We start from the raw sequence: 143068 nt of genomic DNA, 5'->3' as shown, positions 1-143068 counted from the left end.
TGCTCCAAGAGCTCCTTCCCAGTTGTCCACGGCCCCTTCCTGCCACTCCCTCATTCTCAAGTCTTTTTGATGGAGCAAGGTAGAAATACCTCATGAACTAGACTTTAGATTCTGTGCAAACTCCAATCCATTGGTATAGGCATCATCTTCTGGTCTCTGTTTAGAAATAGTGAGTACCTGGGGCACTTGGGTGGCTCAGTCGGTTGAGCATCTGCCTTCAGCTCAGGTAATGATCCTGGGGTCCTGCGATCGAGCCCCACATCAGGCTCCCTGCTCAGTGGAGAGCCTGCTTCTCCCTCTCCCTCTGCCTGCTGCTCTGCCTACTTGTGCTCTCTCTTTGTCAAATAAATAAATAAAATCTTAAAAAAAACAAAACAAAACATGTTAAACAAAAAAAGAAAAAAAAAAGAAAGAGTTAGTGAGTACCATGCTAAGCTCAATTGTTTAGCTCTCCCTGCCTCATCCGTGACTGGGCACATAGACAACCATGTAGACATGTGTGTACCAACATGTAGACTATGTTTATAGCAACCCAGTGAAACAGAGTTCAAATAGTTTCTCGATTAAAGGGCTGACATGCTCAGATTGATAATTTGACCATAGTAAAGCTGAAGTAAAATGTGGAGGGAAATACTTCATTTTGGCCAGAGCAATCTTAACCTATATTTTTATTTTCTGCCCTATAGAAAAAAGGTTTTTGGTAGAGGCGTGAAGTAACTCATTTCACAATTTTTTTCTGGTATTTGAGTGGGCCCTTTTGGAATTTTGTCGGGTTGTTAAGGACCCCCTCATGATATGCTTTTTCAGGGGTGCACATGAGTCTTTTCCAGGCCAAGGATACACCTAGAGAATCTCTACAGGCACGTGATGGCTGTGATCTTTAGGGGAGAACTCTGCTCCTGAGTAACCAGTTTGGGTGTTCGGGAGGCACACAGAACAATTTCAGAGTAGTGCGAAACACACACTCACTTTTTAAAATTTATCTTCTACTTCTAAATGTTCTACAATGAACCTGTAAAATCAGAGAAGTCATAAAAAAGAAGATCATGCTATATGACATGATATATGTCAATTCTGTATTTTAGATATCTGCATTGATTGGTGGTAAAAATTTTAGTGGTTCTTAATTTTTCCTATTTTTCTGCAATCATCAATTTTTTAAAAAGATTTTATTTATTTATTTGACAGAGAGAGATCACAAGTAGATAGAGAGGCAGGCAGAGAGAGAGAGAGGGAAGCAGGCTCTCTGCTGAGCAGAGAGCCTGATGCAGGACTCGATCCCAGGACCCTGAGATCATGACCTGAACCAAAGGCAGCAGCTCAACCCACTGAGCCACCCAGGCGCCCAATCATCAATATTTGTTAATTAACATTTGTTAATTATAGAACCAGAGGAATTTTTTTAAAGATTTTATTTACTTATTCGACAGAGAGAGATCACAAGTACGCAGAGGCAGGCGAGAGAGAGGGGGAAGCAGGCTCCCTGCTGAGCAGAGAGCTCGACTTGGGACTCGATCCCAGGACGCTGAAATCATGACCCAAGCCCACTGAGGCACCCAGGCACCTCTGAACCAGAGAATTTTTAGAATAAAGTACTGGAACTTTTTTCTTAGCCAAAACATCAGTTGATAAATATCAATTACAGAGAACGTTCTAAACAGGAAGGCAAGCTTAAGATGTTTGAGAAAAATATAGAAAATTATATTTATCACCTTAGGCTAAGGAAGGATTTCTTAAGATACAGAACACACTATCCATGAAAGAAACCTGGGTAAATTCTACTGCAATATAATTAAGAACATACGTTCATCAAAAGCCACCATAAAGAAAGTCATAGGACAAGCCACACTCCTGGAAAAATATTTGTCACAGGCATAGCTGAAAATTTAGAAATGCTTTTTGCATATTAAATACATTAATACTTAAAATATGTATCATGTATTAATATATGTATTAATGTATTATCTATTAAATATGTATTAATGTATTATATATTAAAATATGTGTTAAGATATATATTAATATCTATCATACTTTTCATATAATTGAAATATAATTCATATTTTCATATAATCATAATTTTCATATAATTGAAAAATATTCATTTCAGAATAAGTACGTAACTCTTACAAATTGCTGATGATAAGAGAATGATGGTGTCCAGAAAATGGGCAAAGGACATGAACAGGCACCTCACAGAAGAAGAAACACAAATGTACCAAAATGCTGAAAGATACCCGCTCAACACTGTGAGTCATTAGAGAAACCCGGTCCATTACTGCTGAGATACCAGGAGGCAACCAGCAGAGAGACCCGGGTGGAGATTAGAATCAAGAGCAGCTGGAACCCTCCTTCACTGCAGGGGGCAGGGGGCTCCAGCCACTTCAGAAAATCCTTCAGTGCAATCTTGTCAAATTGGAGCAGGCACTTACCCTGTAACCCAGCAATTCCATTTCTGGGTGTTTACCCAGTGAGAAATGTTTGAACATGTGTCCTTGGACAAGCACGAGAACATTCAAAGGGGCGGTTTTCACGCTAACAAAGACTGGCAGGCAGAATAACCCACTGTGGCTCTGGGAACCCCACGGCTCTGCAGATAGGGCCTCCCAGCCACACACAGCACAGTGGCCCAATCTTAGTAGCACAAAGCTGAGAAGAGACAAGTCTAGCAAGACGATGTGCATACAGTATAATGTCATTTCTCAAAGGTTAAAAACAAGCAAACCTAAACAGTATATTATTTAGGGAGGTCCACATAACATGATAGAAAATACTTTAAATTCAGGGAAATGACAAATGCCCGATGCCAACTAGGGTCCCTGATTCGAGAGGTTAGAGATGGGAAAGAGGAGTCCCACATGCGTGGCTTCAGCCATGCTGTGTGTTGTTTGTGTCACACTTTTTAAGTCCAGTGAAGCATTCACCGTTGTTTGGGTCCTTATTATTAATGTTTTATGACTTGGATATGTGTAATACTTTCGTGGACCATATATTATATCACCTACAAATATTAATGACGACAGAAGGAAATATGTGGGATATCCAAAACCTGTAAGTGGAACTCTTTTGCTTTGAACTCAATCTGACTCAAGTTTCCAAACTCTTAAACCTACCTGGCCATGATGTATGGCCTTATTAACAGTGTTTTTTTAATTTGAAAGAAAAAAAAGAGCCCTGATTATAATCATTGGTATGGGTATCAAGGCACAGACTCATCTCCTTGACTATACCCTTTACTTCTCTGCCTCTTCCCAAATGATCATGGTCTCCCCGGTGTGGCTAAGAGGGAGGAAGGGAGGAGTGCCCAACGTATGCTTCTCTAGCGCCCCCTACAGACCAGATTTATCCTAGCAGTAAGTAGGGCATCCACCAGGCTCCAGAGGGGGAGGAGTGAGGACATCTCCACCCTGGGAGGCCAACTCCCCTGAAACTGGCCCGTGGTTCTTTTCACCACAGTCACTCTTCACAGTCACTCTTCAGGGCTAGACAATGGGGCTGAGGGCTTTGTTTCCTGAATACACTGAGGGTGTGTCCCCCAGCCCTGCCCTGTGCAGGTGTTCCCAGAGGTCAGCTGATCAGACTGGCACAGAGCCCTTTACCTAGCAGAGGAGATGGAAGGGCCAGGGCTGGGACTGTGAATCCTTGAGCCCTGGGCAGCTGGGGAAGATGAGAGGTGGAGAACAGTCTGGGGAAGAGATGGGAAAAGCAAGCTGCTTCTGGAGGAGTGAGGATAGCACGCAGGGGGCCGCTGAGGGCTCCCGAAGCACACACCAAGGCCCCGAGGGAGTTAAGTGCTGTGAAGGCCGTGAGGATCCTCTCCCTTCTCTGCTGAGGCATCCGATGGGGACAAGTTGGGGTGAGGGCAGAACGCATCCCAGCCTGGTGCACTGTCAGGTCAACTCCCCCTGTCCCTCTCCTCAGCCCCAGCCCGCACTAGCCCCTCACTCAAAATAGGGAGATAACAGAGTCCAAGCCATTGTGAGAGATATGAGGCTACATCAACCGAGTTCAAGGCCATTGTTCTTGGTGTTCACACGGAGGGATCTCAAACTTCTAAGACTCACAACAAAAGGGTAAACTGAGGTCCAGAAATCGATTCCAAGGAGCACAGTGGCCAGGCTAGGTTTTGAACTCAGTTGCTCAATCTTCTCGAGTGTCCTGGCTGGCCAGACAGGTAATGTCTGACTGCTACAAGCTTATAGCTTTCCCCTTGTTTATTTTCCTACCTGAGTGCAAAGGAGCAGAAGCAGAAAGAAAGGCTTCCTGCCCAGCAACACTCCCCAACTCCCATCTCGCTTCTCCAGTCTTGCTTGCCTCTATGGAGCCTCCAGCTCAGGTTGCCAAAATTAATCACGGGTGGGGCTGCAGCCACCCCGCTGTTCCCTGGCTCTAGGCCAGGCTCCCAGGATGTGCGTCAGAAAGAGCCAGTGAGTGAAATTCCAAAGCAATGTGAGTCACCAGGGAGGGGGAGAGGCCAAGACAGAAGTCAGAATGAGAGCCTGAGGGCAGACCAAAAAAAAAAAGGCCCTGGGGGCCAGGGGCTGGGCCCAGATACCAAGAATGCGCACCTGTCCAAAGCTGGGAGTGGGGCCTCCGGCCCAAGTGGCTTATCTCTGGGCTTTGCACAGACCTGGATGGGGAGGCAACTGACCAGGAGGCTGGCCTGCTAGTCCCACCCCTGGATACAGTAACCATGACCCTTACCTGGCTCCCCATAGGCCGAGGCTTGGGATCCCGGCCCTTAAATCTGTGTATTGTTCTTCACACATTCCCTCCCCCTGACTTGGCCTAGGACATTGCTTCCAGACAGGGAGCAGTGACAGGCCAGCTGGGCCCCAGAGAGAAGACTGCAGGTAAGTCTATGACCCAGGCCTTGCCATCCTGAGACCACCCCCTGGGACCCTTTCTCTGTGCCTAGGGGAAAAATGAGGAGCTCCAGCTTTGGCTGCTCCACCCATCCTCAAGGAACTGGTCGCTTCCAGAACCCAGGACAATGAGCAGTTCTCAGAATGTGATCTCCTGAGAAGGAGGGAGATGTGAAGGCAGGGGAAGGAGCGTTAAGGAATCAGGGGTCAGTATCTACAGGGACCAAGAGCCAGGGCAGGCCTGGATGCCACTCTCTCCTTGGAATCTCACCAGGAGGGAAGGGGAGCAGGGTTCCCTCCTCCAAGAGCCCTTTTCATACTACCCAATCAGCGGCCAGGGACCAGGGTGGAGTGCAGTGGCACCCTGTGCTTCTGGGACAAGCTCAGCCCCCATGCCAGTTCTGCCTCTGCCCTTCTCCAGTCCCAGTGGCCCCGGCCAGTTCTGCAGATAGCTCGGCTCTGCCTGTTTTCCTGCACCTGGCTTCTCCTTACCCCTCAGTCTGGTACCCTGCGCAGCCCCTCAATGTCCCTCCCCACTCCAGGAGCCACCTGATCCTGGCAGCAGGAAGATCTGTTTCTCCAAAAGAAATGGATCAGCATCCCTGACTCTAATCCTCACCCTCTCTTGCTCCCGCCCACCTGACTGGGCACGTCTTTCTAGTCGCACCTGGCCAAAAACTCAGGCTAGCAGAAGCAAAATGCCTTTCAGGGCAGCAGAGAGCCCCCAGCCAGCCTGCTGTCACCTCCTTTCAGAAGGGACAAAGCTGACACTGAGGCTTCTTGGGGCCCGAGGATGTCCTGCTAGGTCACTCAGACAAAGGGCAGATGCTGAGAGGTGGGTGGCTGTGGGTTGTAGAGAAGGTGAAAGGCACAGCCCTGCCCATGGAGTCAGACCAGCTGAGGTACCCTGTGAAGTGACCGTTTAAGGCTTTAGCTGTCACTATTTCTGGGTGACTTTTGCCCTGGGCTCTAATTCTCTCTCCTCCTTGTGCCTCCACTTCCACGGCATACTTCTTTTTTTCCAGCTCTTAAGACCTGTCCATTTCTCTGACATAGACAGGATGTGTGTGTACACACACACACACACACACACACACACACACACGTATACATATACATATATGTGTGTGTATATATACATATGTGTGTATGTATGTATGTATATATACACACACACATATGTGTGTGTGTGTATCTCCCATCAACTGAGTTCAAAGACCATTCCTCGGGGCATGAAAACTTTCCCACATTCTCCACTTCTTCTGGGGCCGGGTTTGCAGGGTTAGTGGGGGCTGGGAGGGATATGAGCCTTTCCTGCTTCTCTGCCATCTGTCTCCCTATAGCGACCCTCCCTGATGGCAGAAACCATGTCGCATGATAACCTCACATGGTCAGAATTTCAAAACCGGCAGAGATCACCAGCACCAACTGGTCTCACTCACGAGCAAACTGAAGCCCACAGAGACCGAGACTGGGGAAGGGGCCCCAGCCCTAGAGCCCACACAGCCACAGACTCCCCGTGTGACTTGGCACATGCTGTAGTCTCCACCATCGGGTTTCCCTGATAAAGAGTCATTTTGTATGAATTCAGAACAATACATTAAAGCTCTAAAATCGGGGCCCAAGGTTGGAGGAGGCTCAGGGACAGTGCCATCTCTTCTGAGAGCCTCGGGCCTGCCCACTTTGTGACAGTAGCAAGTCATGTGGCTTCTTGAAGTTTCCCCACCTGCCCAGCAGGCGTCAGAGCCCCTCTTCAGAGGGTTGTTCTGAAGTGTAAATGAAGCAGGACATTAGCCCAATACCAGACATTTAACAGGCTTCTGATAAATGAGGATTATGATGATGAGGTTGAAGCTTCTGGATGATGGGGATGGCATCACTATTTTAAGAATTGCAGTCATCTCTAGCACAGTGTTGGGCACTAGTAGGAGTTTCACATGTCTGTGATATGCAAAACACAAGGGAAATGAATGACTGAGCAAACAAGCCTCATTTCTTCCCCCAGGGTCTCGGGGCGAGTAAGCGATGTGCCTGGGATCGCATGGACCGGTTGCGATCACCTTTGGCCCAGCCAGGCTGCTGGGGATGCAGGTCCCGGAGAGGCGGAGCGTGGTCCATGCTCTGAGTCCTCTCAGGCCTGTGGCCCCGCGGTCCCAGTTCTGCCTGTACAGGATAGTGGTTGGGACAGCTGTGAACCAAGGTCTGCCAAAACCGCTCTGCCGCTCCCAGGCTTCCCTCTCGGGCTATGGAGAGGGTGCAAGGATGTTCTCCTTTCGGGGGACGTTCCTCCAGCCCCAGGATTGCACCCACGGGCTCATGCTCCCAGGCAGCACGTGTCGCCTAGGAGAAAGAAGAGGGTGGGTTGGGAGAAAGATGGGATGGACAGGGGTGAGCTTCTCCGAGCACGTGGTAAGCCTCAAACCACCCAGTGAACTGGAGGTGTGCATTGAGGTGCCCAGACTGAGTTTCTAAGAGCCTGCGTAACAGCCCCCTGCTGACCCAGCCACTGTGCCGGGGGACCAGTGCCGCAGGCTGGCTTGCTAAAGGACCGACCTGTTCTGTGAGAAGCTTCCAACCCTGAGCGACCAGCTCTTCTACCCTGGGTCTGCCTCACTTTGTGCCTTGCCCTGGGGGTCCAGTAATCTGGGAATGGCCTCACCTCCTGAGACCCGGGGGCCCTGACCCTGAGAGGGGCTGAATCTCCCCAGGGAGCTGGCTGACTGGCGCTGTTTGGAGCCTAAGGGAGGAGTTTCAGGTCCAGAGAAGTCCACAGACTTGTCCTGTTGGTCCCTCACCACTCTAGGAAAGTTCTGCCTGCCAGCTGCCCCCCTCCCTTGGACCAAGCCATAGCCGTGCGCCGATATTTTTCTAGATCTCTCTGCCCAGGAGGTAGAGGAAAGGAGAGGGAAGAATCGGGGGAAAGGGAGTGGCTAAGAAAAGGGAGAATGAGAGGTAAGGAAGAAAGAAGGAGAAGAGAAAGGCGGCCTTCATGGTGGATGGAGCAGGTCTGTGGATGGTCCCAGACTTTGTGGAGGACGTGGAGCTTCGGGAGCTGGGGGAGCTCTCTTCTTCTGGTTATTAAGAAGTCAGGGCCCGAGGCTCCTTAGATATCATCCAGGTCAACCACCTGATTTTCCTGAGAACCCCGAGGGGATGGGAACCCAGTTCCAGAATGCGCTCCAGCGCCTTTTGCATCCCTTCCGTTATCGTGTTGTTGGAGGTCCGAGTACCAAAAAGGCTCCAGGGCTAGAGCAAAGGGGTGCAGGGTGCTCTACAGGGTCTGGCCTAGAGTCCTGCAAGGAGAGCCCGGAGTGCAGGTGAGGGCCAGGCCCCTTCCTGGGAAGCCCCACATAATCCTCTAACCTGGGCCCAAAGCAGCTATAGCCCGAAACTTGTGTCTGGTTACTGACAGGTGGCGATGCTGAAGGCAGGGTCCAAGTTCAGACTAAGCTGACCTTGACAGGAACACTGAGGCCGCTAAATATTTACTAAACAAACCCTGTCCCAGTCTCCGTTTTTAAGATTCCCGGTCCCATGCCGTGCATTCCTTTATCTGGAAGCAGTAAACAGTAATACACACTCAACAGTGGACCACCTCTGCGGGTCAGCAAAAATCTTTCCCATCCCTAACATGGATTATTACCCCTACGAGCTCTAGCAGGACCAGCTACCAAAGGGGAACAGTGGGTCAGAGGAAAGGGGACTGGGGACTCCTGGACACACATCTCCCCAGGCCTCCCTCTCAGCCTCCTCCCTGCCCCCCCCCCCCAGAACACTGCAGCCACATGGAAAGCCATGGGGAACAGTTGGGGCTTTTTATAATCTTTATTTGTTAACAGTTCAGGCTATTTTTTTTCCGTGCTTGCAAGAGATGCCAAGGCCTCATGAAAAAGTTGTGAAAAAAAACAAGTCTATTTTGGGGTGATCAGCCTCCTCTGAGCTTCTCACTTGCAGCTCTGCGGGGCTCCAGGAACGAGCCTGTCCTCTCTCAGAAGGTCTGCAGCTTGCTTGAAGTGAAGGATCTTGGGCCTTGGATGCACTGGCCAAGGGGGTGCATTTTTGCCCCCGGCTTATAATGTTTCTGTCTACAAAGCCCAGCAGAAGTAATACTGTATAGCTTCTTTCTGCAGAAGGCCTTCCCCATGGCGGCTCCTAGTGCACTGTCCTGGGAAGTAACAGCCCAGGAGACTTGGGGTGGGGGATCATGCATCTCCCCTGTGGCATTAATGGCGGTGGTACCTGCAGCTCTTAAAAGATCCAAGCCAAAAAGCGCTTCGGTATCTCCGCTGAGCGAAGAGAGGCCGCAGGGCCTCTGCATGGAGGCCCCAGCTCACTGTGGCTCCCGAGGAGGCAGGGCCAGGGTGGTGGTGGGGCTTGGGTGATTGGGCAGAGGGGTCTGCATGCTCAGATCTCTGCCAGCAGGGACCGGCGAGAGCCGGGGCTGGCGAGAGCCTGGCCAGGCCAGACCAGGAGTGGCGTCTTCAGCTTCTGCTTTGAGCCACCCGGCCAGCCCCCGGAGTGTGGTGTAGGAGGGCTGCAAGGGGGCCGGCTGGGCTTTGAAGATCCAGGCAGAATTCTCTTTTGCTCTCCTTTCACTGTCTCACTGGCTTGTTCATTTACTCATGGGGTGCCAGGGCCAAGGTGGGCATGGGGTTTTCCAACCCTGGTAGGTCAGACTGTCAGAACTCCGCACCCTCTGTGCTGACTGCTCGCCGTAGGCAGCCCAGGTGGCCGGGGCACAGATGGGAGATGGGTCCCCCTTGACCCAGTGGGCATAAGTCCACGAGGGGGAGAAAGGCAGAAAAGAAGGAAGAGTGAGAGGGATCACACCGTCTCTGATTTCGGCCCAGGAAGCAGTCATGAGAAGATCATCTAGTCACCCCCTGTCTTCAGGCAAGTCGTGTTATTATCCCAATGGAGGACCAGAAAGATTAGGTTCCTTGCCCAAAGTCTCCTAGTGGAGGAGAGACTAGAACTGAGGTTGGTGCCAATTACTGCAATGGCTGCTCCTCTGTTTTGGTTTCTTTTTACTCTGGGCTCTCGGGGCTCTTCTTGTCCACATCCCTGCCCACTGGACTTGTGGGGGGGCGGTGTGGGGCTGCTCTTGCCTTAGCTTTCTTCGGCCTCATTGTCCCCTGTCCCTGGAGGCTTGTCACAGAGATGCCCCTCCATTACCCTTTCACTACCTAGTATGAACTGATTCCGGAGGAATCCACCAGGCCTCTTCAAGCCCTTCCTTCATCATTCCCTCTCTCTCCTGAAGTTCTAGAATTTTCCTTGGCTGAACTTGTTCCAAGACTGTGATTAACCTTTTAAGGAAGCTGTGATTAACATTTTAAGGATCTCTGACTTTTCCTATGTTTCTAGTCCCTTCCCACTCTGCCCCCAGATACTTCCTTCTTCCATCCTCAGCCTTGGTGGCCATCCCTCATCTTCTGCTGGGTCTAGTTTGGATCAGGAGCATCTTCAGTGAAAAGGATGGCCAATAAAATATAGGCCTTCCATGCTAGAAACCCAGAGTAGATATCTGTGCTGGATAAGCTGGACCCCACCCTTGTACAGGAGAAAACAGGCCCAGAGAGGAGAGAGAATTGCCCACTGTCACCCACCTTGGTGAGGACAGAATCCAGGCCTCCTGATGGAACAATGACTGCTCTTTTCAAATTACCAAGTTCAGAAAGGTACAAATGCCTGCAGCATGGTTGTTTACCCTTAAGGAGCCCCTTGACTTTCTAAGATGGACTCTGTCTTGGCCTTCAGGCTGAGCATTTCAGCCCTGTGGGCCTGGGCAGCAGGAGCCATGCTCTTGCCCTGAGTAGACCCTCAGTTTGGGCTGACTGAGCTGGTGGCATATCTTTGGGTAACTCACAGTGTGTTCATTCCTTCTCTCACTGTCTTCCCCTGCCCTGCCCCATTCACTTCTGTCCAGCCTCATGGAAACCTGGAGGGAACATAGAGCCATGGCAAGCCAAAGACAAGGCCGGTACAGCCTGTGGAAGACCTCTCTGGACAGCATGTGAGTAGCCCCTGGGTGGTGTCAACTCCCTCCTCCCCAAGATCTCCACCCAAACATTCAATCATCCATCAAGCGTTTATTGAGTTCCTGTTGAGTACTGGTTGCCAGACCAGGAAGAAGGAAAGTCAGCTAAGCATGGTCCCTTCCCTAAACAGTTCTTAGGACTTTGAAGAAAAGAGAGACCCAGTGACAGAGCAGGGTGATTGGTATTATTAGGGGTGCACAAAAGAAGGGCAGGGAACCTTGCCAACTTTGTATGGGGTATTCCTGGTGGGTTTCCTGGAAGAAGTGACATCTAGGCTGAGACTTGAAGGAGGAGTAAGCATTTTCTTCACCCCAGGTGAAGGGGTGGGAAGAGCAATGTTCTGACAGAACTGTTTGAGGAAAGGCCCAGAAGGGTTCTGTCTCTTATGAAGACCTAGTGGTGCCCCTTGTGTCCTAGACCTGGAGGCTGAGAGATTCTAGACTTTCCAGATTTGGCTCTTTCACCCTGAAAGAGCTCTGCATTTTGAGAAACCTCTGCTTCTGCTCTCAGCTGGTACCAGGCACAGCGTGGCAATGCCACGTGTCCCAGACCACATGCTGCTCTCCTAGGGGAGAGGTGCAGGGTTTTGTGTCGGAAGGCCTGTGGGGTGGGCTTGGTCGAGGGTAGAGAAAAGAGAGATTAGGAACCTGCCAAGAGGAGATAAACTGGAACCATGTGTGAAACAAATGGAATGCGCAGGTTGGAGGAGGACACACTGAGAGAGGTCCGCATAGCTTGAGTGGCTCTGGGCAGGAGCCTTCGAGATCTGGGAGAGGGGGGCTTGTGGTGCTGGCTGTGCGAACCTGCCATATAGGTGCTCTCTTGAGGACCGGGTTGGAGTTTTCTCCCCAGAGGAGGCCTCCTGCTCACAGTCTTCAGGAAAGTGGCAGCTCATGATGTCCTTGATGAGAGTGGATATGGGCATCATTGGTAGGCGTGCCTTGTGGGAAGAGGTTCAAGGGGTTTACATCACTGGGAAGGAGGAATCACGAGAAGGCTTTTCTGAGGGAAGAGAGGCTCTGACTGGGAATGCCTGAGAGGTGATGTGATCAGGAAGAACTCTGGTGTGAAGAAAAGCGGCAAAAGGATTGTGTGCCAAAAGTGGCGCTGGGAATTAAGGTGTTGTCCCCCAGCGGAGCACCTGGCTCTCTCTGCTTGAGACAGTTTACCCAATGTGAGCAGGGGGTGCAACTTCATTTTGCCAAACTTACACCTTTGAACCCCAACAGTGCAGCCTGGTTGGGCAGTGAGGTTCAAAGGCTGAGCTGGTTCTTTCCCAGAGACTCCATAGAAGTAGACCTGGAAGCCCCATGATTTGGGGGCAGTTCTGTTTTCCTGCTTTGTGCTGTCCTGGTGCCATACCCGCTGCTGGGTTGTGTGAAAGTTGAAGCCAACAGTCGAAGGCTCTGGACCTGGCTGGGGGCAACTGGGTATCAGTGGGAGAGGCTATGGCCTCCTGGGGCACCCATGCAGAGATGTCATGCTATGGTTCTCTCTGGGGAAGTGACTTGTGGCACACAGAGGATAGGCTGAGGCTCTTCAATACCAAATATGTGGGAAGGACACACCTGTGCTTTTTTTCCCCCATGCATGTATTCAAACCAATACATTCTGTTCTTATGGAGACTGATTCCTAACGAGAAGAGTGAAGCAGCACACTCAGTCATCCCTAACCTCTTTTCCAGCTCTAGGCAGGTTCAGAAGGAGGTGGGGGAAGCATTCTCCACTAATCACTTCTTGAACATAGACCAGGCCAGAAAGCACATTTATCACGAGCACCTTAATGGGCAACTTCCAATTACATGCATTCATAGATGGAAAGCATACTTCAGAGAATACAAAATTCATTTTTATTTGGCTTTGGGGGGGGGCAATGCATTTCTCTTCCTAATTATATTTTTGCATAAACTAGCATTAGCTGGATTTGCATTCTCAGAGCGCATGCTTGAGGGGGTTAGGTGGAATGCATGTCAGTCTGGGCTTAAAAAATTGTCCAGAGGTAATTGACAAGATGGATAAAACCAGACTGAGCTGGCTACTGTAATTACCCGTAGTCAAGATCATCAGAATCAAAGTAGCCTTGAACATGGAAACTTCTTTTGAGGACTGCTCATTTACAGATGTCATGCCTTATAACCTCTTTGTTTTACAGGGGAATAAATCGAGTCAGGGAGCCCCAAAGTGTCTTAGACTCCGTCTCCAGGACTAGTGTCTTCATGGCATTTCTTTTAAGAGGCCGGAAGATGTTGGTAAACTCCAGGTGGCAATAGGATGGGTGTGGGATGGAAACAGAGACTGCTGAAGAGGGAGGGAGGGGGAGAAGGCCTAGATGAGCGAAGGTACAGGTGACAGACTGACCCACTCTAAAACTCCTGGCACAGGTTGTAGCTGAAGAGCTGGTGATCAAGGAAGGAAGGCCCGCAGGTGCCAGGAAAACTCTCAAGCCAGAGGAGGGCCTGTGTGAAAAGGCTGTGTTCCTCTCCGCCCGGGGGGGGGGGGGGGGGGGGGGGGGGGGGGGGGGGGCAGGGGTGGAGGCCTGGGTTTAAGGGGGAAGGAAAATATGTCACGTTCTCCTCCCCTAACTCGCATCCCTTCCAGGGCTAAGATGCGTCTCGGAGGTCTTATTCAGCCTCCTGGAGGAAAGGGGGAAAACCTGTGTGAGTCCAGCGAGGTCTTGCGCCTTGCCAGGTAGAGGGAGGAGACCCACCAGCGGTGGTGAGCCGAGACCCTCCCAGCCTTGTCCCTCCGGGCTCGGGGAAGGGAGGGCGGGCGGGAGGGAGTGAGCGGCGCCGTGGGGCGGGGCCGGGGCCGGGCCCGCCGGTCGCCCAATCCTCTTCTTTCTCCGCCCCTTCCCCGCCCCCAGACCCCTTTCCACCAACGGAGCTCCGCGGTGGGCGGAGCCTGTCCCGGCCGCCGGTCTGGGTGAGATTTTTGCCCCCGGTTCTTCCTCCCTTTCTTTCTTTTTTTATTTTTTTTCCCTTTCCTTTTTTTGTGAATGAAAACGGGAGGTCGCGAGCGGTCCCCGGGACTGCAGCGCTAGGCGTCTTCGCGGCCGCGCCTTCGGAGCAGGCCGGGCGCGTAGCGGCGGCGGCCTCGCCCCTCTCCTCCCCAACTGCGCGTCGCCTCCAACCTCCGCAGCCAGAGGACCCGCGGCGGCGGCGCGGCCCAGCCGCCCGAGGTCGGCGGCCGCGCGCAGCCCACTCCAGCGTGCCTCCATGACTTTGGGCGCCCGGGGCGCGGGGAGATGCTGATCCGGAAGAGGCAATGGCTGCAGTGCCGCGCGCGCGGCCGCTCCCGGCCCGCCGTCCGGCCTGGGCTGCTCTGTCAGAGTCTCTGATCTAGCGCGACCCGGGCCCGGAGCCTGTAGCAGCGGCGGCGGCAGCAGCGGCAGCGGCGGCGGCGGCAGCAGCGGCGGCGGCGACGCCGGCATCGACCTAACTTGCACGCGCGGAGTGACCCCAGACATTTCACTAAAATGAGCGTGCTTAGCAGGAAGAGATGTGTTCCTTACACTAGAAATTACCCCGTCACATGTAGTGGTGTAAGTAAATGATTAATTTCTATTATGGCCGGGTTGCAAGCTGCCTGGAAACGCGCCGCTTCGCCCTCCTGTGCCCTCCCCGGTCCTGTCTGCGCCCCTTCTGAGGACCTCTCCAGCCACCACCACCCCTGCAACCCCCGCTCCCCTTGGCTATAGCTTTGGCTGCTGGGGTCTCGGGCGGGGGACTAACCTTTTCTGGGTTTTTCTAGGGAAAGGAAGATGACTTGATTGCCTTGACATGTCGTGGCCCTCCTGTTTCCTCATTTTTTTAAAATTATTTTTATTTCGTGTGCGTGTGCGTGTGTGTGTGTGCGTGTGCAGAGCAGCGTGTCAGGAATAAAGGTCCAGAGTGGTGGAAATGTTTCTGTTGAAAACCAATGGAATTTGGATGTTTTGCTCGCCGTTCCGGAGAGATTTCTTTCAACCCAACTCCGTTGCAGTGTGTGCATCAGAGTTCTGGCAAACTATGGGAGAGATGCTTAGTGTTGTTTGTTGATGTTTGAGAAGGTTCTTTTTGTGTGTTTGGGTTTGCATTTTTTGTTCTTTTGATCATTCAAGATCCCTTTGAGCCTTGCGGTCCACTGGATCTGCAGGAGGGATTCATCTCTCCGCCTTCCCCAATATTACAATGTCAGCCAGCCCTGCGAAAAGCCACCCTCTCTGGTCTTCTCTTCCCGATTCCCCCTTCCTCTCCATCCTCAATTTTTTTTACCTTCATTTTGAGGATATTCCTCTCTTTTGCATTTTGTGAGATGCAGGATGTGGGATATTGGTTGCTAGGAGACAAAGCAGGCTCCCAGGGAGATTCTGTCGTTTCCTTGACAACCAGACTAGGGCAGCCACAGATGAACAACCTCCTATCAGCTGTGGGAGGGAAAGGGGGGCTTTTCTGGGCTCTGCAAAGCGTGTGTGTAGGGGTGTGGGGGTGGGAATGGTACCCATTGAGGGTTGTAGCTAATTTGAGCACACCTGGGTTTTTGGCCTGGCCTGAGTACACAGAGCTGGGAGAGCAGTGGGCAGGAGGCTGATTGTGGACAGGGGGACAGGGATCAGTGGGACAGGGTGGGGAGGGAGCATCTATGTGACTCTGGGATCACTGAGGGAGAGGAATGAATTGGAGACTGTGATTCCCGGGGCAGGATGGCCAGGAAGCCTTAGTGTATGGAGGTTTGTCTAGAGGCTCAGAACGAATGAGGATGAGGCAATTGTGCGGAAAAGTCTAGAGTCATTGAAGGAGAGAGTGCCAGAAGGGAAGGGGAAGTTGAGAAGCTCATTGAGTGGGTTGTATCACCATACATCAGCAAGGATACAGTAAAGTAGCAATATTCTAGAGCAAAAATTATATTACTGCTGGCTTTGGCACGCTATCTCCAGTCCAGGATCCTCGTGTAAGACAGGCCTGTTTCGACTAAAGAGTTTTGCCTGCTGGCTTAATTGGGCCAGGCTGTATCTTAAAGAGAGATAGAATTACATATATAGATATGTAATCTAGCATTATATAATACCAGATTACATAAGAAGACAAATACCTCCTTTCTGCCCAGGCTCTCTTGGCACAAATTTACCAAGATTTGGGAAACTTTCTTCCAAAGCCCTCAAACCCATTTTCCAGAAGGGCAAACTGATGCCCAGAGAAGCAAATTGACTTGCCCTTTCCTAGATCTGAAATTTCCTAGATCTGAAGTCAGGCGGTTGGAACAGGGGTGGAGTGGGTGAGAATGATGAAAATAGAGAGGGAAGTCCAAGGACAAGCAGGGGAGGGCTGTGGAGGGCTGAAGAGTGGATGGGAAGGGGCTGCTCAGCCAGAGGACCCCCCAGTAGGGCTGCTGTCCAAACCCCTGGCAGTGTTTGTTACCTTCCTACTTGTTGGTTGGCTCTCTCCTCCTTCAACACAGAGGTGCATGAGCTGTGCAGGGGTATTTTAATCATAAACTCTCTGATTTTGAAGCAGCTTTGATCTACTAGTGTTCTGGCATCCTCTTCACGGTACACATGCTCCTGGATTTACAAACTGACGCCCCTCCTCCTCCGTCTCCTCATTGCCCCTTCTGCTTCCACACTCACAGGCCATTCGAATCTGAATTTGAGAAGGAAGTTCTACTGGCCAGTGGGTATAGTCTTTCTCCTCCAGCTCTCCATATTCGTAGTGGGGAGTCTGTTTTGTTCTTCAGCACATATAGGAGACTATAGCCCAGGTGATTTCTTCCCAGTTGCCTGACTCGAGACCAGGAGCCTTCGAAGTGGGGTTCCTGGTCCTCAGCTCAGGAGAGAGCAGGGAGGAGGCAAGATGGTGGTTAGGACCTGCCCCACCAGGGAGGGTGAGGAAGGTAGATGAGACCAGAGGAATCCTGCAGACAATTGCTCTGGAGACCGGGGAGGAGCTGCAAGGAGACCCCTTGTTGTTTAGAGTTCAGATCCTGTAAAATTCCAAAAAGGAGGAGGTGCTTGTCTCATTGAAAAGTCCTTGCTGCACTTTTTGCTTAGGTTGCTAAGATGTACCTACTCGGCAAATCCCAGTTGCCATGTTACTTGGGCATTTCAGTTCTGCATTCCTGCATGCTGGCATCCAGTTACAGCCCGGCAGGAACGGAGCTGCTCAGCACTGCTGGTGGCCCTGGCTCTCTGGCTGGATGGCTCAGCAGTGAGGGCGCCTCCAGCACCCTTAGGAGCTCAGCCTTCCTGGGCCCAGGAAGGGGTCCTCCGAGCCGCTCCAGACCCCCGCTGACTTAATGCTCACAGGGAGTGAGAGCAGGAGCAGGCCCATGACCTAGGTGAAACCAAGTTCCCTACCACTGTCTGCCTTGCGCTACCCCTACCTCTTCCCCTCAACCCTTTCAGATGCCACTGGGGGACTGCTCCCGAAAGTCCCTTGGCTCTCCAGCTGAGGGTCCCTTCCTGGTGACAGCTTTTTAAACACTGACATGACATTTCAACTACAGAAGGACTCTCTGTTCATTTGAGCCATCCCCCTCTGGATGGACAGGGCATTACCTCTCTGCTCAGCACAGGGAAACTGAGGCAAGCATTTGCTCAGAAATTCAGGCCCCAGCTTCTGACCCTCTGCTTCCCCCAGCAGCCCCATTACCCATGCAGTCGACTGAGTGAGCAGCCTTCCAGGAATGCCAGGGGTCTGGGGGTTTCAGCCTGAGAATCCTCGTCCCTAGGAATGGGAAGTTCTGAAGGGGGAAGGGGGGAGTATCTCACTCTCCCTGGGGCTGCGTGCAGGATGGTTAGAGGGCATGCCTGAGTAGGGGCGGGAAGGCCCATTGGCCATGGAGTGAATAAGTCACAGGCCTGTTTATCTGTACTGCCATCTCAACAGGGCCTGCACCTGAGTGAGCCCTCCAGACAGCATGACTGGCTCCGAGGAGGGGAGGGGATGCCCCTGGGCTACTCAGGTGCCTCCAGAGGGACTGGGAGGAAAAATTCTGGCATCTCCCTGAAGGAGGCTGGGGGTGGGGGTGGGGAGAAGACACTAGCATTGAAGGGTAGCCACAGCTTGAAAATCCACCACCAGGAAGGGAGGGAGGCAAAGGTAGAGGGCAGGAGAGCTGCCCCCCAGCTCTGACAAGTCCATTAAATTTTAAAGTAGCTCTGCCCTCCGGCATGCTGGGAAGGGGTGGGGACCTGGCCGGGACTCTGCATCTCTCAGCTGTTTGTTGTTCTGCTGCCCAGAGGAGGAGAGTGTGGGTGAGGAGTGAGCCTCCCAGGCGGGCTGTCCTTTTCCTGGGAGAGTGGGGACAGTCCTGGGCAGGTTCTGCCTCGGGATCTCTCACAGGCCTCCCCCAGCCAGAAGTCCAGTGGGAGGATGGTGGCAACAGAAGGCCCACGAGCGGTTCACGTGGTGCAGCCGCTCCTTGCAGCCTGAATGGGCCCCCAGCTTCTCAGGCCCCGCAGAACAAGCGCCCGGAAAGCTACCCACTCCCTTCGCCCCCTCTCCACTCAGATGCTGGCTGAGGAGAGCCGCTGGCCCCGGCCCTCGGGGAGCTGGTGAGCGGAGCTGTCCTGACCACGACGCTCCTCTCCCTCAGGTCCCAATTAATGGATTCTGACATGGATTATGAAAGGCCAAACGTAGAGACCATCAAGTGCGTTGTGGTGGGAGACAACGCGGTGGGCAAGACCAGGCTCATCTGTGCCCGGGCCTGCAATGCTACCCTCACCCAGTACCAGCTGCTCGCCACCCATGTGCCCACGGTTTGGGCCATCGACCAGTATCGGGTGTGCCAGGAGGTAAGGCTGCAAGGCCGCTCGGCTGGGGGTCCGCCCCGTGTGTTTGGGCTTCTTCCCAAGCCACAGCTCAGTGTGTGCAAACACGGCCGGCCCGCCTGTGCTGAGCTCACGAGCTCACTCACAGAGGCCCCTGGGGATGGGGTGGGGGCAGCTGAAGAGGAAGGAGCCTCAGGAGAGAGGACTGAGGGAAGCCCACCCCAGGGGAAGTATCCTTAACCATTTGTGTTTTGCATGGCTGAGATGGTGCCTGAGACCCAGGCTTGGCTTAGGGCGGGCATCTTGTGCAATCACAGCCCCCGGTAAAGGGGAGGTGTTGGAGAGACGAGGGCAGAGAGGAAGAAAGAAGCTGTTGGCCAGTACCAAAACCAGAGGCAGGTGAAGTGGGGAACAGGGCAGGCCCCCTGAGATCCCTTCCACCCCAGCACAGTCTGCCCTCTCCGAGGCTCTTCGCTTCTGGCCAGCTTCGAGCCCACTCCTGCTGTTGGATCTGCAGAGATGGCACCCAGACAGGGATGTTCTGGGCACGGCACACAGAGGGAGCTGCCCGGACCCTAGCCAGCTCTGTCCCTCCACCCCCATGCTGTCTGGGACCCCCAGGGATAAGCCGGCGCTACCCTGAGCTGACATGCAGAGGCTCCTAGAACCATCGCCCCTGATTCCCGCTCCTCTCCCTCCCTGCCACACCCCACAGGTGCTGGAACGCTCCAGAGATGTGGTAGATGATGTCAGCGTCTCCCTCCGCCTCTGGGACACCTTTGGAGACCACCACAAAGACCGTCGCTTTGCTTATGGGAGGTGGGTAATGCCTTCGGGGAGCCAGGCGGATGGGTCTCCCCTGCTTTCCCAGGGAAGAGCAAGGCTGGGAAATTTCAGCTGGGTGGAGGGAGCAGAGAAGGCAGCTCGGCAGACCTCACGGGGGAGGCATTCCGGGGCCGTGGAAGGAGCCGGCTTTGGAGTCAGGAGTCCTGGTTGGACTCTCAGCCTTGCTACCTGTCAGCTCTGTGACTAGGCACAATTAGGGGAACTGTTCTGAATTGATTTTCCTCAGCCGTGGATTGTAAAGTGGTGATTTCTAGCCTGTAAGATAGCCATGAGGTCAAAAGGAGGGTTTTCAAAAGCTCTAAAATGCTGAATTAGAGGTCTGTAAATTAGGGGTCCTATTAGTATACATTCTGTGAGCGGATGCCTATGACCGATGTGGAATGTAGTGTAGGGTGGGGTGGGTATGTGTGTTCACCCTTGTTCCCAGGGCAGGCAGCTGACCATCAGCTTTCCCTGCCTGTAACCCCACTCTCCTACCCCCAGATCCGATGTGGTGGTTCTGTGCTTCTCCATTGCCAACCCCAATTCCCTCCACCATGTCAAGACCATGTGGTACCCAGAAATCAAGCACTTCTGCCCCCGAGCACCTGTCATCTTGGTGGGGTGCCAGCTGGACCTGCGCTATGCGGACCTGGAGGCTGTCAATAGGGCCAGGCGACCCTTGGCTAGGTAGGGAGTACCATTGCTAAGGGAAGGGGAAGGGGGAAGACAGAGGGAGGGGGTGCATCTCCATGGCTCCCTGTTCAGCCCTGACGGAGTCTGCTCGGCCTCACATCTCACCCTTGATTTTAAGCAAGCCATGCGGGGGCCCAAAGAGTGTCCACTCATTCATTTATTCACTCATCCATCCGTGCATTCATGCATCTGTTGTACCCTTTGTGGGCAATCCTGGGCTGAGCACCATGGGAGGGAAGGAGAAAAGGTGGTAGTCTTTGCATGAAAGGGGCTTACGAACATGCTGGAAGATGAACTCCATGTATGGCTGTGTTAAAAACCAGCGTGGAACACTGCATGCTAATTGCCAGAGAGGGAGGTGGTGCTGCCACTGCTTTGAACTGGGGAGGGCAGGTGGCTGGCATAAGTACGGAAGGCTTCCTGCAAGAGGAGGGGTTGGAAGTGGGCCCTAAAGGACTGGTAAGATTTGACTAAACAGAGGAGAAAGGGCAGGAATCAGACAGAGACAGATCCTGAGCCATCCCCTGAAGAACAGGCAGGCTCTGGAGAGCTGCCTCTCCCCTCTTCTCCAGTTCCCCCGCAACATGTTTGGTTTTCCTTCTTGAACCTGCCAGGCCCATCAAGCCCAATGAGATCCTTCCCCCAGAGAAGGGTCGGGAGGTGGCCAAGGAGCTGGGCATCCCCTACTATGAGACCAGTGTGGTGGCCCAGTTTGGCATCAAGGACGTCTTTGACAATGCCATCCGCGCCGCGCTCATCTCCCGCCGCCACCTGCAGTTCTGGAAATCCCACCTCCGCAATGTGCAGCGGCCTCTGCTGCAGGCGCCCTTCTTGCCTCCCAAGCCGCCTCCCCCCATCATCGTGGTGCCCGACCCCCCCTCCAGCAGCGAGGAGTGCCCCGCCCACCTCCTGGAGGACCCGCTGTGCGCGGATGTCATACTGGTGCTGCAGGAGCGGGTGCGCATCTTTGCCCACAAGATCTACCTCTCCACCTCCTCCTCCAAGTTCTACGACCTATTTCTCATGGACCTGAGTGAGGGGGAGCTGGGGGGCCCCTCGGGCCCCGGGGGCCCCCGCCCAGAGGACCACCGGGGTCACCCCGATCACCACCACCACCATCACCACCACCACCATGGCCGGGACTTCCTGCTGCGGGCGGCCAGCTTTGACGTATGCGAGAGCGTGGAGGAGGGTGGGGGCTCGGGGCCTGCTGGGCTCCGTGCCTCTACCAGCGATGGGATCTTACGTGGCAATGGAACAGGTTATCTGCCTGGGAGGGGCCGGGTACTATCTTCCTGGAGCCGAGCTTTTGTGAGCATCCAGGAGGAAATGGCAGAAGATCCTCTGACCTACAAGTCCCGGCTGATGGTGGTGGTAAAGATGGATAACTCCATCCAGCCGGGGCCCTTCCGGGCTGTTCTGAAGTACCTGTACACCGGGGAGCTGGACGAAAATGAGCGCGACCTCATGCACATCGCCCACATTGCCGAACTACTTGAGGTCTTTGATCTGCGCATGATGGTGGCCAACATTCTCAACAACGAGGCCTTCATGAACCAAGAGATCACTAAGGCCTTCCATGTCCGCCGGACCAACCGGGTGAAGGAGTGCTTGGCAAAAGGCACCTTTTCAGGTATGGACTGTGCTCAGGAAGCGACTGCCAGAGGGCAGGGGCCTTCCCTCCCATTAGCCTTCGGAAGAGTTCAGGTCGGTCCCCTCAGCATTCTGAGTCATCTCAGCTGCTGATGTCCTTGAGATACGGTGGCCCTGCTCCTAAAGCCTCGTCCCCAAGCCCGGGAGCGTGGTCATATTGCACTCTCCATGAGCGGCTTCAGAAGGAAGTGGGCTGTCTGGGGACAGTTGGTCTTTGGGATGGGTTCTCCCTCATTCTTTCATCACATCCTCACAGGATGCCTCTTCTCCCTGACAGATGTGACCTTCATCCTGGACGATGGCACCATCAGCGCCCATAAGCCCCTGTTGATTTCCAGCTGTGACTGGATGGCCGCCATGTTTGGGGGACCATTCGTGGAGAGTTCCACCAGGGAGGTAAGCTAGGAGGGAAACAGGTGGGAAGGAGAAAGAGATCTTCACCCTTCCCACCTGAGGCATCTGCCATTTTTACTGGTACTTCTTCAGCACTGACTGCGTGCTTGCCCACCGCGGAGTGCCAGACTCAAGACAAGTTTATGAGCTAGGTCCCATAGCCAAGGATCTTATGATATTTCAAGACAGGGGGATCATAGTGATATCTTCACTTCATGGTGTAGAAAGCACTTTTGATACATTGTCTCATATCTCACCTCACACAACTTCTACACATGGCTTCGTGTTCCCACTTTATGAGGAAGGATGAATCCATCACTGTTTTAAATGTAGGTCTTACTATTACTTAGGTACGGTGAAGCCCACAGATCAGAAGAAAATTGCCATTGGGCAGAGAGATTTTTGTACTCTCAGGCCTAGGGGACCAAACAGGGAAGCACCAGGGTAAGTCTGGAGGCAGAGGGAACAAAGGGAACAGCGAACAGGAGTTGTCACTGCATTTTCTATGTGAAGGAATGAGTGAGGCAGGGTGAGCAGGCTTAGGACTGGCTAGTCTGAATAATTTCAGCAGGCTTTGGGGCTGTCCCAAATGGTCTGGTGCCTGGCCTTGGGGTGACTAGGGCAGGGGAGAGTGGCGGAGAGAGGGAGCCTGATAAAGAAGATGGCTGGGGTGTAGACTGGCTGGGTTTGGTTTGTTTGCACGGGAAAGGCATGCTGACTGCCCCCTTTCCTAATGCTAAGATCGGCTAACCCTGGGAGGGGCAGCCCCTCATGGGGTCAGCGTGGCCCCAGATGTCAAAGCAGCAGAAGACAATTAAAAAAAAAGATGCTTCATTCACCTTTCCCTCTAATCAGCGCTGCTCCAACACGACTATTCTGTCACTGTTTCAGGCATTGAGACTGGAAACTAGGAGCTGGAAGGGGCATGTCAGTGCATTCTTAGAAATACTCTTTCACTCTGTTCTGTCCTTTCCCTTCTCGTGGCTGAGCAGGGTGGCTCAGGCTGAGGTCCTTGTTTTGTCTCTTTTCTTTGAACTCCTGTACTGTTGGTTGTCCACAGTCAGCCTCACAGTTCCCAAGGTCCAACTTTGTGCAACTCCCTGAGGTTCTGAGGGTCCGCACGCTGTTTCCTCACCTGGTCTGGGATTTCTCTTCTCCCCACCTCTCCTCAGCCCCACTGTGTGCTAGTCCCTTAGTAGGAGCTCAACAAACACTTGAGGGAAAGATGGGAGGACAAACAGCACAAGACAGCATCCTGTGACATAGAATAACAGTTTCTTGTTTCTTTTTTTTTAGATTTTTATTTATTTGACAGAGAGAGATCACAAGTAGGCAGGCAGAGAGGGGGAAGTAGGCTTCCTGCTGAGCAGAGACCCTCCACCACCCCATGCAGGACTCGATCCCGGGACCCTGAGATCATGACCTGAGCCTAAGCAGAGGCTTAACCCACTGAGTCACCCAGGTGCCCTTAGAATAACAGTTTCTTAAGATTTCTGGGAATAAAGTCCTTCCGGAAGGCTCAGTGGAGAGTTGAGCTATGAGCTGGTCTCTGATCCTGAAAGCATGAGTGGATTTGCCTTCTGTGAGTGTGAGACGAGGCGCTCTCTGGAGCCAGAGGGACCAGCCTGCCCTAGGCACTTCTCGGTACCATAGAAGCAGCCTTCAAGCTCCAGATGACTCCCATGCAGCCCGGAGAGACTCGTGTCTGATGAGAAAGCAGTTTCTGTGGCAGTACTGCTCGGAAGAGATCCCAGGGGCCCAGGCAGCCCGGGAGAAGCCAGCTGGGGTTGGCTTTGCTCCTTCATAGCCCTCTTGCACTGCCCTCTGCAAGGCCAGGAGGGGGCCCCAGGGTGGGTTCAGGGGGCAGGAAGCATTCCTTCAGACACCTTGCAAGCCAGCACGGCTTTGGAAGCATGCCAGTGAGAATCCTGGTCCTTTGATTTATTTATTAAAGCTGTATTTATTTAGAGAGAGAGAGGGAGAGGGAGTGCACACAGTGAACCTGGGGAAGAGCAGAGGGAGAGGGAGAGAGTCTCTAGCAAACTCCCCACTGAGCGAGCGTGGAGCCCCATGCAGGGCTCGATCTCAGGACCCTGAGATCACGACCTCAGCTGAACTTGAGAGTCTGATGCTCCACCCACTGAGCCGCCCAGGCGCCCTGAAAAACATCCTTTTGAAATGTCAGAGTGCCGCTGACTGGGGTGGTCAGCACACGGGCTTGGTGCAGGTTTTGCCTTGGGAGACAGGCCTCGGGGGGCCTTCGGAGCTGTACAAGGGCGGCTCAGGGACAGCTGCCCGTGCAGGGGAGCCAGCGAGAGGGCAGGGGGCCTTTTGAGTTTCCCCAGCCTGAGCTCGTCCTTCCGTGCAGCTGGGCCTTCCTGGGCCTTGTGTCTCCCTTCCCCGCAGGTGGTGTTCCCGTACACAAGCAAGAGCTGCATGAGGGCCGTGCTGGAGTACCTCTACACGGGCATGTTCACCTCCAGCCCCGACCTGGATGACATGAAGCTCATCATCCTGGCCAACCGCCTCTGCCTGCCGCACCTGGTTGCCCTCACAGGTACACGGGGACCCCTCTTGGGGAGAAGCCCTGGAAACCCACCCCACACCATCCCCCTGAGGTCCTGATGTCTCCTCTCACCTGCCTCCCTCCAGGGCACAGGCTGCAAGCAGCAGGGGATGGTGTCAACATAAAGGGAAATATGTGGATGAGCACTGGGGTTTGGGTGAAGACAGAGATGTAAAGAAGTGCATGTGAGAGGCAGGATGGTGTCACGTGATAGGCTCTCTGCAAAGGGCTCTGAGCCCCAAAGAGCAGTCTCCAGTTGACGACAGCACTGGTGTCCTGTCTGCTTGGCCGCAGTGGGGCGAGCTGAAGTGGAGAGGAATTGAACGCCATTCTCATTGCTCCCTTTGGTTCTCCTCCTCCTCCTCTGCCTTCTTTCCTCTTCCTTCTCTTCCTTCTGCTCTTTCTCCTGCTCTGCTTCTTTCTTCTTCCAAAAGCAGACAATAAACATTGACCCGCCACCCCAGGTCCTTGAAAAGCCCGGGAGACGGTGAGAAGCAGAAGGCGGCTTTTAGATCAGGCCACCTGCAGAGGCCCTGGGGAGGAGCAGGACCCAAAGCCACAGGGAAACCAAGCAGCAGGCAAGGAGGGGCAGGTCAGGGGCCCAAGGGGCTGGAGAAGAGGAATGGTGCCATCCAGATAAAGGGAGTCTGGGGCCGGCGATGCGGGCAGGCAGAAGACTCCCGTTGATGTTGGAATTAGTCTTTGCATGGTGTAGGTGTTGGTGTTGGTCCCCGTGCTGCTCTTGATATTGGGGTCTGTGTTCTTGGGCAGGTCAGGGTGCAGAGAGCAGGGCCTTAGATACTGAGTTGGGATTCAGGGAAGGACCTAGCATCAGAGCTGCTGGGGCTCCAGACCGATGATTAAGACTGGGACTCACATAGGAGGAAAACAGCAATACCATGATGAGAAATTAGTTGATTGGTTGTTTTTGTTTGTTTTCTTGGGTTGTTGTTGTTGTTGTTTTTTAAGGATTTATTTATTTATTTATTCATTTGACAGAGAGAGAGAGAGATCACAAGTAGGCAGAGGCAGGCAGAGAGAGGGGCAGAAGCAGGCTCTCTGCCGAGCAGAGAGCCTGACACGGGGCTCGACCCCAGAACCGAGATCATGACCTGAGCCGAAGGCAGACACTTAACGATGGAGCCACCCAGGCACCCCAAGAAATTAGTTTTAAGATGGTGCTTGGGGGCCCCTGGGTGGCTTAGTGGGTTAAAGCCTCTGCCTTTGGCTCCGGTCATGATCTCAGGGTCCTAGGATCGAGCCCTGTGTCAGACTCTCTGCTCAGTGGGGAGCCTGCTTCTCCCTTTCTCATCCTCCCTCCTGCCTACTTGTGATCTCTCTCTCTTGCTCTCTTTTTTTTTTTTAAAGATTTTTTATTTATTTATTTGACAGAGAGAAATCACAAGTAGACGGAGAGGCAGGCAGAGAGAGAGAGAGAGGGAAGGAGGCTCCCTGCCGAGCAGAGAGCCCGATGCAGGACTTGATCCCAGGACCCTGAGATCATGACCTGAGCCGAAGGCAGCAGCTTAACCACTGAGCCACCCAGGCGCCCTCTCTTGCTCTCTCTTAAATAAATAAAATCTTAAAAAAAAAAAAAATATATGGTGCTTGGTCATAGGAATAAGGAAGAAATCATTGATCAGAATTTGAATGTGAAGAGCTGAGCCTACAGAGAGAGTCCAGGGGCTCTAGTTGGAGACACAGAGGGCTTTAGGGTGGGGAGCAAGAGAGAAGCTTCTAGAGATCACAGCTGAAACTGTATGTCCACCAGAGCTGCCTCTGGAAGGTGGTGTGGTCTTCACAGAGCACAGACAAATTCCAAACTCTTGGACCGACTAGTTCAACTTTTGAAAGACTGTCTCCAAAGAAATGACCTAAAGGCAAAATACATATAAAGATGTTTCTGTAAGTTTGCTTCATCACAGTGGGCGATCAGAAACAAGTCAGCTGTCACAAATGTTCAGCTGCGCCGCTGCGTGAAGAGGCTTATAGAAAATACCCACTGAAGGACTTTTCCTGGGCAACGGTCCGTCTGTACTATGAAGCATGCAGACGTGGGTTGTGCACGTACCTTGTCAAGGATCAGCAGGAAATGCTGAGCATGGTATAATTGGTGATGCTCTAGGTTTTGGGAGATAGGCTTTCTATGAAGTTATTGATTCAAGCTTAAAACTTGTTCATTGTTCAATAGAGTGCCAGTGCAGGAAGCTTATGTTCAGCTTTACAAATTATTACAGAGTCGAAGTCCCAGATCAGGAGCTGGCACCTTGCCAGCCATAGCAGAAGCCCTCTGCCTGGCCCCACCAATCACAGGTCTTTCCCCATCCTCAGGAGGAACACTTTGCCTATTGCTCCTTTGTCAGATAGACTTTTTATTGGCCTTACTTCGTGTTTCTTATAGTTTTATCTTCCATGTGTGAATCCTTAAACACATGGTCTTATTTTTTAAAAGCCTTTCAAATTTCTTCTAATCTAAAGTGCTTGTCCATTAAAATTTTTCTCCCCTTGCAATTTATCTATTGGACAAAACCCACTGATGTTCCAAAAAATCTAGATTTTTCTCTGATTGGCCATTGGATCTAGGGGCTTGATCAGATTCATATTGAATTTTCTTTTGCCCAAACTACTTCTTAGGTTATTCCAGTTCTGTTTTGTTTTAAGATTTTATTTTTAAGTAATCTCAACTCGATCTCAAGACCCAGTGTGGGCCTTGAACTCACAACCCCGAGATCAGGGGTCGTATGCTCCACCAACTGAACCAGCCAGGCACCCCATTTCTGGTTTTCATCCAGAAGCCTTTTCTCCTTTTGCAATCTTTTGGTGATGTTAGCAGCCACTGAGCATCATTGCCTGGATCCATTGATTTGTGAGGCATAAAGTGATAATATTCCAATTCAGTCATTCCTTATCTTTTGGACTACTCTGAAAAAGAGCAGCTTCCCCTCACCTGATCTTTGCTTACCCAGTGGTCTGGTTCATATAGGAAGAGCAAATGAATGCTTGGTTTTATCCTTTCATTTACTGGTTTTCGAGATTCATTTTTTTCCCTTCACCCTTTGAGGGTGCCCAATTAGTTTTTGCTTTTAAGGATTATTACAAACATACTCAATTGGCTTCAGATAATCACAGTCATCTTCCGTGAAACTGAAATACCACACTGCACCTTTTGCCAGCAGAGTCTCTTCAAGCTGGCACAGAGTGAGCTTTCTGGTTATGTGGTATAACGAGATGTTCCTGGTTCTTTTTTTTTTTTTTTTTAATTTCCTGGTTCATTTTATACATCTCCTGCCCCAAACCTCGAATCAGTCACTTCTCTAAGAAGTCTGTTTCCTATAGTTGGGCATGGTATTTCAAGACTATAATCTGAGCACTTGGGATGCACATTACTACTGTATTGTTTCTGGAGCTGGGAAATAGATTTTAAAGTTTGTTTATTCGAGAGGGAGAGAGAGAGAGAGCACATTAGGCGGGGAGCAGAAGGAGAGGAAGAGAGAGAATCTTAAGCAGGTTCCGTCCCCAGTGCAGAGACTGACACAGAGCTCGATCTCATGACCCTGAGATCATGACCTGAGCCGAAATCAAGAGTCGGATACTTAACCGACTGAGCCACCCCGGTGCCCCCGTGAAGATAAAATGCCTCATGAGTTTATACTGATACAATCAAACTTCAGGATTAAAAGCATTTACTTCTTTAAGGTAAATGTTTAAAAATAAAATGTAAGGTTTGTTCACGATTTGTGGTCAAGTTTCAATGAACACAAATAGCTAGACTCACTCCATAGTTGTAATTCACAGTTCTCAGCAGTCCTGAGAGTTACACCCTCTCCCATCAGTGCCAACAGCTGGTTCTGCCTAGGGCTTTCACCCTCCATACACCAGACCACTGGGTACAGCGAATGCACAGAACAGTTCTCCTACGTGGCTCTAACTCATATCTACCTCCATTTCCCATCCCCAGTCTACTGGGAAAGTCTTGCAGTAATCCCAGTTTCCCCACTGGTGGAGCAGACTTCAGTCACATGTGGGCTTTCCTGGCCTGCTGGGACTTGCCACTGGCCCTCCTCTCTCTCTCTGCCCTGCAGTGGAGCCCGGCCGGAGGGATAGGTGAGGGCATGTCCATTCATGTGACTCTTCAGCTGATTCCTGACTGTGTGTGTCACAGAGCAGTACACAGTGACCGGGCTGATGGAAGCAACACAGATGATGGTGGACATTGATGGGGACGTCCTCGTGTTCCTAGAACTGGCTCAGGTATGATGGCAAGGGAACACCTCTCGCCAGAATTTTTTTTTTTTTAATATTTTTATTTATTCATTTGAGAAAGAGAGAGACAAAAAGAGCACAGGCAGAGTTGAGGGAGAAACACACTCCCCACTGAGCTGGGAGCCGGACGTGGGGTCGATGGATCATGACCTTAGCTGAAGGCAGATGCTTAACCATCTGAGCCACCCAGGCACTGCTCTCTCCAGCATTCTTGACTCTGGGCCCTGTCTGCCCACTGGTGGTGGCTGAGGAAGGCTGGCAGGTGGTGGGTAGGAAGGGAGCCTGCTGTGAGACATGGTTCCCTTGTCTCTTGAGTAGGGCCCATCTCGCGCCGGGAGGAGAGGCTGGCCATGCTGGGAAGGTCCTGAGGCATCGTAGGACCATAGGGCAGGGGACAGAGGCCCAGTCTTGTGTGTAAATGTGGTTGCAGCATGCTGAGGTCATTGAGGACTCTTCATCTAAAAGGAGCTACCCCCTTCCTTATTCCCAAGCAGACAAGCAACGCGTCTTGCACAGCCCTCCAAGTGCAGAATTCTGCCCCCAGAAGCCAGCAGACATTGCGGCTTTGAGGCACACAGATGCGGCTGGGGAAGTGGGCTCTCTAAGCCTGGCTGTCTGCCCCTCCATGCAGGCTGCCTGGCGGGTGGAGGAGGACATCTGGTGGGGGGGAATCTAAGGAGGACAGGAACAGATGGAAGGCACCACACACACATCTGTGGATTTCTGTGGGTGCTGGGGACAGGGCTGCGGTGACGTGACAGTGGCGTTAGTGGGGCAAGGAGCAAATTCAGGGTTTTCTCACGCTTTTGTGTGGGTTTGCCTCCCAAGATGGGCTCATTACAGCTGCAGGGCTTTGCCCCTCTGCACGAAAGCTTTGGCTCTGCGGACAGCTGTGGGTGACCATGCAGACCCCACACCCCAGGGCTCCAGCAGAGGTGCTTTTCTCTCTCTCCCCAGTTCCACTGCGCATACCAACTGGCCGACTGGTGTCTTCACCACATCTGCACCAACTACAACAACGTGTGCCGCAAGTTCCCCCGAGACATGAAGGCCATGTCCCCAGGTGAGCATCTCTTGCAAGACCAGCCCGTGCTCCCAACTACCCCCCTGCCCCCCCCCCCATGCCACAGGGCGTCCAGAAGCAGCCAGAGATCCTGGGGCTGCACTTGAGCTCTTGGCTGGGGCAAGCAGCTGGCAAAGGTGTATCAGGCCAAACAGAGGGGAGCCCGGGAAAACAGCAGGGCAGCTGGGAACCGCAGGTGATCCACTTTACCTCTCTGGGCATCTGTTTCTCACAAGTACAAAGAAGGTGTTGGGTTTCTGGTATTTTTTTTTTCCAGGGGTGGGAGTGCATTTTGGTATTTCAGACTTGGTGTATTTTTTTTTTCAGAGTTGGCATTTTTCAGACAGGACTCCACAATAAGAAATAGATTTTGTTGTGAGCCAGTGCATGTAGAAAAACCATGTCCATTGTTTTTAATGCTGCTCATGACCCAACATATGGATTTCACAACCTAGAAATGGGCACAGCTTGGTCCACCCAGGTCCAGGTATCCTCAGAGGTCCCTGTGGTTCCACTTCTGCTTAATTAATGTCCCCAGTCCTGGAGCCCAGCAGGAACTGCACAGACTCCCGGGAGCGGTGTGGTAGCCTGCCCGAGTTCCTGCCACTCTGTGTCCCTCACATCTTCACTGGGCACCCCGCTGTCTCCTTTACCCCTGTGGGCATTTTCTTTCCAAACCACAGCTTCGAGCGCATCACTGCCCTGGTCCAAACCTTCCACACCAGCCTCGCCTTCTAGAATCAGTCTGAACCCCTCTGCCTAGCCATTCTGTCCAGGCTGATCTTCTTTGTCCTTCTGCAGCCCTCCCTCCCCTTCCCGCAGAAGCCAGCTCAGCCTCTCGCGGCCCGTCTCCCTCTTCACGCCCGGCCCCAGCCCAGTTCATTCCCAGCACAGTGAGGCCCATCCAGGCTGTCCCTCCATCATGGAGCCCAGCAGAGTGGAAGTGCCTTTCTCTGGCACTGGTGCGGACTTTCTAGAAGAAGCTCTGTGGGTACACGGAGGGCTCTGACAGCAGGACTGATACTCTGGTGCTGGGACTGGGCATGCCCTGGTTCGAAGCCCCCAGCAGGGGCGTGGGGATGGGGGTGGCCCCTGGATGCCCTCCATGTCCCAGACTCCTTGCGCCCGTCTCCTGCCCGCCTTCTAACCAAGCTCTCTGGCGTTGTGCCCCAGAAAACCAGGAGTACTTCGAGAAGCACCGGTGGCCGCCCGTCTGGTACCTGAAGGAAGAGGATCACTACCAGCGGGCACGGAAGGAGCGTGAGAAGGAGGACTATCTCCACCTGAAACGGCAGCCCAAGCGGCGGTGGCTGTTCTGGAACAGTCCCTCCTCTCCGTCCTCTTCTGCAGCCTCCTCGTCATCCCCATCTTCCTCCTCGGCTGTGGTCTGAGACGCTGCCATCCTCTTCTGACCCTGCTGCTCTTCCCCCCACTCGCCTTTGCCCCTCTGCTCTTCTGCACCGCCCCTCCACCTTCCAGGGACAAGGGGACCCACGTAACCAGGACCCCAAGGGCAGAGCTGTTCTCACCAGCTGACGTAGCTCAGCGAGAGAGGAGGGGGGCCTTGTGGATCAGTGCAGGGAACCCCTGCAGGGGACCCTAGTTCCAGAGCGGGGTGGTAGGCTGACAGCTGCAGAGAGGCAGGGGGCAGGGAGGGCGCAGAGAGCTCTGGCATCTGACTCTGGCGTGGAGAATGCTGGGGTCCATGGGAGACTCTCCCAGCCAGGAAGCTGTGAGGCTCGGTCTGTGGAGGCGGCCCCCTCCCAGGAGTGGCTGTGCACAGAGAGGGTCTTGTCTCTTGGCCACATTTTTCCATCCACGGACCTGAGGGTAGCAGATGTTTTGTGGGGCGCCTACTCAGATCCTTGCTGGAGAGGTCAGGGTAGAAATGAAACTTTCAGACCCAACTCGAGGCTTCCACATCCTGGGGTGAAGCTGCTGAGGCCATGGGTGGGAAGGCCCTCCCTCCCTGGGTGTGAGTGTCCAGGCCTGATCAAGGATGGCACAGCCTGGTCTGAGCTTTTGGTCTTGGCGCAGTGAGAAACTTCTCCCTCCCCGTCCTTGCCTCACTCAGATCCAGAGATGGGAACCGAAGGAAACAGCTGGAACAGGATCGGAGAAAGTTGGGGGGGTGGTTTCTGGGTGCAGCAACCCCATGCTCTTCTGGGCTGCTCCCCCTGCCTCTGGTTAGCACGGCTTCTTAGCACGGTGGGGCAAAATTAGCAAAAAACAAAACAAAACAAAAACAAAAACAAAAACAAAAAACACAGAAAAACCGAAATCCCAAACAGCAGCAAAATCACCCCCAACAAAAACATGTTGGCTTCTATCCCCTTGAAGAAAAACAACAACAGAAAAAGACCCTGTAGAGTTTACAAACAGGGGCTTCCATGTTGAGGAGACAACAGTAGAGACTGTAAAATAATTCCAGAGCCTTCGGGAAAGGACTCGTCACCCACTGCAGCTGGGGATGCACAGGCCTTGCTGGCCGGCTCTGAGGATGGCACGAGTTCTGAGTTAGCACGCTGGGATTGAGGCTTCGGGGGCAGGGGCCGGGGCTTCTCAGGGCTTGAACGTGGCATTGGACCCCAGCTTTGCCCATCACTAGAATCAGTTCTGGACTTCAGAAAGTGGCCATTCCCAGAATGGGGGGAGGGGGTCAAAGGGCAGGGGAAAGGGCAATGACTAGGAAGACAGGTCCCTGTAATGAAGGATCACAGGACATGAACTCCCTTAGTGCTGGTTGGTGGGCAGGGGGTTGGGGGAGAAGGAGAGACATGAGCAGGGCAAAGCAAAGTCAGCCCCAGGAAGAGGGGAACCAGACTAGAGGGTTGTGGGGGTTAAGACAGCAGCTTGTGACCCCATGGGGAAAAGCTGGGCCACATTTTACCTCTCCCGGTATTGTGATCCTAACCCATGTTTCACCCCCACACGGTTATGTCGACTTAAAAGCAAGAGTCTCACAGATGATGGGTGGAACCCTGGGCTGGGCTCCACCAACAGGACCCAGGCTTCGGGTCTGGGGTCAGGCAAACCCGGAAACAGGAAAAGTCTGCAACAGTTTTGCAGTACAGAGATCTAGAGATTCAATGGTAAGTCCCCAGCAAGAGAAGAAGCAGGAGGTGACAGGCTGGGCAGGTCTGGGGTGGCTGCACCCCCTGATGTTTGAGCCATGGACTTTTCCAAGGCGGGAAGTGTTTCTCCTTCTGGCCGGCTGGCAGGCCAGACATGTGCTCCTGCCCACTGAGTTCTCATCCTTGGCTTCAGGGCGAGGCTGAGGAACCAACAGGCAAGGACAGGAGGCCGCTCGCAAGGGGGTGCGGCTCTGCACCCAGCACCCTCACTCTGGGGAAGGGAGCCAGAGGTGGGGCCATGGTGTCTCTCGGGAACTCCTGGTGAGAGGGAGGGAGAGCAAAAACCTACACTCCAGGGGGAGGGGCAATTGGGGGGCTGGGCAGTGTGGCCCACTGATGAGGATGCAGAAAGGCCAAGGGGAGAGTCAGGGTGGTCTTGGAGGTGCAGGGAACCCACGGGAGAGGACCCACAGGACCATCCCAGCGACCAGGGTGGGCTCACCCCTTAGGGACCCACTGCCCCTTCCTAGCTGCACTCTGGGGGCCGAGCAGGCCCCTGTGCAAGCCAGATAGACCACCTGGAGAGGCTGTGTGGCAGCCAGGCCAGAGCTGGTGACCTCCCAGGAGAGAGGAAGGAGGAGGGAGGGCTGAATTCCAGTCCCCCAAGAACCTGGCATTTGGAAAGGCAGGGTGATAGGAAGGACAAGTCACAAGAACACACACCCCTGTACTCGTGTCACTCAAGCTGCTTCAGAGGAGAGTGGGAGGGTGGGGGAGAAAAAACACACACACCTCTTTTTATATAAGGTTTCATATTTAATTTGGTCATGAATTCATAAATACATGAGTATTTTGTACCTAGTGGCCTGCCTCGTATTGTTTGATATGTCCCACAACCTCTCCAGAGGAGGCACCTTCCCCTGGGACGAAGCATGAAAGGGCACCAATCGCCAGCGCAATGCCAAGTGCCTGCTGAGGACCAAGTGCAGGATTGGATCGGTTCCATGCTCTGATGCAGTTGACTTTAAATGAGGAAGCCTGACCAGTCCTGATAGGCTAATTCCTCAGACGGGCACTCAGGTCCTGTGAGAAGGAGTGCAGATGCACTGAAGGCCGACTGGCAAAAATTCACAGCTCCTTCTGAAGATGCAAGCACCCCACATGCAAGGTGCGGCAGAGGCAGGAAACCCAGAGTCTTCCAGGAATGGGAAGGTTGGGGGTGGGGGGTGGGAACCTCTGGAAGCAAGTGGGAGAGGGAGGGAAATAGTGAGGCCATGAGGATGTGCCCCCACCAGACTCTGCTAGAACATCAACTCCCTGAACGTACCTAAGTGTCCAGGCATTTGAACTGAGCCCTACCAGTCTGGGCACACACAGACCTTTGCACTGGGGAAGCCCAAAAACCCTGAGAATAAGCTCTATGCCATTATCCCGCCAGAACTGGGACATAGGTGTGGGAGGGGAGCTGCAGATGATGGGGCCAGAGGTCCATGCACGTGACCCGCAATGCAATGGCACATGACTGAGACCCTATCTGCCTCCTCAGCTCTGACCCATCTCCCACCCCCACCCAAGTCCATTGTATGACTGCCCCATTCAGGGGCACCTGCCCAAACACAGGGCTGCACAAGGCCACCCCTTCTCTTCACTCTCCCTACTTGGAAACATCTGCCTATAAGTAATATAAATATTCATACACCCATAAAGTTATCATGTTGGAAAGAGTGGGCACTTTAGAAGCTTCTGGCCATTGGATGCTGGAAAGCTCAAGCTGCGTTTGAGGGAGAACCGCAAGCCACCCCCAGAGGCAGGTATTTTCCTCTTCCCCTTTTGTGTCCCTACTCATTCTATGGCTTCCAGCTCCCATCCAGGTAACCCATGCAATTGAACTAAAAAAACACATTTCAAAAGGTTCTACATGCTCATAGAAATATATACAAAAATAGAGAAGTAGGAAAATGCACATCTTGTAGCATTAATGGTTAGATAGAAGTAAAAGCACACATACCAACTTGAGTGTGTCTTACAATATAAATACAAGTAAAAACTGCAATTCTGTTAGGATGAAGAAGTCTCATGAACTGAAAAGCATAACCTTTTAAAACAACTCTCAGTGCACATATGAACACATACAGGCACCTCAAACCTGACACAGCAGGTTTGCTTCCAGATCACCCCAACAAAGCAAATATCACAATCAAGCGAGTCAAATGAATCCTTCGGTTTCCCAGTGCATACAAAAGTTACGTCTACACCACACTGTAGTCTATTAAATGTTCAATAGCATTATTTTAAAACCATGTACTGAATTAAAATACTCTTTATTGCTACAAACTGCTAACCGTCATCTGAGCCTTCAGCGAGTCGCAGTCTTTTTGCTGGTGGAGGCTCTCGCCCCCATGTTGGTGGCGCTGACTGATCAGGGTGGTCCTTGCTGAAGGTGGGAATGGCTGTGGCAATTTCTTAAAATAAGACAACAGTGAAGTTGGCCACGTGGATGGACTCTTGCTTTCATGCATGACTTCTCTGTAGCACCCCAAACTGTTTGATACATTTTACTCCCAGTAGAACTTCTTTCAAAACTAGAGCTGGTGCTATCCAGCCTGCAGCCGCTGCTCTATCGACTATGTTCACACAACGCTCTCAATCTTTGGTTTTCCTCTCAACAGTCTTCCCAGCGTCCTCCCCAGGAGCAGATTCCACCTCAGGAAACCTCGTTCCCTGCTCATCCACAAGCAGCAGCTCCTCATCTGTTACGTGATCATGAGAGGGCGGCCATTCAGTCCCATCTTCGGGTTCCACTTCCGGTTCTAGTTCTCTCGTCCTTTCCCCCAGACTTCCTCCCTGAAGTCGTGAACCTGCCACAGTCATCCGTGAAGGTTGTGATCAAATTCTTCCAAATTCCGGTTCATGCTGATATTTTGACCTCTTCCCAGGAATCACGAATGTTCTTAATGGCACCTGGAATGGTGAATCCTTGCCAAGAGGATTTCAATTTACTTTGCCCAAATGCATCCGAAGAGTCACTATCCGTGGCAGCCACAGCCTTACAGAAGGTATTTCTTAAATAGTAAGACTTGAGAGTTCAGTGATCCTCGAATGGAGTCTGTGTGTCAGAATGGAGTCTGGGAGCTCGTGCCCGACCAGGCGCCTTGTCAGGGAGCAGTCGTGTTGGGAAAAGGAGACTTTTTTCTGAGCGGTAGGTCTCAACAGTGGATTTAAAATATTCAGGAAACCATGTGTACTCTAAAGTGCTTTCGCTCAGGCTTCATTGTCCCATTTACAGAGCATGGGCAGAGCGGACTTAGCGCGATTCTTCAGGACTCTGGGATTTCCAGAATGGTCAATGAGCACTGGCTTTGACTCCAAGTCACCAGCGGCATGAGCCCAGAACAAGAGAGTCAGCCTGTCCTTTGAAACTCGAAGCTGGGCGTTGACTTCCGCCCTCCAGCTGTGAGAGTCCTAGCTGGCATCTCCCTCCAAGAGAGGCCGTTTATCCGCACTGGAAATCTGTCACTCGGGGTAGCCTCCTTCATCACCTAATCCCGCTGGATCTCCTGGAGAACTTGCAGCAGCGTCTACACCAGCACTGGCTGCTCACCTTGCACTCTGACGTCACAGAGACGGCTTCCTCCCTTACACCCCGCAGACCCACTTCCCATAGCTTCTGCCTTTTCTCCTGCAGCTTCCCCACCGCTCTCAGCCTTCGAAGAATTGGAGAGTCGGGGCCTTGCTCAGGATCAGGCTTTGGCTTAACAGAACGTTGAGGCTGGTGTGCTCGTCTATGCAGACCACTCAGTCTTTCTCCACCTCAGCCATAAGGCTGTTTTGCTTTCTTACTGTTCATGTGTCCACTGGAAGGCACTTTGAATTTCCTTCAATAACTTTTCCTTTGCATTCTCAACCTGGCTGCTCGTTGTGTGACCCAGCTTTTGGCCTGTCTTAGCTTTTGATGTGACTTTCTCACTAATCTTAATCATTTCTAGCTTTTGATTAAAGTGACAGATATGTGACTCTTCCTTTCACTTGAACACTTAGTGGCCATTTTGAGGTTATCAGTTGGCTAGTGGACCAGTCAGATGACACACACCATTTATCAATTAAATTCACAAACTTATATGGGCCCAATTTGTGGTACCGCAAAACAATTACGATAATAATATCACTGATCACAGAACAACATGATATAATAGTAATGAAAAGGTTTGAACTATTGCAAGAATTACCAAAGTGTGCCATTGAGATACGAAGTCAGCAAATGCTGTTGGAAAAATGGCACCAACAGACTTGTTCAACTAAGGGTAGCCACAAACCTTCAATTTATAAAAAATGCCATATCTTTGAAGTACAAACTTCCCGTAACTATAATCAACATAGAATCTTTCCCATAACTATAATCAACATAGAATCTTTCCACAATTCACTTATCACACCCAGCATTTTGCAAAAAATAATTCCAAAAGCATTGAAAAAGTTCTAGAACTTTCCAAGAGCTGTAGGTTTTTTAATTCGAATTTCTTCAAGTATCCATCAAGTATAGGCTCTTTCTCCCAGGTTGGTGTCCACCCATGCTTCCCCTTAAAGAAGAAAGGTAAACAAGGGAAGCTGAGACCCCTAAAAAGATTATTTCCATTAGGGATACAGGAGAGCCGGTCCCACCTTCTTAGATGCACTTTCCAGAGCCCACGAGGTTGTCTTGAATTCACTCCTTCCCATTTCTTTCCCCTCACATTTCCAAGGCATCCAGTGAGGTGTTGACTGAGGTACTCCACCCTGTCTTGTTGAGCGCTGACACAAGCACTTCATACAAGGCATCCACAGGGATCTCACAGTCCGTGAGGCCCATCTGCCGGATAAGTAGGTTTCAGGACTTAAAGACCACAATGTTTGGAAACTAATGAAAGAACAGCCTCAGCCCAGGTTGGGGGAAAGCCATAGTGAGTTGGGAGCCACTTAAGAAAGGGCAGAGTGGACCCTGATGAGTTCCCCCTGCTGGTGAACTCGCTGTTCTGCAGCCCTTGTCTGTTTCCTATCCCCAGAAAATCAGGTGGAAAAGCCTGGGCCTCGCTAGAGCCAGAAGCACTGAGGGACTCAAGGTTCAGCAGAGAATCCTGCCCCAAGGCAGGGCTGATAGCCCATCTGGGAGGATAGACAGATTATGGAGGGCGAACGCGTATGAGGTAGGAGATAGAGGGTGGGACAGAATGTGGGAACAACAGGACCTCAGAGAAGAGAAACCGCACTGATCATGAGAGGGGGGACCCAGGGCTGCCGACACCTGCACCTGTGAACAAGATGTGTGTGAAATGCATGGCACACCACCATCCACAGATATATAAGGTGAGTACTGAAGAAAAGTATATATATTTTCTGGTTGTTGCCTTGAAAAAAACAGGCGATATTCTTTTTTTGAAAGAGAGAGACAGAGTGTGCACATGGATGAGCGGGAAGGGTGGGAAAAAGTGAAGGGTGGACAGAGAGAGGGAGAAAGAAAATCTTTTTTTAAAGTTTTTTCATTTTTTTATAAACATATAATGTATTATTAGCCCCAGGGGTACAGGTCTGTGAATCACTAGGTTTACACACTTCGCAGCACTCACCATACATATACCCTCCTCAGTGTCCATAACCACACCACCCTCTCCCACCCCCCCGACCCCCAGAAACCCTCAGTTTGTTTTGTGAGATTAAGAGTCTCTTATGGTGTGTCTCCCTCCCGATCCCGTCTTGTTCCATTTATTCTTTTCTTGCACCCCAAGCCTCCCACATTGCATCTCCACTTCCTCATATCAGGGAGATCATATAATAGTTGTTTTTCTCTGATTGACTTATTTTGCTAAGCATAATAACCCTCTAGTTCCATTGCAAATGGCAAGGTTTCATTTCTTTTGATGGCTGCATAGTATTCCATTGTATATATATATACCACATCTTCTTTATCCATTCATCTGTTGATGGACAACTAGGTTCTTGCCATAGTTTGGCTATTGTGGACATTGCTGCTATAAACATTCAGGTGCATGTGCCCCTTTCGATCACTACATTTGTATCTTTAGGCTAAATACCCAGTAGTGCAATTGCTAGGTCATAGGGTAGCTCTATTTTCAACCTTTTGAGGAACCTCCATACTGTTTTCCAGAGTGGTTGCACCAGCTTGTATTCCCACCAACAGTGTAGGAGGGTTCCCCTTTCTCCACTTCCTCACCAGCATCTGTCATTTCCTGACTTGTTAATTTTAGCCATTCTGACTGGTGTGAGGTGGTATCTCATTGTGGTTTTGATTTGTATTTCCCTGATGCCGAGTAATGTTGAGCATTTTTTCATGTGTCTGTTGGCCATCTGGATGTCTTCTTTGCAAAAATGTCTGTTCATGTCCTCTGCTCATTTCTTGATTGGATATTTTGTTCTTGGGGTGTTGAGTTTGCTACGCTTTTTATAGTTTTTGGATACTAGCCCTTTATCTGATATGTCCTTTGCAAATACTTCTCTCATTCAGTCAGTTGTCTTATGGTTTTGTTGACTGTTTCCTTTACTATGCAAAAGCTTTTGATCTTGATGAAATCCCAGTAGTTCATTTTTGCCCTTGCTTCCCTTGCCTTTGGCGATGTTCCTAGGAAGAAGTTGCTGTGGCTGAGGTCAAAGAGGTTCCTGCTGTTTTTAACATTTATCGAGACATATATTCACTAGTTTAAACCTTAGGGATATTTTATTTATTTTAATTTTAAAATATTTTATCTATTTATTTATTTATTTATTTATTTGAGAGAGAATGAGTGGGGGAGGGGCAGAGAGAGAGAGAGAGAAGCAGACTCTCTGCTGAACAGGGAGCCTGATGCAGGACTCCATCCCAGGACCCTGGGGTCATGACCTGAGCTGAAGGCAGATGTTTAACTGACTGAGCCACCCAGATGCCCTCCTTAGAGTGTTTTAAATTTATGGTCATATCTACAGTAAGGATGATTTCTACCCCCTTGCACTGGTCTTACCTCACTTATGTTTCAAGCATTGTTGCTTCATCCAGAAATAAAAGAATGGTGCTCAGTGTGCTTAGAAAAGGCAGGTGTTCTGGTCTTGATTTGATTTCACTGGGAAGATCTCTAATATTTCATGATTAGGAATGATGTTGACTCTATTTTTCATATAGAAAATCTTATTATGGATACATCTTTCTATTTTGAGGGGTTTTAAAAAAGATTTTATTGATTTTATTTTTATTTTAAAGATTTTATTATTCTCAACAGATGAATAGATGAAGAAGATATGGTCCATATATACAATGGAATATTATGCAGCCATTGGAAAGGATAAATACCCAACTTTTGTATCAAAATAGACGGGACTGGAAGAGATTACGTTGAGTGAAGTAAGTCAAGCAGAGAAAGACAATTATCATATGGTTTCAGTTACCTGTGGAGCATAAGGAATAAAATGGAGGACATTAGGAAAAGGAAAGGAGAAATGAAGTGAGGTAAATTGGAGGGAGAGACAAAGCATGAGAGACTGTGGATTATGAGAAACAAACCAAGGGTTTGGGAGGGGAGATGGGTGGGGGATGGGCAAGCCTGGTGGTGAGTATTAAGGAGGGCATGTATTGCATGGATGTGATGCATAAACAATGAATCTTGGAACACTGAACAAAAAAAAGTTGAGAGAAGAGTTAATACCTATTCTTCTCTAACTATTCCAAAACATAGAAAGGGAAAGAAAACTTCCAAATTAATTCTATGAGGTCAGCATTACTCTGATACAAAGCCCAGATAAAGACACTACCAAAAAAAGAGAACTATAGGCCAATATCTTTAATGGACATAGATCCAAATATCCTCAACAAAATACTAACAAACCGAATCCAACAATACATTAAAAAAATCATTCGCCATGATTGAGTGGAATTTATTGCTGGGTTGCAAGGGTGGTTCAATATATCATATAAATGAGAGAAAAGATAAGAACCATATGGTCATTCAACAGACGCAGAAAAAGCATTTGATGAAAGACAACATCTCTTTATGATAAAGACTCTCATCAATGTAGATTTAGAGGGAACGTACCTCATCATAATAAAGGCCGTATATGAAAACTCACAGCTAACATCATCCTCAGTGGGGAAAAACTAAGAGCTTTTCCTCTACAGTCAGGAACAAGACAAAGATGTCCTCTCTCACCATTTTTATTCAATATAGTACCAGAAGTCCTAGCCACAGCGGTCAGATGAGAAAAATAAGCAAAATACATCCAAATCAGTAAAAAAGAAGTAAAACCCTTAATATTTGCAGAGGACATGATACTATATATAGAAAATCCAAAAGACCACCAGAGGTGCCTGGGTGACTCAGTTGGTTAAGCATGCAACTTGGTTTCAGATCAGGTCATGATCTCAGGGTCCTGGGTTCGAGCCCCAAGTCAGGCTCCATGCTCAGTGTAAAGTTTGCTTATCCATATCCCTCTGCTCCTACTCCTCCTCTCTCTCTCTGAAATAAATAAGCGAAATATTTTAGGAGAAAAGACTCCACCAAAAAATTGCTAGAACTGATAAATTCAGTAAAGTTGCAAGATACAAAATCAATGTACAGAGATCTTTTGTTGCATATTTATACTCCAATAATGAAGCAGCTGAAAAAGAAATCAAGGAATTGATGTAATTTACAATTATACCAAAAATAGCAAGATACCTAGGAGTAAACCTAACCAAAGTGATGAAAGATCTGTACCCTGAAAACTATAAAACACTGATGAAAGAAACTGAAGATGACACAAAGAAATAGAAAGACATTCCATGCTCATGGATTGGAAGAACAAATATTGTTAAAATGTCCATAGTACTCAAAGCAATCTACACATTTAATGCAATCCCTATCAAAATACCAAAAGCATTTTTCACAGAGCCAGAACAAACAGTCCTAAAATTTGTGTGGAACCACAAAGGACCCTGAATAACCAAAGCAATCTTGAAAAAGAAAAGCAAAGCTGGAGGCATCACAATTTCAAACTACAAGTTATATTATAAAGCTACAGTCATCAAAAGAGTAAGGTACTGGCACAAAAATAGATACATAGATGAATACAGCAGAGAAGAAAACCCAGAAATAAGCCCACAATTATATGGTCAATTAATCTCTGAGAAAACAGAAAAGAATATGCAATGGGCATAAGACAGTATCTTCAGGATGTCTGGGTGGCTCAGTCAGTTGAGCATTTGTCTTCGGCTCAGGTCATGATCCCGGGGTCCTGGGACCAAGTCCAGCATGGGTCTCCCTGCTCAGCTGGAAACCTGCTTCTCTTTCTTTCCCTCTGTAGCTCCCCCTGCTTGTGCTCTCTCTCTCTCTTTCTCTCTCTCTCTCTGTGGGTCAAATAAATAAATAACATCTTAAAAAAAAGACAGTCTCTTCAACAAATGGTTTTGGGAAAACTGCACAGCAACAAGCAGAAGATTGAAACTAGACCACTTTCTTAGACCATACACAGAAATAAATTCAAAATGGATTAAAGACCTCAATGTGAGATCTGAAACCATAAAAATCCTAGAAGAGAGCACAAGCAGTAACTTCAGATACTGGCCATAGTAACTTCTTACTAGACACATCTCCTGAGGCAAGGGAAAAAAAAGCAAAAATAAACTCACAGGGCTACATCAAAATAAACGATTTCTGCACAGCAATGGAAACAATCAACAAAACTAAAAAGTAGTCTACGGAATGGGATATGATATTTGCCAATGACATATCTGATAAAGGGTTAGTATCCAAAATATACAAAGAACTAATATAACTCAACACCTGAAAAACAAATAATCCAATTAAAAATGGGCAGAAGACATGAATAGACATTTCTCCAAAGAAGACATACAGATGGCCAATAGACCCATGAGAAGATGCCCAACATCATTCATCATCAAGGAAATGCAAATCAAAACTACAAGGTGATATCACCTCACACCTGTCAGAATGGCTAAAATCAACAACCCAAGAAACAAGTATTGGCAAGGATGTGGAGAGAAAGGAACCCTTGTGCACTGTTGGTGGGAATGCAAACTGGTACAGCCACTGTGGAAAACAGTATGGACGTTCCTCAAAAATTTAAAAAGAGAACTACCTTATGATTCAACAATCACCCTACTGGCTATTTACCCAAAGAATATGAAAACACTAATTCAAAGGAATACATGCACCTCTATGTTCATGGCAACATTAATTAAAATAGCCAAGATATGGAAGCAGCCCAAGTGTCCATCAGCTGATGAATGGATGAAGAATAGAACATTCCTCGATCATAAAAAGGAATAAAATCTTGCCATTTGCAATGACATGGATGGACTCCTCTCTGCCTCACCTCCCTCCACAAGGATGGTATTAGAGCAGGGCCTGGCCTGGGGGCTCAGACACTGAGCAGTATGTCCCAGGGCCTGGCAACTGGGAAGGGGCCATTCCAACTCTGGGGAACCCTTAGAGAGGGGGTAGAGAAGGGTGGAAATGAAGGAAAAATAAACACATCAAATCTCTGTTGGGTTCTTCTCTGACCAAAGCTGTATAATCCCCCGACCCTCTCCTCCTGACTCTTGTCACTCATTCCAGATGCTGACCACCTCTCTACCCCAGCTGGGGGCTCTGAAGACCTGAAGAACTGGCCTGCCCTCTTGGAACTGGTCAGGGATATAAGATGACCCTCAGCCCAAGATAGGGGCTGATGATGTGGACCTGGCCCTCGAGAGACACAGATGAGGTGAGACATGGACAGCAACCACAGAGCCCAAGACCAGAGTCAGATCCGAAAGACCAAGAGGATTTAGGAAATGGAGGGCCTCTTTGGAGAAGCCAAACAGGGAGTGCGGGAGGTGGTAGAGAGTGACAGCGGCTACTCCTTTCCCCTGTCCTGACCTTGAAGGATGGCCCTCCTGTGAAGATACGCAGTCAGCCCCAGTGCAGGAGAACATGGCGCACCCTGCTCCATTCAGGGTCACCAGCATAGGGTGCCTGAGGAGGAAGAGGGAGTGGTGGGCAGCCTCGAGTCAGTGGTCACTGGCTCTCCAGGAACCAGAGCCTCCCCACCGGCCTGGGGACCTGCCTCTTGCTTGACCCACTTGAGGTCACCCCCGAGGGTGCCAGGACTAGCCTAGAAATCCACAGAGGGAGGACATGGAGGGGGCCTGTGAGGAAAAGCTGGCAAGATGTGGAGAATGAGGGAGCCAACTCTGATGCAGTATCCTGACAAGAGTGGAGGAAGCACAGGTTTCTCCCGTCTCTAGGGCCAGGTCCCCTGATTCCCCCTTGTTGGGTGGGGAAGGATCTGAGGCTGCGCGCTTGCGTCCCTAGGGCCCTGCTATGTGTTCAGAGTCGCACCTTTGGGAGATGGGCCTTCTCTCAAGATCTGCACTGAACTTCCCTGGGCTGCGGGGGAATGCTGTGAGGGGAAATCTCTCCAGACCAAGCATCAGAAGTGCATTTGTCCCCAAGCTGAGCCTTCTCCACCCATCAGCCTTCAGGCACAAGGAACTTCTTGTCCTCCACCTGTCGACTGTTCCAACTACCACAGCCAGCACTGGAATGTCAGAGAACAACTACATTTGGCCCCCAAATCCAAAAAGTATGGAAAAGAGGCATCTTAGAGAGGGAACAGGGTTCTGGGGTGAGGAAGCTTTAGGAGCTACAGGCTAGGTCCTATTAGGACTTTGTAGGCTGTGGCCTCTTTTGTCTTCACTGGCCTTTTCCTGAAAAATAAAGTGTTAAAAATGCATTTCATGATGGAATGGAAATAACATAACCCAGGTCATACTCTATTCCATTACATCTCCTCATATTTCAAAAGGAAGCATTTCTGTGGGTCCCTAAAGTATTAGGCACCCTAAGAAGTGGTCTCCTGTGCCCAGTGGAAAACTCAACATGGCTGGGAGGAAAAGGCACTGAGGTATGGGAAGGGGCCTCTGTAGGGAGCAGAGTGGGGATGTGTAGACAGATGTGGAAGGGCCACTGTGGGCTCCAAAGACCCCATGGGCACAGGGAAGTGCTGACAGGATGGCAGGGCTGCATGAAAGCAGAACGGAGAAAGGGGTAGAAGGAAAGTCGGGTCTTGTGTGGGTGAGGAGCTCCCTAGGCTCCCATGTCTCACTTAGGGAGGCACTCTGGCACAACTCAGGAGAACCTTTTCTGAGGACAGAACCAGGTTTGCACTGATGCTCCCTGTCTCTGGTCCTGGTGTGTGGGATTACCTCCTCCTCCTGATCTGGAGACCAAGGATAAAGATTTGGTGACGTGTTTCCCTTGCGACCCTCAATCCTTCACCACTCAAACCCCTTTCCATTAGCTTAACTCAGTTGACCAAGTAGTTTGGGAGGCCACTTTCTGCTGCAACACACACTGAGCCCACAAAGGATGGCCATGATTCACTAGTCACTAACAGATGTACGAAAAGGTTGACTATTCATTATTTATTACTTCCAGATCGGGAGGAAGTATCCATTAGATCACAGGATAAGTAGCAAGAGGTGGAGTGTAATCTGAGAGACCCCGGATGAAGAAGAGGTCTTGGGTGGCTTCTCCAAACCTGATGGAAAGACAGGGCCCTGGGCTGTGAGGGCAGCAAAAGCCCAGCACCTGCCAAAAGCCCAGAGCTCAGGGCTAAGTGGGGCCCAGCCCAGGGATAAGCGGGGCCTGGCCCAGGCCCATATCCACCTCACGACTCCAAACTTCCACTCAGGCAGGCCTCTCCCATGCTCTACCTATACACCACTCACAAGGAGGAATAGATTTTTACCCTTCTTCCAGTGGATGTTCTAGAAGGTTCTCTGACCAGGTGGAATGCATTATAAAAGCAATTTTTGTTTTTATTTTATTTTACTGACCTAATATATAATTGTATATAACAGGGTATGATGAAGACCAAGTGGGTCTGAAATCCAGCTTTCCGACTGCACATTGGCTGTGACTGCCATGTAATCGTCTCCTTGCAGCTACCTCTGGGGGCTCCACAGGGTCTGTACCGGAGTCACATATTTTGCAGAGTAAGCTGAAAAGGGGATGTTCGAATGATTGGTGAAATCCACTCCTTGTGGGCATGGCTTGTAATCTCTCTTCTCTTCTGCCTCATAGGTTTCTGGAAGGAGGTAGAAAGCAGGGGAATGAATGCTCGCAGGATGTCCCAGGGCTGGCAGTGGAGGCTGGACACTCCGCTTTCAGCCATCAGCAGAACTGAAACGGAATCTGAAACTAAATCTAATCTTCCGCCCGACCTTGGTCTTTTCAGTCCCGCAACTACGTTGTCCATTAGACCTGAGCACTGCCAATAGAAATATGTTACAAGCCACACATGAAATTTGAATTCATAGTTACCACCTTAGAAGAGTACAAATAAAGAGATCAAATTCGTTTGAACAATATATATTTTTTTAAGATTTTATTTATTTATTTGAGAGAGAATGAGTGAGAGAGAACATGAGAGAGGAGAAGGTCAGAGGGAGAAGCAGACTCTCCATGGAGCTGGGAGCCCGAAGCGGGACTCGATCCTGGAAGTCCAGGATCATGACCTGAGCCAAAGGCAGCTGCTCGACCAACTGAGCCACCCAGGCGCCCTGAACAATATATTTTTTAACCTGAAATAACCAACATTTTATTTCCCCCATGGAATCAATATGAAACATTGGGGTATTTTCTCGAATACTTCACTCAAAAACTAAAACCCACGCTCTCTCCACAGTGTGCAGGGTATGTGATCTGCCTGCACTTGTCCCTCTGACTTCTTCACCCCCTACCCACTCAGCCCAGAACATCCTGGGCTGCCTCAGAGAATCCCAGTCCCTGCTCAGCCCCTCACCCCCACCTCCAGGGCAATAGTGCCAGGGACTGGGGCGAGGGGTGGAGTGGGGGTACTCAGGACCTCTATCTGGTTCCCCACACCAGGAGTGACTCTCTGCATCAAAGTCACGATTCCTGGGGGACCTCAGCACCTGTCTCTGCCCCATCTGTCACCCAATTACCCTTGAGGCTCTTATTACGTGTCTCTGACTAAAGGACACGTTCATCCGTCTGTCTGGATGCCATGAGCTCTAAAAGGCAGTGGCTCCTTGCTGTCCACTGACACAGTGCGCAGCACCCAGAAGACATCCAATAAACACATGTGAAATACATCGAGATCTGCAGGCATCAGAAGACTGGAAAGACGTGCAGACACGGGTGGGGTAAGGCCTGGAGATCCGTCTTCAAACGTACCTGCTGGACATGACCCCTCCCAGGTACTGGGCTCTCAGCCCTGTGGGCCAGCTAAATGCTGCTGAACTCTGTCTTGCCTGGAGCCTGGTGGTGACTGAAGAAGCTGGGACCGGTAGGGACAAAGAGAGAACAGGTGTGAGTGGCAGCCAGTTTCTCCTCCCTCACCAGGCTGCCTCTCACATTCCTGCCAGCCCAGCCAACAAAAGCAACCAGATTGGGACCTTTTCTCCAGCTCAGCACTCTCTTGCTTTTTTTTTTTTTTCTTTAAAGATTTTATTTATTTATTTGACAGAGATCACAAGTAGGCAGAGAGGCAGGCAGAGAGAGGATGGAAGCAGGCTCTGCACTGAGGAGAGAGCCAGATGCAGGGCTCAATCCCAGGACCCTGAGATCATGACCTGAGCTGAAGGCAGAGGCTTAACCCACTGAGCCACCCAGGTGCCCCCACTCTCTTGCTTTTGCATTCGTTTTTATCCCTTGGCCTTTGGTGCTAGCAAGTGACTGACACCAGAAAAGTTTTCCAGTATTCTTTTCTCTTATAGTACAATAAAGCATATTTATTCCACAAAATATAGGCACGGAAAGTTTTTATAAGAATATAAGACCTCATGTGATGTCCTCAATTAGAGACAGCATTTATTTTGTTCCTGTTCGTTGTTTCATTTGACCATATGTGTGAACTCATTTTCTCTCTCTCTCTCTCTCTCTCACACACACACACACACACACACACTTTTTACAAATGAAGGTTAAATTATGAGCACCCTTTTTAAAAAATCAGGATATGAAGGGGCCCCTGGCTGGCTCAGTCAGTAGAGCAAGAGACTCGATCTCAGGTTGTGAGCTCAAGCCCCACATTGGGCATGGAGCCTATTACAAAAAATAATAATAATAAATAAAATTTTAAAAAAAGAAAACCAATTTTTTGAAAGCTATAACTGGACATCTAATTTTTTAACTAAAGTGTTCATCTCTGGGATAAATAAATAAATAAATATCAAGATATAGAATCACATGTTAAATATAAATAAAATAATGAACTTCTAACTTTAACTTGACAAGCTCTACCCCCAAAGAGAGCCTGCCAATGTCTCACAAAATACCAAAGAGTCACACAGAAAAAGAGGAAGTAGCAATACAAAAACTGGGCCAGGACTCTCTCTCTGCTCAAAAAGACATCATGAGGACAGCCAAAGAAACGTGATAGGAGTAGCTAATAGTAGTACGTGTCACTGTCAACTTCTCGTTTTGAAGGTTGTGTTGCGGTTACAGGAGAGAACGTCCTCATATGTGGAAAACATACCCTAACGCATTCAGCCATCTATCATGATGGCAGCTTTTTTTGCAAATGGTTCAGAAAAAGGATTTTTGCAGAGTTTTTGCAACTTTTCTTTAACATGGGAGTGTTTTAAAATCAGAAAGTTAAATTAAGCAGAAGGAAGGAAGGAAAGAAGGAAGAAAGAAAGAAAAGAAAAATTTGCAATAAAAACAACTTATTTGAAGCCCATTTCAATCAACTGTAAAATGCAGTCCACTCCTGCATAAAACCTGCCAAGCATTTGGTGACGGCGAAGCTCCCGTGTGTCACTTGTGTCCTCCCTGTTCCAGGCTGGGCCTCCTCTGAGTCCAGGCAATGCGGGTGTCCTTTCTCTTCTCCCATAATGCTCCCCTCCTGTCTTCCCCATTTCTCTTCCTCAGACTCTTTCCCTCAATATTTTATTATTAACACTTTCAAGCATTCAGTTAAATCAAGGTGGTTTATGGTGTTCCGATCTCTTGTGACTTTAATGAGTTTTCCTCTAATCATTCCAACAATGGTTTATAAAGGGGTGTCATAACCTCTCTTTCCTGTAGATTTTTGCTTCAGGTAGTTTGAAACTGTATTATCACATACACATGTATGATTAGGGACTCCCTGATAAATTGATCTTCTTAATGTTACAAAAATTCACTCTTACAAAGCTACAGAAGTCAAAACTGTATAATATTGGCATAAAAACAGACATAGCATAAAACATGGATCAATGGAATAGAATAGAAAACTCAGAAATAAACCCATACATATATGATCAATTAATTTACTACAAAGGAGCCAAGAATACACAATGGGGAAAGGACAGTCTCTTTAATAAACAATATTGAGGGGCATCTGGGTGGCTCAGTGGGTTAAAGCCTCTGCCTTCAGCTCAGGTCATGATCCCAGAGTCCTGGGATCGAGCCCCGCATCAGGCTTTCTGCTCAGCAGGGAGCTTGCTTCCTCCTCTCTCTCTGCCTGCCTCTCTGTCTACTTGTGATCTCTGTCTGTCAAATAAATAAATAATTAAAATCTTTTTTAAAAAAATAAACAATATTGAGAAAACTGGACAACCAGATGCAAAAGAATGAACCATACACCATATGGTTCTTACACCATACACAAAAATTAACTCCATGCAGATTAAAGACTTTGACTATGATACCCAAAGCCATAAAACTCCTAAAGAAAATATAGGAGGTAAGATTCTTGACATAACTCTTGATAATTACTTTTTTTAATCTGACACCAAAAACAAAAACAACAAAAGCAAAAGTGAGATTACATCAAACTAAAAAGCTTCTTTGCAGCAAAGGAAGTGATTAACCAAATGAAAAGGCAACCTACAAAATGAGAAAATCTACCTACAAATCATATATCCAACTCAATAGCAAAAATATAAACAATCCAATTAAAAAGTAGACAGGGCATCTGAATCACTATTTTTCCAAAGAAGACATACAGAGGTCAACAGATACATGAAAAAATGCTCAACATCACTCATCAGGGAAATGCAAGTCAAAACCACAATGAGATATCACTTCACACTTGTTAGAATGGCTATTACAAAAAAAAAAAAAAAATACCAACCCAAGAAATAATAAGTATTGCAAGGAAGTAGAGACAAGGAAACATTTGTGTTCAGTTGGTAGGACTATGCAGTGGTATAGCCTCTATGGAAAACAGTCTGGAAATTTCTTTAAAAATTAAAAAATAAAAGTACCATATAATCCAGCAATTCCACCTGTGGATACTTAGTCCAGAGAAATGGAAAATACTAACTTGAAGAGACATATCTCTTAACCCCCACCCTGTTCGCTGCAAGATTATTCACAATAGCCAAAACACAGAAGCATTCGATGGAAGAATGTATACAAAATTGTGATATCTATATTATTTTTTGTACATATCATGTATACGTATAAATCTTGCCACTGGTGGCAACATGGCTGAACCTTGATGGTATTATGATAAAAGAAATAAATCAGACAGAAAGACAAACACCATATTATCTCACTTTTATGTGCAATCTTCAAAATCTCACTTATATGTGGAATCTTCAAAAACAAAACTTATGGACACAACAAACAGATTTGTGGTTCCCAGAGGTGGGAAGGCAGATGGATGAAATGGGTGAAGGTGGTCAAAAGGACAAATTTCCAGTTATCAAACAAGTAAGTCCTGGGATGTGAAGTAGAGTATGCAGGTGGTAGTTAATAATACTATTTTGCCTATGAAAGTTGCCTTTGAAAGTTGCTGAGAGAGTAGACCTTGAAAGTTCTCATCACAGCTAACAAAATTTGTTACTATGTGTAGTGATGGATGTTCTGTAGACTTATTATGGTCATCACTTAACAATTATCCAAATGGAAAATCTTTATGTTGTACACCTGAACCTAATACAATGTCATGTGTCAGTTATAGTTCAATTAAAAAAACAAAACAAAAAACCACCCCCCCCCCACCACATATCCAGCAACCATACTGCTCTGGGGCCACTGAGTTCCTCAACCCTACCCGACACTCTCCTGCTTTGTAAAAACTATTTCCCAGTTTCTCTTTTCCTCCAGCACTTCCTGACTGCTTTTCACTCTTGGCCAATGACCTTGCTTCTTAACCTTGGGGACAAAGTAGAAACTGTGTGGAAAACTTCCATGTGCTCCATTCAGGGAATCCCTCCCATGGGCCTGCTTCAGTGCCCACAACTTCTGTCTTCCCTCCCATTAGAACAAATAAAGTTCCCTCTTTTTTCGTGATATACTTTGGAAGTCATCATCTGACATTAAGATGGCCCCAGCAGATTTCTTGCCCCTGCTATTTCCGTGGTATATCTTCTTCTATCATTTTACTTTCAATATCTGTGTCGTGCTTTTATATTTCATCTTTAATCGACGATATGTGGCTCGTCTCACTCTCTCACCCCACTAATCTTTTCTACACAAACAATATTTGATCATGCATACTTTCTCTGTTATATTACAAAAATTAATATGGTTGAAACAGATCTCTAAGTTAACCATTTCCTTTGTCCAATCTTTTCCCCTCATCCCTCCTTCCCTGCATACTGTGATGTTAATTACCTTTTAGAATTGCATTTTATATGTGTATTGGCTTTTCATCTACTCATATTTCTGTCAGCTTTATTTTGTTTAAAGATTTACTTACTTATTTGAGAAAGAAAAAGAGAGCACAAGCTTGGGGGGCAGAGGGAGAGAGAGAGAGAATCTCATGCAGACTCTGGGCTGAGTGTGGAGCCCAATGTGGGGCTTGATCTCACAACCCTGAGATCACAACCTGAGCCAAAATCAAGAGTTAGATGCTTAACTGACTGTGCCACTCAGGTGTCCCCCTCTCTACTTTTTAAAAAATTTTAAGTAGGCCTCATGCTCAATGTGGGGTTTGAATTCACAACCCTGAGGTTAAGAATGCCACGCTCCACTGACGGAGCCAGCCAGGTGCCCCTACACATATTTCCATTGGCAATACGCAATTGGTACAGGCAGTAAATAAAATACACAATCTTTGTGTCTATTGGAAGGTTCTTAAAAAGCAATTTATTGAGGAAGAATTGACATGGCATGAGCGGCACCTAATTAAAATCACACAATTTGATAGATTTTAACATACGTCTGCAACTGTGAAACCACCACCACAGTCAGGCTAATAGCCAGGTCATCACCCCCAAAGTTTTCTCTTGTCCCTTGATAATGCTCCCCGCCACCTGCCCTGACCCTTTTGGTCCTGGGGAACTATTAATCTACTTCCTGTCACAACAGATTAGTTTGAACTTTCTGGATTTTCATGAAAATGAAGACAGAGAATATTTATCTCTTTCTCTGTTTTCTTTTGCTCTGAATTATTATTTTGAAATTCACCCATGTTGTTCTGTGCATCAATACCTCATTCCTTTTACCGGCTGAGTTGTATTGCTGATTGAATGGTGTAGCATTAGTATAGAAAGTAAGAGATTTATAACAAGATAGATCAATTCATCATCACTCTCCATTCTTTTTGCGATAGCTATCCTGGGAGTTGCTCATATACATGTTATAAACCACACAAACAATATTTGATCATGCATACTTTTAAGAAATTAAGAGAACATAGTGGTCTTTGTCATTTGGCTCCATCTTTACTCTTTCTGGTGATCTTCCTTAATATTCAGGTTTCCATTCGTTGTCATCTGCAGGACCTGGAACCTTCATTCAGTCTGCTGGCAATGAAATGCTGCCTCTGTTTCCAAAATCAAACCCATATGCCTAATTCTTAAGCCCTTTTCCATCCATTTACTCTTTGATTTTGTTGATGACCTCTGCCAGCACTCAGGTTACAAAACCTAGAATCCACCCTGAGTCCCTTCCCTCCTCTTACCAAACCCAAGTCATCCTCTGCCAGTGCTATCGTTGTTTCCCTCACACCTGTGTCTGCTGCCACATTCCCCTTCAGGCTGATACAACCTAACCACTTACCTTAACCACTAGGACCTGTGCCAAATGCTCTTCAGGTCACATTTGAGTTCATACCTCTAGTCCATCACCCAAAGGGCAAATGATTTTCTCTTTATAAACAAATATATTTACAAGAGCTAGTTTGATCAGGGATGACCCACTAAAAAGTTGACAGCTGGCTCCTGGATGGAGCCCATGGACTTGGGCAGTTCCTTGGGATGATATTCCCTGACTTCTGTTCTGTCCTCAGCCTGCCTGTCCTGTTTCCCAGCACCCACATTAAACATACTGTAGAACAGGACAAAATCACATCAGCATCAGTACAGGGAATTAGGACCCAAGTCATCCACTCACCCAGGGAAGGCATGTCTGGAGCCTGTCAGCCATACAGGACAAAGAGCATCAGTGACACGACATGGCCCTTCCTTTCTTTAGGACAGATGTGGGTCACAGGGAGAGGCAGAGTCACAGATCACCTCATAGTTGACAGAAGTGAAAAGGGCTTGGAGGGGCTGCCCGGGCTAAGGTGACAATACCATGGGTGGCAGGGACACTGGGGGACATAGAGGGGAAAGTCCACTCAGACAGAATCAAATAAGAGAGGTCAAAGTAATGGGCAGGGCAGAGGATGAGACATTTCATCTCTGCTTGAGGAGACTGGAGACACGGCTGGAGATCTAGACTGTGCCAACCTATAGACTTGGACACAGGGGTGAGTGTGTGTGTGTGTAAAAGAGAGAGACAGAAAAACAGAAAATGCATGAAGAAAACAGAGCTTGGCACATGTTAAGTGTTGTTTGTAAGTACACACTGTGACACATAAGCATCAGCCATGAGGTTGACTTTAACTAAAACCACATCCTCCAGGCCAGTGATATCAGAGCTCTGGACCTTGCAACAACTCTGTCAGAGTCCAAATACAGGTGAATAACATTCCCCGTCACCATCACAGCCTCTCTGGAGGTGAGATAAGTGGAGGGTGATGAGACTCCATTCCATTTTCCTTTAGGTATGTAGGTTCCTGGCTTCCTCTCTTCTATTAGACTGTGAGCTTCCAGGACCAGGATAAACATAGGTCATTTGGATAAACATGGGTCATTTGTTCTCCTCCCCAAGACCCTGGATTTTCCTGAGTAAAGGGCTCATCAACTGCTTGGTGGGTTAATAAGAACACCCTCCCTTAGGACACAAAGAAGGTGAGCCTAGCGATGACCTCATCGCAGTGCCTAAGGACAGTTTCCAAGGGGCAGCAAAAGGAGAGAACCCAAAGGGAGCCCTGTGACTTCTCTTGAGGAGACACAGGCAAGAGTTCCAGGAGGCTGAATGCAGGGCAGTGAGCTGGAAAAGAAGTTACACAGAGACTGTTCTGGAGATGTGCAGAGGAGCCCATCCAGCACGTGGGTGTTTGCTGATCTGTGCATGCATGAGAGGGACCCACTCCCAACTGAGGAGAGATCATCAGAAATCAGTAGGCTGGGGTGCTTGGGTGGATCAGACAGTTAAGTGTCTGAATCTTGATCTCGGCTCAGGTCTTGAACTCAGGGTTCTAAGTTCAAGCCCTGCACTGCTCCATGCTGGGTGTAGAGCTCACTTTAAAAAAAAAAAAAAAAAATCAGTGGACTGGACAAGGGTTGAGATTCGCTCAGGGCTGGGAATTGTTTTGCTCCCATTCATTAAAATGGATGAACTGCATAATAGGGTTACTGGCTGGTTATTACAAGTTTATTATTAGTCTTAGTAGTTAATATTAGTCCAAGTAAGTTGACTGCAGCCCAGGCATAAAGTTTAAAAGGTAGTATCAGATGATCAAACTGATATTCAGTTTTCTTAACTTTGATGAGAACAATACCCAACAAAGTAAAATTGCTAGTCACCTAATAAAAAATTATTTTGTAGATTATATTATTTAGATTAGATTATTATTTATCATCTAATAAAAAATTACCAGACATGAAAAAATTGAGGAAATATCTCCATAAACAGGAAAAAATTTAATCAATAGAAACAGTCAAGAACATGAGCAAAATAATGGAATTTAGGCAAAGAACTTAAAACATTGGAGGCTAAGCTAGATCTTCCAAATGCCCTGAAGAATGTACAAAAAATATGAACACTATCAGGAGAGAAATGGATGATATTAAAAACATCCAATAAAACCTCTAGATTTTAAGAAAGTACAATGTCTGTAATGAAAAATACACTGGATGGGTTTCAGCAAATGAAGTACTGCATAATATCAATGGACTTGTAGATAGAGCAACAGGAACTGTACAAAATGAAATAAAGCGAAAAAGAAGGGAAAAATGAACAGATCCAAAATTAGTTCTGAAATAGTATCAGGGATCCTGACATAAATGCAATTGGAGGCCCATTAAAGAGAACAGACTACCAAAATATGTGACGAAATAATGGTCAAAAATCTTCCAGATTGGGGGTACCCGTGTTGCTCAGTGGGTTAAACAGTTGTCTTTGGTTCAGGTCACAATCCCAGGGTCCTGGGATGGAGTCCTGCATCAGGCTCCCTGCTCAGTGGAGAACCTGCTTCTCCCTCTGCCTCTGCCTGCTGCTCCTCCTGCTTGTGCTCTCTCTCTCTCTCAAATAAATAAATAAAATATTTTAAAAGAAATCTTCCAAATTGGATATAAACTATAAAGCCAAAGGTCAAGAAATGCAATCAACTGCAATATATGTATAAAGAAAACCACACTGTGATGGTTAATTTTATGTCATCTTGACTAGGTCAGTGTGCCCAGATATCTAGCTAGGGATTATTTCTCTGTGTGTCTGCGAGGGTGTTTCCATAGGGAACTGATATTTGAGTTGGTGGGCCCAGGAAAGCAGCTTGCCCTCTCTTAAAGTGGGAGAGCATCATCTAATCTTTTGAGGGCCTGAATAGAACAGAAAGGTGAAGGAAGGGAGTGCTCAGCCCTTCCTGCATAATCACTAACGCTGTGACATCCATCTTCTCCTGCCCTTGGAGCTCCTGGTCCTCAGGCCTTTAACCTAAACTAGAATCTATGTATTGGCTCCTCTGGTTCGCAGGGTATCAAACTCTGACTGAATGAAACTCTAAACGAAATTAAACTCACTTTCCTGGCTCTCTAGCTAGTTCTCTAGGCATCAGATTGTGAGACTTTTCAGCTACAACATTGGTGACCAACCATCTGGAGCCCCATCTGCTGTTCACTTTTCAAACTGTCTCTCTACAAAGCACTCACCAGTGGGACGCCCGAAAGCATCAGAACCCACCAGACCTGTGGCCCTGCTATGCCATCACTGCCATCACTTGATGTTTGAGCTCCTCTGTTTTCCTCCATGACCCCCTTGAGCAGGGCTCTGCACCCTGATTTTCAGAAGCTCCTGCTTCCCCCTCAGGGAGCCCATACCAAGGTGCCAACACAAGCAGGTGGCAGCCACTGCTGGGGTGGAAACCATGCGACCTCTGGGCCTCCCACATCTTCAAGGATATGATGTGTCCTCCCACACGGCCTCACACAGGTGCTCACACAGCTCTCAGCATTTTACGAAGCGTCCTACTGGCTTTTTTCTCCTCTCCACTTTACACATGAAGAAGCAGGGCCAAACCAGGGGCACAACACTGGAAAGAAGCAGGGCAGGGCCACCGTGTCCAGCTCCAGTATGAGGACCCATACAGCCTAACAAGCTTCCAAGCCTCTGAACCTCACGGTTTCTACTGTCACAAAGAGAGGGACCTGGAAGGGAAAGACCTAGAAGAGCAGTGGACCCTTCTAGCACATAAAGAGTAAGAATGTGGGGTTAGGAAAGAGCTCAGCATCTGATGTAATCCTTCCAACAGCCTGAGGACACAGGTGACATCTCAATGTAGGTGGAACTGGGGCCAGTAACTGGTCCCAGGGAAATAGTTTCAAGTGAACAGCTGGGATTCCAGTCTTCCTGCCACCTAATCAAGGTTTCCTGGTCATCTATTCCCAGAAATCTCATGGGCCCCAGAAAAATCTCTCATAGCTCCAAGGAATGAAAACTGTAACTCTGTGGAGCATCGATTTTTACCTTCTAGATTAGAAAAGAATGAAAGTTTAGTGTAACAAAGGTAAAAGAAAATAGGCATACTTATGCATTCCTTTTTTAAAAATTGAGACTTATTCTGTGGCCTAACATGATCTATTCTGGATAATGTTCCACATGCACTTGAAAAGAATGTGTATTCCACATTTTTTAGACAAAATGTTCTGAATATAGCTGTTAGGTCCGTCTAGTCCAATGTGTCACTCAAAGCCACTATTTCCTTGTTGATTTTCTGCCTGGATGATCTATTCACTGATGTAAGTGGGATGTCAAAGTCCCCTGCAATTGTTGTATTACTGTCAATTTCTTCCTTTATGTCTATTAATAGTTGCTATATGTATTTGGGTGCTCTCAAGTTGGATGCATAAGTATTTACAAATGTTATAACCTCTTGTTGGGTTGTTCCCTTTATTATTACATAGTGTCCTTCTTTGTCTCATCACAATCTTGGTTTTAATGTCTGTTTTTGCCACCCTGGCTTTCTTTTCACTTTCATTTTCATGGCAAATGTTTTTCTAGCTCTTCACTTTCAATCTGCATGTGTCTTTAGGACTGAAATGTATCTCTTGTAGGCAGCATATAGATGGGTCTGGATTTTCTGTCCATTTCAGTCACCCTATGCCTTTTGATTAAAGCATTAAATCCATTTATATTTAAAGTGATTAGGTCTGTATATATTGCCATTTTGATACTTGTGTTATGGTTGTTTTTGTAGTTCTTCTCTTGGTTTCTTCCCTTGTGGTTTGATGGCTTTCTTTAGTGTTGAGTTTTTTGATTAATTGCTCTCTGTTTTCTGCATATCTATTATAGGTTTTGGATTTGTAGTTACCTTTGGGTTCATAAGTAACATCTTAGAGGTACAGCAGTCTATTTTAAGTTGATGGCCACCCTAGTTTGAAACCGTTCAAACAGCACTGAATTTTACTACCCCCACATTTTATGTGTATGATGTCACACTTCACTTCCTTTTATTTTGTGGATTCCTTGGACTGATTTTTGTAGACATAATTGATTTCCCTGCTTTTGTGCTTTGACCTCCATACTAGTTTATTTAAGTGATTAATCCACCACTTGTATTATATTTTTGCTTTTACCTGTGTATTTTTTTCCTTTCATAATATTCTTACTCCTGATTATGGACTTTTCTTTTCACTCAAATAAGTCCTTTTAACATTTCTTGTAATGTTAGGTTTAATGGCGATGAACTCCTTTAACTTTCATTTGTCTGGGAAACTGTTGTCTCTCCTTCCATTCTGAATGAGAATCTTGCTGGGTAGGGTATTCTTCATTGTAGGAGTTCTTCCTTTGAGTACTTTGAATATATGATGCCACTTTCTTCTGGCCTGTAAAGTTTCTGCTGAAAAATCAGTTGATAGCCTAATGGGGTTTTCCTTGTATGTAACTGCTTTCTAGAGCTGCTTTAAAATTCTCTCTTTATCACTACTTTTGCCATTTTAATTGTGTGTCTTGGTGTGGACCTCCTTGGGTTAATTTTACTGGGGGATCTCTGTACTTCCTGGATCTGGATGTCCACACTTAGGCATTTGTGATGTGCATATAAAATTGGCACAAACTTCTTTTGGAGAAGGAATTTATTGATATAAAAACAAAATCCTAAAATCATTTGTCACATTGATACAAGCAAATTACTGCTATGATGTTTGAATTAGAAAAAACAAAACCAGTATATAACCTAAGCAACTATGCATAGGAGGGAAATTTAAAATAAACTGTTGTTCTCTCATGCAATAAAATACTATATCATTATTTTAAAAATTAAGATAAATCTCAATGCACTGATATAAAACACCTAACTTAATTTGTTATTATCTCTACAATTTTAGAAAATATTTTAGAAAAATTATTCAGAAAAATAAATTTCTATGCATTTTAAATACATAGAAAAAGACAGACTTATGGGAGGCTGATGGGGGTATTTGTAATACCAGAAAGCTTAGGCTTACATTCCCCAAACCATCAAATCCAGATTTTGACCTTATCTACATAGATCATCCTTACATTTATCCTGGAGACATACAAGCCACTCATGCAAGCCATTCAAAATAAGCCATTCATCAAGCAGTATAAGCATAGGCCCTGTTTAATATAGACTAATATTTTATTTATTTAATCTTATTTTATTTATTTAATCTTTTAAAATTCTTAACTAGCATTTTTTAAAGATTTTATTTATTTATTTATTTGTGAGAGAGAGAGAGCACAAGTGGGACAGGAATGGGGAGAGGGAGAGGGAGAAACAGATTTCCCCAGTGAGCAGGAAGCCCAATTCAGGGCTCAATTCCAAGACCCTGAGATCATGCCTGGGCCAACAGCGGATGCTTAACCAACTTAGCCACCTGAGCATCCCTAAACAGATATTTTAAAAATAAATTCTGAAATGTTACTGCTTTTCTTAATTTATTGCTAATTTGTTCAATGAAAACATTTACAATTTTGTGATTCCTACAACCTCGATTTGGGTGTTTTTGTTTTTGTAACATATAAGTAACCTTGGAAAGGGTAATTGACTGGAGTTTCCATTAACCTGGGAATTAATTCTGTAAGTAAGTGTATATTTTTGTAAGTGTCTTCAGGACACCCTTACCAGTTTCAATCTCAAAATCAAAATCAAAACAGGAGCTTTACACCAGCCGCCTCAACTAAAGATAGATCCGGTGTCCTGCTGTGTGTTTATTGGTGGTTTACCTTGTGAGCCCTGTATGTGATTCTATGGATGTAAGTGACTGGAAAAAATCTGGTAAATTGCTCAGTGGCCACTCAGGATTACTGAATCAAAGGGAGGTGAGAAGTTTGCTTTTCTGTAAAAATCAATGGGAAAAATAGACACTGTGAGCATATTTTAGAATTTAAACTGTTAACCTTCACAATAAAACTCCTAGTTATTTTACCACCAAAAGCTGAGTTTATTTGAGAGCAGAAGAGAATTGTAATCCAGAACAAGCAAGTCAGGGCAAAACCATAGGCAACTTCTCCCAGAGGAAAGCAGGAAGTTGGGGAAGTTCTTATAAATAAAAAGTCTATTTGATTTCACTCAGGTCATGATCTCAGGGTGGTGTGATTGAGCCCTACCTCAGGCACCACTCTCAGTGCTGAGTTTGCTTGTCTCTCTCCTTCAGCTTCTTTTTTCTCTCTCTCTCATTAATAAATAAATTAAATCTTTACAACAGGCATTTTTCAAAGTGCTGAAACGATCCTAAAATTTGTATGGAACCAACAAAGATCCCAAATCACCAAGGAAATGTTGGAAAAGAAAAAACAAATCTGGGGGCTTCACACTGCCTAATTTCAAGCTATATTACAAAGCTGCGATCACCAAGACAATAAGGTACTGGCACAAAAACAGACACATAGATCAATGGAATAGAATAGAGAACCCAGATATAGACCCTCAACTCTATGGTCAAATAATCTTTGACAAGATAGGAAAAAAAATCCAGTGGAAAAAAGACAGTCTCTTCAATAAATGGTGTTGCAAAAATTGGACAGCTATATGCAGAAGAATGAACTCAACCATTCTCTTACTCAAAATGGATTAAAGACCTCAATGTGAGGAATCCATCAAAATCCTAGAGAAGAACATAGGCAGTAACCTCTTCAACATTGGCCACTGCAATTTCTTTCATTACACATCTCCAAAGGCAAGGGAAACAAAGGTGAAAATAAACTTTTGGGACTTCATCAAGATAAAAACCTTCTGCATAGCAGAGGAAACAGTCAACAAAACAAAGAGACAACCCACAGAATGGGAGAAGATATTTGCAAATGACACTACAGATAAAGGGCTGGTATCCAAGATCTATAAAAAGCTTCTCAAACCCAACACCCAAAAAACAATCAAGTAAAAAAAAAAAAAAAAAACAGACATGAGCAGACACTTCTCCAAAGAAATACAAATGGCTAACAGACACATGAAAAAATGTTCAGCCTCATTAGCCGTCAGGGAAATTCAAATCAAAACCACATTAAGATACCACCTTTCACCAGTTAGAATGGCAAAAATTGACAAGGCAAAAAGCAACAAATTTTGGAAAGGATGTGGAGAAACAGAAACCCTCTTACACTGTTGGTAGAAATGCAAGGTGGTATAGCTACTTTGGAAAACAGTGTAGAGCTTCCTCAAAAAGTTAAAAATAGAGCTACCCTATGACCCAGCAATTGCACTGCTGGGTATTTACCCCAAAGATAAAGATGGAGTAAAAGGAAGGGCCACATGGACCCCAATGTTCATAGCAGCAATATCCACAATAACCAAACTGTGGAAAGAGTCAAGATGCCCTTTAACAGATGAATGGATAGAGATGTTGTCCATATATATAATGGAATATTACTCAACCATCAGAAAGGATGAAATCCCAACTTTAGCATCAATATGGTTGGAACTGGAGGAGATTGCGCTAGGTGAGTAAGTCAACCAGAGAAGGTCAATTATCATATGGTTTCATTTATTTGTGGAACACAAGAAATAGCATGAAGGACATTAGGAGAAGGAAGGAAAAAGTGAAGGGCTAGAAATCAGAGGGGGAGATGAACCATGAGAGATTATGGATGCCGAGAAACAAACCAAGGGTTTTAGAGGAATGGGAGGTGGGGGGATGGGCTAGCCCAGTGATGGATATTAAGTGGGGCATGTATTGCATGGAGCACTAGGTGTTATACACAAACAATGAATTATGGATCACTATATCAAAAACTAATGATATACTGTATAGTGACTAACATAACATAATTGAAAACAAATGAAACAAAAATAAAAATAAACAGAAAGTCTATTGGAGTAAACTGGAAGCTAGAAATATAGTGACTTCTCATTGGCTACATTGTGACTGTCTCTCATTGGCCAGGCTGGAGGGTACCTGTCCTTCCTCCTGCTGGAATAGTAAACTAGTATCCCCTGCAAGATCTGTGTGTTTCTGTTGGGTCTGCAGTTGAGAAGCTGGTAGGGCATGAGAGGTCCCCTGGCTAAACCTCTTTACTCTATTTTAGTGAGGTTTCCCTTTATTAATTTTCATAAAATAGAGGCCATAAAAAAGAAAGGGAAGGGGGTACCTGGGTGGCTCAGTTAGTTAAACATAATTTTGGCTTAGGTCATGATCTCAGGGTCATGAGATCAAGCCCCGTGTCAGGCTCCATGCTCAGCACAGAGTCTGCTTGAGATTCTTTCCTCTCCTCCCTCCCCCTCTGCTCCTTCTCCCACTAGCATGTTCTCTCTGTCTCTAAAACAAACAAACAAACAAACAAACAAATAAGTCTTTAGAAGAAAGGGAAGCGAAAGGCCACATTAAGGCTTGCTAGGGTCAACCTAAAATTGTCAGGAAGCAATAATTTAAGTAAAAGCATTTATTTAGGATAAAAGTATTGAAATTTGGGGCATATAGATTTGGATAACAACCCAAATAGTGTCCCAGTAGGGAGAAAGAGTTAGGGATTTCTAGAGACAAGAAAAAGCTTGTATATGTGGCTTACAAGAATTTTGATTGATGTTGAAAGAGGACTTCTAGTAACAACTTTCTAATTGATTAAGTTCTTCCCAGCTTGTCTTTCTTCCCCGCAACTTATTGGATAACTCAGGGAAAAGACCTCACAGACTAAACATTCAAGCCATAAAGCCTCCATTTGACTGACTCCAAGACAATAATGGACCTGAGCTTTACCGCCCAACTGGACATACCCACCAACTTTTGTCCCCACGCCTTTCTTACATAAACCTAGAAGTATTTTCAGCACTTTGCAGACTGTTTTGAGGACACTATTCCACTGCCTTCCTGGTGTTGGCCCCACTGAATAAATTCCTTTCTTGTTTCACCACCTCTGGTCTCTCTGCCTTTGGATTTTATCAGCAGGGAGTGGCTGAAACTGGTGTTTGGGACATCTGAGCCATGCTCTTGCTCCATTGGACAAAAGTTACCCTGTTGGTGGCAGAAAGCTAATCTTGGCTAAATGTAATTGGTTGCTAAGGCTATTACTAAGCAAAAGCCCATTACTGTAACAAGTTGTAGGTGTTCTTGCAGAATTCTTAGAATTTTTGTAATTTGCTCCAATTCAAAAATTCATGGTTCTTTCCACAGTTTGGCAACTGTGGCCATTTCAGCTAAGAACATCAGGGTACAGATGGCCCTTCTTTTCATTCCATCTGTATCTTTGGGGTAAATACCCAGTAGTGCAATTGCAGGGTCATAAAGTAGCTCTATTTATGGTTCTACCTAGTAAGGACGAGGAAGACCTACATCTTCTGAATGTTCTTCTGACTCCATTTAAAAATCCTTTGACATAAGGGAGTCTTCACATAGGTGAGTCTTCCTTGATTCTGGAATTCATTTCCACGGCAGCCAGACCTGCTCAGGACCAGGGTGGGGGTCTCTGCTCCCTCTGGGTCTGGGCAGGTACTGTTGCTAGAAGGCTCTTCCCTCTAGCCTTCCCCAATTCACCCCTGCCTCTGGTGACCCAGGAAAGCACTACTACTGTGTTCCCTGCTCCTGGCCATGAGGCCCTCCTTCCTGAGCCAGGAACCACAGCAGGAACTCACCAGCAGCAGGACACCAAAGACAAGGAATAAAAAGGTCCTGGGACCCCAAAATGGAGGCCTGGCCCCCCTAGTTGTCATAGAGTCTGCAGCTTACCTTTCCCCTGGCACTAGAGGCTGCTCTCTCCCCACTACCCCAAGCCATTAGGGAGTGTTCCTCATCTCACCCACCTGGCCACCAGGCTCCTGTCAGTCAAGGTCTGCCTCTGTCCCTATACACTGCTCTGTGTAGGTTCTGTGTGAATGCCAGGAGCATCACCTGCTTCCACATCAGCTGGTATTACACAATCAGTACAGAGCTAATTGAAAACACTGTGCTTTCTGCCCAAGCAGGGAAATTAGGCTCAGGTTCAGCATTCAAGGCCTTTCCTGATCTAGGTCCTTCTTAGGATCAATACCCCACTTCTTCCTCTCTTCATCTGACTACCATTTTCTGCCCACTCTCAGCTTCTGCTCCTCGTCAACCATGTGCATGGATGTTACTCATCCAGAGTCACTTTGCTCTTCTGTCCCAGTGAGAGGCTTCTCAGTCAGAGGCTTGTTAGCATCTCAGTAGCCACTGCCTGGCAGGAAGCAGGTGGATGGTTGGAATGGACACAGAGGCCATGACCAGTGGCTTTGAATTCAGATGGTCAGTAGGCTTCCACATCTTCACCCATCATCTCTTTGCAAATTCAGGTGATTCCATGTCCATTATCCATTTTTCTGTCTCAGGTTTTCACACTCTCATCTGAACCCTACAGCTCCTGCTTCGACAAGCCAGAGGAACCCACTTCAGCCTTTCTTCTGGATTTTCCTTCCCTGTTAGATTCTTTTTTTTTTTTTTTTTTTTTTTTAATCCCCAGGGATACAGGTCTGTGAATCACCAGGTTTACACACTTCACAGCACTCACCAAATCACATACCCTCCCCAATGTCCATAATCCAACCCCCCTCTCCCAAACCCCCTCCCCCCAGCAACCCTCAGTTTGTTTTGTGAGATTAAGAGTCACTTATGGTTTGTCTCCCTCCCAATCCCATCTTGTTTCATTTATTCTTCTTCTACCCACTTAAGCCCCCATGTTGCATCACCACTTCCTCATATCAGGGAGATCATATGATAGTTGTCTTTCTCTGCTTGACTTATTTCGCTAAGCATGATACGCTCTAGTTCCATCCATGTTGTTGCAAATGGCAAGATTTCATTTCTTTTGATGGCTGCATAGTATTCCATTGTGTATATATACCACATCTTCTTGATCCATTCATCTGTTGATGGACATCTAGGTTCTTTCCATAGTTTGGCTATTGTGGACATTGCTGCTATAAACATTTGGGTGCACGTGCCCCTTTGGATCACTACGTTTGTATCTTTAGGGTAAATACCCAATAGTGCAATTGCTGGGTCATAGGGCAGTTCTATTTTCAACATTTTGAGGAACCTCCATGCTGTTTTCCAGAGTGGCTGCACCAGCTTGCATTCCCACCAACAGTGTAGGAGGGTTCCCCTTTCTCCGCATCCTCGCCAGCATCTGTCATTTCCTGACTTGTTGATTTTAGCCATTCTGACTGGTGTGAGGTGATATCTCATTGTGGTTTTGATTTGTATTTCCCTGATGCCGAGTGATATGGAGCACTTTTTCATGTGTCTGTTGGCCATCTGGATGTCTTCTTTGCAGAAATGTCTGTTCATGTCCTCTGCCCATTTCTTGATTGGATTATTTGTTCTTTGGGTGTTGAGTTTGCTAAGTTCTTTATAGATTCTGGACACTAGTCCTTTATCTGATATGTCGTTTGCAAATATCTTCTCCCATTCTGTCAGTTGTCTTTTGATTTTGTTAACTGTTTCCTTTGCTGTGCAAAAGCTTTTGATCTTGATGAAATCCCAATAGTTCATTTTTTCCCTTGCTTCCCTTGCCTTTTGCGTTGTTCCTAGGAAGATGTTGCTGCGGCTGAGGTCGAAGAGGTTGCTGCCTGTGTTCTCCTCAAGGATTTTGATGGATTCCTTTCGCACATTGAGGTCCTTCATCCATTTTGAGTCTATTTTCGTGTGTGGTGTAAGGAAATGGTCCAATTTCATTTTTCTGCATGTGGCTGTCCAATTTTCCCAGCACCATTTATTGAAGAGGCTGTCTTTTTTCCATTGGACATTCTTTCCTGCTTTGTCGAAGATTAGTTGACCATAGAGTTGAGGGTCTATTTCTGGGCTCTCTATTCTGTTCCATTGATCTATGTGTCTGTTTTTGTGCCAGTACCATGCTGTCTTGATGATGACAGCTTTGTAATAGAGCTTGAAGTCCGGAATTGTGATGCCACCAACGTTGGCTTTCTTTTTCAATATCCCTTTAGCTATTCGAGGTCTTTTCTGGTTCCATATAAATTTTAGCATTATTTGTTCCATTTCTTTGAAAAAGATGGATGGTACTTTGATAGGAATTGCATTAAATGTGTAGATTGCTTTAGGTAGCATAGACATTTTCACAATATTTATTCTTCCAATCCAGGAGCATGGAACATTTTTCCATTTCTTTGTGTCTTCCTCAATTTCTTTCATGAGTACTTTATAGTTTTCTGAGTATAGATTCTGTGTCTCTTTGGTTAGGTTTATTCCTAGGTATCTTATGGTTTTGGATGCAATTGTAAATGGGATTGACTCCTTAATATCTCTTTCTTCTGTCTTGCTGTTGGTGTAGAGAAATGCAACTGATTTCTGTGCATTGATTTTATATCCTGACACTTTACTGAATTCCTGTATAAGTTCTAGCAGTTTTGGAGTGGAGTCTTTTGGGTTTTCCACATATAGTATCATATCATCTGCGAAGAGTGACAATTTGACTTCTTCTTTGCCGATTTGGATGCCTTTAATTTCCTTTTGTTGTCTGATTGCTGAGGCTAGGACCTCTAGTACTATGTTGAATAGCAGTGGTGATAACGGACATCCCTGCCGTGTTCCTGACCTTAGCGGAAAAGCTTTCAGTTTTTCTCCATTAAAATGATATTTGCGGTGGGTTTTTCATAGATGGCTTTGATGATATTGAGGTATGTGCCCTCTATCCCTACACTTTGAAGAGTTTTGATCAGGAAGGGATGCTGTACTTTGTCAAATGCTTTTTCAGCATCTATTGAGAGTATCATATGGTTCTTGTTCTTACTTTTATTGATGTGTTGTATCACATTGACTGATTTGCGGATGTTGAACCAACCTTGCAGCCCTGGAATAAATCCCACTTGGTCGTGGTGAATAATCTTTTTAATGTACTGTTGAATCCTATTGGCTAGTATTTTGTTGAGTATTTTTGCATCTGTGTTCATCAAGGATATCGGTCTATAGCTCTCTTTTTTGGTGGGATCCTTGCCTGGTTTTGGGATCAAGGTGATGCTGGCCTCATAAAATGAGTTTGGAAGTTTTCCTTCCATTTCTATTTTTTGGAACAGTTTCAGGAGAATAGGAATTAGTTCTTCTTTAAATGTTTGGTAGAATTCCCCCGGGAAGCCGTCTGGCCCTGGGCTTTTGTTTGTTTGGAGATTTTTAATGACTGTTTCAATCTCCTTACTGGTTATGGGTCTGTTCAGGCTTTCTATTTCTTCCTGGTTCAGTTGTGGTAGTTTATATGTTTCTAGGAATGCATCCATTTCTTCCAGATTGTCAAATTTATTGCCGTAGAGTTGCTCATAGTATGTTCTGATAATTGTTTGTATTTCTTTGGTGTTAGTTGTGATCTCTCCTCTTTCATTCATGATTTTATTTATTTGGGTCCTTTCTCTTTTCTTTTTGATAAGTCGGGCCAGGGGTTTATCAATTTTATTAATTCTTTCAAAGAACCAGCTCCTAGTTTCGTTGATTTGTTCTATTGTTTTTTTGGTTTCTATTTCATTGATTTCTGCTCTGATCTTTATGATTTCTCTTCTCCTGCTGGGCTTAGGGTTTCTTTCTTGTTCTTTTTCCAGCTCCTTTAGGTGTAGGGTTAGGTTGTGTACCTGAGACCTTTCTTGTTTCTTGAGAAAGGCTTGTACCGCTATATATTTTCCTCTCAGGACTGCCTTTGTTGTGTCCCACAGATTTTGAACCGTTGTATTTTCATTATCATTTGTTTCCATGATTTTTTTCAATTCTTCTTTAAGGGGTTAAAAAGAGGTTCAAGGGGGGGAGGAGTCAAGATGGCGGAGAAGTAGCAGGCCGAGACTACTTCAGCTAGCCGGAGATCAGCTAGATAGCTTATCTAAAGATTGCAAACACCTGCAAATCCATCAGCAGATCGAAGAGAAGAAGAACAGCAATTCTGGAAACAGAAAAACAACCACTTTCTGAAAGGTAGGACCGGCAGAGAAGTGAATCCAAAGCGACGGGAAGATAGACCCTGGGGGGAGGGGCCGGCTCCCGGCAAGCGGCGGAGCAACCGCGCACAAAATCAGGACTTTTAAAAGTCTGTTCCGCTGAGGGACATCGCTCCAGAGGCTACCCGGGGCAAAGCCCACACGGGGTCAGCGTGGCCTCAGGTCCCGCAGGGTCACAGAAGGATCGGGGGTGTCTGAGTGTCGCAGAGCTTGCGGGTATTGGAACGGGAAAGCCGGCTACAGAGACAGAGCTGACAGTAAGCTCGCAGCTCGGGGTGACCTTGAACCGGTCGCAGGCTCGGTGAGCTCGGAGCGCGGCCGGAGGTGAGGCAGATGGGAGTAACTGGGCGCTGTTCTCTGAGGGCACACTGAGGAGTGCGGCCCTGGGCTCTCGGCTCCTCCGGGCCGGAGACCAGGAGGCCGCCATTTGTATTCTCGTCCTCCGGAACTCTACGGAAAGCGCTCAGGGAACAAAAGCTCCTGAAAGCAAACCCAAGCGGATTACTCACCCCGGCCCCGGGTAAAAGCGGTGCAATTCCGCCTGGGGCAAAGACACTTGAGAATCACTACAACAGGCCCCTCCCCCCCAGGAAGATCAACAAGAAATCCAGCCGAGACCAAGTTCACCTACCAAAGAGTGCGGTTTCAATACCAAGGAGAGCAGCAGAATTCTAGAAAAGGAGAAAGCAAAGCACGGAACTCATGGCTTTTTCCCTGTGATTTTTTTTAGTCTTGCGGTTAATTTAATTTAATTTTTTTCTTTTTTTTTTTTTTTTTTTGCCTTCGGGTAAAATTTTTTTTTTAACTGTTACCTTTTTCTTTTTTAACGATTTTTTACTAGTTTATCTAATACATATATTTTTTTTCTTTTTTATATTTTTCTTAGGTGTTTTCTTTTTTTAAAAAATTCTTTTTTTTTTTCTCTTTTTTCTTTTTTTTTTATTGTTTCCTTTTTGAACCACTTTTTATCCCCTTTCTCCCCCCTCACGATTTTGGATCTCTTCTAATTTGGTTAAAGCATATTTTCCTGGGGTTGTTGCCACCCTTTTAGTATTTTACTTGCCCCTTCATATACTCTTATCTGGACAAAATGACAAGACGGAAAAATTCAACACAAAAAAAAGAACAAGAGGCAGTACCGAAGGCTAGGGACCTAATCAATACAGACATTGGTAATATGTCAGACCTAGAGTTCAGAATGACAATTCTCAAGGTTCTAGCCGGGCTCGAAAAAGGCATGGAAGATATTAGAGAAACCCTCTCGAGAGATATAAAAGCCCTTTCTGGAGAAATAAAAGAACTAAAATCTAACCAAATTGAAATCAAAAAAGCTATTAATGAGGTGCAATCAAAAATGGAGGCTCTCACTGCTAGGATAAATGAGGCAGAAGAAAGAATTAGTGATATAGAAGACCAAATGACAGAGAATAAAGAAGCTGAGCAAAAGAGGGACAAACAGCTACTGGACCACGAGGGGAGAATTCGAGAGATAAGTGACACCATAAGACGAAACAACATTAGAATAATTGGGATTCCAGAAGAAGAAGAAAGAGAGAGGGGAGCAGAAGGTATACTAGAGAGAATTATTGGGGAGAATTTCCCCAATATGGCAAAGGGAACAAGCATCAAAATTCAGGAGGTTCAGAGAACACCCCTCAAAATCAATAAGAATAGGCCCACACCCCGTCACCTAATAGTAAAATTTACAAGTCTCAGTGACAAAGAGAAAATCCTGAAAGCAGCCCGGGAAAAGAAGTCTGTAACATACAATGGTAAAAATATTAGATTGGCAGCTGACTTATCCACAGAGACCTGGCAGGCCAGAAAGAGCTGGCATGATATTTTCAGAGCACTAAACGAGAAAAACACGCAGCCAAGAATACTATATCCAGCTAGGCTATCATTGAAAATAGAAGGAGAGATTAAAAGCTTCCAGGACAAACAAAAACTGAAAGAATTTGCAAACACCAAACCAGCTCTACAGGAAATCTTGAAAGGGGTCCTCTAAACAAAGAGAGATCCTACAAGTGGTAGATCAGAAAGGAACAGAGACCATATACAGTAACAGCCACCTTACAGGCAATACAATGGCCCTAAATTCATATCTCTCAATAGTTACCCTGAATGTTAATGGGCTAAATGCCCCTGTCAAAAGACACAGGGTATCAGAATGGATAAAAAAACAAAACCCATCTATATGTTGCCTCCAAGAAACACATTTTAAGCCCGAAGACACCTCCAGATTTAAAGTGAGGGGGTGGAAAAGAATTTACCATGCTAATGGACATCAGAAGAAAGCAGGAGTGGCAATCCTTATATCAGATCAATTAGATTTTAAGCCAAAAACTATAATAAGAGATGAGGAAGGACACTATATCATACTCAAAGGGTCTGTCCAACAAGAAGATTTAACAATTTTAAATATCTATGCCCCCAACGTGGGAGCAGCCAACTATATAAACCAATTAATAACAAAATCAAAGAAACACATCAACAATAATACAATAATAGTAGGGGACTTTAACACTCCCCTCACTGAAATGGACAGGTCATCCAAGCAAAAGATCAGCAAGGAAATAAAGGCCTTAAACGACACACTGGACCAGATGGACATCACAGATATATTCAGAATATTTCATCCCAAAGCAACAGAATACACATTCTTCTCTAGTGCACATGGAACATTCTCCAGAATAGATCACATCCTCGGTCCTAAATCAGGACTCAACCGGTATCAAAAGATTGGGATCATTCCCTGCATATTTTCAGACCACAATGCTCTAAAGCTAGAACTCAACCACAAGAGGAAGTTTGAAAAGAACCAAAATACATGGAGACTAAACAGCATCCTTCTAAAGAATGAATGGGTCAACCGGGAAATTAAAGAAGAATTGAAAAAAATCATGGAAACAAATGATAATGAAAATACAACGGTTCAAAATCTGTGGGACACAACAAAGGCAGTCCTGAGAGGAAAATATATAGCGGTACAAGCCTTTCTCAAGAAACAAGAAAGGTCTCAGGTACACAACCTAACCCTACACCTAAAGGAGCTGGAAAAAGAACAAGAAAGAAACCCTAAGCCCAGCAGGAGAAGAGAAATCATAAAGATCAGAGCAGAAATCAATGAAATAGAAACCAAAAAAACAATAGAACAAATCAACGAAACTAGGAGCTGGTTCTTTGAAAGAATTAATAAAATTGATAAACCCCTGGCCCGACTTATCAAAAAGAAAAGAGAAAGGACCCAAATAAATAAAATCATGAATGAAAGAGGAGAGATCACAACTAACACCAAAGAAATACAAACAATTATCAGAACATACTATGAGCAACTCTACGGCAATAAATTTGACAATCTGGAAGAAATGGATGCATTCCTAGAAACATATAAACTACCACAACTGAACCAGGAAGAAATAGAAAGCCTGAACAGACCCATAACCAGTAAGGAGATTGAAACAGTCATTAAAAATCTCCAAACAAACAAAAGCCCAGGGCCAGACGGCTTCCCGGGGGAATTCTACCAAACATTTAAAGAAGAACTAATTCCTATTCTCCTGAAACTGTTCCAAAAAATAGAAATGGAAGGAAAACTTCCAAACTCATTTTATGAGGCCAGCATCACCTTGATCCCAAAACCAGGCAAGGATCCCACCAAAAAAGAGAGCTATAGACCGATATCCTTGATGAACACAGATGCAAAAATACTCAACAAAATACTAGCCAATAGGATTCAACAGTACATTAAAAAGATTATTCACCACGACCAAGTGGGATTTATTCCAGGGCTGCAAGGTTGGTTCAACATCCGCAAATCAGTCAATGTGATACAACACATCAATAAAAGTAAGAACAAGAACCATATGATACTCTCAATAGATGCTGAAAAAGCATTTGACAAAGTACAGCATCCCTTCCTGATCAAAACTCTTCAAAGTGTAGGGATAGAGGGCACATACCTCAATATCATCAAAGCCATCTATGAAAAACCCACCGCAAATATCATTTTAATGGAGAAAAACTGAAAGCTTTTCCGCTAAGGTCAGGAACACGGCAGGGATGTCCGTTATCACCACTGCTATTCAACATAGTACTAGAGGTCCTAGCCTCAGCAATCAGACAACAAAAGGAAATTAAAGGCATCCAAATCGGCAAAGAAGAAGTCAAATTGTCACTCTTCGCAGATGATATGATACTATATGTGGAAAACCCAAAAGACTCCACTCCAAAACTGCTAGAACTTATACAGGAATTCAGTAAAGTGTCAGGATATAAAATCAATGCACAGAAATCAGTTGCATTTCTCTACACCAACAGCAAGACAGAAGAAAGAGATATTAAGGAGTCAATCCCATTTACAATTGCATCCAAAACCATAAGATACCTAGGAATAAACCTAACCAAAGAGACACAGAATCTATACTCAGAAAACTATAAAGTACTCATGAAAGAAATTGAGGAAGACACAAAGAAATGGAAAAATGTTCCATGCTCCTGGATTGGAAGAATAAATATTGTGAAAATGTCTATGCTACCTAAAGCAATCTACACATTTAATGCAATTCCTATCAAAGTACCATCCATCTTTTTCAAAGAAATGGAACAAATAATGCTAAAATTTATATGGAACCAGAAAAGACCTCGAATAGCTAAAGGGATATTGAAAAAGAAAGCCAACGTTGGTGGCATCACAATTCCGGACTTCAAGCTCTATTACAAAGCTGTCATCATCAAGACAGCATGGTACTGGCACAAAAACAGACACATAGATCAATGGAACAGAATAGAGAGCCCAGAAATAGACCCTCAACTCTATGGTCAACTAATCTTCGACAAAGCAGGAAAGAATGTCCAATGGAAAAAAGACAGCCTCTTCAATAAATGGTGCTGGGAAAATTGGACAGCCACATGCAGAAAAATGAAATTGGACCATTTCCTTACACCACACACGAAAATAGACTCAAAATGGATGAAGGACCTCAATGTGCGAAAGGAATCCATCAAAATCCTTGAGGAGAACACAGGCAGCAACCTCTTCGACCTCAGCCGCAGCAACATCTTCCTAGGAACAACGCAAAAGGCAAGGGAAGCAAGGGAAAAAATGAACTATTGGGATTTCATCAAGATCAAAAGCTTTTGCACAGCAAAGGAAACAGTTAACAAAATCAAAAGACAACTGACAGAATGGGAGAAGATATTTGCAAACGACATATCAGATAAAGGACTAGTGTCCAGAATCTATAAAGAACTTAGCAAACTCAACACCCAAAGAACAAATAATCCAATCAAGAAATGGGCAGAGGACATGAACAGACATTTCTGCAAAGAAGACATCCAGATGGCCAACAGACACATGAAAAAGTGCTCCATATCACTCGGCATCAGGGAAATACAAATCAAAACCACAATGAGATATCACCTCACACCAGTCAGAATGGCTAAAATCAACAAGTCAGGAAATGACAGATGCTGGCGAGGATGCGGAGAAAGGGGAACCCTCCTACACTGTTGGTGGGAATGCAAGCTGGTGCAACCTCTCTGGAAAACAGCATGGAGGTTCCTCAAAATGTTGAAAATAGAACTGCCCTATGACCCAGCAATTGCACTATTGGGTATTTACCCTAAAGATACAAACGTAGTGATCCAAAGGGGCACGTGTACTCGAATGTTTATAGCAGCAATGTCCACAATAGCCAAACTATGGAAAGAACCTAGATGTCCATCAACAGATGAATGGATCAAGAAGATGTGGTATATATACACAATGGAATACTATGCAGCCATCAAAAGAAATGAAATCTTGCCATTTGCGACAACATGGATGGAACTAGAGCGTATCATGCTTAGCGAAATAAGTCAAGCGGAGAAAGACAACTATCATATGATCTCCCTGATATGAGGAAGTCGTGATGCAACATGGGGGCTTAAGTGGGTACGAGAAGAATAAATGAAAGAAGATGGGATTGGGAGGGAGACAAACCATAAGTGACTCTTAATCTCACAAAACAAACTGAGGGTTGCTGGGGGGAGGGGGTTTGGGAGAAGGGGGTGGTATTATGCAGTCAAATGCTCTTCCCCTGAGCTATACCCCCTCTAGGGGGTGGTATTATGGACATTGGGGAGGGTATGTGTTTTGGTGAGTGCTGTGAAGTGTGTAAACCTGGTGATTCACAGACCTGTACCCCTGGGGATAAAAATATATGTTTGTAAAAAATAAAAAATTATATTTAAAAAAAAGGAAAAAAAGAGGTTCAAAAAGGAAGAAAGAAAAAAAAGCAAAAAGAAAAGAAAAAAAAAAGAAAAGAAAGGAATTTTTAAAAAAAGAAAACACCTAAGAAAAATGTAAAAAAGAAAAAATATATATATTAGTTAAACTAGTAAAAAATCGTTATAAAAGAAAAAGGTAACAGTTAAAAAAAAATTTTTTTTACCCGAAGGCGAGAAAAAAAAAAAAAATGAAAAAGAAAAAATTAAATTAAGTGCAAGACTAAAAAAAATCACAGGAAAAAAGCTATGAGTTCCGTGCTTGGCTTTTTCCTCCTCTGGAATTCTGCTGCTCTCCTTGGTATTGAAACCGCACTCCTTGGTAGGTGAACTTGGTCTCGGCTGGATTTCTTGTTGATCTTCGGGGGAGGGGCCTGTTGTAGTGATTCTCAAGTGTCTTTGCCCCAGGCGGAATTGCACCGCTTTTACCCGGGGCTGGGGTGAGTAATCCGCTCGGGTTTGCTTTCAGGAGCTTTTGTTCCCTGAGCGCTTTCCATAGAGTTCCGGAGGACGGGAACACAAATGGCAGCCTCCTGGTCTCCGGCCCGCCCGGAGGAGCCGAGAGCCCAGGGCCCCTGTTAGATTCTTTAAAGTTCTTTGGATGCAGAACTCCTGGTGACTAATTAGCATATGAAACTCAATGGGCCAACAAGAGGAGTTCTGTTGTGGTTCAGGCTCTTCTAGCTGTATCCACACACTCAGGGCGCTGCTGGACCCAAGTTGGTGGGGATGGTGGGGTCTACTATTCCATAAGTCACAAAAGTCTAGATCCTTCTTTGGTAATGCTTGCAGAGTGATTTAAGGGTTGGACAGTGTGTAGGAGAGAAGGGAACCCAAGGGAGCTTCCAGCTCCACCCCTTACATCAGTTTTGTATGTACAAGAATAGTAGGAGTTCAAGTTTATTTTTCTTCATACATCGATCCAGTGGTTCCAACATCATTTATTGAAAAAACATTTTTCCCCACTGAATAGTCTTACCACCTTTGTTGAAATTCAGTTGACCATCTATATAGTCCATTTCTGGACTCTGCATTCTGTTCCACTGATCTATTATGTGTGTCAATACAGCATTGTCTTGATTACCTTCAAATATTTTTTTTAATCTATTGAGAAAATTATGTGGATTTTCTCCTTTACTAAAGTGGTAAATGAAATTGGTGGACTTTACATCAATAGATGAGTGGATAAAGGAGATATACTATATATACACAATGAAATACTATTCTTCCATAAAGAAGAATGAAATCTTGTTATTTGCAATGACATGGATGGATCTAGAGAGTATAATGCTAAGTGAAATAAGTCAGTCAGAGAAAGACAAATACCATGTTTGTACTCATGTGAAATTTATGAAAGAAAACAAATGAGCAAAGGAAAAAAGAGAGAGCGAGAGAGAGAAAAACCAAGAAACAGACTCTTAACTATAAAGAACTAACTGATGGTTACCAGAGGGGAGATAAGTGGGGGGATGGGAGAGATAGGTGATGGGGATTAAGGAGTGCACTTGCTGTGATGAGCACTGGGTGATGTATGGAATTGTTGAAATACTATATTGTACACTTGAAACTAATGTAACACTGTATGTTAATTATACTGGAATGAAAAAAAATAAACTAAGATAAAATAACAAACTGATGGACTTTACAATGTTAAACCTACCCTGAATTCCTGGGCTAAAGTTCACTTGTCATGATGTAGTATCCTTTTTAAGTATTGCTAGATTTGATTTGCTGACATTTTCTCAAGGACATCTTTGTGTGTGTGTGCACCTATTGTGAGGAATATTTGTCTATAATTTTCTTTCTGTGATGTCTTTCTAAGGTTTAGCTATCAGGGCTATGTTTGGTCTTATAAAATAATTTCAATTTCCTTGAGAGTTGTGTAAGTTTGGTATTCTTCCTTTTTTCCTTCTTCTTTAAATGTTTCATAGCATTCACCAATCCCACCACCTGGACCTAGAAGTTATTTGTTGTTGCTTTTGTTTGGAGTTGGGTGTGTGCATGCATGTGTATGTGTGTGTGTGTGTGTCTGTCTGTCTGTCTGAGAGAGAGAGAGAGAGAAAGAGAGAGTGTGTTTGATAATTCAAGTACCTTAATAGATGTGGTGCTATTGAGATCTTGTATTTCTTTATGTGTCTATATTGACAAGTGAATGGGTTTTTTTTTTTAATTTTTAATTTTTTAATTTTCTTTTCAGTGTACCAGAATTCATTGTTTATGCACCACACCCAGCGCTCCATGCAATATGTTCCCTCCATAATACCCACCACCAGACTCACTCAACTTCCCAACACCCCCCTTCAAAATCCTCAGATTGTTTTTCAGAGTCCATAGTCTCTCATGGTTCATCTCCCCTTCCAATTTCCCTCAACTCCCTTCTCCTCTTTATCTCCCCATGTCCTCTGTGAATGTTAAAAAAAAAAAAATTGTTTGAGAGACAGAGTGAGAAGAACAGGAGGAGCAGCAAAGGGAGAAGGAGAAGCAGACTCCCCACTGAGCAGGGAGACTGACACAGGGCTCCATCCCAAGACCCTGGCAGATGGTTAACTGACTGAGTCACCCAGGTGCCCCTGACAAGTCAAGTTTTTAAAGGAATTTGTCTCTTATCTAGGTTATCAAATATATTGACATAAAGTTACTCACACTGCTCCCTTACTATCCTTAATGATCATAGTGAGATCCTCTTTTTTATTCTAATTTGGTAATTTGTGTTTTTCTTCTTCTTGATGAAATTTTCCAGAGATTTTTACATTTTATTAATCTTTTCAAATAGCTGTGCTATATTAATTTTCTGATTTTTACTTTATTCTGTTTTTTACTTTACAGATTTCTTCTCTTTATTATTATTTTCTTCTACTTATTTTAGGCTTATGTTGCTCTTCTTTTTCTAGATTTTTAAGTAGCAAACTAGATCATTGATTTTAATCTTGTCTTCTTTACTAATGTAAACATTTACACTCTCTCAAGACTTGCTCCAGCTTCCTCCCATAAATTTTAATATATTGCATTATCATTATCATTCAGTTGTAAATATTATCTAATTTCCATGTAGTTTCTTCTCTGACCCATGGGTTTTTAAAAGTATGCTCCTTAAATTCCAAATATGCTAATTTTTTATTTATATCTTAGTGTTATTGATTTCTAATTCAATTCCGTTGGCAACCAGAGAACATACTATGGTACAATTTCAAATCTTTTTAATTTACTGATATTTGTGTTATAGTCTAAATGTGGTTTACCTTAGTGAACATACTATGTGCATTCAAAAATAAACATTCAACAATTGTTGGGCACAGTGCTCCACAAATGTTAATAAGGTCAAGGAAATGAATTCCTCAGATCTATGACTCTGTTGATTTTTTTTTTCCTGATGAGTTGTTCTATGACATGTTGTGTAAGAGGTGTTAAAAATCCTCTATGATTATAGATTTGTCTATTTCTCCCACTAATTCTATCAGTTCCTCCCATAATTTTATCAGTTGCTTCTTCAAGTTTTAAAGCTCTGTTATTAAGTACATGCATATTGAGGACTATGTCATACTGATGAATTAACCATTTTATCATTAGATATCCTCTTTATCTTTGGTAATATGTGCCAATAATATTGAAACTACACTGTTTGACTTTAAGAGAGCCACACCAAGCTTTCTTATGCTTATTGATTGCATTGTATATCTTTTCTCATCTTTTACAATATTTAGGATTTTGTATTTAAAGTGCATATGCTTTAGACAGCTTATAATTTCAGCTTACTTCCCCCCCCCCAAGAATCTCAGTCTTGTAATTAGATTGTTTATTCTAGTTACATTTATTATTATGGCCATATTTGGAAAATAAAATCTAACACAATTTTTCTTCTTTTTGTCTTTTTATTAAAGGATATTTTCACTGGACATAAATCAATAATGGAATAATTATTTTCCTTCACCACTTTGAAGATTATGGGGTTCAATTTTTTTTTTTTTTTGTCTATTTTCATTCACTGTTCTCTTGAGTGCAAAAAAACTTTTACATTCACAAAATTTTCTTTCTCATTGGCTATGATGTGCACAGGTGGTATTTTCTTTATATTTGTCTTTCTTTGGAGATTTCTCAGCTTTTTGAATATGTAAATTGATTTTTTGTACTACATTTGATAAAATTGCAGCCAATTTTTCTCATTTGTTCAGTCATTTTCTCTGATTCTCTAACTTCACATATATTGCATGATATTACCCCACAGACCACCAAGACTATGTTCCCTATTATCTTTTAATTCTTTTTACCTCTGTTCTTCAGATTGAGTGGTATCTATTGTACTCTTTTCAAGTTCAGTCATTCTTTGTTATGCACGTTTAAACTGTTAATGACATTCAAGTGAATTTTTCATTTCAGATAATGGAATTTTCAGTTCTAAAACTTCCTTTCAGTTGTTTTATAGTTATCATTTCTTTGCTGAGCTATCCTATTTTCTAATCATTTTGACAATCTTTCCTACAGACCTACTGTATATTTTAAAATTTCTTCCTAAAAGGGATTCTATTATGAGTCAGAGTTAAGAACCACTGGACAGGCACTGGAAGTAAGAGATATATAATGGGGAATATCTGTAGCAGTAATGTTAAAATGTTTATTAGCAGCTGCATATAATAATTTCATAAATATATATTGAACATTGATTATGTACCAGGTATAATACATACAAAGATGAAAATATATAGTACCCACTCCAAGGGACTTGAAATCTAGTAGGGGGGCAGTAAAACAACTATAATAAAATGTGGCATTAATATGACATATTAAAAATGTTAATATCACTAAGGACTTTTATTTTCTTTGGAGGAATAAAAGAGTAGGATAATAGGAAAAAGAATGTAGCAAAGGAGAAGGAAAGAAAAATGAACAGAAGAATGTTTCAAACTTTATTTATAAAGAAGTCTTAAGGGAAACCAAAAGACAGCAAAGAATAGAAATATAATGGCAAGAGAGGAAATTTTAGCCTCCGACATTAAAAACTATAGCAAATAATAAACACATTCTCACTCCTAGGCAGATAAAAATAAAACCTCACACTAAAGACCTACATAGCTCAGGTCCTTTTACCAGTCCATCATGTGCAGTTTTCAACAACAACAACAACAACAACAACAACAACAAAACCAAGATAGCCTACTAAAAGACAAAACAACAATAAAAGCAAAACCCAAGAGTTTGAAGAGATAGAGACAGAACCAGAATGAGAGACCAATATGAGAGAGATATTTGAATTACCACAACAGGAATTTAAAACAGCTATAAATAATATGCTAGTGATTCTAGAATAAAAGTGAACAAACTGCAAGAACAGGTGGGAAATGTAAGCAGGGAGATGGAAACTTTAAGAAAAAAAATCAAAAGGAAATGCTAGAAATAAAAAAATAATAATACTATAACAGAAGTGAAGAATGCCATCCAGGGACTAATGAATATTCACTGCACATAACCAAGGGAAAAATCAGTAATGTCAATAGAAATATCAATAGAAACTTTTAAAAACAAAGTGTAAAACGGGGTGGTGGAGAATGAAAAGTGCAGAATAGATATTCAAGAATTGTGGGACAATTAGAAACAGAGTAACATACACATAATGGAAATACCAGAAGTAGAAGAAAAAGAGAAGGGTTAGAAGAAATATTTGAATCAATAATAATTGCAAATTTCCCCAACTAATGATAGACAACAAATTACTTATCTAGGAAACTCCGAGAACACCAAGCAGTATTAAATTTAAAAAAAAAATCTATGCATAAGCATATCATAATCAAGGTTTAGAATATGAAAGAAAAACTATTAAAAGAAGCCTGAGGGGGAAAGTGCCTACCCAATAGAGGAGGAAGCATAAGAATTATAATGAGCTTTTCTTCAGCAACCATGCAAGCAAAAGGAAGTGGAGTATAATATTTAGAGTGTAAAAGAAAAAAGCCCATCAACCTAAAATTCTGTATCCAGCAAAATTTACCTTCAAAAGAAAAGAGAAATAAGACATTTTCAGATAAACAAAAAAATGAAAGAACTGGTTGCCAGTAGTCCTGGATTGCAAGATACATTTCTAAAAATTTTTCAAAAAGAAGGAAAATAGTTTAGGTCAGAGATTCAGATCTGTATCAAGAAAGGAAGAGCATTAGAGAGGAATAAATAAAGGCAGATTAAAATGCTTTATTTTACTTATTCTTATTTAATAAAAAAGATAGTTTCTTCAAATAATAATAGCAACAAAGTATTCAGTGATGATAAATTTTTGATAAAATTTTCATGATAAATTTTTTGATGGGTAATATAAAGGAAGGCAATGAAATAATGGAAGGGAGGAAATGTTACTACACTGTTATAATGTGCTTGTACTACCTGTGAAATGACAAAGTATTATTGAAAAAAGACATGTGACTAGTTTTAAATGAATATTATAAATTCAAATGCAACTACTAAAGAATGTTAAAAAAAAAAAACTTATGCTAACAGAGAACAAAAATGGAATCACATAAAATGCTCAGATAGAAGCCAGAAAATGCTCATAGAAGCCAGAAAAAAAGTGGAAGTAAAGAAACAAGAAACAAAGAACAGAGGCAATGGATAGAGAATAGTAACAAATATGGTATATTAATTCAACTATATGAACAATAATTTAAAAGATCAATGATCTGAATACACCAGCTAAAAGACAAAGACTCCTATAGTGGGTAAATAAAAACAACACTCAACTATAAGATGTCTTAAGAAGAGAGAGAGAGAGGCAATTTAGATACAGGTAGATAAAAGTACAGGCAAAAAGAAAAATACACCATGCTAACAATAACACTAGAAGAATGGCATATCTATATTAATTTCAGACAAAACAGACTCTAGGGTAAGGGAAATTATGAGTGTTACAAAGGGGCAATATATGTTTTCTTTTTTTTTTTAAGATTATTTATTTATTTATTTGTCAGAGACAGAGGAAGAGAGAGCAAGCGAGCATAGGCAGACAGAGAGGCAGGCAGAGGCAGAGGGAGAAGCAAGCTCCCTGCTGAGCAAGGAGCCCGATGTGGGACTCGATCCCAGGACCCTGGGATCATGACCTGAGCCGAAGGCAGCTGCTTAACCAACTGAGCCACCCAGGTGTCCCATGTTTTCTTTTTTTTTTTAAAGTTGACTCTCCAAGAAGACATAACAATCCTTGATGTATATGAACCTAACAACAGTGTCATATGTGAGGCAAAAACTAATAGAAATGCTAGGAGAAAGAGATGACTCCAATATTACAGCTGAAATCTTCATCAACCCTCTCTCAGTAATGAATAGATCCATCAGGTAAAAATCAATAAGAACACAGTTGAACTCAACATCAGTGAATTGCATGTAACTGGTATCTATGGACTACGTGATCCAACAATAGCACAACACACAGTTTTATCAAGCTCACATGGAATATTCATCATGATAGACCACATTCTCGGCAACAGAAAAACCCCTAGGGGTGGCCCAAGATGGCAGGGAAGTAGGAGACCTAAATATCATCAGGTCCCAGGAGTTCAGCTAGATAGTTATCAAACCATTCTGAACACTTACAAACTGAACAGGAGATTGAAGAGAAGCACAGCAATTCTAGGAATAGAAAAGCGGCCACTTTCTGGAAGGTAGGATGTATGAACAAGTGAATCCTAGGTGATATATGGAAAGAGAGACCACAGGGAGAGGGGTCAGCTCCCGGCAAGTGGTAAAGCAGCAGTGCACAAAATCAGAACTTTTAGAAGTGTGCTCCACTGAAGGACATCACTTCAGAGGCTAGTGGGGGTAGTGTGGAGCCTCGCAGACAGTGTGGTCTCAGGACCCACTGGTCCCGGAAAGACCAGGGGTGTCTCAGTGTGGCAGAGCTCCCAGGTATCAGAGTGGGGAAGCCAGCAACAGAGATGGAGCCGAGGAGGCATACCATGGCATCCGAGGCACAGGTGGGCCTCTGCTCTTCAAGAAGGGACCCCACAGTGTGCCTTGGTGGCTCAGTGGGTTAAGCCTCTGCCTTCAGCTCAGGTCATGGTCTTCAGCTCAGGTCATGGTCTTAGGGTCCTGGGATCGAGGTCCACATTGGGCTCTCTGCTTGGCAGGGAACCTACTTCCCCCTCTCTCTCTGCTTACCTCTCTGCCTACTTGTGATCTCTCTCTCTGTCAGATAAATAAATAAAATCTTTAAAAGAAAAAAAAATGAAGGAACCCCCATAAGCACCAGATCCAGGGAGACCCTCTTCTTCCTCCTCTAGGAGGAGCACCATGGGAGTGCACTGCAGGAATCTGCTGGGTTTGGAGACTCCAAACAGGACCATGCACCAGTGATAGAAATTCTTGGTCACAGACTGGTGAGCACAGAGTGCAGCCAGAGACCAGGGAGAGGGGAGGGACTTACTGCTTTTCTCTGAGGGCACACTGAGGAGTGGGCCCCAGAGCTCTCAGTTCCTCTGGGGCCGTAGATTGGGAGATCACCATTTTCATTCCCACCCTCCAAAGCTCTACAGAAAGCATTCAGGGAAAAAAAGCTCCCGAGAAGGAACCCAAGCAGATTGCTTAGCCTGGCTCCTGGCAAGGGCAGTGTAATTCCACCTCAGGCAAAGACATTTGAGAATCATGGAAACAGGCGCCTGAAGATCAGCAAGATCCAGAAGATCAGCAAGAACATCCAGCCAAGACCAAGTTCACCGATCAATGAGAACTGCAAAACTTCAGAGCTACTGGAATAAAGCACATAGAATTCATGGTTTTTTCACCCCATGATTCTTAGTCTTTCAAAGTTAAATTTTTTAAATTTTATTTGTTTACTATTCCAGGCAGAAGAGACAGTTAGTGATATAGAAGAACAAATGATGGAGAATAAAGAAGCTGAGAAAAAGAGAGATAAACAACTCCTGGACCATGAAGGGAAAATTTGAGAGATAAGTGATACCATAAGATAAAACAATATTAGAATGATTGGGATCCCAGAAGAAGAAGTAAGAGAGAGAGGAGCAGAAAGCATATTGGAGAAAATTAGAGCAGAGAATTTCCCTAATTTGGTGAAGGGAACAAGCATCAAAATCCAGGAGGCACAGAGAACCCCCCTCAAAATCAATAAAAATAAACCCACACCCTATCAACCAATAGTAAAACTTACAAGTCTCGGTGACAAAGAGAAAATCCTGAAAGCAGTTCAGTACAAGAGGTCTATAACATACAACAGTAGAAATATTAGACTGGCAGAAGACCTCTCCACAGAGATCTGGCAGGCCAGAAGGACTGGCATGATATATTCAGAGCACTAAATGAGAAAAATATCCAGCCAAGAATACTATATCCAGCTAGGCTGTCAATGAAAATAGAAGGAGAGATAAAAATCTTCCAGGACAAACAAAAACTAAAAGAATTTGCAAATACCAAGAAGCCTACTGTAAGTGTTTAAAGGGGTCCTCTAAGCAAAGAGAGCCTAAAAGTAACAGACCAGAAAGGAACAGAGACACTATACAGTAACAGTCACCTTACAGGCACTACAATGGCACTAAATTCATATATTTCATTAGTTACCCTGAATGTAAATGGGCTACATGCCCCAATCAAAAGACAAAAAGGGTATCAGAATGGATTAAAAAATAGAGCCATCAATATACTGTCTACAAGAAACTCATTTTAGACCCAAAGATACCTCCAGATTTAAAGTGAGGGTGTGGAAAACAATTTACCATGCTAATGGACATCAAAATAAAGCTGGACTGGCAATTCTTATATTAGGTAAATTAGATTTTAAGCCAAAGGCTATAATAAAAATGAGGAGGGACACTATATCATACTTAAAGGGTCTATCCAACAAAAAGATCTAACAATTTAAAATATCCATGCCCCTAACATGGGAGCAGACAATTATATAGACCAATTAATAACAAAATCAAAGAAACACATTGACAATAATATAATAATAGTAGGGGACTTTAACACCCCCCCCTCACTGAAGTGGACAGATCATCTAAGCGAAAGATCAACAAGGAAATAAAGGCTTTAAATGACACATTGGACCAGCTGGAGAAGAGAAATAATAAAGATCAGAGCAGAAATCAGTGAAATAGAAACCAAAAGAACAGTAGAACAGATCAGTGAAACTAGGAGCTGGTTCTTTGAAAGAATTAATAAGATTGATAAACCCCTGGCCAGACGTATCAAAAAAAAAAAAAAAAAGAGAAAGGATGGAAATTAATAGAATCACGAATAAAAGAGATCACAACCAACACCTAAGAAATACAAACAATTATAAGAAGATATTACGAGCAACTATACACCAGCAAATTTGACAATCTGGAAGTAATGAATGAATCCCTAGAGACATATAAACTACCAAAACTGAACCAGGAAGAAATAGAAAACCTGAACAGACCTAGAACCAGTAAGGAAATTGAAGTAGTCATCAAAAATATCCCAAGAAATAAGAGCCCAGGGCCAGACAGCTTCCCAGGGGGATTCTACCAAACATTTAAAGAAGAATTAATACCTATTCTTCTGAAGGTGTTCCAAAAAATAGAAATGGAAGGAAAACTTCCAAACCCATTTTGTGAGGTCAGCATTACCCCGATCCCCAAACCAGACAAAGACTCCATCAAAAAAGAGAATTACAGACCAATATCCCTGATGAACATGGATGCGAAAATTTTCACCAAAATACTAGCCAATAGTATCCAACAGTACATTAAAAGTATTATTCACCATGACCAAGTGAGATTTATTTCTGGGCTGCAAGCTTGGTTCAACATCTGCAAATCAATCAGGTGTGATATGATACATTAACAAAAGAAAGAATAAGAACCATATAATACTCTCAATAGATGCTGAAAAAGCATTTGACAAAGTACAGCATCCTTTCTTGATCCAAACTTCACAGTGTAGGGTTAGGGATACATAATGATATATTCAGAGCACTAAATGAGAAAAATATCCAGCCAAGAATACTATATCCAGCTAGGCTGTCAATGAAAATAGAAGGAGAGATAAAAATCTTCCAGGACAAACAAAAACTAAAAGAATTTGCAAATACCAAGAAGCCTACTGTAAGTGTTTAAAGGGGTCCTCTAAGCAAAGAGAGCCTAAAAGTAACAGACCAGAAAGGAACAGAGACACTATACAGTAACAGTCACCTTACAGGCACTACAATGGCACTAAATTCATATATTTCATTAGTTACCCTGAATGTAAATGGGTATCTGAATCATCAAAGAAGAAGTCAAACTCTCACTCTTTTCAGATGTTATGATACTTTATGCAGAAAACCCAAAAGACTCCACTCCAAAACTGCTAGACTCATTCAAGAATTCACTAAAGTGTCAGGATATAAAATCAATGCACAGAAATCAGTTGCATTTTTATACACCAACAGCATGAGAGAAGAAAGAGAAATTAAGGAGTTGATCCCATTTACAACTGCACCCAAAACCGTAAGATACCTAGGAATAAACCTACCCAAAGAGTCAAAGAATCTGTACTCAGAAAACTATAAAGTACTCAAAAAAGAAACTGAGGAAGACACAAAGAAATGAAAAAATATTCCATGCTCATGGACTGGAAGAACAAATATTGTGAAAATCTCTATGCTACCTAAAGCAATATACACACTTAATGCAATCCCTATCAGCTTTTTTCAAAGAAATGGAACAAATAATCCTAAAACTTATGTGGAACCAGAAAAGTCCCCGAATAGCCAGAGGAATGTTGAAAAAGAAAGCTAAAGTTGGAAGCATCACAATTTCAGACTTCAAACTCTATTACAAAGCTGTCATCATCAAGACAGTATGGTATCAGCACAAAAACAGACATGTAGATCAATGGAACAGAATAGAGAGCCCAGAAATGGACCCTCAACTCTATGGTCAACGAATCTTCGACAAAGCAGGAAAGAATGTTCAATAGAAAAAAGACAGTCTCTTTAACAAATAATGTTGGGAAAAATGGACAGCCACATGCAGAAGAATGAAAATGGACCATTTCCTTACACCACACACGCAAAAATAGACTCAAAATGGATGAAAGACCTCAATGTGAGACAGGAATCTATCAAAATCCTTGAGGAGAACACAGGCAGCAACTCTTCAACTTTAGCCACAGCAACTTCTTTATAGAAACATCGCCAAAGGCAAGGGAAGCAAGGGCAAAAATGAACTATTGGGATGTCATCAAGATCAAAAGCTTTTTCACAGCAAAGGAAATAATCAACAGAACCAAAAGACAACTGACAGAATGGGAGAAGATATTTGCAAATGACGTATCAGATAAAGGGCTAGTATTCAAAATCTATAAAGAACTTATCAAACTCAACACCCAAAGAACAAAAAATCCAATCAAGAAATGGGCAGAAGACATGAACAGACATTTCTACAAAGAAGATATCCAAATGACCAACAGACCAATGAAAAAGTGTTCCACATCACTTGGCATCAGGGAAATACAAGTCAAAACTACAGTGAGATACCACCTCACACCAGTCAGAATGGCTAAAATTAACAAGTCAGGACATAAGAGATGTTGGCGAGGATGTAGAGAAAGGGGAATCTTCCTACACTGTTGGTAGGAATGCACACTAGTGCAGCCACTCTGGAAAATAGTATGGACACTTCTCAAAAGTTGAAAATAGAGCTACCCTGTAACCCAGCAATCACACTAGGTATTTACCCTAAAGATACAAATGTACTGATCTGAAGGGGCACGTGTGCCCAAAAGTTTCTAGAAGCAATGTCCACAAAAGCTAAACTATGGAAAGAGCCTAGATATCCATCAACAGATGAATGGATAAAGGAGATGCAATATATATATATTGCATATATATATATATGACAGCCATCGAAAAAACCAAAATTTCAATGATGTAGATGGAACTAGAGGGTATTGTGCTAAGTGAAATAAGTCAATCAGAGAAAGATAATTATCATCATATGATCTCTCCGGTATGGGGAATTTGAGAGGCAAGGTGGGAGGTTGTTGAGGGAAGTAAGGGAAAAATGAAACAACGTGGGGCTGGGGAGGGAGACAAACCATAAGAGACTCTTAATATCAGGAAACAAACTGAGGGCTTCTGGAGTGGAGGGGGGAAGGGTGGCTGGGTTATAGACATCAGGGAGGGTATATGCTATGGTGAGTGCTGTGAATTGTATAAGACTGATGATTCACAGACCTGAAACAAATAATATATTATCTGTTAATAAAAGTTAAGAAAAGAAATGAAGAGTGCAATAAATAAGATTAGAAGCACACTTCATGCAATAGACAGCAGGCTGGAAGAAGCAGAAGAATAAATTAATAATCTAGAAGACAGAGTAATGGAAAGTGATCCAACTGAACAAAAGATATGGAAAAAAATGCAAAAGATAATAGTAGGGAACTCAGTGACTCTATAAAATGTAATAACACTGGTATTATAGGAGTCCCAGAGGAAGATGAGAAAAGGGGGCAGAAATTTTATTTTATGAAATAATAGCTGAAAACTTCCCTAATCTGGGGAAGGAAACAGATATCCAGATCCAGGAAGCACAGAGGACCCCAAACAAAATCAACAAAAACAGATCCACATCACAACATATTGTAATTAAATTGGCAAAATACAGTAATAAAACAAAAAATTTAAAAGTAGCAAGACAAAAAAAAAAAAAAAAAAAAAAAAATCAGTAACATGCAAGGAAAACTCCTGCAGGCTATCAGGGGTTTTTCAGCAGAAACATTCCAAGACAGAAGAAAGTGCCATGACATATTCGAAGTGCTGAATGGGGAAAATCTGCAGACAAGAGTACTCTATCCAGCAAGTCCATCATTCAAAAGAGAAGTAAAGATAAAGAATTTCCTATAGACAAACAAAAACTTATTAAAGGAAAGAATATGCAATTGAAGACAGTCTCTTCAACAACTGGTTTTGGGAAAACTGCCCAGCACCAAGCAGAAGAATGAAACTGGACCAATTTATTACATCATACACAGAAATAAATTCAAAGTGGATTAAGGACTTCAATGTGAGACCTGAAACCATAAAAATGCTAGAAGAGAGCACAAGCAGTAACTTCAGATACTAACCATAGTAACTTCTTACTAGACACAACTCCTGAGGCAAGGGAAACAAAAGCAAAAATAAACTCATAGGACTACATCAAAATAAAAAAATTCTGCACAGCAAAAAAACAATCAACAAAACTAAAAGGTAGTCTAAGAATGGGATAAGATATTTGCGAATGACATATATGATAAAGGGTTAGTATCCAAAATATACAAAGAACTTATATAACTCAACACCTGAAAAACAAATAATCCAATTAAAAATGGACAGAAAGGGGCGCCTGGGTGGCTCAGTGGGTTAAGCCTCTGCCTTCGGCTCAGGTCATGATCTCAGGATCCTGGGATCGAGCCCCACATTGGGCTCTCTGCTCAGCGGGGAGCCTGCTTCTCCTCTGTCTCTGCCTGCCGCTATGCCTACTTGTGATCTCTCTCTGTGTGTCAAATAAATAAATAAAATCTTTTTTAAAAAATGGACAGAAGACATGGACGGACATTTCTCCAAAGAAGACATACAGATGGCCAACAGACACATGAAAAGAAGCTCAACGTAATTCATCATCAGGGAAATGCAAACCAAAACCACAAGGTGATATCACCTCACACCTGTCAGAATGGCTAAAATCAACAACACAAGAAACAATAAGTGTTGGCGAGGATGTGGAGGAAAAGGAACCCTTGTGCACTATTGGTGGGAACGCAAACTTGTGCAGCCACTGTGGAAAACAGTATGGACGTTTCTCAAAAGTTAAAAAGAGAACTACCCTATGATCCAGCAATCACACTACCAAGTATTTACCCAAAGATTATAAAAACACTGAAGGGACACATGCACTGCTATGTTATATGGCAATATTATTTGCAATAGCCAAGATATAGAAGAAGCCCAAGTGTCCATCAGTTGATGATGGATAAAGAAGATTGGACAACTATGTATACAAGAATGAAACTTGACCACTCTCTTACACCATACACAAAGAAAACTCGAAATGGATAAAAGACCTCAATGTGAGGCAGGAATCTATCAAAATACTAGAGGAGAACATAGGCAGTAACCCCTTCAGCAATGACCACAGCAACTTCTTTCAAGACATGTCTCCAAAGACAAAGGAAACAAAAGTGAAAATGAACTTTTGGGACTTCATCAAGATCAAAAGCTTCTACACAGCAAAGGAAACAGTCGACAAAACAAAGATACCACCCACGGAATGGGGGAAGATATTCACAAATGACACTACAGACAAAGGGCTGATATCCAACATATATGAACACCTCAAACTCAACACTCAAAAAACAGATAATCATGTCAGAAAATGGGAAGAAGACATGAACAGACTCTTCTCCAAAGAAGCCATACAAATAGCTAAAAGACACATGAAAAAATGTTAACCATAACTAGCCATCAGGGAGAGTAAAATCAAAACCACATTGAGATACCACCTGACACCAGTTAGAATGGCCAAAATCAACAAGACAGTAAACAACTGGAGAGGCTGTGGAGAAAGGGGAACCCTCTTACACTCTTGGTGGCAATGCAAGTTAGTGCAGCCACTGTGGAAAATAGTGTGGAGATTTTTTAAGAAATTAAAAATAGAGCTTCCCAATGACCCTGAAGTTGCACTACTGGGTATTTACTCCAAAGACACAGATGTTGTGAAAAGAAGGGCCATCTGTACCCCAATGTTCATAGCAGCAATGGCCACAGTGGCCAAACTGTGGAAAGAACCAAGATGCCCTTCAAAGGACGATGGATAAAGAAGACATGGTCCATATATGCAATGGAATATTATGCCTCCATCAGAAAGGATGAATACCCAACTTTTGTATCAACATGGATGGGACTGGAGATTATGAAATAATCTGAGTGAAATAAGTCAAGCAGAGAGAGTCAATTATCATATGGTTTCTCTTACTTGTGGAGCATAAGGAATAACATGGAGGACATTAGGAAAAGAAAAGGAAAGGTGAATTGGGGGAATTTAGAGGGGGAGATGACTCATGAGAGACTGTAGACTTTGAGAAACGAACTGAGGATTTTGGAGGGAAGGGGGTGAGGGGTTAGGTGAGCCTGGTGGTGGGTATTAAGGAGGGCACATATTGCATGGAGAGCTGGGTGTGATGCATAAACAATGGATCTTGGAACACTGAGAAAATAAAATTAAATTTAAAAAAGAAGATGTGTTATATAAAGACAATGAAATATTAGCCACAAAAAAGAATGAAATCTTGCAATTTTCAATGACATGGATGGAACTAGAGAATATATTGCTAAGCAAAATAGGCCAGTCAGAGAAAGAGAAATACTATATGATTTCAATCACATGTGGAACTTAAGAAACAAAACAAAGGAGCAAAGGAAAGAAAGAGAGAAACCAAGAAATAGACTCTAACTATAGAGAAAAAAGTGATGGTTACCAGAGAGGAGGTGGGTGAGGGAATGAGTGAATTAGAGGATGGACATTAAGAAGTGCACTTGTGATGAGCACTGGGTGTTGTATGGAAGTGTTGAATCCCTATATTATACACCTGAAACTAATATAACACTGTACCTTAATTGGGATTAATATAAAATCTTAAAATATATTTAATTAAAATAAAAGGGAAAAGTGGAAAAGAAGACAGTGAGCTTAAAAAGGGATAAGTTATTTGGCATAAAATTAAACTTCATAAATGGTTACTGAGGCATTCTAGAAGATTGTAGTTATGAATGGGTAGATAGCAACAACCTCCTGTGATTTGCATTCTTTGAAAAGAGAAGCCAAGGGAGTTCCCACAGCTGTAATTACTCTAACCAGTCTGTCTGACTATGTAAGCAATTAAATTTAGAGGCATTTCAACTCAAACCAGTTAAGAAACAGTAAGTCATCCAAATAAATAAAAGGTTTATTGTACTTGTACATTATATTGTGATCAATGTTTTTTTATTATTTAATTTCATTTTCTCAGTGTTTCAAGATCCATTGTTTATGCACCACACCCAGTGTGTCATGCAATATGTGCCCTCCTTAATACCCACCACCAGGCTCACCCAACCCTACTCCCCCCTTCCCATAAATGTTCTCATGATATAAAGCATAGGCAATGATGATACTGTTTCTTCATTCTTTCTTCAAACTCATGGTTCGACTAAATTCATTCATTTATTAATACAGCAAACTGAGTCCTTATAGAAGTGCACACACTGTGCTAGAAAAAACAAAATTAAAAGCATCGTCTCTGCCAGTAAGGCACTTAACCTACTTAGAGACAGGCACATAAATGGAAATGCAGACAACAATGTGGGACATGAAATGATAGAGAAATATACAGGTATAAAAAGATAAGACACCCAATCCAGCGTGGAGCAGGAAGGAAGGAAGAGGAAAGAAAGAGATCAAGAAAGACTTCTAGAACATAGTGGTGCTTGAACAGAATATTAACAAGCCTGGCTTCTCCCTCCATAAATTTCGTAGATCATGAATAATGTATTTTTTATTCCTCCTTTAGCCAAGTCCTAAAGGCTGTGAATCCAAGAGATAAGAACTAGAAATAACTGGAAAACATAAGAGGGCATGCATATTTCTGCAAAAATAATGAGGCATCCCCAAACCAGCTGGCGAGGCGACATGAAGCACTGTACGGCTTTATAGAGGTGATGCAGGGTTGGATGGCTCTGCGATGTTTGCACATTATCCCAGAAGTGAGGCTTCTCAGGCATCTGATCAAATACATATTGGGGTATCAGTAAATAAATATCACTGCAGTGAGATGATATGGTTGTTCTTGGTCTTCAGACTCCCCACTATTGAAGGGCTCTTGCAATCACTCAGACCTACAATAGATATTACATTTAGAATCAGAAAGTGGGCACTAGAAAAAAAAAGTCCTCAGGATCATACTGTAGAACATTTAATTGACAGAGAAGGAATCGGGAGAGAAAGCCTGCTTGCCTGAGGTCATGCAGGTATTTACTGACATGAAACCAGGATGCGGGTCGTGGTCATTTATTCATTTTAAAAAATTAAATGAGGGAATGCCTGGGTGTCTCAGTCAGTTAAACGTCTGCCTTCGGCTCAGGTCATGATCCTAGAGTGCCTGCTCAGTGGGGAGTCTGCTTCTCCCTCTGCCCCTCCTCCCACTCATGTTCTCGCTTTCTTAAATAAGATCTATTTAAAAAAATTAAATGATATCTAAGCACCTCACTCTGTGCAGGTACAGAGTACAAAATTTAGACTCATTGATACATCCCTACTCTCTCCCATCCAACCTCCTGCCACACATTTATGGTTTCAGTCATAAATGCTTCAGATACATCTTCAAAATATACTTTCAAGAAAACATAACCTCCATATTATTTCATTCGAAGTAATTTGCTAAATATCAAATATCCAGTTAATGTGGAAAGTATCTGGTTACCATTGATGAGTTTTTCTGATTATTCATGAAAATTGGATCCAAATTAGATGAATAGATCTAATTCTAAGGTCTAGGTAGAACTCCCCCATCTGGATTTTGCTAATTGCAACCTCAGTATTCGTTTAACACATACCTCTCTCTACCTTCTGATTTTTTAACTTCCACGAGCTAGGATTTAGATCTAGTAGCTTGATAACTTTCAGGTTCAATTTTTTTAAAACAAATACTTCCCCATGGCTCTGTGTACTTGCTATCACATGACTTCAGGAGACAGGTATGTCTGGTTGTCTTTCTGTGATGTTCAGATGAATCAGCAGGTGTTGTCAAACTGATCCATCCATTCTAAAATGCCAAGGGTGCTATGTTACATAGAATGTTCAGACAAGGCCTTTCTGAAGAAGTGAATTTTAAACTGTGACCTAAAGGATGAAAAGGAGCCAGTCGTGCAGAGCACAGGAAGAATGTAGCAGTGGAGGCCCTGAGATGAGAAAGAGCTTGGCATATCCCCAGTCGCTCCTTTGAGGATCATTGGAGCTTTTCTTTCTGTTCTCCATTACTCCTAGTAATTCCCCCAATTTCCAAAAGGTGGAGGTGGAGAACCCTCTGCTAAGAGGGTTCAGGAACCCATGGCGCTTTCAGTACAGGTGGCTACAGATACTTAACTTTGCTCTCCTAAAAATGTTTAGGATGGGGCGCCTGGGTAGCTCAGTGGATTAAGCCTTTGCCTCTGGCTCAGGTCATGATCCCAGGGTCCCAGGTTTGAGCCCTACATTGGGCTCTCTCCTCAGCGGGGAGCCTGCTTCCTCCTCTCTCTCTCTCTCTCTCTCTCTCTCTCTCTCTCTGCCTGCCTCTCAGCCTACTTGTGATCTCTGTCTGTCAAATAAATGAATAAAATCTTTTAAAAAATGCTTAGGAGCAGGACTATTTTGACTTGGACTCAGAGGCCTAGCTGAGAAAACAAGCTGGTCTCTCCCATGACACACACCAACCAGACATTTTATTGAGTATGTTAGCATGGCAGAAACGTGCTTCTTAGGGTAACCCTGGGCACCAGTTAAAGTGGTAAGGATAGATTTTAATCAGTAATATACTATTACAATAGGGAAAGCATCCAGTGCAAATTTAACTCAACCTTTTTATACAGAGGTGACTAGGCTTTTCAAAGGGCTAATACGGGAATATTAGGAGAGTGAGGGGGTCTCAGTGGAGTCTGGCCAGAGATAAATTACAAAAAGCAGGAAGGGGAGGTGGTCCCTGTGAAATGTATCTGGGTTTGCCAACTGACTTGTGAAAATTAGTTGTCCTCTCCCACAGAGGCTGGGAGACAGGGGCCCCATCTTCAGGTGTTGCCTGGAACAGTCAGTAAAATTTTTTGACAACCTTGAGTTTTCTGAGACAGCAGCACTTTGGGAGGGCCTACAGTCTTCCTAGAGATGTGGTCTTGAGCTGTTGAAACTATGGTAGCATTTGCTCAGGTCTTTATAGGCCAAGGTTGGCAGGCCTAGTCAAGAACAGGGTTCAGAGAAACCTATCTAGACTGTGGTCAAGGAGAGACTTTTTGTCAGTTGTCATAAATATCATATGGGACCTGAAAATGCTTGAAAGAATGCAACACATCAATATCAGTTGACACATTCGTTTATATAGCCAAGCATATCCCTTTTCGTCTTTCAAAATCCTCATTAAAATTCTTCCTTATAACTGAGTTCCAACTACTAAACATTCTGCCACACGGTAATAATGATATGGAAAACAAAGTCAGAAGAAAAATTATTAAATTTCCTTACTACTTACAGCCCACTGACAAGTTCTTGAAACGAGGAGAGTGACATTCCTTTAGGAATTCAACTGCCTCAATACTGACTCTTTGCTAAGGGCAAAATTCAATCTTAGCCCAACCCCTGGGACCCTGTAGGTGTTCTTTAACATATAAAAATTCCTTTGGAAGCTCCCTTTATCTCTAACCCCTCCTCCCTCCAAGATACAGGTTAGGAATCATCTTCCAAGCATAGGGTCCACTGATACACATCTGAAGGGTCTCATGACTGAGGGTTTACTAAACAGTAATAAACACCTTTCCTAACAATGGCTAGCCCCCTCAGGGCCTTAGAAACCTTGTTTCCAAAATACCTTGGAGGTTTGTTCTGTCCCTAACCCCCTTTCCAATTTGCAAGTATATAATTGCCCACTCTTGGTGATCCTATGCACTTCTTTCTGCCAACGGATCCTGTCTCCGTATTTTAATAAAACCACTTTTTTGCACCAAAGACATCTCAAGAATTCTTTCCTGGCCCTTGGCTTCAAACACTAACATCTTCTGTACATCAATAACACCTATACTAGGTATTTTACATATATCATAGTATTTCCTTCAAATAGAAAGGTTAAATACTTGACCAAGGTCATACAGCCAGTGAATGGCAGAGGTCAGATTCATACTCAACTCTGGGGATTGTTACCCAGTTCCATTAAACAAGAAACTCCTTTCATCTTTTAAACTGTTCAATTAAAAAGAAAACCAATTTGGGCGCCTGGGTGGCTCAGTGGGTTAAGCCGCTGCCTTCCACTCAGGTCATGATCTCGGGGTCCTGGGATCGACTCCCCCATCGGGCTCTCTGCTCAGCAGGGAGCCGGCTTCCTCCCCTCTCTCTCTCTCTCTCTCTCTGCCTGCCTCTCTGCCTACTTGTGATCTCTGTCTGTCAAATAAATAAATCTTTAAAAAAAAATTATTCTTAACATCCTGGACACGTTCATTGCTCAAAAGATTTTTTTGTAAGACTCTTATATATTCCATTCCAGCAAGATTCTAAGTTATTAGAAGGGCAGAGGTCAAGCCGAACACCTTTCAGTTTATCACAATTTCTTCAGCACCACTATGTATCATAGCATCATATTTAAGCCATTGCACCTGGGCCGAGGGAATTAGGGAACAGGATACAGAATAGTAAATGCCAACTGTGCAGTCCGGGAAAGAGATCAACTGTGAGTCAGGTCAGTTGGGGTAGGTTTCAACGAAGATTAGAATCGAGCTCCAGCTTGAGGATCAGCAAGATACTGACACTGAGAAAGAAACGCAGAGCGCGCCAGGGATGAAGGTGAGAAGCCAGAACAGTAGAAGCTTATATATCTTTAAGGTAGTGTGGAGGGCGCCTGGGTGGCTCGGTGGGTTAAAGCCTCTGCCTTCAGCCTCAGGTCATGATCTCAGGGTCCTGGGATCGAGCCCCGCATCCGGCTCTTTGCTCAGCGCCGAGCCTGCTTTCTCCTCTCTCCCTTTCTGCCTACTTGTGATCTCTATCAAATAAATAAATAAAATCTTAAAAAAAAAAAGTAGTGCGGATACGAGCTTGAGTGGCCAACGGCTGTCTATCCGCTGACATTACTGTAAAAGGAAGGTATCTTGGAAGTTTAAGTGTCTGAAGTAAAGGCTGCTGGAGGAACCGCATACTGATGCACCAGCGATCCCGGCTCCTCTAGCGCCTCTTAGCGGGACTCTACAGTCCCACTACCTGGAACCTCCACAACCCCGCGCCGAAGCGTTAGGCTCTCTATGACGCGTCGTTAAACTCTATGATCCGTCAGGGGGGCGGGACGCTCACCTACTCGCCGCGCACGCGCGAAGCCCCACTTGCCGCACAAAGACTGCGGGAGGAGGTGCCGGCGCAAGCGCCTTGAGGCTGTCAGAAAATAGGGTCATCAGCCCGCCTCCTGGCGCAGAGAGGGCAGAGAGAAGCATGCGCTTAAGAAGGCGCGGGACTTATTTCACGCTGGGGGTGGCGATGACGTAATGACAGAGGAGGAGGCGGTCAAGGAACGGAAGCCGGGAAGGAACCAGGGCGGAAGGGGACCAGGGCCGGGGTTGTGTTCGGAGCCTTGGCGGGGCTGGGGTTCCGATGTGGTCCCCGGAGCGGGAGGCCGAGGCCCCGGCCGGGGGAGACCCGGCGGGCCTACTGCCCCCCGAGTGGGAGGAGGATGAGGAACGCATGTCTTTCCTGTTCTCCGCCTTCAAAAGGAGTCGCGAGGTGAACAGCACCGACTGGGACAGCAAGATGGGCTTCTGGGCTCCGTTGGTGCTGAGCCACAGCCGCCGCCAGGGGGTGGTGCGCCTGCGTCTGCGGGACTTGCAGGAGGCCTTTCAGCGCAAGGGCAGTGTCCCGCTGGGGCTGGCCACCGTGCTGCAGGACCTGCTACGGTGAGGGCGGGCCCGGGCCAGGGGGCGGGGGTGGCTCCCTGAGGGTACCGCGCCCAGCCCAGGGTCTGGACCGCAGGGGCGGATCTGTTTGTTCAGTACGCACAGGAGGACCCGAAAGGAGGCTGGGTTAGGGGTGTGGAGGGAGAGGGAGACGGGGCATCGGGCAAATTGGGGGGCCACGATTGTCCGATGAGATTAGATTCAGACGGTAAGAGGAGAAACCCGTCTGGCAGAGGTGACAATGACTTGTCTGGCTTGGAATGCCGTTGTGTAGTTATTTTGTAGGGGCTTCCAAATTTGAATTACCCCGGCACAGAAGGTATGTGAGATAGATTTATTGAACTAAGGAATGTCAGGACTAACGAGAGGGCTGTCGTGGGGAAAAGGCCTGTGGGGATCTTGCTTGCAGCCCCCCCGGCACAGGTCATGTGTCTGGACTGTCTTGGCTTGTCCTTGGCACAGACTGGTTGAAGCAGAGGACATGAAGCAGGCTGAGGGCTTTACTGGGTACCTCGGTGCTCTGAGAAGGGTCTGTAGGTGTCCCCTGTGCGACCGGTGCAGGGTTTTGGAGGTACCTGCGGCGGCAGCATGGATATCTGTCTAATAGATGTACCGCACTTAACAGTATGCAGATACTTTGCATACACCATCATCTGACCTCCTCAGCAGTCCTGAGAGCGAGATGATAGAATTATCCTCAACAGACAGAAGAGGGGACTGAGACTGAGATCAAGCTACTTACTCGAGGTCACTCAGCTAGTGAGAGCTAATGCCAGGCCTGGACCCCCTAGTCTCCTGATTCTAAATCATTTGCAGATCACATTTGTACCTACACTTAGAGCAGCCTATCTAGCATAGTACCTGCTTCAGTGAATGAAGACAGTCAACTTTCGTATGTTCCTTTGAGGGTGCTGTCCAGTGAATGAAGAAAGTCAACTTTGCTATGTTCCTTTTAGGGGTCTCCCTTCTTCCCAGTACCTTTCCATTGGCAGACGCTGATGGGACAAGCCATTTCTGAAACTTACTGTGTCTGAGAAAGTGAACTGTGCCAAGTTGAGGGCCAAACGGTCTGGGCTCAAATCCTGGCTCTGCCACTCGCTAAAATTATGTGCCCCTCTTTAAGCTTCAGCTTGACCAAGTATAAAATGATGATGATAATTGTCAGTAGGTTTATCATGAGGATTTGAAACATATTCTTTACGTAGCCCTTAGCATAGTGATTGGTCGATGGTAAGCATTCATTAAATGTAGCTACTTAGTACCAGTACCATAAAGTGCTTATGTCCTGTCTCCACCGTAGCTTAGGAATAGCAGAAAATCTTTTCTCTGACCATCTTTGTATATTTCCTTAGGTCTTGCATTGACAGTAATTGACATTATGGTTATTTTCATTTTATCATATGGAGCTTCATTTGTACAAGGAAGTCCCAAGTTAGGCTCTGTAGCCTTAGTGGAGAGCTTGCATTTTGGAGCCAAGTTATATTGGCCTCTCTCACCCCAGTCCTCCAGTTTTCTCATTGACCAGAATGCTAGCAACAATGTCCATCTCACAGAGTTGTCGTGAGGTTTTCAGCTGGAGCATAAACAGTGCTGCTCATAATCGCTGGCACAGAGTAGGTACCTAAGAAATGGTGTTTATGATGATGGTGATGATCAAATTTGTCTCTTAGGGGAGGATTCAGATTGGAATGGGACATTGCATTAAGCCTACTCTATGCCCTTTTCTTTCTTTGCCTGCAGTCGAGGGGAGTTGCAGCGGGAGTCAGACTTCATGGCCAGTGTAGACAGCAGCTGGATCTCCTGGGGGGTTGGAGTCTTCCTGCTGAAGCCCCTCAAGTGGACTCTTTCCAACATGCTAGGCGATAATAAAGTTCCTGCCGAGGAGGTGCTCGTAGCCATGGAGCTGCTTAAGGTGGGTGCTGAAAAGGCAGAGGTCCGGTCCGAATGGCATCGCCATGATGACAGGATCCTCCACGTTCCTGTGTGTATCCTTAGAGAAACAACATCTTTTTTTGCATGGTGAGGGAGTTGATAATGGAGTTTATCTGACCTTTTATATGGAGTTGTTAGTTGGATTGTACATTTCAAAGGCAATGGCTGTCCAGGAATTGTCGGTAACATACAGTTGATTACTTTCTGTATTTGTAGATATTAGTGATAAGCTAAAGTTTGGAAAATTCTTTGCCTTCTGTAGTTTACTGGTTAAGCATTTCTGAGGATTTCTAAAGACCTTGTGACTTTAGCTAGGGCTTCTCTTAAATCAGCAGACCAGGTTCAGAGTTCCTTCTCTGTGACTATAACCCTCTCCCCTTCAGCTTACTGATGGTCTTAGTTTCACTGAAGAGGCCACCAGGCCCTTGGTCCCTTCATGCTGTACTGGTTGGTCAGCTTCCTCCTGGCCTGCCTTCCCTAGCCAAACTAGAGCATGCACCCAGCTGCTTTGCTGCTCTCTCGGGCCACCTGAGACACCCAGCACAGCCACTGCTATAGACCGGCCCCACAGTCTGCCATCCCTGCTAGAGAGTATCACCCTGTCACCAAGACTGGGTTCCCTTTCATGGGGCCCAGCTCTAGGAGGGCCCTCGTAGCCATTCCTCAGCCCAGCTTCTTGTCCTTTCCCAGCCCCCTCACACTTGCCTTCCATACGCCACCCCCATGACTCTGCTGACATTTCGTTGAGCATCTCCTAAAACAAGCCTTCAGTTTTCTGTCCTTCTCCATCAAGTTTGAGCCTTCATTTCTCCCCAGGCTCAGAGGATGAAGGGTCCGTCTTCTCTTCCACATGGGCTCTTGAGTCTGTGTCTACCCAGCTCTCCCCTCATTCCATCAGTCCCTCTTGATATACATTCCGTCTCCCTTGCTTGGTGCTCTCCTTCCTCAGCCTCTAAATCCTCCTGAGTTTTTCCCATCACAGAATGACTCCTTTGTGGGGCCTGGCCACTCTCTGGTTAGTGCTCTGTTTCTCTCCTTGACCAAGCTTTGTTGTCACCACTTCCTGACCTTCCCAGTGCACTTTAACACACCCACTTCAGCCCCACCACTCTACCAGAACTGCTGTGTGTGTGCATGTTTACAGATTGACCGAACACCTGGTAGCAGAAGTACAGCGTAGACAGTACTTATTTTTTGAAACTCACAGACTAAGCCCAACCTCAGGACCTTTGCATAGCCCCAGAGGCTTCCACACAGCTGGAGCCAGCTGAGCATCTTCATCCCTTGTCCCCACAGAAGCTCCACTTTCTCTTCACCTTGACAGACACCCCACCCTCTCTAACTCAGACTGAGGTGGAGGTCTCCAAAATCTACCTCCTCTCCCTGGCCCTCACGATCTGACTGAGCAGTGTGCATCTGCTTCAAGGGAAGGGCTCTTTCTTTCCCTTCACCCACATGGCTCTCCTCCCACCCAGCGCCCTGACCTCCAGGACTTAGCCAGGGACCCGCAAAACTACAGGATAGTTTGTGTGGCTGTGGGCCAAGCTCTATTACTCTTTGCAGTCTTTTACCCTAAGGTTTTCCAACCTGGAACAAAGGGAGGTAGACTCATTTGTCCCCACAGATGTGGTTTTCGATTCATAGGCTTTGAGAGCAAAGGCAGAGATGGGGGAGGAAGTGGAATTAATAACATAGATCTACCAAGGACCAACAGTAATTTTTAACTGCAGTGTAGTTTACTCTTATTTAAGTAGAAAAATAAATCTCGCTCTATAGCGGCACAGTACTGTTAAACCTATACCCAGCTTATATCACGAAACAGAATGCTTAACACTTGAGCTCATTCCATGACATCTGCTTTCAAATATATGGTGACTTTGCTCTTTTCTCCTGAGAGGGAACCTTGTTTCCGTGTATGAAACTGAAGAGTCTTCTCTAGATATTGTTATAAAATAAAGCCTACACTTCTGAGGTTAAGTGATTTTCCCAAGTCCATACACAGAAAGCCAGTAACTTTTTATTTGAAAAAATGCAGAAAAGTAAAAATTGCCCATATGGTTTGCTATTTAAAATAATTATACAAAGAAACAAACATTTCCTTTCTGTTCATGCCATTTCCATCTCTAGGTGTGTTCCTTTCTGTTTGTGTGTGCACACACACGCATGCTCAGGTGTTCGTATATTTTCTTACTGACCTTGTCCCACACCATTGTATTACTTTCTGTTTTGTTTTATTTTATTTTATTTTATCTTATTTTTAGATATATTTATATATTTTATACAGGTAAAATATATGTTTTTTATATTTATATTTTTATGTTTTTATTTTATTTATTTTAGTTAGCATTTAATCCTTCCTAAAAATATTATTTATTTGTTTATTTATTTATAATCTGTCTCTCCTATCAGGAGGGAGAAGTTCTATTGGCGCTGGGACACCTGCTTCATAACAGAGAGTCACTAAATATTTGTTGAATAAATACATGAATGTACACATACATACAAAAATATGCATGCACACATGCATTTTTTCCAGAAATAGAATCTTATTTTACTTATTGATCTGCAACGTGCCTTTTTTTCTTTACACTTCAGTATGTTATGAGTGTCTTTGCAGACCCCTACATAACATTCTTTCGGATAGCTGCATGATAATCTATTGATACGCCACAATTTAACCTGTAGTAACCACACAGTTGGACATTGAAGTCAGTCCAATTTCTCTGTTACAAAAAAATACTTCTTTGATAGCTTTGTGTACACACCTGTATACTTCCTTTTTTTTTTTTTGTTATGGAATTGATTTCTAGAAATGCATATGTACAGAAATTGCCAAATTACTTTTCAGAAGTTTGTACTAATTCACACATTAACGTGTTCAGTCTCCCCACATCCTTGCCAGCACTGGATAACATGAGTCTTTTAAATTTTGCCAGTATGACAAACAAAAATGATGCTTCCTATTTGGGGTTTGAGTGGCTTTTTCCCTGTCTGCTGGCCATTTACAAGTCCCCTTTTGTGTGTTGCCTATTTATATTTTTTGCTTATTTTTATACTGGGTTGTTTGCCCTTTATATTTAGGAGGGGTATTTTTGCATATTAGGGGTAGATAGATAGAATATATTTAGTGTTAGGGATGTAAATATTATTTTCTGGTCTCTCTTTTGCTTCCATTTTTATTTATCATGTCTTTTACTGTATAAAAGTTTACATTTCTATGGTCAGGTCTCTAAAAATTTTGCTTTATGGCTCTTGAATTTCTGGTCTTGCTTACAAAGGCATCCTCCACTAGGTTAATTAGATTTTTAAAATATTTTCTCAGGAGTGTCTGGGTGGTTCAGTTGGTTAAACATCAGACTCTTGATTTCAACTCAGGTTGGGATCTCAGAGTCCGGAGAGCAAGCCCTGCACTGGGCTCTGTGCTCAGTGGGGAGTCTGCTTAAGATTCGCTTTCCCTTTGCCCTTCCCCCCACCCTGTCTTTCTCTTTCTCTCAAATAAATACATAAAATCTTTAAAAAAAATGTTAAAAAATATTTTCTTGGATGCCTGGGTGGCCCAGTAGGTTAAGCATCTGCCTTCGGATCAGGTCATGATCCCAGATCCTGGGATCGAGCCTTACATCAGGCTCCCTTCTCCATCTCCCTCTGCCCCAGCACTGTCCCCCACCCCGGCCTGTGCACTTGTGCTGGCGCTCTCTCTCTCTCTCTCTCTCTTTCAATCTCAAAAATAAATAAATAAATAATCTTTTAAAGCAACAACAACAACAAAACATTTTCTCAATTTAAATTCCAGTAATTTGAGGGTGGCTGTGTGATGGACACTGGGGAGAGTATGTTCAATGGGGGAGTGCTGTGGATTTTGTAAGACTGATGATTCACAGACCTGTACCCCCGAAACAAATAATACACTATATGTTAATAAAAAATAAATTCAAAAAATAAATTTCAGTAATTTGGCATTTGTTTCTGTATATCTGGTAAGGAAAACCAATTTTCTTCCAAACAGATAGTCAGTTGTCTTAACATCATTTTTTGGTGGGTTTTTTTTTTTTTTAATTTATTTTTGGGGCACCTCAGTGTCTCAGGTGTTGGGCGTCTGCCTTTGGCTCAGGTCATGATCCCAGGGTGCTGGGATCAAGCGCTGCATCAGGCTCCCTGCTTAATAAAAAAGATTTATTTTTTTATTCGAGAGAGCCCGCACAAGCAGCGGGACGGACAGAGGGCGAGAAATTCAAGCAGCCTCCGTGCTGAGCACAGAGCCTGACATGGTACTTGTCTCACAACCCTGAGATGATCATCTGAGCAGAAATCCAGAGTCGCACACTCAACCAGCTGAGCCTCCCAGCTGCCCCAACATCATTTACTGTTGCTTGCCGTTCATCTTTTGGCCTGGACACCGCACTGTTCCCACTACAGAAGCTTTATAGTAAGTGTTATTATCTGACAAGGCAGGTAAATCACATGAAAAGTGGAGTCCCTGTCTTACTAGACGACTCTTATGCCTTTGACACCGTTGCCCCTCACTTCTTAAAATTTTCCATTTCTTTGATTTTGTTGTCATTACACTGATGGTTCTCCTTGGTTCTCCCTATGTGTTGCTCTGGGTCTCTTTTGTGAGTTCCTTCGCCTCTTAAACCTGGGTCTTCCTTCAGCTTATTACTTTTCTCTGAGTTTCCTTGGGTAACTCGTTTGCACTTGGGAATTGAATTACCTTCTGTGTGCTTGAGGAGTTTCAGAGTTATATATCCTGTCCTGGTGTCTCCTTTGAGCTTCAGGTTTGTGTATCTAGTTATCTGTTGGATGTATTTTCTTGGATATACTTCAGGCATCCCAAACAACGTGTCCAAAATGGGATGTTTTATCTTCCCTATAGAATACGCTCTTCCTTCTGTGTTCTTGCTGTTAATTAAAAACCATCATATCCACCTGGTCACTCAAGCCAGAACTGAAACATCATCCTGGACTCTTCTGTCTCCTTCCACCCCATGCCCAGCTACTGAGGACTGCCTGTTTTATCTTCTGAATTTTTCTTGAACCCATCCCTTCTCTGTCCCTGTCACCACTGTCCCGTTCAGGCCCTCCCAGTCTCTGGCATAAATGATCGCCCTGCCTCTAAGCCTTGCTCCTACAATCCATCTTTCCTGCTTGCCAGCTAGATTCTGTTAATCCAGCCTTGTCATTTCACTTCCAAGACTGTCCACCATCTGCAGAGCAAGGACAGCAAAGAAGAGACCACAGCTTGTGTAGTCTGTGTAAGAGAGAAGGGCTTCTGTTCTCTCTTCCCTTCCTGTCCATATCCGTAAACACCATATTGACTCATACTCTATGCCATTGCTCATGACCTTCCCCCTTCCTGAGATACCTTCCCACCACTTCACCTAGGAACTTACCCTTTGGAATTCTTCTCAACAAACATTTGTCCCCCTCAAGCAATCTCCAAACTCCTAGGTGTTCCTTCCTTAGATTTTCATAGCACTCTGTTCATACCTCAGTAAGTATTTCTTATTTGCAGAAGTCTGAGAAAGTACTTTCCATGTAAGAGGAACACGGTGGCATTGTTTCTTGAAACTTCTATTTCTTAGGCTCCCCACACAAACCCTGTCCCACCTCACTGTCACATCCTTCTCTCCTGAGACTCCTTAGAGACTCAGTGATGCTCTTGCTTGCCGTATTGCCAGTTGGCTTAAGAATGGGAAGACCAGCTTTGGAAGGGAATATGGATGTCATCTCTCTCCCTTCAGTCTGTGAGAGGGATGCTGAGGACCGGTGAGACTGACTGGTCCCGGGCTCCACAGGCAGAGCCGAAAAGCAGGCCCAGCTCTCAGTCTTGGCCGTGCCACACCACCTTGGGCTCCTCCTCCTTCCCCTGGGCTGGGAGACCCAGCAACACAAAGTCCCACACGGACAGGCAAGCACGGAGCCAGCTCCTGATACACATACCATGTACTTTCTTTCATCTGTATATACCAGACTTCCCTCCAAGGTTTAAAAAAACTCAAGTTCTTTTTCCTTTCCAAAACTGCTACTTCAGGGGAGACAAAGCCAGCGCCCCCTGCTCTGGTCTTGCATGATCCTGGTTGGGAACATGGGGCCAGGGCTTCCGGGGCTCTGAGGGCAGCGGCCAGGCTTGTAAGCACGTTTGCCTCCCCCTCTGCAGGAGAAGGCCGAGGAGGTGTACCGTCTGTATCAGAACTCCCCGCTCTCCTCCCACCCCGTGGTGGCCCTGTCAGAGCTGAGCACCCTCTGTGCGGGCTCCTGTCCAGACGAGAGGACCTTCTACCTAGTGTTGCTGCAGCTGCAGAAAGAGAAGAGAGTCACAGTTCTCGAGCAGAATGGGGAAAAGGTACGGAAGTCCAGCTGTTTGTTCAGCGACTCAGCGACGGCTTATCGAGTGCCTTACTGCACGTGCCTCCTGCCCTTCCTGCCGGGGGGATTTCTGAGTGTGGGCAGTAGGGGCCCCAGTAATTTGTCCCTGTCCCTCAGATTGTGAAGTTTGCCCGAGGGCCACATGCCAAGGTCTCTCCGGTCAACGACGTAGATGTCGGGGTGTACCAGCTGATGCAGAGTGAACAGCTGCTATCGCGCAAGGTGGAGTCCTTGTCCCAGGAAGCAGAGAGGTAACTACCCTGGAGCTGAGCAGCCCCAGCCCCCCACCCAGCAAAGCACTGCTGCCCATGGGCTCATCTCAAAAAAAAAAAAAAGAAAAGGGAGCACCTGGGTGGCTCAGTGGGTTAAGCCTCTGCTTTCAACTCAGATTGGGATCGAGCCCCACATCGGGCTCTCTGCTCAGCAGGGAGCCTGCTTCCTCCTCTCTCTCTGCCTGCCTCTCTACCTACTTGTGATCTCTGTCTGTCAAGTAAATAAACTCTTAGAGAAAAAGAAAGAAAAGTTATTTTACTAATAGCAAAGTCCTTGCTGCTCAGTGCAGCGGTCATGCAAAAACACGGACTATCACAAAGTAGAAAAAAAGGAATTTTAATTATTCCCCCGACAAGATTACGTCTGTTGGCATTAACGTTTCTGCTCCTCCATGCCAGGATCTTTTTAACAGTGTCTGTCGAGCAGGGTCTTGTCTTAGGTTCTTAGGAATACTTCGGAATACCGTAGTGAATGAGGCGAGTGTCCGCCTTCCAGGTTCTTTCTGAGGGATCCCTGCTCTTCCCCTCAGATGGGGAAGGCACCCCTGCTAAAGGCACATGAATCCTTCTCCAAACTGTAGGCCGTGTGGACACTGAATGAAAATGCTTGCTCCTCCTTAACAGTGAGAGAGACCCAGCAGTGCAGGGAAGCCAGGAACTACGTCCAAGGCCACTGTTGGTGTTCAGAACTGATTCCTTGTCTACCGGCTGCCAAAATGGGACTGTGCTGTTAAGGTGCCTTGTTGGCACATTTTCCTTGCCTGGCGGCTGAAACTGCTTATCCTCGGTTGGTTTGGCTTTCTCGCCTGCATACATGTTCCATTTTATATCTCAGCTTGCTGCGGGAGTTTGCCAGCAGGCTCTTGGGCGTCGTTTTTCTGGCCATTGGACGGAATTGATTGGATTTTCAGATTGGAAAGTACCTTCATTAAGTGGGACTCTCGGGGACTATTCAGGACACTACCACCCTCATCCTGCGCCACAGTCATCTTGATCTGTCCCCTGTGTTTGGTAGGTGTAAAGAAGAAGCCCGCCGGGCATGCCGAGCAGGAAAGAAGCAGCTGGTGAGTTTCCGCTCTTCCCCTCTAGTTGTGTACCTGTGCCTGGGTCCGACAGTGGGTGGTGGTACCCCAGCGGTTCAGAGACGAGCTTGGGGCATGATGGGAAGTGTCTGCAGGTGGTCCAGGCACCATAGCTTGCTTTACAAGTGAGGGAGGAGGAGGAGGCCTGAGATGGTCTTATCACCAGAGAAAGCCTTGCTTCCTCTGGCCCTCTGGCCTTCCTGACCAAGTCTCCATGCCTCTCCCCCCACCCCCGCCAGGCTCTGAGGTCTCTCAAGGCCAAGCAGCGGACAGAGAAGCGCATCGAGGCCCTGCATGCCAAGCTAGACACTGTTCAAGGCATCCTGGACCGGATCTACGCCTCCCAGACAGATCAGATGGTAACCACTGCCCCTCTAGTTCCGGGATATGGGTGGTCTCTCCAGCAAACACTCCTCATTCCCTCCACTGTGGCTGTGCTGTTTGGAGGAGGCCTGGGTGTTTTCAGGGTAGGGCTGGGAGTTCGCTTCTCCTTTTGGGAACTTTTGGCCTCTGTGAACATGGGCTGAATCAAGGGCGGGTGGTTTAAAAAAAAACCCAAAGTCATCATTCGGAGATGAAACGATATTGGTACGTATTTTGCCCAGTGTTCTTTATTTGCACTGATAACTTCGTTTCCTCTTTAGGTTTTCAATGCCTATCAGGCTGGGGTAGGAGCACTAAAACTCTCCATGAAGGATGTCACAGTGGAGAAGGCAGAGAGCCTTGTGGATCAGATCCAAGAGGTACAGGAGGGGGCCAGGGAGGAACAGCTACAGAAGGAAGTTAGTGAGGGCAGGTGTGACTTTGCTGTGCTTCCTCTTTCCCCAAACTAGACTCCTTCCCTTGTGCACTGATTCTCAGGTGGGGCAGCATTACTTGGTAACCCTGAACCTTGAGCCCAAGAGACGGAGACCCCCAGAAATGCTACTCCGCCTTCAAGGCCTTGTGCTTTTCTCTTCCAGCTGTGTGACACTCAGGATGAAGTTTCTCAGACTCTGGCTGGTGGGGTGACCAATGGCTTAGGTGAGTTGACAGGGCGGTTCTTTTCTTCCTTCCTTCCTAAGAGGGTTTCGCTTCCTGGTACTGTGATGGCTTGGGTCATAGATCTGCTTTTCCTGGTGCAGGCAGGACTCTCTCTGGGGTTCACCCCCAGCAGTGGTTAGAAGGAACTGTCCTCTCCTCTTGGTAGACTGTACCGTTAACCTCTCTGGGCTGCAGCCATCTTGCCTCACTAGACTTCCTACTGCAGGATCCTCCTTAATGGGCAAGGGGAAGTAGGGTCAGTTCTGTGGTGTTAGCAAATATATGCCCTTGATGACTTAGCTCTGTGTGTGTGGGAGAAGAGTATTTGCTTGGAGGTGCCCTCTGCCTCCCGACTCCTACGATTTTTCGGACCTGCAAGGAGGCCTGGACGTCTTTTGTAGAGCTGAGCTGAGTGATGCCACCCCCAATCCTTGACTCAGGAACGCATTTGCTCCTTGGACTTTGTATGTCCTCATGCCATCTTTTCTTTCCAGATTTTGACAGTGAGGAACTGGAGAAGGAATTGGACATCCTTCTTCAGGATACCACCAAAGAACCTTTGGATCTGCCCGAAAACCCCCCTGAGACATTTTATACCAACAGTGTGCCTAACCCTAGGATCTCGGACGCTGAACTTGAAGCTGAACTTGAGAAACTGTCCTTATCAGAGGGAGGTATGGAGCTTTACTCCCAGGGTTGCCGGTGGGCGTGGGTCCCTCTGGTTGACAGTAGCCAGGCACAGGGCTGGTGAGTCCCAGCCTGGGTACTTAGTCTGTTAGGGTGTCAGACCCCAAGGGGTTTGTGGGAGGGAGGGAGTTGCAGGCTCATTATTTATGTGAAGACTCAACCCCTTAAACACTGGGATGCTTTCACCCTAAAGGTCTGCCTGATGTAGAACTCAGTCATTTCTTCTCCTTACAGGTTTGGTCCCAAGCAGTAAATCTCCAAAAAGGCAATTGGAACCGACTCTCTAAAGCCATTCTAGGACCCTTAAGTGAAGGACCCTCGTGTAAAAGAGAGACCAGGCTTGTGTGTGTGTACATAGTTATTTAAATGAGAAACTCTCAGAATTTGTTGGGAAGAGGAGGAAGGAGAACTGCTTCGATGTATCTGGATGCCACCACTCACTACAGGACAGATGTAATTTCTGGAAGCGTGCTCACGAGGCGTGCTCCCAGCTGGTGTCATGGACCTGCCTTCTCATCTTTATAGTGCCACAATTTATACAGTTCTGTGTTTGACCTGTCGTCTCTCATAGCCTGCAGTCCTTGCCGTTGGCTCAGTTAGGTTTGTCTTTACCCGCCAGCTTTGTTCCAGCCCATGAAGGCGAAAGAGTTGCAGCTTTGCCAAATCAAAACCAGTCCCTTCTCCCCACCCCCACTGTTTTTCCCCCGAGGACTTTATTTTGTAAGGTCAGGTAAGCGACTTGTTCCGGATCCTACTCTGTTTTCACTGCAATGCAAGGAAGGAGAATCAAACAGCTGCCACCTGATGGAGGAACGTACAGTGTGAAAGGGTGTTCTGTGGGGCCGCTGGCCAGATTCTCCAGGTGTTCAGAAAAAGAGGTCACCCCTGAGTGTCAGAGTCACGACACCTGGCAAGGGGGCTTGTGTAGTTGGGGGGATGCTGCTGTCTTTTCCGTCTTATGCAGAAGATCTGCGGACTGGAGAGTTATTCTTAGTCTTTTGAACTTGACGGGGAGAAGCCCAGGCGACTATTAGGGCCCCGGGTGTCCAAACTCCATGTTTTTTTTAACGAGGCACAATCTCTGCCTTGCCCCCATCACAGAATAACTTAACATATAACTTAAATATGCGTATCAGAACAAGCCACACAACCACACACCTCCCCTTCTTGAGCCTGGCACACAACAGCAGGTTCTTGGTTTGAACTTCCCTTTGGAAGTTTGCATTTCCCTTTGGAGCCCGTTGCTCAGGGCAGGGGATCTGAGCCAGGATGTGCAATAGAAGCAGAAGATGTGGCCTTCCGCCACGTCTGCTGTGTACTTCCCCGGTCCTGCGCCATACCTGTCCTGCCTCCTCACGTGCTGTCTTCCTGCTTCCTTTGATGGACTGGGGAGGATGGTACTGGGGGGAGGGGCGACAGACAGGAGGGTCTGAATGTTCTGGCAACAGGGAGAAGAAAGGAGGACAGCTGCACTGCCACTCTGCTGCCACAGTAACAAGTATTTCTGCCTGGAGCCCTTTGCCCTGGCCCTCCTCCACGAGGTGCCGCAGAGCCCAGGGAAAGAATTTGCTCCAGGCAAGGAGCATGAATTACTGTTCAATTTCTCTCCTACTTGACCTTGGTAAACTGAAATGTTGGGGGTGAAGAGAAACAATCACTATTTTTTCTTTTTTATCTGATAAATAATTAAAAGAAAAAATCCGAGTGCCTGTCCTGGTCTCTTCTCAGGTTGTATAGTTTCTTGTGCCTTCATGCCCCCTGCTACCCACACCCACAGCGTAGACACACTCCAGGTCTTTGGCTTGAAGGCCGCAGGAGAAGGAAAGAGCTGCAGAGTGTGAGGGCTGAGGTGGCCGACGCCAGCCTCTCGCTCTCATACCACACGGTTCCTGTTCTCGGGGAGGAGGCATTCTTGGATGGGCCTGGGTTCCAGGACAGTGCCATCGTCTTGATTATTTTCCATAGCCCCATTCCTCTACCTGTGTGATGATAACCATTTTCTAGTCTGGCGCAGTGTTCACTCAGCACCTGTTACTGGCCTAGTGTTTGCCACTGCTGGTGGGGAGGCTGAGTGCAGAGCTAGGTCGACCACAGCACTGGGTTTGCAGCTCTAGGGGAGTCACCGAGCCCAGAGCAGAAACAGCTTGGACAGAGAACCCCATAAAACGGGCCAAGTGCTCTAAGGGAGGCATGTTGCAGGGACCCCTAGTCAAGCTGGATGACCTGAACATTGTGGTCTCATGTTAAACTTTCTTGCCACTGGCCAGAGCTGCTCAGAAGTCCGTGTTAAAATGTTTTAGCCTGGGGCCTTGCTGTGCTGAAAAAAACGAGATGTTGTCTGGGGTGGCTCAGAGAGAACAAGGAGCCGCTGGCTGGCGGTGGCTGCGTTTCTGCACGTGATCCCCATGAGGGCCGAGTCCTGTGTCAGGGTGCTCCTCTGGAAGGAATGGACTTGGTTTATTAAGGGAACTGGTGAATTTTCTTGTGTGTGGAGCTATACTGGGCCCAGATAAATCAGGCTTGAATACTGCCCTATTGAAGGTGGAGGACCCTTCAGCATATAGCTGAAGACCTAAGTAAGTTCCCAGAATAAATACTTTTAAGTTGGTGGGCTCGGGGAGGGCTTCACGGAGGAGATGACATCCAAGCTTTCACTTTTCTTGAGTATTTTCTTGGGTGTTCAGAATCTTGTAAAGCAAACTAAGTGTTAAAATATCTATCCATTCTGCTAAGAACAAGTAGGGAGAGAAAATACAAACTAGGGAGTGATAGGTCCTAGCTAAGGGAAACCTACCTCCTGTTCTTGCCTCCACCGCTAACGAGTTGTGTGGCTCTGGGCCCACAAGCCTCTCATTTCTCATCAGCAAAGCAAACAAGACAGATAAGAGGACTCCTGAGATTCTGTCTTAGTCTCCCCGCAGATGGTCTGCTGCTCCTTTCTCATGAACACCTGCTGCCTTGTGACGAGACAGGAAACGTGGCTAGAGGGTCTGCAGTCACTGCCTGCCGGGACAGTATGGCAGCACACAGAGAGCAGGTGTGGGAAGGTGGGAGGAAGGGGGGCACCCGGGAGCTGGGTGGGCTCTCCAGTTAGATACCTATTGTGAGAGGGGTGTCTTATCACTGCCTGAAGGGCTGAGAGTTCAAGGCTGAGCAGCCAACCCTGTGCCCTTCCCCACCCCAAAGAGGTCACGATATTCTGGTCCAACGTGCTGGAAATGTCATCAAAGCAATTGCAAGGAGAAAGAACAAAGTTGTAAGAAAGATGAGGCAACTGGGAAAACTCCTGACTCACAGGGAATCCAACCAAAGCTTTGCTTTGAGGATTGTGGGTGAGTTTGACAACCTCCTTTCCTTTTGAGGGATTTTGTTTTCCCGCCAATGTCTCATTCCTACCACCAACATCTCATTTTTATTCAAGCTGCAGCCCCTCTGGGGACAAAGTGTGGTTCCTGTCCACCTGCTGCACAGAAACAACACGTCGTCACAGACACCTCGGACAGGAGAGCAGGGGGAGCCTCAGCAAACCGAGCAAAGCCTTCGTTTTCCAGCTGAGGACACTGAAGCATAGATGACCTGCTCAAGGTCACAGAGTGGGCAAGGAGAAGTTAGGCTGTTGACTTCCAACTCCACACACTCTCTGTTAGAAGAGGCTACTCTTGAAGCAGACTTTCAAAAACGATCTAACTCCCAAAGCACTTCTTGTAGTTGGTGGGTGGTATGTGCTAGCGCTGTGGCTTGGCAGACAGGCTTCCCCCAGTTCTCAGTGCTACAATGACACTAACTTCTGTGGATCCAATATCCCCTCCCAAGAGATACCAGCTGGCCAGGGGCCAGTTCTTAGTGAACTCGAGGTCGGTCTTGGCATTGCTCCTTTGCTGATGTTACCCCTTAAGGTAACTCTTTTGACTTGCATTTTGGAACAAAGCCCATCAACTGTATCGAAACCAAGTCCCAGCTGTGCGCTGTACAGCCCTTTCTAAAGGAGCCAGACTCGGAATCCTTGCAAGATAACCAATGGTGTGATTAGATGACTTGGTATCCCCAAAAACACACTGTGAAATGCAGGGTGGATGGAACCTTAGCTAATAGATTTCTACCCCTGCGAACAGTATAATGAAGCAGGCTGGCCTCCTGGCTTACCATGTAACGAGGTAGCCTAGAAAATCCTTATCCATGTGGGAAGAGTAAAATTTAGCTATTCAAAAATAACACACTCAAGTCCTTAACCCAGGAAAGTTAAAAATTAATCAACAGATTCACATGGTATGCCCAGTTTGTGTGAGCTAACAAATCAGTGGAGGGAAGGAAGGAAGTTTTAGATAGGTTCCCTGCCCTGCAGGTACTTCAAGATGAATATCGTAGTTCAGATTGTATAACAACATACCACAGACCAGATGGCTAAGAAACCACAAAAATTATCTTGCAGTTCTGGAAGCTGGAAGACAGAGATCTGAGCGCCTGCATGGTCTGGTTCTAGTGAGGGCCTTCTTTTAGCTGCCGATAGCCACCTTCTTAGATCCTCACTTGGTGGAAAGAGGGCAAGGGAGCTGTCTGGTGTCTCTTTTTATAAGGGCACTAATCCCATTCACGATGGCTCCGCTCTTATGACCTGATTACCTGCTAAAGGCCCCACCTCGTAATACCAGTACAAGGGGGGTTAGGATTCCAATTTATGAATTTTGGGAAGGATACAAATGTTTATAACAAAGAATAATTCCACGATATTAGCATAATGAAGGGTGATTAGTACAGCACTAAGCACCTGCAAAGCAGGGGTGGGATGGGTTAGGAACAGAATGTCCAATCTCAGACTTGAGTTCCTATTTCAACACAACAGTAACAAAAAGCAATAGCTAACATTTATTGCATACTTACTGTCTGCCAGACACTGCATGTTATAGACTGGGCTCTCCAGAAGCAGATCTGGAGACAGAGTTTGGGGTATCAGGGCTCCCCACCTGTGAAGCAAAAAGGGTAGAAGACTGCGGGGAGGAAGAAGTCAATCCATGATGCAGGCCCCCAAAAGCCTTGGCCGCTCTGGCAAGAAATTCTAGAATGAGTTTGCCCATTACTATCTATGTCAGGCAGAACTGGCCGTGCCTTTATCCATTATCTTTTTCCTCAGTTATCAGAGTCCCCTGGAAAAGGGGGTGACCTCAGAAGGGGCAGTTTTCTGCAGTTGGGGCAGCCCCTGAAGGAGCCAAAAGCAGGTCCGCTGGTGGCTGACCACACTCCCTGCAGCTGGGCAGCAAATCCTTGAAGGGAGGCCAGGGCAGGGCATCTCCATGGTTACCATGTTATGCTAAACCCTTTGAATGTACTTAATCTTCCAATGAGACAGGAACTATCATTTCACAAATGAGTTAATGGAGGCTTGGAAATGGTAAATAATTTGTCCAAGGTTAGCAATGGATGATTGTGATATTGTGATTGATAAGAAGACAAATACATAGTCTCCATCCTGTTTTTGACAGAGATCCTAAAACCCTCGAAATTTCCCAAGTGATAAGAGTAGTGAAGGAATGTTGATAATCCTAACCAGCCCCTTTCAACCATACCCAAGTTGATGTTAATGAGATGAATTCTGGAAAACACCTAAGAATGGGGTCTGGATACCAGAGGAACCAGCCTTGTGATTAGAGGGTTGAAACTTTCAGTCCTTACCCTCCCTCCCCCAAAACTCCAGAGAAGGGAGCTGACCTGAAGACAGAGTGTGATCACCAAGGGCCAATGCTTTAATCAATCATGGCTAAGAAATGAAGCCTCCACAAAAGTCCAAAAGGATAGGGTTCAGAGAGCTTGCAGGTTAGGGAGCCAGAATGTCACCAGTCTGGGCCTTAAACACCATAAGGCTAGAAGCTCCTTTGTTCAGGATCTTACCTTATGTATCTCATCTGACTGTTGATTTGTGTCCTTTACTATCCTTTGGAAAAACCCATAATGTAGTGAGTAAAAGGGTTTCCTGGGTTCTGTGAGCTACTCTAGGAAATTAATCAAATCCAAGATGGATATCCTAGAAACCTCTGATTTAGAAGCACAGGGGACAACCTGGATTTGTGATTGCGACTGAAGCAGGGTGGCAGTTGGGGAAGGTCACTCTTGCTGGACTGAGGAATCTGATTTTGCCTCCAGGCAGCTACAGTCAGAACTGAGTTGAATTGTAGGACACCCAGCTGGTGGCCAAGAATTGCTTGATGGTGTGAGGAACCTTCTCCCAAAGCCTTGCACAGTGGAAATTGGGTGTAGAGCCCCTTTTAATGATGGAAAGAGGTTTCAGCTAGGGAATCCAGTTTTTGCATTTCTCTTTTACTTTTCCTCTCTTCGTCTGTTCTTATCCCAACTAGGGTAAAAGTTGGCTCTCACCCTGATCATCCTACCCATTTATGAAACTCAAATATAGTCTTGATTCTTCAGCTTTCATGGGAGTAAGTCCCTTTGATTATGACACCCTGGAAGAGAAACTTCCAGAAACCAGAACTGAATTTGCTGGACTGAGGAATCTGATTTTGGTCATTCAGGAAACTGAATTTGGTCATTCTTATTTACCATAAGCACCTACCAGAGCTTGGCGTGTGTGAGGGGGGAGCGGGTTGGGGGAAGGTACTTTTTAAGATGCACCCAAATCGAAGCTGTCTTTATCAGTTTCCAGGGTTGGAAGCAAGGGGCAGGCATCATCTGGCCACTGATGCGAGGAGGACAGCAGCTGAGGGGAGAGACCTCCTTGCTCTCATTCTCTGCTACTAGCACAGCAGACCCCACTAGAGGCACACCTCGCAAGTGCCTCCGTCACCTCACAATTACCACTGGAGCAACAGTACCTTTCTTCTGGTCCTTCCGAGTCCAGCGAGGGGCTGCCGAGGGAAAAGGAGACCCTTCTAGAAGGACAGGCTCCAGAGATGCAGTTCAGAGATCTCACGGAAAGTCGGAACTGCGGGCCGGGGAAGTCTCGGTAGCACCAGAGGCTCCGAGGGGGCGGTACTCCGGGGCGGGGCTTGGGGGTGGGGCTCGGGGGCGGGACTCGGAGGGGCGGGGCGGGGGCTTGCAGAGAGCAGCTGGGCACGCCTCTGGGCCTTGGGCAGAACGGGTTCAAGACCTAGCTGGCGCTTTTTCTCGGACCGTCTCGGCGCAGGCACGGAGCGGAGCCCGGGGCTCTGGGAACAAAGGGCCGGCGCCCCGGGGAAGAAGGTGAGAGGGACCACCGCGCTCCAGGGCAGCCGGCGCTGCAGGGCTTCCGAGCCAGAGGCGCGGGTTGTCGGGCGCGGAGAGCCGTCGGGCGATCAAGTCCGGGAAGGACGCCGAGTCCGCTCGCGTAGGGGATCTCTGGGCCCCCTGGCTCGGTCCCTGACTCCATGCTTCCCAGATAACGCTTTCCTTTCCAGCGGGTTTCTTGCGTCCAGATCCTTCGTGTCTTCACGTCCGTCCACTCGGACAGACGCTGGCCCTAGTCACTGTTTGTGGCCTGTCGCTCTCTTCGGTCGCTGGGAGGAGCCCGGGAGCCACTGACCGAAACCTCCCCGCTCCTTTCACAAGATAAAATATGGGACCTCCAATCTTGACCTATGCAGCGACTCATCCCCTCTTCCAGTGGCGGGATCCTGCCCCGGGCAACTCTTCGGTGCAGGGAGAGAGACCGCCGCTGGAAGCCAGGGGGGTATTTGACTGATTTTAGGTAGAGGCTGGTACGTCTGTCGTCTGTCGGGTCCTCACTACTTGACCCTTGCCCCTAATCTCAGGCCTGTTCCAGAGTCTCTAGAAGTCCCAGCAATTAGTTTTTATATGGGTGACAGAGGTCCCCGGTCCAGCAGAGGGCAGGGAGGTGAGGAGGGCACTTACTGTCCTCACTGCTTACATTTTGCTGATAAATACTCCTTATGTGTGCTGCCACCCTGAACTTTTGCCACCTGCATTCCAAGATCACCATTGTTCTCATATTCTTTCTGGTCATCTTGGACAATCTGGTGGCTGTGCTGAGAATGCCTTGGGAAGTGGCAGCCCAGGCAGCTGGCTACTACCCTTTGGGGACTTACGTGATATCTGGGTGGCCTTTGACATCCTGTGTTTCACTGCCTCCGTCTTGAACCTGTGCCTCATTTGCCTGAAGCACTCTCTGGCCATGGCTGGCACCTCCTACCACCAGCAGCACGAGACCTACCCATGGCTTCTCTAGTGACCATTGATTAGCCTGGCTGCTGTCAGGCTAATCCTCTCCCTCATCCCTGTCCAGCTGCACTCTGGCCTCAGCAGATGGGGCTGGTGGCGCAGGGTGGAGTCCTGCCCGTCTGTACAGAGCCCTCTAGATATGTTCAAAGATGCAGCCCCAGCCACACATGGCCGCCATGCAGAATGTTATAAGGTGAGCCATGGAACTAGCCCGTGGAGTTTGGGAGCCTACAGGAATTGAGTCTCAAGTTACGGTCACTTCTGTGGTGTCAGGGATACCCTGTGGGATCTGTATGGTATTTTGGTACCATATTCCTCTGTGGGATCTGTATGGTATTTTGGTACCATATTCCTCTGAATCCCTAGACCCTCTGTGGGTTATCTCTTTCATCGCTGTAACTAGTCTTCATGGCATCAAGGCAGTCCTCATCCCAGAGTCTTACTGGACATGGCATGTAGTCCTTGATCAAAAAGACCTTTTCTAATTCCTGAAATCATTGATGGCACAGCTAAAGCATATGCTTTATATGCAAATACACTTTGGCGCTATAGAGGGTCCGTGACTGAAGACAGAGAAAGTGGACAGGGTAACTTTGGAGGGGAGGGTCTAGGTGTGTAAGGGGGTAGGGTGGAGAAGTGGGTGAATTGATAACACTGATAGAAAGCGTTATCATTTGGCCAGGAGCTGGCTCTGTCTCACAGCCTCTTTCCTTCCTTGCTGTTGGGATGTAGTCTGCAAACTGAGTTTACCACAACTGGTGGTGGTAGAGTTGGTAGGGGGGGATGGTGGTAGTGATGGTGAGGATAGTATTGGTAGTGATTGGTGGTAGTTACTGTGGTATTGCTGGTGACTGGTGATGGTGGTGATGGGTGTTGTAGTGGGGATGGTGATAATGGTGCTAATGATGATAGTTGGAGTCGTGGCAGAGGTGGTGATGATGGTGGTGGCCATAATGAAGATGGCAGTGGTAATGGTGGAAGGATGATTGGGTAGATTTAGGGGTAGAACTACCAAAAAGTAGGGGAGAGAGTCAGAACTTTAGAGTGAATCAGTGTCATAGTCCATAGTCCATAGTTCCAAGTTGGGGAGTCAGTTGACTGACTGAGGTCACCCTGTGAATGGGGGACCAAGAACAAACCAGGAACCCAGTGCCATGACTCATACTTGTATTGGGGACATCTGGACTAAAGGCAGCTCCAGTGCCCTGAGGTCTATCCCTGGCCAGTGGGCACAGTTGCCACGCAACTGCTGGCATCTCCCCCCCCAGGCATGTAGCTGCAGAGGCTAGTCTTAAAGCATACCTGGCCAAGCCGTAATTCCTGATTTGCTCAGTAGCATTCAGTTCAGTTGGCCAACTAGTATCTGGGGGGACTTGAGGGACTGAATCAAAAAGCAATAAAACTTTGAGGTGAGAGAAGAGGACCATGGAACACAGGGATGCTATGGCAGGAGGTCTTAGAGGGAGAGCTGGTAACCTTAGACCTGAGAGGTGAGGTGGGCAGAAGTCGTATTTCTGAGGGCAGCTCTGTCTGTGGATCAACTTTTCCCAGTGCCAGGCGAGGAACAGGCTGAGGGTCCTCAGAGCCAGCTTCTGTGGGGACAGCTTGTTCCCATGCTTAGCCAGGACCATGACCACTAAGTTAACCCTGTGACATCCTTCCCCTCCCTCATAGGGTAGAAGCTGGGCAGGCAGGGTGCAATGGCCCCTTCTACTTCTGTCTAGAATTTATTTGGAATGGTGGAGGAAAGTTGGCAAGATCTAGGGCTAGCAGCCAGACCTGTGATTTTGTGGCTTTGGACTCTGGGTCCTTAGCCAGAGGAGGTCAGTAAAGCCTTTGATCTGGCTCTTTCAGAGCTGGAGCTCCCAGATACCTCACAGAGCTGACAGGGCCGTTGGCAGGGGCAGGGGGTCCCATCTTGACCAGTCCTAATGTGCCACGCAGTGTACTAGATGTGTTATGTGGGTTTCTCATCATTCAGTGTCCATTGCTAACCGAGGTCCAAAGTATTAACCTATCCCCAGGTCACAGATAAAGAAACCACTAAATAGAAATAGTTAAGTCAAATTGTATTTATTTGAGAGACAGCAAGAAGCAACACAAGCGGGGAGAGTGGGGGGACCTGCTTCCTTCTTACATTGATGTAGGTAGGGATCTCCCCTTTCGGTGCCAAGTATAGACGGGTGTGGCCCCAGCCTGGCTTTTATGTTGTTCTGGGGGCAGAGGTGCATGTTGGTTGTAACTGGGGTGGGTGGGTGGTTGGAGCTGCTCATATTCTCACTCGGGCAACCGTGGGGGCAGCTGTGGGGGCAACAGTGGAAGCGGGAGAAGAATGAGGCACAAACCAGTCCGCTGCAAGAGAAAGGGAGCAGGGGACAACAGTGGAAAAGACCGCTGCCCCAGCAACTCCACAGTCTCACTTTATTAGATAGAAACAATAACCCACGAAGAGCCGGTGAAGGTCAAACATTAGTCACATGTCTTGTGGACAAACAAGAAGGAGGGTAAAGTTGACAGTTAAACAAGCACATTTCAAAGGACTCCTCTAACTAACAGCAGGCGATTTGGGGAGGAGAAAGGAGAGACAACAGAAAAAGGAAGCTGGCAGCGTTCCGCCCTCAGGGCCGGGCGTTCCCAGCTGCTCTGCTTCCCCCCCCCCCCCCCCCCCTGAGCTAGCGGGGCAATCCCAGCTGCTCAGCCTCAAGGTTGTGTATCGTCCTTTCCCCCAAGACCTGTTGCTAGTACATGTTTTTCTTAAGGCCGTATCTGAATGTGCTTGGTAACTAGTAAAATCATCCAGGGTTTATATTTTAAGTTAATACATTGTTCTGAGAGGCAGTTGCAGTGGGCCACCTTTCCAAGTGTACCAGGATGGGCTGGCATGGCCCCATGTGGTCAGGAGACCAGGCATCCAAGCTCTGGCTCCATCATTACCTGGAAGTGTGAGGTAAGGCAAGGCACCTGCCTTTGCAGAATCTTCCCAGGCAGGTCCATTGTCTGTGAAACCTGGGTTAAATGTACATCAGGCCTCCTGGCCCTGAGCAGGCATGTCCTACTGGCCTGTCCCCTTCCCTGGTGAGCTGGGCCCTGTAGGGGTTAGGGGCAGGTTGAACGGGGGCCTGGTGGAAAGCTGCCCAGAGTGAGAAGGGGACAAGGCTGTTCTTGGGAATGTTCTGGCCACTTGACTTTCTGGGGCCGCTGGCTTGTCACAGCAGTCGTCAGTCCAGGCAGCTTGGGTGGACGTGATGCGGCTGTTGTTGAGAAAGAGCGGGGTCGGGGGGGGGGGGGGGAGGCGGTGGAGATTGCCGAGGGCTGTCCCTAGACTGCAGGAGGCTTGGTGACTTCGGGAGGGCCTTCCCTGTATCGTAGACACGCTGCCTCTCCTCGCAGCAGGCATGCTGACCCAGAAGGAAACTGAGTGGTGAGGAGGAGCCCGAGGAGAACTGGCCTTGGGGCCCCACACAGAGCCACACCAGGAGGGCAGCTGGCAGCTTTGAGTTCAAGTCCTCCAAAGACTTGAACTCTGGCTCTGGATGCCTCTCTGTGAAGCTAGCTGTCTTGACCCAGAACTCACCTTCAGTACCCTGCCCCAATTCTCCGGTTTCCCATCTGCCTGTGTTGGGCTCAGGACCTGGTTTCTTAATAAACTCTGGAAACAGTTTACTGCCTTGTCTCTTGCTTGGGTGAGAAGCCCCTTGAAGCTGGCAGCATGCTTTATCTTTCTCTTATATGAAACTTGATGTTTCTCTTCAGAAAGCACTAGAAATACTGGTTTGAGAGCATGGTGGGGGCCAGGCTAGGTGCTGGAAATGAGAAGAATGGCCGTCGAGCAATCAGCAGAGACCTGACAGTGTCGCCAGAGCCACTCAGCCCTCAGAGGAGCCCCACGTATCTTTCCTTTCTGCTCTCTTGCCTCCTGTCCTTTTCAGGGGCATTGAACTGGGCTTCTGGAGCCAGAGCCCAGAGTGTTTGAGAGCTGGCTCTGCCATTTATCGGCTGTGTGACCTTGGGAAAATCACTTAACTACTCTGTTTTAAAAGATAACGTCTATAAAACGGGAATGATGATAGTACTACCATCCTGACCTTGTGAGGATGAAACGAGCTAAGTGAAGGGCACAGAGGGTGCCTGGCATGGAGTCAGCCAGTGCCACGCGTGTAAGCTGCTCTCCAACCCTTGTGGCAGGCAGCCTTGTTGCCTCCTGGGGCCATCCTGGGACCCTGTGTTTTCTTTGTTCACTTGTGGAATTTTCTTGCTGGTGAATGATTACATTGGATGTCCTAACAGATACGTCAAGTAGAGTGTGCATTTTTTATTTTTTAAGAATTTATTTATTTATTTGTTTGAGAGAGAGCAGGGGGTGGAGAGAGAGTGAGGGGTAAAGAATCTCAAGCTGACTTGGCACTGAGTGGAGCCTGATGCAGGCCAGTGTAGGACCCTTGCAGGCTTGATGTGGGGCCTGATCCCGTGGCCCTGAGATCACGGCCTGAACCAGAGCCAAGAGTCAGATGCTTAGCGGGCTGAGCCACCCAAACCCCCCATGGTTTGTTTTAAATAGTGCTTGTAGGGGCAGGAACTCTCACATGCTTTTCTTGATCTCTCTGTCTCTGTGTCCGTCTTTGGTGTTTTGCTGATAGATTTCCGATTAAAAATATATTAAGATCTACACAGTCAGGTGGTGTTGACTAATGAATACAAAAACATTTTAAAGAATTAAGCAAATGAGAGTCTGGATTTTCGTTAAAAATTCATAATTACGAGCAGTTCTTGACAAACATCTGTAGTATGTTGCAAATTAACTCCCAAGGTTGGGGTGGGCTGGATCACATGATCGTTTCTCTTTTTTAATTGTACATTTTCCCCCTTTTTTTTCTTTTGTTTTGCTCTGTAGCTTCAATAAAGCAAAAGAGATACAAATTTACCTTTGCCATCCTTTAGCGATTTTTTTTTCATTTGTGCTCTATGTTGGATAAAGTTTTTATATCATTATTTTTCTGTGATGATTTGGATTATATTTCTGCCCTTTCAATGGGTACCCACGAATTTTTAACTTATTAATGATACACTTTCTACCAGATTCTAAAGTTTTTCCGTCGTTCTGTCTTTCCCATTCAAGAACTTAAAGATGTTCTAGCTACGAAGTGAGTGCCATCCTTGCCCAGCTTTTTATTGTTTTCAAGAACTTCCATTTGGCTTGAAGAAATGAACTTCTTGGGGCGACTGGTTGGCTCAGGTCATGATCTCAGGGTCCTGGGATCCAGCCCTGCATCAGGCTCCCTGCTCAGCGGGGAGCCTGCTTCCCACCACCACCCCACCAGGCTCACGCACACACATACCCCCAGCCCCGCCGGCCTCTCTGCCTCCTTGTAATCTCTGTCAAATAAATAAATAAAGCCTTAAATTTAAAAAAAAAAAAAAGAAGAAGAAGAAATCAACTTCTTATTCTGGAAAGGTTTAACTATACATAATATTAGGGAAAATAACATACCCATCACCCAGTTTCAGTAAAGATCAGTACATTGTTGGTCTTGTTTTACCTATAATTTCTCCCTTTTCTTCTTCCCAACATACTTAAAGATTCTAAGGCAGGGACACCTGGGTGGCTCAGTCCCTGAAGCATCTGCTTTTGGCTCAGGTCATGACCCCAGGGTCCAGGGACTGAGTCCCGAATTTGGGCTCCTTGCTCAGTGGGAGCCTGCTTCTCCCTGTCCTTGCTGCTCCCCCTGCTTGTGCTCTCTCTCTCTCTCTCTCTCTCTCTGACAAAAAAAAAAAAAAAAAAAAAAAACCTTTAAAATCAAAATTTAATTTTTAATAAAATATTTAAAGTCTTTAAATAGAATCTTAAAAAAGTAAAAAAACAAAGATTCTAAGACATCTTACCATTTTCTCTACGTACACTTTAGTATGAGTCTTTACCAGATGAAAAAGCAAAACTATTAGGTTAAAAAAGAAAATTCAGTCAAGTAAATGTGAAGATTTAATTGGCTTTATTAACTGATTCATGAATCAGACAGCATTCTGTCTAGCAAGTAGGGGGGAATTCTGCTGAGCTAAAGAAAGGAAAGATTTTATTTTTTTTTTTTTTAATTTACTTGACAGAGACCTAGAGATCACAAGTAGGCAGAGAGGCAGGCTGAGAGAGAGGAGGAAGCAGGCTCCCTGCCTCACAGAGAGCCCAGGACCCTGAGATCATGACCTGAGCCGAAGGCAGAGGCTTTAACCCACTGAGCCACCCAGGTGCCCCCAAAGGAAAGATTTTTAAGGGCTGAAAGAGGGGTGCCTGGCCGACTCAGTTTGTAGATGATGCAACTCTTGATCTCAGGGTCCTAAATTTGAGCCCCTGTTTACTTACAAAAGTAAATAGAGTTTAGAGTGCATAGAGTTTACTTAGAAAAAGAATAAAGACAGAGGGGATAGGGCGCCTGGGTGGCTCAGTGGTTAAGCCGCTGCCTTCGGCTCAGGTCATGATCTCAGGGTCCTGGGATCGAGTCCCGCATCGGGCTCTCTGCTCAGCAGGGAGCCTGCTTCCTCCTCTCTCTCCCTCTGCCTGCCTCTCTGCCTACTTGTGATTTCTCTCTGTCAAATAAATAAATAAAATCTTTAAAAAAAAAAAAAAAAGACAGAGGGGATAAAAAGAAGAAAGGAATTTATTAGCAGGGAATGCATTGTATAGGTAGGGTTGCCCTTCTAAGGGGAGTGGAGGGAGTCTAGCAGTCAATTTCCTAGTATTGACTAGAAAATTCCATGTTCCTGGTTAAAGGTTACATTCCTGGGGGGCTGAAACTGCAGTTTGGTTAGGTATTGGTTTACTAGCTTGCGCCTTTAACTTAAGCGATGTCATTTTGGGTATTAGGTTTTCTTCTTAACAATTCCTCCCTTTTGATCAGACTCTCAGCTTAACCAAAAGATGCAATCAAAATTTGAGTCTTCAGCACCACTCTCATCTACTGCCTTATGAAGTTCTCATAGCTTTTGTTCCTTTTTGTGTTATCCACAGGTCATGCATGATGTTTTTGTTTCATCTCTGTAATACCTACAGTAGTAGCACTTCAGGGTACGTTCTTCGTGCCAGCCATCCCTTTGTTCCTTTTCTGACACTTCCAAGCAAGGAGATCATTTGCTGGGTGGTTAGTGACTGTGAACATGCATTTAAAGCTTTGGAGAGAACACAGCACACCAGGGAGGGGATTGTGATTACGATGAGCAGGCTAATTCCCAATATTTGGAGGGCACTTTGAAGCCGTAGTCCCTGAGACCCAAAGCAATCAAAATGAAATAAGTGAAAGAAGGACCCCAAGGAACAAGTCGTCTTTTTAAGCTAAGTGGCTTGTTTTGTGATCTTACGTAACTGACTTTCCGTTTCCCCCAGAAGTGCTAATTCAGGTCCACGAAATGGTGTTGGACACAGCACAAACCTGCTCCACCAAAAGGTAGCCAAGGGTTTAGCCTATCATCCAGAACAACTTAGGCCAGAGAATCTAAGGCTCTTCACTGGGTAGCTGTTGCTTTAGCAGCAGATTCTGCAATAATTTTAAGAATTAAGAAGTTAGCCCTGTTCACGTTTATCCCTAGCCAGGGAAGTAGGGACCCATTAAAAGGGGTGAATCCTAAATCATGAAAGTCTCCCACTAGGTCTTTGTGACCAATGAGATATCTTATTTTGCTTGGGAAAAGTTAGAGGTACAGTTGGATTTTTCTTTTAGGCTGAAAGAAAAGATGACTTTTAAAAGATTTTACTTTTTTGAGAAAGAGAGCAAGAGTGGGGTGAAGAGCAGAGGGAGAAGCAGACTCTCCTCTGAGCAGGGAGCCTTGTGCAGGGCTCGATCACAGGACTCCAGGATCATGACCTGAGAGCCAAAGGCAGATGCTTAAACACCCGAGCCACCCAGGTGCCCCTAAAAAATTATTTATAGATCCCAGCGGTTATACCCCTCTTGGTAGTGGCCTGGGAGCCAGAGATGAGGCCTTTTCAGGTCAATGGCAGAAAAAAGGAAAGAGAAGACCCAGGTTCCATGTTTAAAGTATGACATGTGATCTGTCATCTTGGGCAGAAGCCATATTCTTTGACATCTGCTACATGAATTTGATTTAGAAGTCTCCCACCATCTGTACACGACTGGGTATGCAGTGGAAACTTACTTAGCTGTGTGATGTGTACCCAAGGCTTAGTAACTTTTTTTTTTTTTTAAGATTTTATTTATTTTTTATTTATTTGGCAGAGATCACAAGTAGGCAGAGGCGCAGGCAGACGGGGAGAGAGGAGGAAGCAGGCTCCCTGCCAAGCAGAGAGCCCGATGCGGGGCTCCATCCCAAGACCCTGGGATCATGACCTGAGCTGAAGGCAGAGGCTTTAACCCACTGAGCCACCCAGGTGCCACACCCCCCCCCCCCAAAGGCTTAGTAACTTTTAACTTTATAGCAGTGATGAGAACAAAGGCAAGAGAAATGTAGCCTTATTAACTTGCTGATAAATCCCTGAGACACACAGATTGTAACATTCCTACAGCTCCCTCAAGGACTTCCTTTAATGTTTTACTACTACAGCTTTGCTCTCGTTAGTGTTACCTTCCTCTGATAATCATAAACAATTCCCCCAACCAAGATACATGTTATCAATCATCTTTCAAACATATGGCCCACTGACATACATCTGAAGGATCTGATGACTCTTTTACTAGACAGTAGCCAGTAACCTTATCTGAATAGCCCTGAGCCTCTCAAGGTCCTAGGAATCTTGCTTCCAAATTCCTTAGAGACTTACGCCATCCCTAACCCCCACTAACTATAAATACGTAACCAGTTATATCTCGCAGTCCCACGACAGTTCTTCCCGCCCATGGGTCCTGTCCCTGTGCTTTAATAACAGCACCTTTTTGCACCAAAAATAATTTTTTTTTAAGATTTATTTATATGAGAGAGAGAAAACATGAGCATGGGGCGGGGGCGAGGGAGAAGCAGACTCCTGGCTGAGCAGGGAGCCCCATGTGGGGCTTGATCCCAAGACCCTGAGATCATAACGTGAGCTGAAGGCAGACGCTTAACCCAGCTGAGCCACCCAGGCACCCAGGAATTCTGTCTGGGCCGTTTGCTTACAGCCGCATATCAGCAGTATTAAGTGGTGAGGAGTGCTTGGTAAAAGTCCTTTCCAGTGAGGCTCACGGGCAGTCTTTTTCTGATGACCTTTTCAGAATACTCAGTCACCAGGCTCTCAAATGTGACCAGAAAGATCCTTGGAACTTGTTGATGAGGGACTTGAGCAGAAGACATTAGAGACTTTAAGTAGCCAGTCATACTAGCTTGAGACAACAGGGGATCGTCAGAGGGTTGTACACTGATAGAATCCCAAGAAGTTCACAGAGTTTTTCCTCGAAGTTCATACCATCTGTCCAGTGAAGTGGGTGGCTCAGTCACTGGAGGTCATGGGGCTCTACCCCAAGTGAGAAATTAATGCCCTTTTAAGAGTTTTTTGCTACTATGGGGATCATCAGCCTTATAGCAGGGGAAAGCTTTAACCCATCTAGAAAACACACAGTAACAAGTACATACTGATAACGTAGCTGGGGTATAAGGGTACAAGAGCATCTGGCTCCAGGGGAAGGGTCCCAAACACCAGTTCAACCACTCACCACGGACAGAATGCAAAGGCCAAGGAAACGAGTGGTGACGAAACAAGAAAGGGATTTCTTTCGGTGTGGCCAACACTTGGAAGACAGCAGATAGAAAATACTTCCAGGTTTATGTAAGAAAAATACAGGAGAGGGGCACCTGGGTGGTCCAGTGGGTTAAAGCCTCTGCCTTTGGCTCAGGTCATGATCCCAAGGTCCTGGGATCGAGCCCCGAGTTGGGCTCTCTGCTCAGCAGGGAGCCTGCTTTCTCCTCTCTACTCTGCCTGCCTCTCTGCCTATTTGTGATCTCTGTCAGTCTAATAAATAAATGAAATCTTTAAAAAAAGAAAAATACAGGAGAAAGGTTGGTGGGTTGGGTAGTGAAGATAAAGTCATTGCTTGAGGGGGTAGTCTTAGTTCCCATCTGGGGATCCTTTGCCCTCAGGGTCATTTGCCTGAGTTACGACATAAGCTAGACAGAAGAACTTAATCAATTTGAAAATTTGAGGTCAATATGAAAATTGTCGGAGTCCTTGTTCAGTAATCTATACCAAGGGCACCTGGGTGATTCAAACAGTTGAGCATCTGACTCTTGATTTCAACTCAGGTCATGATCTCAGGATCGTGGGATCACGCTCCATGTCGGGCTCTACGCTGGGTGTGGAGCCTGCCTAAGATTCTCTCCCCCTCTACCCTAACCCCTCCCATCTAACCCCCCAGTCTTCCTCCCACACACTCACTCCCCCCTGTTAAAAAAAATAATAATCTATACCAAGAGGCCATTGAGTGTGAAGTCCTACTGTAGTTGTTTAAAGGATTCAGAGGGAGGAGGTCTGAGCCCTGTGGGAATAAAAACAATTTTTTTCAGGATTAAGGACCTGACAAGTCAGACATTGGCGGTAGATGGTTTTTGTTGTTTTATAGAAGTCTTCGCAAGGATGTCTACTCATAGTTTGAATCATCTTAAGTGCGCTATGGAGAGTGAAGGAATGCAAAAACCAAAAAATGGAAATTATCAGGGAGCCAGGAAGAAGAACCAAGTTGCTGTCTTAGGTACTCCTACCCCAACTGTCTGTTTATGACCATTGTTTACTCACCTTAATTTCTCTGACTCAAGAGCAGACACACTTGCCATGTCAAAAGCCTGGCCATGGCATGGCCATGGGGGAGGGGGCATTTTTGCAGAAGCAGAATATGCCGCAGTGTTCGTAGATCTGTCGCAGCCTTTTGCATTAACACCAGTGATACATTGAAATTTCTTTCCCAAGACTCTTTTTCCACAAACCTTCTACAGCTTTACAGCTTTTCTTTTTTTTTTTAAGCATTTAGATTTTGTTCTAAGTTTTTTCTCTTTAAAGAACCAACCTCGCTTTAGGACCAAATTACTTTCTTTTCCTCCACAAGAATTCGTTTTTATTTCTCATAGTTTTTCTTACCAAAAACATACATCTTTCTTTCCTTGCATAGATTTGTTTCCCCTTGTTATTTCCAGTAGTCTTGAATACACTTACTAGAATTTTTAACTCTTAAAAATCTTAAGTTTTGGGCGCCTGGGTGGCTCAGTGGGTTAAGCCGCTGCCTTCGGCTCAGGTCATGATCTCAGGGTCCTGGGATCGAGTCCCGCATCGGGCTCTCTGCTCAGCAGGGAGCCTGCTTCCTCCTCTCTCAGCCTGCCTCTCTGCCTACTTGTGATCTCTCTCTGTCAAATAAATAAATAAAATCTTTAAAAAAAAATCTTAAGTTTTTATGAAAAATAAGTAATAACTAATTATGAACTGTAATACCAGGATTTTTTATGATGTATTTTTTTATTCATTTGACAGAGATACAGAGACCGAAAACACAAGCAGGGGGAAAGGCAGAGGGAGAGGGAGAAGCAGACTCCCCACTGAACAGGGGCCCGATGTGGGGCTCAATCCCAGGACGCCAGGATCATGACCCAAGCCAAAGGCAGATGCCCAACCATGTGAGCCACCTAGGCACCCCAATACCAGCATTTTTTATTTGTAAATTTATAAATTTATTCTGTAGTTTCTAGAAGCATATACCTTTTTAAGTTTTCTAATACAGCATTAACACATTCAATTATCTTTTAGTTTTTTATAATGAGAAGCCAACAGTAGATAAACCTTGACGTGGGAAACAGAGGCCAAAGAAAATTTGAATTTCCTCAATATTTACAGCCCGTTCACAAATTCTAGAAACAGGCAGAGAACATTCCTCAAGGAACTTAGCTGCCTCAGTGCTAATCCCTTGCTAAGGGCAAAAGGCAATCTTAGCTTAACACTATCCTGACCCCCAACAATCCTATGAATCTCCTTTAACATATAAAAATTCCTTTTGAAACAACTTTTATTTATACCCCAAGACACATGTTGGCAATCCGTCCCCAAGCATATGAGCCACCGATATATATCTGAAGGGTCTCGTTGTTACACCCGAGTTTATGTGTCCGAGAGACCACCAAGGAGCCAAGCACCGATGCAGTCACACGAGGGTTTATTTGACAAGCTTAAGCCTGGGCCCAAGTATACCCAACACAATGGAGTAGGGACTTGGACCCCAAACCAGATTACAGTCAAGAGTTTTTAAAGGCAGAGTAGGGGTGGACTGGGCAGTGGGTGAGGACAAAGGGGATTATGGATGATGTAAGTCTCTAAGGAATTTTGGAAGTGAGGTCTCCAGGACCTTGAGGGGCTAGCTGTTGTCTGGGAAAAAAGGTTATTCATTACCAATAATAAAAATCTTGTGAGACCCTTTAGATGTATATCAGTGGGTCATGTGCTTGGGAATGATCGCTGACACTATCTTGGAGGTTTAGAGATAAAGTTTCGTATTTCTCCTATCAAGTGTCCTTGTTAGTGAGATTTAGGTTTAGAAGAAATTTTACATTTCCTTCTGTCTCAGCCTCCTTCAGTTTAATGGTGGGGAGGGCGACCTTAGGGCTTAAAGAACTGAGTTATTTGCCTCTGGAAATGTGCTATTATTAAGATAGCTTCTTGGTTGTAAATCTCGAGGACATTGGTAAACCAAGGGAGACTCCTGTCTTGCAGGATTGTGATCTCTGCAAGTTAACTATTTGCTTTTCCCCCAGGACAGCCAGGGGTGGCTGAGGAAAGTCTCACATACTACCAAGCGGAGGGGAGCCAGTGGAGAGGGGGTGCAAGGTGCCAGCCTCCGCTTTGCCAAGATGTCTGTACTTATGTCAGGGCTAGACTCGAGGTAGGTACAGCCTTGTTTTTCTTGGCCTCCACACTCATGCCAAAGGTTTTATATAAGACAGAAAAAATGACCTTTTCCTAACAATAGCTGGCCCCCTAAAGATCCTGGAAACCTTGCTTCCAAAATTCCAGAGATCTGCGCTATCCCTAATCCCTCCCAACTTGAAAGTATATAATGGGTAGCTCCTCAGGACCCCGGTGTAGCCCTTTCTGCCCTCAGGTCCTGGCCCCACGCTTTAATAAAACCACCTTTTTGCACCAAAGACATCTACAGAATTCTTCCTTGGCAATTGGCTTTGAACCTCAACACCCTTCTTCCATCAAACCCATATTTGGTATTTAATGTTGTGGTATTTTGTCTTAACTTGGAAATGATCTAGACATTTAATGAATTTGACTTAACTCATCATTTAAACTCAACTTGGCAAAAACTTGAAGGTTTTAAGTCACGAGAAAGATTTGGGGAAACAGTTGAAGTGGATCTAAATACGACTGAAAAGTTTAAATAAACTTTCATCTTGTTTACATTTATTTAATTTATTTGTTCTTAATAACTATGTTTAGATTACCCATGTGGACTTCATTAAACATTAGCCAAAGTTAGCCATTATCCAAAGCTCTTATTTTTTGTTGTTGGGAGATCTTATAAGACACAATATGAATTCATTCGGCTAGGTAAACTCATGTAGAATAAGTCTTCTATTTGATGTTAACTTTAAAGATATGTCTGTTTTAATCAAACCATCAACCTTCAGCTAGATTTTATATCGAATATTTTCCCAGATCGTGTGAACTGGAAAACCATTTGGCTTAGTTTCTGTCTGAGAGTTTTAGAATGCCCAGTCCTTAACAGCGCTTGCCTTCAAACCAGCTACACAGAGCTCTTCCACAAATTAATTTTAGCAATACCATCTGGAGGTAGAAAAATATCTCTCATTTACACAATATATATATATATGGACATACACACAAAAACAGATGCAAAGGACCTCATAATTTCTAATATTTGTGGAGAAGATTTTTAAGATTTATATTTTACCTGGTGTTCAACCTGAGGTTGTGCTAGACTTTGGATACAGGTGCCCTTTTAGCAGATTGTATTTTAAAAAGGCCTCCTCCTCCTCGTCTCTCCCCTTAAGTCTCAGATGATTGTGGGCTTGTGTTTACATTTCAAAAGAATGAGAAGGTGTACAAGTTTAAGGGACAAAAAAAAAAAAAAATGTAACTTAGGTCAATAGTTTACAAGTCTTTTTTAGATAAAGGGAACTTTCGGGATTGGTAAAGGATAGGTGAATTTCACACTGCCTTTAAAGCTGATCCCTGGCCCCCTCCCCCGCCAAAGATTTGTAAAATCAGGATAATTGTTCTCGGTTCCTCAGGGAGTTGGGTTGTAATTTGAACGACATCCTGGGTTGATCCAGTATATCCACCAGCATTATCTTCAATTTGTTTCTTTTCTCTGGCTACATAGTTTTACTTTTAAATATTTCTGGCAGTATTGAATACCGTCCCCCCTTGGGTGTAAGATGGTGCCCCAAAGAGGGTACAAAGGATATTATCTTCCCTAAACCCAAAGTCAGTCCCGAAGATCGCCAAAGAAAGAATCAACAACTTGCTTGTCTCAGGGAAGCGGAAAGCCAAGCTTTCAGTTATGCAAAGTGAGATCCTGAGAAGACAAGGATCCCTAATCCATAAACAATGGGTTGCTTTTGGAAAGGAAGGACAAAGTGCAACTATTTTTTCTGTCTTACCTGGGCACTAGAGACATTCAGAAGAACGGAACCTGGTGGCCTTTTTCACCCTTCACTGGCTTCTACCAATTTTTCCAGGACCATCTCTGCAGGCTCTGGTATCTATCAGATGTTCCCCCTTGGCCATGAAAGGGAATAATGTAGCAGTTTTTCAGAAAATGCCCTGGTTTTATCACCTCTGGCAGGGGCCCTGTGAGGGCCCTCCTTTCAAGGTAGATATGGTGGGTGTCTGTAAGACCATTAACTTGGCAGCCTTTTCCTATGGCTGTGTAGCCTTTCTAAGTGAAAAAGCAATTCAGGATGAGTAGAATGAGTTCCCAAAAGAGAAAAGTAAGCAGTAAGCATGACATCATTGTTTCGTCTTATTTCAAGCATCTCTTCCATTAATCTTCCTTTAGCCTTTGCAGTGAATCTTTCCATAAAACTATTTTGGAACTTTGAACATTTTTTGTAAGTTTCTCCTTTCCAGTTAAAACAGTTCAATTTGGGAACCCTGACTTTCAGGTGCACTTCTTAAGTGATGTTATCTCGTTGGAATATTCCCCACTGTGGCTGTTGTAATTCTAGGTGGTTGGTTGTAAAATTCTGCCCCTTCTGTAGATATTCACAGCTCCTGCTTGATGAAGTTCTAGAACCTAGGTGAGGTTCGGTGGGCTGAGGTCCAGAGCCGATGACCAAGAAAGAATTCTTGAGACATCTTTGGTGCAAAATGGTGGTTTATTAAAGCACGGGGAACAGGACCCGTGGGCAGGAAGAGCTGCTGCCCCGGGTTGTGAGGGGTGGCAGGTTATGTTACCTGCGTTTGGGGGAAGGTGAGGGGAAGGGAGGTTTCAACGGAGTTTTCATATGCTAAAGAGGGCTTACAAGATGCCCGGATGTCCGAGGCCTACCGGATGCCTTGCCCTTGCCGCTTGATCAATGCTGTCTTTAGACCAGCTATTAACATTAAGATAGTTGGGAGACTTTTTGGTGGGATGTCACAATCCTGCTATCTATCATCTTTGTTAGTGAGATTTAGGACATTTGTAAACCAAGGGAGACTCCTGTCTGGCAGGATTGTGAGCTCTGCAAGTTAACTATTTGCTTATTGTTCATGGCAGTCAGGGCTGCCTGAGGGATGCTACACAGATGACTGAGGGGGAGCGGATGGAGTGGGGGGTGCTAGGCGCCAGCTTTTGCTTTGTCTTCAGCCAGCCTCGTGCTCCCTCATCACTGGTGATGAAGTTCTTGAACCTAGGTGAGGTTTGGTAGCGAGGGCTAAGAAAGTACTCTTAAGATGTCTTGGTGAGGGGCGCCTGGGTGGCTCAGTGGGTTAAGCCACTGCCTTCGGCTCAGGTCATGATCTCAGGGTCCTGGGATCAAGCCCCACATCAGGCTCTCTGCTCAGCAGGGAGCCTGCTTCCTCCTCTCTCTCTCTGCTCCCTCTCTGCCTGCTTATGATCTGTCTATCAAATAAATAAATAAAATCTTAAAAAATAAAAAAAAAAGACGTCTTGGTGAAAAAAGGTGGTTTATTAGAGCACGGGGACAGGACCTGTGGGCAGACGGAGATGCTGCACCCTTACCCTGAGGAGTGGCTGGTAATACACACAAGAGTTGGGTAGGTGAGGGAAAAGGGGGTGATGTTAGTCTCTAAGGAATTTGGGAAGCAAGGTCTCCAGGACCTTGAGGGGCTAGCTATTGTTGGGAGAAAGGTTATTCATTACTAGTAGTAAAAATCTTCTTGTGAGACCCTTTAGATGTATATCAGTGGGCCGTATGCTTGGGAGGTGGGGCCTGGGAACAAATGGTCAGGAAAGAATTCTTGAGACATTTTGGATACAAAAAAGTTGGACTTACTAAAGCATGGGGGCAGAAAGAGCTGCCCTGGGATTGTGAGGAGCAATTGATGGTATGCTTTTAAGTTGGGAGGGGCAGAGATAAAAGAAGCTTCCAGAAGGATTTTCTTTTTTCTCTTCTCTTCTCTTTTTTTCTTTCCTAAGATTTGAGAAAGAGAAAAATAGAGAGTGGGTGCACCTCTTGTGGAGGCTGAGAAAATTAAGGCCATCCCACCTCAAGTTTAGCGTTAGCACAAGTACAGCCATCTTAGCTTCGGCAGCCATATCAGGCCCCGGTGACCAGGGGCTGAACTTTACTCTGCTTTAGTTCTGGGAAAAACCGCTATACCCAACCCTGCAACACCCTGGCAACAGCTAATTAGCTTACTACAGGGAAGTCTGAACTTTCCCCTCTACCCCCACCCCCACCCCAAGCCTCTTGTAATGACATATAGATACCCCTGCCTTAACCGTACTCGGGGTCCAAGTCTCTACTTCGCTGCGCTGGGTATACTTGGGCCCAAGCTTAAGCTTGTCAAATAAATCCTCGTGTGATTGCATCAGTGTTGGCTCCTTGGTGGTCTCTTGGACACAAAAACTTGGGCATTACATTTGGAGGTCCCACTGAGATCTGAGAGACCCCCAGGACCCCGACCCAGAGGGTCCTGCGCTGGCTGGTGAGTGCACTCATTTTTATCTATTTGCGCACATAGTTTGGGAGCTCCAATCTGCATTTTTACCTGTAGGAATTCAACCTGTATCTGGGTCGACATTGGCTTAAGCAGATGCGCTGGTGGGCCATCGACTGGGGGTCTTGGGAGACGTCCCTTGCCCCCGCCTGGCGGACGAAGGCCTCATCTGTGAGGAGAGCTACCTGCCATTGTGGTCGGATTCTCCCTTAACTTACTTTCAGTTTTGTCTTGACGACCGCGCCAGATCGTTTGTCTGTGTGAGTGTGTTCCTGTTAGTTGTCGTAAGTGTATTTGTCTTGCTGTGGACTGAGGATGTGATGGGACAGACGCAGACAATCCGTCTGTCTCTGATGGTTGACCACTTCTCGGACGTCAGGGAAAGAGCTCATAACCTGAGCATGGATGTACGAAAGGGAAAGCTTCAGACTTTCTGCATGTTTAAATGGCCATCCTTTAATGTTGGATGGCCCCGGGAGGGAACTTTTCAGCTACCTATTATCTTACGGTTAAGGCCATCCTCTTCAGAGAAAAAACCAAACGGCCACCCTGACCAAGTGCCTTATATCCTGGTCTAGCAAGACATGATTGGGAACCCTCCCTCCGGGCTTAAACCTTTTCTCCCTCCCAAAGCAGGACCTACATCCAAGATCCTAGCCCTGCGGAACCCAACTCCTGAGTCTGACAAGAAAGTGGAGTCCAAACCAAAGACTCCGCTTTACCCAGTCCTTCAGGGCACTCCCACAGAGGACCTGATTCCCCACCACCCTACCAGCACCTCCCCTCATCATCTGTCCCTCCAGCAGAAGCATCAGGGGCTGCCGAAGGAGTGCCAATCCCCCTCCCAGATGGAGGGGCCCCCATGCATGGGCCGGTGGCAGGGACACGTAGACATCGGGCAGCCCCAACCCCAAACCTAGGACTGGCCGATTCCACTGTCCTTCCCCTCTGTGCCACAGGATCCCCCCGATGAAACGGGGGGACAGCCGATGTTATTTTGGCCATTTTCTACTAGTGATTTATACAACTGGAGAACCCAGTATGCAAAGTTCTCCAATAACCCAAAAGATCTTATCAAACTTTTGGATACTGTTCTTTTTACCCATCAGCCCACCTGGGATGACTGTCAGCAGCTCCTGCAGGTTCTCTGTACCACTGAGGAAAGAGCGAATCCAGGTGGAAGCCCGGAAGTCCGTCCTGGGTAAGGACAGACAGCCAACCCAGAACCGCAACCTCATAAATGCAGCTTTCTCCTTGTCTCGCCCCACCTGGGACTACAACTCGGCAGAAGGTAAGGAGAGGCTCCGAGTCTACCGCCAGACTCTAATGGCAGGTCTCAAGGCTGCAGCTTGCAAGGCTACCAGTCTGGCCAAGGTATATGATGTAAGACAGGGTAAAGATGAGAGTCCGGCAGCATTTCTAGAAAGGATCATAGAGGCGTTCAGACGTACACCCCTATGAATCCAGAGGCCCCAGAGACCAAAGCTGCCATTCTTTTTTTTTTTTTTTTCCTTTTTTTCTTTAAAGATTTTATTTATTTATTTGACAGAGAGAAATTACAAGTACACTGAGAGTCAGGCAGAGAGAGAGAGAAGGAAGCAGGCTCCCTGCTGAGCAGAGAGCCCAATGCGGGACTCGATCCCAGGACCCTGAGATCATGACCTGAGCCGAAGGCAGCAGCTTAACCCACTGAGCCACCCAGGCGCCCCAAAGCTGCCATTCTTAATGGCCTTTGTTAATCAAGCTGCTCCCGGACATTAAAACAAAACTGCAGAGGATAGAAAGACTAGGAGAAAAGAGCTTATAGGATCTGATAGTGGTGGCAGAAAGAGTCTACAATAACAGAGAGCTCCTGGAGGAACAACAGGCTAAGATAAGTGACCATCAAACCCGGAACCCGGGTAAGATCCTGCTGGTCTCAACCACGGATGACCCACATGAAAAACAGATGTCTCAAGAAGTTGGCTTCAGGAGCAGGTAAGGAGGACGGCCCCCATCGAGAACGCCCCAAACTGAATAAAAACGAGTGTACTTTTTGCAAGGAAGAAGGCCACTGGGTAAACGATTGCCCCAACAAAAAGACCAAAGGCCTTTGCTACTATCTTGGAGGTCAAAGATTTAGATGACTAGGGGGGTCGGGGTTCAGCACCCCTCCCTGAGCCCAGGGTAACCCTTCAAGTGGAGGGGCAACCAATTAAATTCCTAGTAGACACTGGGGCACAGCACTCTGTCTTGCTACAACCTCAAGGGAAGTTGATAAATAAGACCTCATGGGTACAGGGGGCCACAGCCACTAAACAATATTCATGGACGACCCAAAGGACAGCGGATCTCGGCGTGGGCCGGGTATCCCACTCCTTCATGGTCATCCCTGAGTGCTCCTACCCCTTGTTAGGGGACCTACTCACCAAGATGGGAACCCAAATTAGTTTCCACCCTGAAGGGGCAAAGGTGCTGGATAAAGAGGGGCACCCGATCCAGGTGCTTGTCTTGACCCTCGAGGATGAATATTGTCTTCACCAGAAGCCCCCAGCACCAATGACTGACATTGACCGCTGGTTGCAGGAGTTTCCCCAAGCGTGGGCAGAAATTGGGGGAATGGGGCTGGCCCAACATCGGGCAGTCATATACATTGAACTGAAGCCAGGAGCAGATCCAGTCAGTGTCCGCCAGTACCCCATGCCCCTCACAGCTCGGACGGGGATCACCCCACACATCCGGCGACGACTGCTAGACTCAGGCATACTGCGGCCTTGTCAGCAGCATGGAACACTCCCCTGCTGCCGGTGCGAAAGCCACATTCTAATGATTATAGACCGGTCCAGGACTTGAGGGAAGATAACCGACGGGTGATGGACATGCACCCTACGGTCCCAAACCCCTACACTCTCCTCTCCACCTTGCCCCCAGGCAAGACTTGGTACACAGTGCTAGATCTAAAGGATGCCTTTTTCAGCTTGCCCTTGGCCCCAAAGAGCCAAGACCTCTTTGCTTTTGAATGGGCGGACCTAGAGAAGGGCATCAATGGCCAACTCACTTGGACTCAACTGCTGCAAGGATTCAAGAATTCGCCCACCATCTTCGACGAGGCACTGCACGAAGACTTAGGTGAGTTCTGTGCCAAGCACCCTAATGGGACCCTATTACAATATGAGGATGTTATCCTGTTGGCAGCAGAGGACCAGGAAACGTGCCTACAAGGCACCAAGGATTTGCTCCAAGCGACAGCACCTCTGGGATACCGGGCTTCAGCTAAGAAGGCTCAGATCTGCAGAACGGAGGTGAGCTACCTGGGGTACAAATTTAAGAGATGGACAAAGATGATTAACGGATGCACGGAAGGAGACCATCATGAGAATCCCATAGCCTCGAAACGTCCACCAGGTACGTGAATTCCTGGAGACGGCTGGGTTCTGCCGATTGTGGATCCCTGGTTTTGCTGACATGGCTAAGCCCCTCTACGAGGGGACGAAACAAAAACAGGACTTTGTATGGACTGAGGCCATGAACAAAGTCTTCAATGACCTTAAACAAGCCTTGCTTTTGGCCTCCGCACTCGGGCTGCCTGATCTAACTAAGCCCTTCCACTTTTACATGGATGAAAAGGAAGGGGTGGCGAAGGGAGTCCTAATTCAATGCAGGGGCCCCTGGAAGAGACCGGTGGCCTACCTCTCAAAGCAGATGCCGTGGCCGCTGGATTGCCTCTGTGCTTAAAAATCACTGCTGCAGTAGCCACCATGGTCAAGGATGCAGATAAGCTGGCTATGGGGCAGGAACTATACGTCACTACCCCGCATGCCATCGAAGGGGTGCTCAACCCACCCCCGGACCGGTGGATCAGCAGTGCCCACTTGACCCATTACTGGGGCTTGCTTTTGAACCCTACCAGAATTTTGTTCCAGGTGCCAACAGCCCTAAACCCAGCGACACAGCTCCCTAACCCTGACTGGGAAACCCCCCTACATGACTGCCAAGAAATCCTGGCTCAGGTGCACGGAGTCAGAGCCGATCTCCAGGACCGACCACTGCTGAATGCGGATGACACCTGGTAAACAGATGGCAGCAGCTTTGTCCGAGAAGGAGTCAGGTTAGCGGCTGGGACATCTGCCCAACGTGCAGAACTGATGGAGCTAATTAACCAAGGCACTAACAATGGGAGCAGGCAAGTGGATAAACATCTATACTGATAGCAGGTACGCCTTTGCCACAGCCCACATCCACGGAGCCATTTATAGAGAAAAAGAGCTCTTAACTGCAGAAGGAAAGACTGTTAAAAACAAGGCAGAAATCCTTGAGCTCCTAAGGGCCCTCTGGCTGCTTAAGGCACTGGCCATTATCCATTGTCCGGGACACCAAAAAGCAGACACGCCAGTGGCCAGGGGAAACAGGCTGGCCAACTTAAAGGCAAAAGAGGCAGCTCTTTCGGTGAACCCTGTCTTAGTGACCACACTGCCTGACCCAGGAGCACCGAGCTTGCCAGACAGCCCCAACTACACTGACACAGACTTAGAGTGGATCAGGCGTCTGCCTGAGACACAATGCTTACATGGCTGGCAGAGAGCTGCAGATTCCAGCATAATCCTACCAGAGGAACGGGGACAGTGAGACCTATCCAAAATGTGTAAGAGTACCCACATGGGAACAAGAAAAATGGAAGAATTGGTGCGACATGCAAGGATCACCATCAAAGACTCCTGATCAAAGATCTGACAGATGGTGGCAGGCTGCCACGCATGTCAGTTAACTAATGCCACTGCCCATGGATCTAACCCGGGCACCCGGCTTCGGGGGGACCACCCAGGAGCTTACTGGGAAGTGGACTTCACTGAGGTAGAACTTGGAAAATACGGATACAGGTATTTGCTAGTGTTTGTAGATTCATTTTCAGGATGGACAGAGCCATTTCCCACCAAACATGAAACAGCACAGACCGTGACCAAGAAGCTGCTGGAAGACATCTTACCGAGGTATGGTTTTCCTGTTAAGATTGGATCAGACAACGGACCAGGATTTGTCTCTCAGGTAACATAGGGAGTAGCACTAGCACTTGGGGCAGATTGGAAATTAAATTGTACATATAGGCCCCAGAGCTCAGGACAGGTAGAGAGATGAACAGGACATTAAAAGAGACCTTAACTAAATTAGCCCTGGAGACTGGCGGGGACTGGGTGACTCTCCTCTCCTTTGTCCTATATAGGGTACGAAACTCCCCATATAAGATGGGACTTACCCCTATGAGATCATGTTCGGTATCCCTCCACCTATCATTCCCAATTTAAAACCTGAGGTGCTTACTGAGTTTGATGACCAACTCCTTTTCTCCCCCCAAATGTTAAAATGAACCCATGAACAGGTGTGGCCTAAGCTGCGGGCTCTCTACGAGACTGGGCCACCCCCGGTTCCCCCTCGATATCGGCCGGGTGATTGGGTGCACGTCCGGAGATTCCAACGCCAGACACTTCAACCTCGCTGGAAGGGACTCTACATCGTGATCCTGACCACTCCCACTGCTCTCAAAGTCGACGGGATTACTCCCTGGGTCCACTACACCCACGTCTGTCCAGCTGACCCACACGCTGTTCTCAGGGACTTCGTTCCAGAATGGAAAAACCAGCTCGAAAAGGACAATCCCCTAAAGCTAAGACTGTGCCGTTCTCACTTACCTCACTAATGTTGCTTATGTTATGTCCCCCTCATGCCAGGGCCAATCCCCAGCAACCACTTAACCTAACATGGCAGGTAATAAGTGTTTCTACAGCAGAGGTTGTATATTCCCTCTCAAAAGTTGCCCCACTACAGACTTGGTTCCCTGACCTTACTCTTGACCTAACAAAAATACTTGGGAACACCCATCTCCACGGGTTGAGAAGCCAACTATACAAACGGCATTTTTATGTTTGCCCGGGACACCTTACAGGATACTGGGCAAAACAGTGTGGGGGCCCCACCCACTTTTACTGTGCCAGCTGGAGTTGTGTCTCCACTGGCGAAATTTGGTGGACGGCCCCCTACAAAGATGATTTAATTACTCTTAAAAGAAACCACACATTACAGAGCTCTGAAACCAGTAATCTGATCACCCTAAAATTCACAGAGGCCGGCAAACTAGATACAAGATGGCAGATGGGACTTACTTGGGGCTTAAGAATCTATGACAAAGTAAGACTCGGTTACCAGGACCCGGGTGCAATATTCACCTTGAGACTCTCAGCCCAGAATAACCAGGTTAGCCTAGACCCAAACCCTGTATTAGCACCGCCCAAAACTCAGATAAATCCTGTTCCCCCTCCACTGCCCTCCCCTGTACCCACCATACCATCTGCGTCCGAGAGATGATCACTCCCATCCCGACTCCCTTCCCACAAGATCCTCCCTTCCTCAGCTCCTCTGAGCATCCACTTTGGGACCTGATGTTCCAAGCTTACAGGTTCCTCAACGCAACCAAGCCCAATCTTGACCAATCTTACCCGATCTTGCTGGCTCTGCTATGACATCCAGCCTCCCTTCTAGGAGGGAATTGTGATGTTAGGTCAGTACAACACAACCTCCAACCCTAATGCCTGTAGATGGCATCAAAAGACGCAAGGACTCCCTTTACAATCAGTGTCAGGTCAGGGACTCTGTACAGGCACCCTCTCACCCCAGTACCAGACCCTATGTAATGATAACAAGATCTATATCTAGCCTAGACGACCACCTACCTTCTCAAGATGGCTGGTGGACATGTTCTACAGGCCTATCCCCCTGTTTTCCTGGTCGGGTTCTGAATCAGACAAAGGGTTTCTGTGTGCTAGTTCAGCTACTTCCTAAAATTATCTACCACTCAGATGAACAGGTACTTCAGTGGTTGGAGGCAGGTACCCACAGACGGGATAAAAGAGGGCCCATCTCGGTGATCACCATCGCCATGCTGTTGGGAATTGGGTTAGCAGGTGCAGGGATGGGTATTGCTTCACTAGCCGTACAGAATTCCCACTCTCACAGTCTCAGAGCAGCAATCGATCTACACATAGAACGGATAGAAACCTCTATTTCCGCCCTCCAGGACTCCCTAACATCTTTGTCTGAGGTTGTCCTTCAAAACAGAAGAGGACTAGATTTAATCTTCTTAAAACAAGGGGGGTTATGTGCTGCCTTAAACGAGGAATGTTTCTTCTTCACTGACCACTCCGGAATCGTCTGAGAATCTATGGAAGAAGTCAGAGAAGGTCTGGCAAACGGGAACGGACACAGCAGCAGGGGTGGTTTGAATCATGGTTCAGCCATTCCCCATGGTTAACCACCTTGCTGTCCACCCTAGCCAGGCCTCTCCTCCTCCTCCTCCTCCTGCTTACCTTCGGGCCCTGCATTATCAATAGATTAGTTACTCTTGTCAAAGACCGAGTTAGTACAGTTCGGCTAATGGTGCTCAGACAGCAATACCAACCACCGGACCTTATTGCTGAGACCAGCCTGGACCCACGATTGGCTCCTTCCTTAGGTTCCTCTGAGGGGGGGGAAATGTGGAGGCCGAGAAAATTAAGGCCATCCCACCTCAAGTTCAGTGTTAGCACAAACAGCCATCTTAGCTTCGGCAGCCATCTCAGGCCCCTGTGACCAGGGGCTGAACTTCACCCTGCTTCAGTTACAGGAAAAACCGCTATACCCCACCCTGCAACAACCCAGCAACAGCTAATCAACTTACTGCAGGAAAGTCTGAAACTTCCCCTCTACCCCCGCCAAGCCTCTTGTAATGACACATAAATACCCCTGCCTTAAGTAGACTCGGGGTCCAAGTCCCGACTCTGCTGTGTTGGGTATACTTGGGCCCAAGCTTAAGCTTGTTGAATAAACCCTCGTGTGATTGCATCGGTGTTGGCTCCTTGGTGGTCTTTCGGACACGAAAACTTGGGCGTTACAGCGCGCGGGGTCACACACACACCTTGAGGGAGGGGCAGAGGGTGAAGGAGAATCTCATGCAGACTTCCCACTGACCACGGAGCCCCAGGCAGGAAGGACTCCGGGCTCATCCCACAACCCTGAGATCATGACCTGAGCTAAAATCAAAAGTTGAACTGAAATCACACAACAAAAACTTAACGATGTACTGTATGTTGGCTAACTGAACATAATGGAAAAAAAGAAAAGGGAGTCAAGACAACTGAGCCAGCCGGTGCCCCTCCATAAGGATTTTCGTATGTTAAAGAACACTTAGAGAATGCTAGCTAATGTTGTGTTTTGCTTCTATCAAAGCATTAACATTAGGACAGTTCTGCAGCGGGTGGGGGTAGGGGAGTGGAGGGGTGTCACCTGGGTGACTCAGCCCATTGTCTGCCTTTAGCTGGGGTCATGATTCTGGGGTCTGGGGATCGAGTCCCACATCGGGCTCCCTGCTCTGCAGGGAATCTGCTGCTCTCTGTCCTCTCTCTCGTGTGCTCTCTCAGATAAATAATAAAATCTTTTTTCTTTTTTTTTTTAGATTTTATTTATTTATTTGACACACAGACAGCAAGAGAGAACATAGGCGGGGGTCGTGGGAGAAGGAAAAGGCAGGCCTCCCCCACTGAGCAGGGAGCCCGTTCCTCGGCTCGACCCCAGGACCCTGGGATCGTGACCTGAGCCGAAGACCGATGCTTAACGACTGAGTCACTCGGGTGTCCCAATAATAAAGCCTTTTTAAAAAAGACAGTTGGGAGTTCTGGAGGAATGTCATACTCTGCTTGTCTCAAATATTTGTCAGTGGACTGGTTCTCGGTTAGAGGTTCTTGTTGGTGCACACGAACTGTGAACCCCAGACTGGAAAGCGATGCTGTCTGCAGAACTCACCAAGGGCCCTGGAACCGTGAACTCAGAAGAGCTCTCAAGATGCCACATCTGTTCCTCATTGTCCCCGAATGCCATCAGAAGTATACTTTGGATCCCGACAACTGCTACCAAATCTGTTAAAACAAAATTCATCCAAGTACATTTGAAGATTAATGTGCCTTGAACAATTCAACAGTTCATGAATCGAGCAGCATCCCATTTAGCAAGTCAAGGAGAGCTGTGCTGAGCTAAACAAAAGAAAGGCTTTTAAAGGCAGAGGGAGAGCATTAAAAAAGAGAAAAATTTGTTAGGAAGGAATGCGCGGTTTAGGCAAGGTTGCCCTCCCAAGGGAAACAGGAGGGAAGTATTGGCCAGGAAATCCCTCCCGTAAACCATAAGCCTCGTGAACTTTATATTCTTGGGAGGGGCGTGGTTTGAGGCCGCCGTTGGGATAGGTATTAAATCTGGGTTTACTGACTTGGGGACTTAACCCAAGCAATGCTATTTTGGGCCCATGGTTTTCTTTTTAACAACAGCGACGATAAATACCCCTGAAACATAAGAACCACAACCCCTCATGCTATCTAGTATCCAATCTGTATTCTACGTCCTTGGCTTTACCAAATGCGTCCTTTTTCACCATTAGTTTGAATCTGGATCTACAAGGGCTCACCTTCTTACCATTTGTTGTTTGCAGGCGTTTGAGCATCTGAGTTTGCCAAGTTCTTCTTTCGTGGGTTGCCTCTCTCTCTCTCTGAGCTCGCTC

General features: G+C 46.0%; 2 protein-coding genes and 2 long non-coding RNA genes across 12 annotated transcripts; 3 read left to right on the top strand and 1 right to left on the bottom strand.

Annotated features, from left to right (window-relative positions):
• The first annotated feature begins 4788 nt into the window (after positions 1-4788).
• Positions 4789-34050, top strand: RHOBTB2 (Rho related BTB domain containing 2). Of its 3 annotated transcripts, none has more exons than XR_014311331.1 (11): positions 4789-4853; positions 10795-10881; positions 18479-18680; positions 19372-19475; positions 19986-20171; positions 20792-21810; positions 22108-22226; positions 24630-24780; positions 28872-29040; positions 30010-30115; positions 31289-34050. XR_014311331.1 is itself a non-coding variant. In XM_082729242.1 (11 exons), exons 2-11 carry the CDS (start codon positions 10799-10801, stop codon positions 31504-31506), a joined length of 2277 nt encoding a protein of 758 aa, XP_082585368.1. In that variant the 5' UTR covers positions 4793-4853; positions 10795-10798; the 3' UTR covers positions 31507-34050. The 3 variants fall into 3 exon arrangements, 2 of the variants coding, with proteins under 2 accessions (XP_082585368.1, XP_082585369.1); XM_082729242.1 differs by having other exon boundaries at positions 4793-4853; positions 28952-29040; XM_082729243.1 differs by lacking the exons at positions 4789-4853; positions 10795-10881 and adding an exon at positions 13800-14447 and having other exon boundaries at positions 28952-29040.
• Positions 34051-91308: 57258 nt separating this feature from the next.
• Positions 91309-115245, bottom strand: LOC309863982. 2 transcript variants are annotated; one of them, XR_014311329.1, is made up of 3 exons: positions 115094-115245; positions 113151-113233; positions 91309-92137 (listed from the first exon to the last, which is right to left on the bottom strand). It is a non-coding gene; the product is annotated as an uncharacterized lncRNA (long non-coding RNA). The 2 variants fall into 2 exon arrangements; XR_014311330.1 differs by lacking the exon at positions 91309-92137 and adding an exon at positions 111706-111848.
• Positions 96320-109976, top strand: CHMP7 (charged multivesicular body protein 7). Of its 2 annotated transcripts, XM_082729240.1 has the most exons (10): positions 96320-96910; positions 98651-98822; positions 105000-105185; positions 105326-105459; positions 106496-106544; positions 106802-106921; positions 107207-107305; positions 107525-107585; positions 108080-108259; positions 108507-109976. In XM_082729240.1, the coding sequence occupies exons 1-10, from the start codon at positions 96612-96614 to the stop codon at positions 108557-108559; spliced, it is 1353 nt and encodes a 450-aa protein (XP_082585366.1). In that variant the 5' UTR covers positions 96320-96611; the 3' UTR covers positions 108560-109976. The 2 variants fall into 2 exon arrangements, with proteins under 2 accessions (XP_082585366.1, XP_082585367.1); XM_082729241.1 differs by lacking the exon at positions 107525-107585 and having other exon boundaries at positions 96370-96910.
• Positions 115246-115289: 44 nt separating the features above from the next.
• Positions 115290-141363, top strand: LOC309863981. Of its 5 annotated transcripts, none has more exons than XR_014311324.1 (4): positions 115290-115460; positions 129135-129262; positions 134628-134719; positions 138872-141363. It is a non-coding gene; the product is annotated as an uncharacterized lncRNA (long non-coding RNA). The 5 variants fall into 5 exon arrangements; XR_014311327.1 differs by lacking the exon at positions 115290-115460 and adding an exon at positions 119302-119382; XR_014311328.1 differs by lacking the exon at positions 115290-115460 and adding an exon at positions 127869-128006.
• Positions 141364-143068: the final 1705 nt, after the last annotated feature.

The sequence above is a fragment of the Mustela nivalis genome (genome assembly GCF_964662115.1).
Source record: "Mustela nivalis genome assembly, chromosome: 4".
In the NCBI taxonomy this organism is placed as follows: domain Eukaryota; kingdom Metazoa; phylum Chordata; class Mammalia; order Carnivora; family Mustelidae; genus Mustela; species Mustela nivalis.
This window is presented reverse-complemented; position numbering and strand designations above follow the sequence as displayed.

Coding starts and splice junctions, on each gene's coding strand:
- RHOBTB2 (XM_082729242.1), top strand. CDS start 10,799: ATGGAAACCTGGAGGGAACATAGAGCCATGGCAAGCCAAAGACAAGGC. Junction 24,781..28,951: donor GCACCTGGTTGCCCTCACAG/GTACACGGGGAC, acceptor TGTGTGTCACAG/AGCAGTACACAGTGACCGGG. Junction 30,116..31,288: donor CATGAAGGCCATGTCCCCAG/GTGAGCATCTCT, acceptor GTTGTGCCCCAG/AAAACCAGGAGTACTTCGAG.
- CHMP7 (XM_082729241.1), top strand. CDS start 96,612: ATGTGGTCCCCGGAGCGGGAGGCCGAGGCCCCGGCCGGGGGAGACCCG. Junction 106,922..107,206: donor CCTCCCAGACAGATCAGATG/GTAACCACTGCC, acceptor TTTCCTCTTTAG/GTTTTCAATGCCTATCAGGC. Junction 108,260..108,506: donor ACTGTCCTTATCAGAGGGAG/GTATGGAGCTTT, acceptor TTCTCCTTACAG/GTTTGGTCCCAAGCAGTAAA.